Below are 144,179 nucleotides of genomic sequence, written 5' to 3'. Positions count from 1 at the left end.
GTGGCTGTTTTCTTACCTGGACCTGCAACCTTCCTTGAACCAATGTTTCCTTGAAAACCAGTATTTTTCAAGATTAAAAATATTCAAGTATTTTCACTGCTCCTGAGAAAGAATGTTCTCATTATTCAGTGTAATTCAGACCTTTAAAAGTCTCATTAAACTTACAGAGATTTAAATATTTGAGGAAGAACTCGATTTTTGAGGTGCCTCTGTTTTAAATTCAAACTCTTGGAGCCTAAGCAAAATTCTACTACTGAGAATGAGGAAAGATTATTAACTTGCCTTTATTGATAGTAAACATTAGGAAGAGGGGTGGCTGGGGAAATAATTCAGCCGATAAAGTGTTTACCGAGAATGCTAAAGTACCTGAATTTTATTCAGAACCCAAATAAAAATTCCAAGTGTGTTAGTGTGTTCTTACAATCCTAACACTGGGGAGGCAAAGACAGGAAAATACGTGAAGCAGGTTGGCCAGCTAGCCCCATCTACTCAGCCCAATTAAGGCCAATGAGAGAAGGGTTACTGTTCCATACAAGGTAACTCCATTTATACTCTCATATATATCATATATATATATAATATATATCATATATATACATACATATACACATATATACACATATGTGTGTGTGTATATATATAAATATATGAGAGAGAGTATATATCCTCAATACACATAAAATGAAAAGAAAGGATGATTTCTAAAACAGTAATAGACAAAAACTAATCTCTGTCCCTGGAGCTCCTCAGAAGAAAACGCAGGCCACTTCAGTTTCGCATTCCCTTTTAAATTCATTGTGCACTGAAAATCATGACTGGAGTGACTTGTGTGAGTGTTTGTGTGTATGACTGTGGCTAGGGTCATTTTAGACTTATAGAAGCAACTGTTTCTATGCCTTTTTCTTTTAACCTAAAATCCAGAGGTGGAAACAAGATTCTGCAGTTAATAAAACTGACTGACTGCTCTTGCCGAAGTCTTGTGTTGGATTTCAGCACCCACATGGTGGCTGATAACCATTCCTAACTCCTGGACCTCTGCTGGCCTCTGCAGGCACCACGTGCACAAAGGGCATAGATATGCATAAGGACTCAGAAATAAATAAATCATAGAAAAGAATCAGAATTCAGAAATTTTAAATTTAAGACAAAAGGGAATGTTTTATTTCTGGCCTACATCTCTGGCAGGCTTATGTAAACACTAATTGAATTGGGAGAGGATTTATTGGTATTGGGTTTTTGTTGTTGTGGTGGTTTTGTTTTTCAGTTTTTAACCATTATTTTAAGCTTACTCAAAATGATTTGGATCTGGTGCCTTCATATGTTAATTATGGAAATTAAGGTTGAAAGAAAATTTAATTACAGAATTTAGAGTAATAACCTAAAAATTGCTTTAAATATTTTTATTAAGTGCTCAAAAAAATATCTAAACTGCTTTTACTGGTCACACTTAAAATAATTAGTTACAGGGATGATGTGTATACAGAAATACTTTTGCCTTGGTACATTTTAAATGTACATCACTTTGACAATGTTAAGACGGTCTATCTGTTGCTTTGAAATAGTTGCTGGAGTGATATACAGTGTTATAAATAATGTACTTTAATATCTACATATGTTACAGTCCCTTTCACTGGTCCTTAGTCTCATTGGTGTAAGAATTTGAGTACAGGGCTCAGAAGGAAACTTGAGGACAACAGGACAAACAGGAGTAATGAATATAAGAGATAGTTTGATTCAAGTCCAGGCTTGGGAAGATGAGGTGGGGCCATATTCCTCACAGATCTTCCTTAAAGTATCTTGAAGGGTGGAGAGTTACTCTTACTCTCCTGGCTCTTCTTCAGACCATGGAATTCCTGTATCCCTATTAAGATAACAACAGGTAAAGAAAAGATGTCTCCTGAAACTTACAGCACCAAGTGTGGATAATGTGATGTTGGAGTCAATGGGTGAGCCTGGAAGGGCTTTGCTTACTTTGTATAGCAATGCTTAGCTTCTGACAACATGCATCTCCTTCTTTACACACTTACTTTTATCTCCTATAATGTTAGAATGCTATGTTTCAATAAAAAGATTTAAAATCCAGACAGGCATTAAGATTCTCATGAGTATCCAAAATCAACAAAAATATCTTGATTTTTTTTTCTCTTTAAGTTAGAACTCAAAAGCCACACAAGCTTAACCCGAATGATCTGCTGAACAACTACTTTCATAGAGGGAAGGTTTGTAATATTACACTCCATGAGACAGATTGAATTGCCATGTCACCAACCTAGCAACAGATATCAAACTCAGATCATGGCACTTCTCCGTGGATATTACTTAGAAAAAAATGGAGATGGGGTTAAAAACAAAGCAAAACAAAACAGAAAGTGGTTAATTTTGGCCAGCTGCATGATCATAAACACCTAACGAGAACCATAACCAAAAATTAAAGTTTATTAGTATAATTTTTAACACTCCAAGTGACCACACTCCCCAGACTTTGGGATTCAGTCTGTAGATGTTTAGACAACTGTTCCTCACTAATGATTTTCTTCTTGATAAGAAAACTGCTTTTAGACCTTATCTCAATCCAATAATGATGATATCGTTATCATTAATGATAACACAGCACCTACCCACTGGCAAATAATACTTAAATTTCTTCTCTTTCCCTCTCTGGAAGCCATCTGGGGACGACCTCACACTGTAACTCTAGTAGCTACTCCAACAGTCACCAAAATACCAAAACAGATCCTGGGTTCTCTACTCTCAAGACTAGCCTTGGAGGTCTAGAAAAAAATTTAAAAAAAAATCAAGGAGGAGTCAAATGGATGGATGACCTTATGAACCAATCAAGAAATTATAATGGACTTTATCTTGAACATTTTAAAAATATCCTCTGTTCTAGCTTCTCCCAATTCCTTATCTAGGACTATAATGCTAATCATTCTTACCTTTACTTCAGATCTTTTTCCAAATCAGACCAACCAGAATGAATCTTCTCCTGGCCTTGCAGGACAGTAGAAAACAAAACAAGAGTTAATGAGAGATGTCTTCAGAGAATATTATTCAGAGACAAGGGTTGGGGGAGTTGACAGAATTAAAATAAAGCCATGCTGGGTATGGTTATACTCACCTGTAATCCCACCCAGCACTTGGGAAGCCAAAACAGGAGGATTATAATTTGAGGACCGACTAGACTTTGATGATGAGACCTTGTCTCAAGCCAACTAGCTGGAGTTACTTATGCCTGCTCTCCAAAAAGTAACTAAAGTCAAGATGTTATAAAGAATGGCTGCCTGGCACTAAATGTCTGCTCATCTTGCTCACTGCTTCCATTCTGTTGATTAGGTTTGTTGCAAACACAGAGAGTCCACCTTAAGATTGAAGTGTTAAAACAAAAAAGTGGGAATTTTAACTGACCTGATAGAAATAAAGATGTTCTAAAGAGACATTTGTGTCCCTCAAGCTATCAGATTCCTGGCATAAAGGACCCTGAAAGAAATGGAAATTCCCCAGGAACCTCATGCACCGAGAAGGAAAAGGTGCCAGGCAGAGGGGAATTTGTCTCTGGGAAAGAGATTTAACACACTCCTAACATGTGGCTGGGCCGCTCTACAGGGTGAGAATGAAGCCAGAAGAATGGTGGCCAGTGGTGGGCAGGACAACGCCTTGACTGAGACCGCTTAGATGTGCAGTCTTGGCCGTCTGTGTAAGCTTCGGTGCCAGATGCAGTGGGAGCTTACCCTGCGGTCACTGCATCTCGTTGTACACCTTCCCAATGTTGTTACATTGAATAAATCTCCCTTTTTCTGTTTTCTACCATTAAAAATACATAAATGAGTGAGTGAGTGACTATGGAAGGTGATTACTAGGTGATTATGGGTCCCAAGGACTTACAGTTATAAACCTCAAAACACACATTTTGTGCTTTTAAAAGTACATCACAAAATGTGTTTGTACCAAAGTACTAATGCTCTGGACACTCAAATAAGATTAATGAAGTTTAATGAAGGCTCTTTTATTCCTGTACTCAAAATCCTAATTACCTTTATTTTTTTCTGTAGAACAAAATCTTTGTTTTATTAAGCCTAGGTTTTAAATTACAGAGTTTTTCAGAGAGTGAATTAGCAAAAATAGCCAAGAACATAGTGTTCGTAAGACAGTGTATCTTACACTTAATTGAAGGAAATGACTCATTTCAGAAATAAATTTCAGGATTAAATATGACTGCAAAAATTAAACACAGTGTTTTTATGCGCAGACACGTGCATGTTGAAGCAGAACCATATCAATAAAAAACTAGTGCTAACAAGCATTACTGAGCTATAACTATATAAATAGCACATATATGAAAATGAGACAATATTGCAATATTTTCCTTGAGAAAGTGAAAAGGCTCAGACCCTTCTGCTCCCCCACCTTAGAGACAAAGGAAAATACATCCCATCCCAAACCTTCACAAATGGAAAGGAATCTTAACCTGATGGCCAAACATTGACATAAACAGTTGTGGTATCTTTCTTTTTCTCTCGCAGCATTATTTGAATATTGATACAGGGATATTGGGGTGTCTCTGAGTGTGACAGAGCCCTCAGAGGTTGAGTTTTAGAACAAAATGTTCTAGTTTAGAGAGCTGTTGTAGTTTGCTGCTTTGTTGATATGATAAGGCACTGGCCAAAACCAACTTGGGGAGGAAAGAGTTTATTTGGCATACAGGTTACAGTTCATAATGGATGGTAACCAGAGCGGGAACTCAGGAACCTGGAGGCAGGAACTGAAGCAGAGACTATGGAGAAAGACTCTTTCCTTAGCTTGCAAGTTTGCTTTCTTATACAACCCAGGACCATCAGCCCAAGGTGACACCACCTGCAATGTGTTGAACCCTCCTGTATCCATCATTAATCAAGAAATGATTCCACAGACCTGTCCAAAGTCCAATCTGATGGAGGAACTTCTCTACCTTGGTGACTCTAACTAATAATGTCAAGTTACCAAACCTGAACTAGAGCTTAAGAGAGATGAAGTTAGAGCTCCTGTGGAGAAGACAGGGTCCCTGGGAGTAGAGTCCCATTAAGCTTCACTGCCTTGGGGTTTCTAAGGCTTTACTAGGTAAAGGTAGGTGCTGTGTCCTTCATGGTTTGGAACCTTGACTGGGGTAGCAAGGAAATGAAGAAAGGACAGACACACACAAAGAACAGCTGGGATCTGGTGGGTTGTATGCACACTGATGGAGTAGCACCAATTGTACAACAACCCAGAATCTCAGCACATTTATTATGTACAGAGCAGGAGGAGGAGTTAGTTAGTACCTTTAGGCAGTAGTCTCAGGTCTAAACATCCAGGAGGAGGAAGCTAAAGCTGCTAGATTTTTGTATATTGATCAATTGTTCAGAAACACCTGTATTTTCACACACACTCAACATTCACACCCAGACCAGAAGAAGGCTTTAATATCCCTCTGAGGCTCACCCTGGAGGGAAGGCTTTGCCATTCCATAGGTCTGAGGCAGTGGGATGACAGGCCATGGCCATGTCAACAGTACACATTCACTCCAATCTTATCTGCTCTTTACACACTCACTCCAGTCTTCCTGGGTTCCCTACAGGAACCAGGGGGGATTGGGTAGGTCAGAGTCAAGGTCCCTCTTACCTTCAACCATACCCTCAGTGTGGTTTCCCTGGGAAAGAGAGCCCCTTGAGGGAGAGAGATTTTTTTTAAAGACAAGGCATCTCCAGCATCTCTAGCCATTGTGGGACCAAATGTTTTTGGCTTAGACACAAAAAAAGGGAGATGCTGACATCAAGTATACAATAAGAATTAATTTTTTTCAACTTGACCAATCACAGATATACCTTGGAAAGGGGAATCTCAACTGAGATATTACCTTCATCAGATTGGCCTGTGGTCAATTGTTGGGATTATCTAAATTATTTTATTACCAATAATGACTCAATAGTTAGATATTAGGATAAAAACTTGATAGATCAAAGAAGTGGTGGAGAATTGACCACTTGATCTTCTCTCCACACTTCCCAGATGAAAAAAGGCTTCAAATCTTTCTAAGCCCCTACCTACTCCTTCTTGTGCCTCTCTATGATATCCTGGGTCCTCTGAAATCTCTGTCATCAACTCTTGTCAACCAGTCACTGGCTCTGACCCCTGATCCAAGTTTAACATTATTAACACAGTCTTAGATTGCCACAGTACAATCCAATATCCTGCAACATTTTCCTACAGGCCTAGAATATCTGACAGACTTGTCTATTAAGCAGGAATTTTGAAGGGCTTGCCTACCCTGTCTTGGCAAAGTTTGGCTGTCAGTTTCCCTTGAGTCCTGCTTGTCCAATTTGGACAGCATCCCATCAACAGCTGAAAAAAGGGCAGTTTCTTGCCCAGTGGCTTATATTGCCAGAAGTGAAAGCAAACTCCATATAGAGGTTCTTCAATGTCCATCATCTTCTCTGAGATAGGTTAGTGCTGCCAAGGGCAGAGGTACTTTTGGTCAATGTTTTGCCACCGCAACAGAGAAATGGCTACAACACCAAGGAAAGCAGAAAGATGGAAGACAAGGTGAGGTGCAGTGAAATCAGGCAGCAGAATGTTGATCCATGTACCCTCCCTCCTTTAGATGCTCAGCCAACACATGGGAAATAGTATGGGAATGCTGGGGTGTCTTTAGTATAGCAGAGCCTTTCTTGGCTCTGTGTGATTATCCTAAGAGGCTAGGGTCCCAGAAACTCAATAGCTACTAAAGCTACCAAAAGATGGAGGCCTTGGAGTTCTTGTCTTGAAAATTTGAAGAATAAAATTCATAGATCTTGGAGGTAAAGTTTTAGAAAGAAGTATTTTGCTATGGAAATCTGAGGAGACAGAAAGAAGGCAGAGCTCCTATACAGCAATAAGGCTTCTGAAAAACCCTGGAAGAGATACCTTTGAGTCTCACTGCCTTGAGTCAATAGGGTTTCACTGAGTAAAGAGCGGGGGATTGAGCAGTCAAGCCAGTTTCCAGCACAGGTGTTGTGATTTATCCCAGTTTTGGTCACATCCTCAGCATGGTAAGAATTAGCCACTATGAAGCTAGAGCTAATAGGCCAAGCGGTGATTTAATTAATACAGCTTCTATGTGGTTATTTCGGGTCTGGGCTGCTGGGAGACAAACAAGCAACCTCCTACAACAGGAGGTCTCAGAGTTTATCATGGGTAATGATTCCACCTACTCCCACAGAAAGGTCTTCAATTTTCTATTTTCTTTCAATACTTAGCTCGCTTTTTTCTGAGTGATTCGGTTTTATAAGAATATATTCAACACTGCCCAAGTTAGATAGTGCTACTGTGTGACAAGATGTTTGATGGACCCTTCCTCAAAGTGAGACATACAAGTGTGTTGTCATATTCCGCACCACTAGACAGTGTTTTGTATGAATCACCTTTCAACAAAAACAAGAAAGTGTATTTATAAGCATATATTCCCTACTGCTCATACGTGGCACTCCCAGTATGTAAAAATGTTCTGAGAGACTTTTTATAGAACAATGTAAATGTACCACAAGAAGATTCTGGACACACTGTATATTTCATAGCCATCAGGAAGAGATTGTGCCTTATAATATATTCACCATGTGACAAGAACCTTGGAAGGGGATCTTCACAGAACATTGAGATGTGCCACCTGTTTCCATTGCATGCAAGAAGCTCGTGTGTGGTATGTCCTTCCTCCAGCACAAACACATTCTGCTTTATGAGTATAATGCTCATAAGTGGGAAAGCAGCTATGTGACAAGAAATTTCAGAAGGGATAATTATGGAAAACTAGGAATTCGTTGTCTTCTGTAATCTATGAGCAAGTGTAATGTGTGATTCATCTTCCACTCAGCACGACAAATTTTTATAAGAGCACATCTTAATGTTCATGAATGAAACATTTAATATGTAACAAGAAGCTTGTTAAAGTCTTTGAAAGGAGTTTAAAAGACAGAAAATCTGTTCTCTACTTCCAGTACGAAAAAGAAAATACTGTTCAATGACGTTTTTTATTCAGCATGAATACATTGTCCTCTCTTTGGTGTCTGTTGGTTTTAATAAAAGTGGCCCCCAAAGATCCATAGGGAGTGGCACTTTTAGGAGGTGTGGCCTTGTTGAAAGAAGTATATCACTGAGGTAATCTTTGAAGTTTCAGAAGCTGTCTCTCCTCAAATTCCTTCCCTCAACTCTATCTCCCCTACCACCTGATCCTTCCACCCCAGTCTTCACCCACCCCAGTACACATATAAAATCCTATTCTATCTTCCCTCTCCTAGGGAGATTCATGTGTCCTACACAGCCCCTTCCTCTATACCTGACCTCTCTGGGTATAGAGATTGCAAAATGATTATCATTTATTTAATGGCTAATATCCACTTATAAATGAATATATACCATATTTATCTTTGTAGGTCTGGGTTACCTCACTCAGGATGACTATTTTTTTCTAGTTCCATCCATTTGCCTGAAAATTTCATGGTAACATTTTTTTAACAGCTGAGTAATACTCCATTATGTAAACAAACCACATTTTATTTACCCAATTTTCTGTTGAGGGACATCTAGATTGTTTCCAGTTTCTGGCTATTACGAATAGAGTAGCCATGAACATGGTTGAGCAAATGTCCTTATGGTAGGATGAAGCGTCCTTTGGGTATATGCCTAAAAATGATATAGTTGGCTTCTGAGGTAGATTGATTCCCAATTTTCTGAGAAACCACCATACTGATTTCCTTAGTGGTTGTACAAGTTCGCACTCCCATCAGCAATGGAGAAGTGTTCCCCTTACCACCCTTGCCAGCATGAGCTGTCGCTTGATTTATTAAACTTAACCATTCTGACAGGTATAAGATGGGCTCTCAAAGTAGTTTTGATTTTCATTTCCCTGATGGCTAACAAGGTTGGAATTTTCTTTAGATGTTTCTCAGTCATTTGAGTTTCCTCCATTGAGAATTCTCTGTTGAGATCTGAACCCTAATTTTTAATTGGATTATTTTGGGGATTATATCTAGTTTCTTTAGTTTTTTATATATTTTAAATATTAGTCCTCTATCAGATGTGGGGTTGTAAAGATATTTCCCCATTCTGTAGACTGCTGCTTTGTCCAATTGACAGTGTCGTTTGCCTTACAGAAGCTTTTCAGATTGTGGTAACTAACCAACCAAGGGAAAGAATTGTATGATTAAAAGCCTCAAGTCTTTCAAGAAAGAAATTAAAGAAGATGTAAAGATCTCCCATGTTCATGGATTGGTAGGATTAACATAGTAAAAATGGTCTTCCTACCAAAAGCAATCTTCAGGTTCAATGCAACCCCCATCAAAGTTCCAACATGGTTCTTCACAAAATCTGAGAAAAGAAAACCCACAATTTTCAGCTTCATACCGAAACATTAAAAAAAAAAAAAAGATAGCTAAAACATTCCTGAATAACAAAAGTATTATAAAGAGATAAAGAAGAAACTAAAATTGGAAGATGAAATTGGAAGGAGGATTGGAAAGTAGAGGAGGGAATATGGGGTGGGATGGCTAATACTGAAGGCCTTCGGAAAAGTCATAATCAGAACTACTAGTGTAGAGGCTGCCTAAAATATGTGCAGCATATGACAGGAATTTATATGGAGTCACCATATAATGGGCGAGACAATATTCCAACTAGATATTTTCTGATACCAAGTAAAACCTACTGTACCAGGAATGGGTTACACTGTCCTGAGTCATTGGTCAAAGTAGGTCCCGTAGACATCCCCAAACATCACAGGCTATTGCCAAGGCTGTTGGTTGTTCCTCACAGCTTGATGGTAAGGACATGTTTCTGCAGATACCACTTACATATGTAATTAATGGAAAAATTGATGGCACCCAACTTGGGAGCTTCATTGTGTTCATGGTTTTAGAAAGTACTCTGTTGCTGGAAGACAAGCAAACCCTACAAGAATGACCTGCCTGTAAGATACATTAGTGCAATAGTTCCACAAATGTTATGGGAATAACCAACCAATTTTTATTGGATTTAAGGCCTACTTCATGAGATGAGACCCATACCTGATACTGCTAAAGAACCTGAGACTAGATAGGTGATAGGCCTAGGGGGGAAATCTACTAGTATTATCTTGCTAAAAGAATATAGCAATAAAATCACTCCTCATGACCTAATAGACTCATAGGTCAGTACCTTGCTCAACTCTTATCAGTGAAGCTTTTCTTTCAATGAACAGAATTAACACAGAGACTGTTAACTAGAGAATGAGAGACTTTTGAGTACTTAGTCTTAAATGGGATGCTTTCATCAAACCCCTCATCTTAACTCTCAGAGATTTATGTGGAAGAGGAGGCAGAAAGACTGTAAGAGCCAGAGGCAGTAGATAACATATGAACTTAAAGAGTCTTTGGCAACAACTTTGGAAGACTCCATAAGCCCAGGTACATTCCACACCAGTTGGAAGAACAGGTGATTGGCCAGCCTCTGACTGATCTGCCCCAATCTCCAGACACTAAATCCCAGGGCACATTCCATGCCCCTCTCCAGCAGAAAAGCAGGTGAATGATCTGCCTGCTAGCTGGACTGGACTCTTCCACCAAGAACCACTCTGCTACCAAACCCTTTCCACCTCATCATCCTCCCCTCAGCTAGCCCTTCCCCATAATTTTGTTGAGCTACTAGACTCCATAGACCCAGGTACAGTCAACACCAGTTGTAAGAAGAACACTCCCTCCCCTGGGCTCCATATTCTGATCCACAAATTTAGAAGACTTTGGCTTTACCAGAGGTTAGGCTGGATTAAAGGATCCAAGATCCCCAAAACCCTAGCAGAGACACCCTACTAGACCTAAAGACTCACCAGTCACCAGAACCCTTGGACACTTAAGCCAGAAGACTGAAGAGGAAACAGAAAACAAAGGAGCAAAATACCCATCCAACAAAGACAAACACAGGAAATAATACCTAGACCTATAATCACCCTAAATCAAGGTGCCCAAATGCCAGTCTAAGAACACAATCAATAATAGAAAGAGCAATATGGCACTACTAGATCTCAGTAACCCTACAGCAGTAAGACCCAAATATTCCAATACAACCAATTCACAAGAAAATGACCTTAAAATAACATTATGAAGATGATAGAGGGCCTTAAAAGGGAAATGAAAAACTTCCTTAAAGAAACTGAGGAAAAGGCAAACAAAAAATTGGAAGAAATCAGTAAATCCCATCAATAATGCCAATAAAGCCAAGGAAAAACAAACAGGTGAAGAAAATGTTTTAAGACCTGAAAATGTAAACAGAAGCAATAAAGAATACACAAACCAAGGGAATTCAGGAAATGGAAAATCTGGATAAGCAAACAAGAACTGTAGATGAAAGCATAATCAACAGAATACAAGAGATGGAAGAGAGAATCTCAAGTGCTAAAGATATGATAAAGGAAGTAGATTTATTGGTCAAATAAAATGTTAAGTCTAAAAATTCCTAACCCAAAACATCGAGGAAATCTGGAAAACTGTGAAAATACCAAGCCTAAGAGTAATATGAATAGAAGGAGGTAAATCCCAGCTCAAAGGCCCAGAAAATATAGTTAACAAAATCATAGAAAAAAAGTTTCCCAACCTAAAGAAAGACATGCCTATAAAGGGGCAAGAATCCTACAGAACACCAAATAGTGGACTAGAAAAAAGCCCCCTCACCACATAATAATCAAAACACCAAATATACAGAATAAAGAAAAATTAAAAGCTGCAAAGGAAAAAGTGCGAGTAACATGTAAAGGCAGACCTATTGGAATTACACCCAACTTCTCAATGGAGACTCTAAAAGTCAGAAGGGACTGGATAGATGTAGACACTAAGAGATCATGGATACCAGCCCAGATTGCTATATACAGCAAAACTTTCAATCATCATAGAAGAAGAAAATAAGATATTTTATGATAAAGTCAAATTTATCCACAAATTCAGCTCTACAGAAAGTACTAGAAGAAAAACTCCAATCCAAGGAAGTTATATATACACCCACAAAAAACACAGGCAATAAATAATCTCATACCAGCAAAACCCAAAAAGGAAAACACACACAGAGACACGCACACATACACTATTACCACCACCATCAACAACAACAAAAAAACCAGCAGGAATTAACAATTACTGGTCATTAATACCTCTAAATATCAATGGACTCAATTTTCTCATAAAAAGATACAGGTTGACAGAATGGATATGAAAACAGGAACCATCCTTCTGCTGCATATAAGAAACAGATCTCAACATCAAAGACAGACAGCACCTCAGAGTAGAGGGTTGTAAAAAAATTATTACAATCAGACTTAAGAAACAAGCTGGTGTAGCTATCCTAGTACCTAACAAAATAGACTTCAAGTCAAAATAATCAAAAGAAATGAAAAAGGATATTTCTTATTCACCAAAGGAAAAATCCATTAAGATGATGTCTTAATTCTGAACACCTATGCCCCAAATACAAGGGCACCCACATTTGTTAAAAAAAAAAAAAATTACTAAAGCTTAAATCTCACATTGAACTCCACATATTAATAGTGGGAGATTTCAACACCCCACTCTCACCACTGGACAGGTCTGTCAGACAGAAACTAAACAGAAATAAGAGAACAGATGTTATGACTCAAATGGATTTACCAGACATCTATAGAACATTCCATCCAAACACAAAAGAATACAACCTTCTTCTCAGCACATGAAACCTTCTACAAAACTGACCAAACAGTCACAAAGCAAGGCTCAAAAAATACCAAAAATTGGAATAACTCCCTGTATTTTATCAAATTACAATGAATTAACAACATTTGTTCAACAACAACAAAACTTCGGAAAGCCTAAAAACTCATGGAACCAGAATAACTCTCCAGTTAATTACCAATGGATAAGGAAGAAATAAAGAAACCAAAGACTTCCTAGAATTCAATGAAAATAAATTCACAACATAACCAAACTTGCTGATAATATTATAGTATACTTAACTGACCACAAAAAATTCTATCAGGGAACTTTTGCAGCTGATAAACACCTTCAGTGATGTGGATGAATACAAGATTAACTTTAAAAAAGTAGTCTTCATATATACAAATGATAAATGGACTGAGAAAAAAATTAGGGAGACAACATCCATTACAATAGCCACAAATAATATAAAATATCTTGGTGTAACTCTAACCAAGCAAGTGTACAAGAACTTCATGTCTTTAAAGAAAAATATTGAAGAATATATTAGAAGATTGGAAGATCTCCCAGGTTTATGGGTTAGTAGGATTAAAATAGTAAAAATGGCCATTTTACCAAAAGCAATCTACATATTCAATGAAATCCCCTTTAAAATCCCAACACAATTCTTTACAGACCTTGAAAGAACAATATTTGACTTCATAAGGAAAAAAAACAAACAAAAAACAGGATAGTTAAAACAATCCTGTACCATAAAAGAACTTCTAGAGGTATCACTGTCCCTGATTTCAAACTCTACTAAAGAGCAATAGTAATTTAAAAACACATGGTATTGGCATAAAAACAGACAGGTGGATAAAATGAATCAAATTGAAGACCCAGAAGTAAATCCACACACCTATGGACACCTGATTTTTGACAAAGAAGTCAAAATTATACAATGGAGAAAAGAAAGTATCTTAAATGGTGCTGGTATAACTGGATGTCGGTATGTAAAAGAATGCAAATAAATCAATATCTGTTACCCTGCACAAAACTCAAGCCCAAGTGAATAAAAGATCTCAATATAAATCCAGTTACACTAAAGCTAGTAGAAGAGAAAGTGGGAACTAGCCTTGAAAGCATGGGCACAAAAGACCCCTTCCTGAATAGAACACCAATAGCACAGACACTAAGTTCAGCAATTAATAAAAAGGACCTCACAATTCTGAAAAGTCAAAGGACACTGTCTATAGGAATGGGAAAAGATCTTCACCAACACACATCAAACAGAGGACTGCTATTCAAAATATATAAAGAACTCAATAAACTAGACATCAAAAAACCAAATAATCCAATTTTAAGAGATACAGATCTAAACAGAGAATTCTCAACAGAAGAATCTCAAATGCCAAGATACACTTAAAGAAATGTTCACTCTCCTTAGCCATCAGGGAAATGCACATCAAAATGACTCTGAGATTCCATCTTATACCTGTCAGAATGACTGAGATCAAAACCACAAGGGATAGCTTATGATGGAGAGGATGTGGAGCAAGGGGAACATTCCTCCTTCAGAAATATATTTAGGTGGAGGAAGGAAGGAAGGAAGGAAGGAAGGAAGGAAGGAAGGAAGGAAGGAAGGAAGGAAGGAAGGAAGGAAGGAAGGAAGGAAAATGGGGAGGAGGGGAAGAGAGAGTTACTGCAAAATACTAAAAGCATAGAATATAAGAAAGAAGAAAACAGAACACAGGAAACATACTGAAGCTGAAAGGAGAAGGTCAGTTCTTTATAAAGCCAGACCTATCAGAATAGCACTGAATTTTTTAAAACAGAAATGTATTCCAAGTTCTGAAAAACCACCAGTCAATGCAGACAGTTTTATTCCTCAAAAATATCCATTAAAATACAATGGGAAAAAAATGCTTCATTTTTTTAAAGGGAAGGACAAACACAGTTAAAAGGTCATAGTGAAAATATAAAAATCGCGTCTAAGAAAACAAAAAGGAATTAGTAAACATTCTGAATAATAACTCTGGATGTTAATGGTCTCAATGCCTTCAGTAAAAAGTCACAGACTGGATTTTATTACAAAATAGTCTGGTTCCTTCAGCTTGGAACTTGGAACAAGTTTCCCCTGGCTGTGTGGACTGTCCTGTGTCTCAAGCCATGATAGGGCAATTGCCCACAAGTATTAGCCTGCCAGCTGGTAGGGTTCTGAGTCTTCATGTCACCTGTGGTACCTGGGGAATTGCTGTGTCTATGTGGGACGTGTGCTGGTTAGAGAGTCCCCGGTATCATTATTGGGATTAGGCATAAAGGAAGAGAGATGGGGAATAAAAAGTGGTAGTCCCCAGCAGTAGCTCTAGGGTTTAGGCAACCCAAACGGAGGGGTCTGGGAGAGGAAGAGCAGGTAGCCTACTAGCTCTCTGTACTATTTATGCTGGTTGAGAGTCGCTAGTATCGAGTAGGATAGATCAGGCAAGTCCCAGAGGAAGGAAGAATGGAAGCGAGGAGGTGGTCTTCCTTGGCAAGCAGAGGATGTAGGCTTGGGGCTTAGGCAACTCAATAGAGGGGGTCAAGGAAGGGGAGAGCAGGCAGTCTACCTGGGTCTCTTCACCTTCACCACGTGTGCTTGCTTAAGAGACCTCTGTAACGTGGCAACTGGGTTAGAACCAAAAGTGGAGATAAGAAATTCTTATGTAAGCTAGACAGTCTATGTTCGTTCTCACTTCTGAAAGCCAACTACTGTATGATGTCAGTTTCACATCAACATAACACAGCCACCCTGTAATGATACCCAAGAAACTTATTAAACTTACTTCTCTCTGAGACAGAGAAGGAAATATGTTCATCTCTTTTCCCTTTGATAATGACATGTTCATATACAATAAGGAATGTAGGCCACATAGAGCCAGGATAGATACAAATGAAACCCAACAGAAAATAACAAACTCACTCAAAACATCATTACGAGATTTCTTTTTGAATTATAAAAAATTGATTGTTAAGCTCTTAAGCATGAATTTTGTAAATTTTTAAAATTTTACTTAACATTTTTTTCCATTTATTTTACATACCTACTACAGTTTCCCCTTTCTCTTCTTACCCCATTGGCTCATTCCCTCCCCTCCCACTTCTATCTACCCCCTTCTCACCCACTCTACCTCCTTCTCCATTCAGAAAGGGATAGGCCTCCATGGGCCTCCCCTTGCATCATGGCTGGGGGGACAGGTTCCTAAAGTCCAGTTAAGTGCCAGAAACAGGTTCTGATATCACTACTAGGAGCCTTACAAACAGACCAAGCTACCACACATATGCAGAGGGCCTAGGTCGGTCCATGCAGGCGCCTTAATTGTTGGTCCAGAGTCCATGTGCTCCCAAGAACTCAGGTCATCTGTCTCTGTAGCTTTCCCCATCATGATCTTGACCTGCTGGCTTGTACAATCCTTCCTCCCTTTCTTCTGGAGAACCCCTTGATCTCTGCTCAGTGCTTGGCTGTGGATCTCTGTATCTGCTTCCATCAGTTACCGGATCAAGGCTCAATGATGACAGGGTAGTCACCAATATGCTTAGAGTAGACAGCCAGTTCAGACACCCTCTCCACTATTGCTAGAAGTCTTAGCTACCCAGATCAGTGGAATACACAAATGTCCAACCAGTCAATGGAAATCCAAACTAAGAAACAGTCACATAAGGAAGAAAGTACTTAGTAATCAAAAGGAAAGACAAACTGAAACAAGGACTTTGGAAACTCTCAAAGGCACATGCTAAGACCAGGGTCCTCTCGGAAGATTATTCACAACACAGCACTTGTGTGACACTCTTGCAGACAGAGCTGTAATAAGGAGCAGGGGAGGGGGGTGGGGGGGGGTGGGGGGGGTGGGGGGGTGGGGGGTGGGGGGGGTGGGGGGGGTGGGGGGTGGGGGGGGTGGGGGGTGGGGGGTGGGGGGGGGGTGGGGGGGGGTGGGGGGTGGGGGGGTGGGGGGATCTAATTCAGTATAGGAACACAATCCTATCTTCCTCTCTCTCTCTCCACACACACACACACACACACACACACACACACTAATTGTTTAGTACATTTAACCACCATGCATGCAGAGACAGCCTGTAGCCACTAGCCACACTGGAGTTAACAGCTGCTTCCTTCTTGGTTGCACTAGGTTTAGGGGAAGCTGCAGATCACTGCTGCCATCCAGTGTCTTGAGAGAGGATCGTGTTACACATCCCTAACCCAGGAAAAGACCAGAATGCCAAGGGCAGGGTCTCTCAAATAGTTATAAATTGTTCAACACCATAAAGTCAAAATATCAAAAGTGAAACCATCTTAAGCTGGGCTCTCATTAGGCGAGAGCTATCTATAATACACATGACTAGTGGTTCCATAGCCCCCAGGGCCTGGCACAGTGCTGTGCAGACAGAAGCAGTCAGTACTGGGACAACAGCAGTGGGAGTCACAAATTCTAGGATTCTTATGTCGGTCATGTTATGTTTGGAGGTGCCGACTTCCAAATAACGGGCCAAACTGTCATCCCGTGAGTCAGTTGGAGGAATTTCAGGGCATAGCTCACTACAGGTGCGTCTTTACTGTCTCCTTCTTTCCTCCAAAATACACATGGTTCAAGTGCTTCCATGAACCACTGGGCAAGCAAACTGGGCAGTGGACTAGAAATTTATTGACGGTACCAGCTGACTGGGAGTGACATCCATCGCAGAATGCATGGCTGAGCATACACGAGTCTGAGTTGAGTGACTAGCTTTGCAAGAGAAACAAAACAAAAACAGAACAAAGTTAGCAATGGCTCATTTTCCAGACACACAAGGAATCCGCTATTTTGGCCTACTCCTCACCTCTCTAACATAGACTGTTCCTGCTAACTTTTTTCTGGGCACTTAGATTAGAAAACCCTCAGACTGCAGCATTCTAAAACCTCACGGAACCTGGCAATTCTCAAAACAGTTCTTATTCTTTCTGTTTTGTCGCTTTTGAAACGGGATCTCCCATAGCATCTCCACTTGCCTCGAATTTGCTATATAGCATGGATGACTTGGAACTTCTGATTTTCCTGCCTTCAGCTCCCAAGTACTGGGATTATGACGTGGGCTACCATTTCTGGTTTTCTGTGACTGGGATTAAATGCATGTCTTCTTCATGCATTCAACCCAGGTCAAAGCTACATCGTTAGTCCGTGGGACAGTCCTCGTTCCTCATTAAAGGCATTCTCTTCAGGGCCACTTAAAACATTACAGACCTTACCTTTCTGCTCACTGCAATCTTGCATTTGATGGACACGTTGGGTGATTTTGAATCCAGTGTACTGGGATGGTAGGCATTGCCTCTGCTGCAGCGTTATTAACTTTGGTAGTTGCAGCACCAGCAGCTGAGGACCCCTCCCCCTTCCCCGTTTCACAGCGTTGTGCTTTGTGGACATGGGGCCAAAACCTGGAGCTGAGCACCCAAATAAGAAGGGATGATGGTTGTTTGAGTGTGTGCTTTGCAAAGAATAAATGAAAACCCACAAGGCCTGCTCCTTCCCCTCGCCCTAACTCCTGAGTGCAGTTTCTCCAATAATTTAATAACACTCACAGAGATATTAGATTAATTGGATGTTAATTCTGAATGTCTGTAAAAGTAGAGAAATGAGTAACCAGGCTGTATTAAGAAGAACTATAAAGCTCTTTTCTGATGGGTGCATGCAGCAGGATTATAAATATTTCATATCTAATTAATTGAATTTTGTCTCCCAAACATGACACTGCCCTGAAACATCAACCAAGCACGGGCAGGAAAAAAATACCAGCAGCATGGAAAGAAAACTATGAGTTTTGGAGTAACAGCCACAGAAGTCTTGGTCTTTCCTTCTCTGAGAGCCCCTAAGCCATCCCCTTTCCTACCATGAGAACCCCTGTCACTCACAGGGGTCTGCAGAGAGGAGCGAGAAGCACACCAACAGAAGCTGCTTCCATATGGTGGAGACACTAATTAATCCTCTGTGGTGTTAGACAGGGCTACACGCAGAAGGCTACGTGAGGCCTGCTGCACCTTGCTTACAGGTGGAATGGCTACATCAGCTGGCCTTCTGTAAACTGGCTCATTAAAATGAGCATCAGTCAGAAAGACGAATTGAAGCTGTACAGTAGCTTGCATTGAGCAGCACGCAGCGCTGGATAAACAGCTCATCCACATCTCCCCAAGCGCTGGACCACTGCGTAGGGCTGCAGGCTCTCTTCCAGCTGTCTCCTTCGGCTTCTCTTGCCTCCTCTAGCTCATTATCTTGGCAGAAAGCAGAAGTATGCCTTCTGCCCAGCTTCCCCTCTTCCACCGACCCCAGGCAAGTCTGTGATCGCAAAAGCCTGTGGAAAGCCCCGCTTGGCAAGTGAGCAGAATTTCCCGAGGCACAAACAATGGTTATCTTGCTCCACTGCCTTGCTCCACCTCTGCCATGGCTAGGCAGTGACATAGCAGGATCTGCGTGGACATGCAGGCCCCATTCCCCCTCCTTGCACAAATCTTAATCCCTTTGCATTTTATTCATCATATTCCCGTGTCCAAAGAACAAATAGAAAACATTTTCTCCATGTTATGGCAAAAGAGGATTAAAAAAAGAGAGAGAGATGTACAACCAGGAATCTCTGACAGCTTTTTGAGGTGGATTATGGGCATTTGACTTTCCTATGTGGAAAATCACAGAAATGTTTTAAGAATGAACACTCAGAAACAGCACAATACTCAGTAAGAGGGAGGACTCTGGGTATCTAAATTGGTGTACAATGACAACCAAGCTGCTATTTTAAATAATTTTCATGGAGAACTACACTTACTGATCTAGAATGCCATCTGTGATGTGTGTGTGGTCACAAAAGTCGATCATAGAACGGGGGCAATATGTGCCTACGCAGCGTGGCTTTTCCTATAGCTAAATGTGCACTGAAAATGCACATTTTAAAAATTAGTTCCCACCTATACCCTTTCATAATCTCTCAGCAATTAGTGAGACAAAAATGGATTGTTGAACCTGATCAAGTAAGCAAGTCCCTTAGCTCATACTCCATCTCCTTTAGGAGAATGTCTTTTGCTTTTTTAAATTTTACTGTGTGTGTGTGTGTGTATGTTGTGTGTCCACAAGTGCACACACGCAATAGCATGTGTGTAGGGGTCAGAGGACAACTTGTGGGCATCAGCTTTCTCCAATCAAACCATCTCTCTCTTAAGTTGCTTCTTGTCAGGTACTGGATCAGCAATGAGGAAATTAAAGTAATACATGTGTTTCTTTTGTATTTTCCATCACATCCTAAAACTATACAGAGAACTCTGTTAGACACATTTTACTGCATGCATCCCTAGATTGCTTGTCCATTCTTATTTTTCATACTTGGTTTTCTTTCCTATAAAACCTTCAAAAATCAAGCTCTCTCTCTTTTTTTTTTTTGGTTTTTCGAGACAGGGTTTCTCTGTGGTTTTGGAGCCTGTCCTGGAACTAGCTCTTGTAGACCAGGCTGGTCTCGAACTCACAAAGATCCGCCTGCCTCTGCCTCCTGAGGGCTGGGATTAAAGGCGTGCGCCACCACCGCCTGGCCATACTCTTTCTTAAACAACTGTGCCTGTACTGAAGGCTTCAGCTACCAAATATGGACTAGAAGGCCTCAAATGTGTCACGTATGCTGGGGAACTACAGATCTAGTCCACTTCAGCAACGCAAGCAGTTGACAGCAGCTTACCAGGTTAAACTCAAGGACTGTCCCTGTCGACCCGAATCACTGTTCTCCTAGTCAGTGGGTGGATCAGCATTACCCACCCTCCCTCAACTTCCGTTTCATGTCCTAAATAATTCTTGATCCGTCACTTGTCTCCACGGCTGTTGCCACCAAACAAGTTATAAGTAGTAATTTTGGATGACTATACTGCCTGCAAAATAACCTACACATACCCTTTTTGGTCCTTTATAACCACATCTCTGCTAAACCCTGAACAATCTCTTATTTTTAATTTCAAAGCAATTTGATTGGCATGAAAATTGTAAAGGTACATTATAAAACTCTTTCGCAATAATATCAAAAGATATTATCAGATGGTAGAATTTTGTCACGTCTTATATTGTTTGATTTATTATTATTCTTTTTTTATAACACATATAAAACATTTCCCTATTTGAAAGAAAATTCCACACAAAATTTTTTCCATTGTACCTGAATATTTCATTGTGTTAAGATAAGATGTTATTTTAGATAATTATAATATAATTAGCAAAACCACAGAATAAAGATTTATCTAAAACTTTAATTATAGAACTGCTACAAAATTTTCCAATTTTCCTACAGAGCTCCTAACACTCCATCGTGTTAGAACAGAGAGGAGAAGGCCATCAGGTCTGCATGCAATCACATTCTAGGTGTGCAGGATCTAGAGGATGCTAGAGGAGACTAGACAGAAGGTTGCCTGAGGTGGCCACTCCAGTGATCACCTGTAGATGGGACTTCTTTTCCACGATGCTCCCATGGGAAATCCCATCAAATACAATGGCCCTGCCACCTAGATTTAGATGGAATTGCTTCAACTCTGCCACAGAAAAGCTGCACTCTGGGATGGGTGATGATTCAGGAAAGCTGCAGCCGTGGAGCTCCCTACACAACCTGCTGCAGCTCCACAGTCCTGGGAAGGGTTAGCATGCTGGTAGTCTATTAGTCGATTTACCCTGTGTCTTTGTCTGGTTTTCTGATGTTGTCAAGAGACACCATAGCTGTGGAAACTCTTACACAGGACAACATTTAACAGTGGTGGCTCACTTACATCTAGTTCAGAGGTTCAGTCCATTATCATCATGGCATGGGGGCATGCAATCAGACATGGTGCTGGAGAGGTAGCTGAGAGTTCTACATCGTGTGCAGGCAATAGGAAGTGGTCTCAGACACTGGCTGTGGCTTGAGCATATATGAGATCTCAAAGTCTGCCTTCACAGTGACACACATCCTGACAAGGCCACACCCACTCCAACAAAGCCACACCCCCTGATAGTGCCACTCTCTTTAGGGACCATTTTCTTTTAAAACACCACACCACGTATGAGTTTCCATCTCTTCTCTCTCATTTCCCCATTCCAGATCATTCTGTATCTTGTCCCAAACAAAGCATTGTAACTTATCACTAAATCTTCATCTTATTGTATTTCAGGGAAATACAATCCAGGAAGGTGTGTGGCCTTTCTGTTTCCCTGCAGTGGTCATGGCTCATTTAAAGATTACCGAAGCAAACAGTCTATACTAAATATGCAATTCATTCAGACTACTAGAACAAGAGGAAGTAATTATATCACTCCTGAAATTTATACAAGTTTGGCAGGCACTATCAGAGTTGGGCCGAAGAAGGAAGCTGAAGGCCAAGATCCTAAAACCATCACCTGCTAGAAGGATGCCCACAAGGTGATTACTTCCTGGTTTGAAAAGGAAGATGAATATCTGGTTCCAGAACCAGGAGAGAAGGCTCAGCAGTTAAGGGTGCCTGCGACTTTTGCAGAAGACCCCAGTTCACTTTCCAGCACCTGAGGAGAGCAATTCACAACTGCTCGAACTTCAAAGCATCCGAAGCACTGTTGTGGCCTCTGCAGACACTGTATTCACGTGCACATATCCACACAGACACAAGCATACACACACATTTGAAAAATAATACAAATAGATCTCTATAAAATAACTGGTTCCACCACTTCTAATTGGGAGCCAACAATAAGAACAGACGGGAAACTGAGCCAAACTGTAAATTACGAATAAATCAAGGAATGCGTGCCTTGAAGTTCCCGGAAGAAAGCTGCACCGTGATTGGTTGGTTGGAGCATCCGGGCTGAGCTGGGGGGGGGGTTAGAATGGGCTTTCTTTTTGGCTTCTGTAATAGCCACTTTTTGCCCGAGGACCTGCCTGACCTAACCTCCTATGAGGAGCAGAAACCTTTGGAAAGTTTTCACGTAACATCTGCTTGCTCCCCTGAGCCCTAACACTAAGCATGCCATTCGATAGCATCTTGAAGCCTGCAGCAGGGATTCCCAGGCTGCCATGAGCCGCCCACCTGATGTTCCCACCGTGTATTTGAGAAGTGCCTTGATTTATGACTGTCTTCCGTTCTGTAATTATAGCAACTTGCTGAGGCCTTTCACAGCACAACATGCTATCTGGGCAACCCAAAACCTTGCTCCCAGACTGGAGTTACTCATTTGAGCTTCAGAATAAACTGCCTCTCTTATGCGCTTTGAGGTGAGAGCCATGCTTTGTATCAACAAATGTCACTCCCCCCCCCCCACCCAGGGGAACAGGACTGTGTGGGTGGGTGAGGCCAGAAACCTCACCACCAGAGAAGAACCAAGCGAAGGGAAGAATATCATGCCAATCTACAAGACGACTCCCTTTCTACGATTCCATATGTTAATGAGTGTAACTCAATGTTCAGATTTTACCCAGGCCCCAACGTTTTGTTAAGAAACAAGTGAGCTGGGAAGAGAGAGAGAGGGAGAAAGCCATGGTAAGTCACAGCATAGCTGAGCCTGGTGACCCTGGGGCAGGAGCATGCAGGTACTCATGCTGTCCCATCAAGAGCTTCATGAGTGAGCAGGTGTTATTTGTTGCATCATCTAACAGCGCATCCTGGAGATTTAAACATTTCCCAGAAGGACAATGTGTCTTCCTCGGTTTAGAAATGTGCTCCAGCCGCCATAACCAGAACACTGAGTTGTCAGCAAAGACAGGGAGCTAGGAGAGGCCTGTGCTTTCCTTTAGAAACTGATCACTCAGGACGAGTTACCCAGAAAACAGAACGCTTTCCACAAAGGTATAGACTAAAATAAGCAGGCGAGCTCCCTCCGACAACCGCTGGCTACTGGAACAAGGAGACTCCAAGAGGGAGACAATGAAGCAAACTATAAAGGTTAAAACACAAGCAATCCATGGCCATCTTCCGTCTACTGCTTCCAGGTGATAAAACGTGCTAACGGAAACATCCTGGCTAAAACATTACAATGACTTATTTAAACTAGGCCACCACTGCAGAGATCTACCGACTTCGTTGCTCCACTATCTCACTTCACCCTCCTGGTAGTCACAGATTCACCTAACAGAAAGGCGACTCGCTTTCTCCAAACCACACAGCAAAGGAGAAGCATTGACCTGCAGCTGTTTCTACCCAACATCCTGTTTGTATTTGACTCTAGAGTAGGAAGAGGGTAACTCAAGGGCATCATTTCAGCATTTTATGCCTTAAGGACGTGGCCATTTCTACGACAGACTAGCCGTGACAGGTCAAAAGGAGTAGTAGAGATGTTAAAATGGCCAAGGCAACACATGGTTGAAAGGAGCCCCAAGGGAACACTTGACTTGCAATTCAAGGGCCGCCTGACGTTACAGCAAGTGGCCACAAGATGTCCCTACTTTACACCACTTCAGAGAAACTGAGTTCCAGCAAAGACTTGTCTAGGTGGTGTCTGATGAAGCTGTTCCTCAGTAGGAGAGGCTCCGTTGTTTCCCAGGTAGTGGGAGAGGCTCAGGTACTCTGAGGTTACGTCATTTCTCAGGCACTCTGGGGTTCGTTCCTCTCAAACCTACACTAAGATAAGGCTGTAAGTTAGGTGGAGGGCTAGGGAGGTGGCTCAGCGAATAGAGGTGCTTTTTCTCCCCTTTTAAAAAGATTTTGGGAGCTGGAGAGATGACTCAGTAACTGTGAGCGCTTTATCAGGGTTCAGTTCCCAGCACTGTATGGTGGCTCACAGCTATCTCTAACTCCAGGTCCAAGGAATCCTACGCCTTCTTCTGCCTACTTGGGGCATGGGACACTCACATGGAGCACACATATGGTGCCCAGACATACAAGCAGGCAAACACTCATATACATAAAATAAAAATATAAAGCTGGGTGGTGGTGGCACACTCCTTTAATCCTAGCACTTGGGAGGTAGAGGCAGGAGGATCTCTGTGAGTTTAAGGTCAGCCTGGTCTACAGCGTGAATTCCAGGACAACCAGGGAAACACAAAGAGAAATCCTATTTTGAAAAACAAAAGTAAGAAAGAACAGAAGGAAGAGAGAAAGATTTATTATTTCTCTTTCTCCCCTCACACCCTCCGTGTGTGTGTGTGTGTGTGTGTGTGTGTGTGTGTGTGTGTGAACATATGCATGCCTACAGAGGCCTGTATGGCATCAGATCTCCTGAAGCTGGAGTTGCAGATGGTTGCAAATTACATTGTATGATGTGAGTGCTGGGAACCAAACACAGGTCATCTGGAAGAGCAGCAAGAGTTCTTATAGGCTGAACCACCTCCTCATCCCCAAATATCCAATATATACAATTCTCCTTGTCCGAGTTCCCAGAACTAACATCAAGGTGGAAGGAGAGATCAACTCTACAAAGTTGGGCTCTAATCTCCATCTATGCAGCATGGCACATGCACCCCACATGCACACACACACACACACACACACACACACACACACTAGGCTAATAACCTGATAACCTGAAGCTTAGAAAGCTAGGAAATCATTAACAAAGAAGTCAGCCATTTACCTCTTTCCCAGGCTGCTTTGTGAAACCAAAGCCAAAGCCAGTGCGTATGTAGTCCCAACCACGGGGAAACTGAGGCAGAAGCATGCTTGAGCTCAGAAATTTCAAGACAGCCAGGGCAACAGGAGGCCCAGTTTCAAATCAAAACAAACTGGCCACACCACCCTGTTTCTCCTCTTCCCCTGGTTCCGTTGTAGGGTTTCCTTCCAGGGCTTTGCTATAACCCCCTCACACACACACACACACACACACACACACTCCTGCTTCAGACTCACAGGAAACTGATTCAGCAAAGGCCCAAAGGCAGCATGTCTGAGTGTAACTGCTTTCTTCTTGAAATACTTCTCAGGCTTCCTGCTGGAATTGAAGACCAAACCACTGCTGTGAGTTTATGGGTAACACACGCGTTCACCATTAGAGTAGGGTATAGTCTTTGCTTATTGGAGTGGGCAGGAGACTATCTTTAGAATTCAATTTGTAGCTGGGGACAGAACTCAGTGGTGGAGTTAGCCTAGCCTGCAGGAAGCCCTGGTTCCCATCCCCAGTACCGCATACACCGGCACTGTAATTCTAGCACTCAGGGCGTAGAGGCAGGAGGATCAAGATTTCACAGTCACCCTTGTCTGTGTAAGGGTTAGAGGCCAGCCTGGGTTATGCGAGACTTTGCCATCAGAAAGAAAGGGAGGGAGAGAGGGGAGAGGGTCCAGTTTCCAAATCACTGCTTCAATGTCTTAGATGTTTTAAAGGGGCAGCATGACATTATTCAGCCTTAGAGGCTCCACTCCAGCTGTGCTGACCAGCGACAAAATCAGAACATCAAAATAAACTGTACATGCCTTGGACATCTGTGGCCTACCGGTACTAAAACATATTTACAGATTGTCAATTTTATTTTATTTTTATTTTTGAGAGAACGTTCCATTATGTAGCCCTGGCTGGCCTTACGGAGATTGGGGATGATTTATTAATATTCTCTACTGATAATCCTTTCCCTAATGTTTTTATTGCAACAATGAAGTAGCAATCACTATATCAGCACTTGGTAGGTTTGGAGACAGTGGGTCAAAAGAACTGCTTTGCCCTGACGGTCCCTTTTCCCTGTGCAAACGCACCTGCTTGTTGAGAGGGCAAATAAAGAGTCCTCTTCTGCTTGGGGAACTGGGCAATTCGGAGAAGCTCCATCCCCAAGTCATGATGGACAGTAAGATATGCCAAAGTCATTTCTGGGTAACAGTAGTTAAACAGCCAAGGCTTGCGATTGATTGACCTTGCGAAAGTTAAACACATAGTAGACACACCGAAACCAAGAAGTTGTTCTAGTGCCCTTCATTTCCACTCTTTATTATGCTTCCTGGAGCAGAAAAGAACGGGAGTTTGTTTGGTATAGATATTCCTGTGAAGCGCAGGAGGTTTTAGACTTCTGTTGAAAGAACTGTTTCTCCAAAAGAACAACCAAATATAAAAATTAAAAAAAACAAAACAAAAACTAGAAATACGGTGAAATGTTGACTGTAGCTGAGGCAACGGGTGCCTTACCATATCTGTATTTTCAGTTCTTTCTAGAATTATCTTTTATCAATGAACCATTAACCAAGTGTTCAAACATTTGGGGAATATTTCATGACTCCATGATACTCACATCCACAGGCATTAAAAACAACTCTTAGGGGGCAGTGAGGTGGTTTAGTTATTAAGCTTGAGCGGGTAAGAGTGCTTGCTACCCGAGCCTCATGGATGAGCTGAGTTCAATCCCTGGATCCCACCGAAGGAGAGAACTGACTCCTGCAAGTTGTCTTCTGCCTTCCCAAACTAACTGTGACATGATCACACTTGCATTTGTGCACACATGATACACACACAATAATAAAGAAAAATAGTTACATGACATATTATGCTTAACATGTGGCATATTTGCAACAGGCCTCTAGGGACTGGAATTCATTCTCCCAAGGTCATGTTGAAGTCCTATCCCCAATACACGAGATTGTAGCTATGTTTGAAGATGAGGTGTTCAAAGTGTTAACTTGAGATCATTAAGATGGGCCTTAAACTGGGTGATGGTGGTGCATTCTTTATCCCAGCACTCGGGAGGCAGAGGTAGGGAGATCCCTCTGAGTTCCAGGACAGCTACATAGCGAGACCCAGTCTCAAAAACAAAACAAATGGGCTTTCATCAATATGGTCCAGCATTCCTAATAAGAAGTTGAGATTACAGGGAATCCCTCAGAAGAGGAGGCAAAAAAGAATATAAGAGCCAGAGGGGCTGGAGATCACAAGAAAACAGGACCCTCTAAATCAACATGAACAGAGCTCATATGAACTTAGAGTCTGAAGCAGCATGCACAGGGCCTGCACTGGTCTGCACCAGGTCCTCTGTGTATGTATGATGACTTCAGTTTACTGTTTTTATGGGATTCCTGAGAGTGTGAACAAGTGGGTCTCTGATTCGTGAGCCTTCTCTTGGGCTCCTTTTCTTCTGTTAGTTTGTGTTGTTCAACTTCAATAGCTTTTGTTTTTTCTCATTATGCTTTATTTTTCTATATTTTAATATTTTTTCTTAGAAGCCTGTTCTTTCTAATGAGAGCCAGAAAGGGAGCAGATCTGGACTGGGAGCAGGGGTTGCAGAGGAACTGGGGGGAGCAGAGGGAAGGGAATTATCAGGATATAGTATGTTGGTCTCTAAAGGCAACGAAGGCCACAGCTCCTCTCTCAGCACAGAGAAGTAACAACATAATCTTGCCATGGTAGGGAAATTTTCATTTGTTCAGCTAATGTTGATCCAGAACCGATTCGATCAGGGCTTTGCTAGATGGGAAGACAGAAGGAAACACAACTGGGCAGCTGCCAGTCTGGCTGCAAAGAGGCAAATGGCATGAGGAGAACCAGAGCAGAAGATATTATTGAGGATTGGCAAGCCGAATTTAGCAGTCACCCCATGGAGATGTCTCAGGGAATACAGTCATACACAATGCTCAGGAGATAGAATTGCTATTTTTCCTTTAGCCCTCCAGGTCTAGTCTTTCCCTGGAACACAGTGCTGCTTCAATCTCTGCTTTGCAGATGAACACCTTCCCCCCAAATCACTACCTGCTTCTGCTTCTGGAGACAGTCCATCCGGGGGCAACTGCAGGCCTGAAAGCAGTGGTGGAAGGAGGAGGGTTGGGAGGGACAGGAAGGTGGGGGGGGGGGCTTTGTGTCGTATACAGCAGGAGCCAACAGGAGTAGTAATGAATAGCAAGGGCCTGGCGTACTGTCAATGACAGCCATGTGGAGGACTCAAAGGAAAAGGTCACTGGTGAGTAGGCAGAAACTTAGTCCTGGCATTTGCTGGCTTTTGCAGAGCCGCACAGTCAGCTGCAATTGGCTGCAGCTGGAAATGCTGAAGGGTCATTTTGTTGACAAAGCAAAGACAATGGAAAGTGCAGGGCAAATGGCTGGTTGTAGCCGTCGACTGCTTACTCTAAATTTTAAAATCAAAAGTGCTTATCCGTGTGAATTTGTTTTGTCCAGGAACAAAAGAGACCATTGGATCCTAAGAGCCATGTGCATCCAGAAAAGAGTTTTCTCTAAAACATGCTTCTCTGACTAGAAGGCAGTCTCCAGCATGAGGCCGGGCACCTGGGGCCAACCAAGACCCAAGGGGATGATAGGAGAAGCCCTTGATGCAAACGCTGACCTGACACCTCCTTTTAATGCAGATTTTTAAAATTGGCATATAATATGCTTGATGCCACCATGTGACATTATTCTGTGATTCTCCCTTCCCCCATCTCCCCCAATCCTGTTTCTTCTGTTCCTTTTCTGCAGCCCCCCTCCCTGCCAGGTACTTCTTACTGTTCACGCCCCATGTATCTTCATGCCCACCCTCCATCCTTCCTCATCATCTAATATCCTCCTCTCTTGGTCTCCTTCCAGATTTTTAGACTTTCCCTGTGTTATGCCTGTTTACATACACACATACATTACAGGCTAGGGTCCACATGTGAGTTTTTAGAGGGAACATGGGATTTTTGTCTTTCTGAATTTGAATTACTGTAATATTATTCTTCCCACATCCATCAATTTCCCTACAAATTCCATGATTTCTCTTTTTTTTCCACAGCCATTGTATGTATATACCATGTTTTCATTATTTATCTACCTGTTGATGGACATCTAGGATGGTTTGACCTTCCATTGTAAACGCAGTAATAACCATGGATGTGCAAGTGTTTTCTCTGCTAAGATACAGAGTCCTTCGCACACACCCAGGAGTGGGATAACTGGGTTGTATGGTAGATCTATTTTTAGTTTTCGGAGTAACCTGCACACTGCCTTCCCTAATGGCTGTATCAAATTACTCCCACCCCCATCCGTGCATAAGGGCTCCTCTTTCCCCACATCTGCTCTAACATTTGCTCTTAGATTTCTTGGCGATAGTCATTCTGACTGGGGTGAGGCGATATCTCAAAATAGTTGCATTTCCCCAGTGTCTAGGGGTGTTGGAAGCATGTGTAAGTACTTATTGGCCATTCGCGCATCTTCTTTTGAGCACTAGACAGTTTCTTTCACTAGTTCTTTCTTTGAGAGGCAGTTTTGTTTCTTTGATGTTTCGCTTCTGGGACTCTTTGTAGATTCTGAAGCGTGGCTGGTGAAGATTTTCTGCCACTCTGCTGGCTATCCGTTTTGTGTGGCTGACAGTTTCTTTGGCTGTGCAGAAATGTTTTAATTTCAGGTCGCCCTATCTGTTGCCTCTTTGGGCTCGCTCTTGTGCTACTGCAGAGAATTCTTGCCTACACAAGGATCTTGAAGAGCGCTCCTTGTTTGCTTCTAGTAGTTTCAGTCTTGGGCTTTAAATTAACGTCTTTGGTCCACTTCAAGTTTTTTTGGTTTTGTTTTTTAACGTAGGTTGAAAGGTGTGGATCTAGTTTCATTCTTCTACAGGTGGTGATCCAGTTTTGCAGCTCCATTTGTTGGTTAGGGTTTTTTTTTCCACTGCATGTTTCTGTTACCTTTGTCAAAAATTAGGTACCTGTAGCTTTTGATGACTTAGTTTCAGATCCTGTCTTCTGTCCCGTTGATCTACCTCTTTTTTTTAAATGCCAGGCTGTCTTTGTCTGTAGTTCTGAAACATAATTTAAGGTCAAGCAATGATACTCATTGTAAAAAGATTTATTTTAGAAGTTTGAGGACTTGATATATGAATGCTGTTTTCATATCGTTCCCTCTCCCCCACCAGCTCCTACTGAGTGTCCCACCAACACACACATGCACACAAAGAAAACCTACTGAGTCCAATTAATGTTGCTTTTCAGTATAAGGTGTGTTTAGGGCTGGCCACTTGGGATTGGATACCCATCAGGGTGGCTTCTCCCTAGAGAACACTGAGTCTCCCACTCTCAGCTGCCATTGGTTTCCTGTAGCCCTGCATCTGAGACCTTGTGAGATCTCCCCCATCCATGTTGAGAACCGGTGTTGTCATTATTCAGGTTCTATGTAGATAATCATCTTTTTGAGAGTTCATGGGTGCAGCTTCCTCTCATATCTAGAAGACACTCGAGCTCTCCACAGCTTTCTTGGATCTTCGACTCTTACAATCCTTCTGCCCCTGCTTCCATGTTCCCTAAACTTTACATGTAGAGGTTGTATTATAGAGGTATCATTTAAGCTTGGGCAACAAATGCCATTGAGGATGTGGGGAAATGGGAACCCTTACAGACAGCGGTTCTCAGCATTTGATCAGTTGTGGAATTCTATGGCAATCTACATCCATTGCGAAAAGAAGCATCTTTGATGAGGGTGAAAGTTATACTTAATAGGCACATATGCACACATTCAGGAAACAGTTAAAATTATACTGGTTTGGAAAGTGGCAGTAGTAGGGTCTCCTGCAGTACCCATGACCTCACCAGCTAGGCTAGGGTCATAGTGCCTGGCAAGAATTTCTTCCTACTGAGTGGGGCCTTAAGTCCACTGTTGTGGTTCATAGGCATTTTACAGGAAGGTAGGAATATTGATTGTTTTTTCCTAGGCAGCTTGCACAGCACCATTAGATACTACGAGAGTTCATCCTCAGGGAGGAGGTTTGCAATGCCAGCTCGATTCTCCGGGTCCTGTGTTTGCAATGTGTTGTGTCTCAGCAATAGGAACTTTCATGGTCTGGAAGGCAACCAAGGGCCGTAACAATTGCCTATACTGTTTTGGGAAGCTTGGAGACTCTGCTAACCGAGAACTCTAAGGGAACTTTCCCACCCTGTGTCTAGCTGTTTACAAGGTCTTGCTCATTAATTTTTGCCTTGAATTCCTAGACAAATGATGTCCTGTTCAGAGAGTCCTTTCCTACACTTATCCTGAAGGTGTACTGCCTTTGCCTTCCTCCAACTTTTACACTGAGCTGACACTCATCTTTAAGGCCATGGTGGACAAGGGAATAAAAAACAGAGAGCTCTTTCAGGGTCCACTGTCTCAGGAGTGAGGCGATAATAGGTGTTTTCTACAGGAATAAAGCATATTTGTGAACAAAACATTCTAGTGGGTCAAAAGACTATGTTTCTACCCTCATCTCAAGTATAAAGGAGCCTAGTGATGCATTGGGCTGAGCACTAAAATCCCCAAGCTTCAGTTTCCTTAAATGCAAAAAGGCAAAACTATACCATTAATTCTGAACCTGGTTACACATCAGAATTATGTAGACAGATAATTAAAAATACAGACTCTTGGCATAGCCCCAGTCAACCATGCTATCTGCAGAGTGAGACTCTGGGATGTTTTTAACTAAGAATTTGTGAAGGCATCTCTAGGGAGCTGATGAAGTCCCAAGTGAGTTTGTGTTGTTGACATTAGCATGGCCATGTCAAGGACGCCAAAGCCTCAGACCCATGGGAGTGGCAAAGCCTTCCCGATTCTTGTGTGAATGTTGAGTGTGCAGAAAGCTTTGGCCCACACATACCCCTCCCCAATGTGTACAGCCCGAGACAGCTCTCCTGCAGAGACCTTCCATAGGGAGTAGCTAATAGCTCCTCCTTATGTTGTACATAATAAGCTCGTTGAGCTTTTGGGTTGTGAAGTAGATGCCCTCTGTTAGAGCAAACCCAACCCAACCAATCTCAGCGTTTCTGTGTGTGTGTCTGTCCTTTCGTCAGCCACAAGTTGCCCCTGTCAGGTTTCCAGGATCAAGCCACAGAGTATGTGGCAGGCATCCATTACCTTCATATCCCAAGATCTCTTGTCTTATAGATGTGCTCAGAGAAGCAAACAGTAGGTGCATAGCAACCTTTAAAAACAGGCAGTATCTTAGCCAGTACAACTGGGGACCCTTACAGGCGGCTTGGCTGACTCATGGATATCTTGGTCCATTCTTTAGCTCCTTCTGCGATCTCTGTCTTAGCTAATCTTTTCTCCTTTCTCTTGCCAATGTTAAGCAAAGTTGGAACCAAGTGTAGCCTTTTCTGGGATGGAGAACATTTCCAGGGAGGTGTGAGTGTGGTTCAGTGACAGAGCACTTGCTTAGCAGGCATGAGGCTCCGGCACTGTGAAGAAAAGTCTCTCTGGCTAAGAGAAAAACAACCCAGCAACAAGACACCTTCCTGTGCTTAAAGGTCACCAGACCAGTCTACTTACTAGGAATCCTCATCCTTTGACCTCAAACTTCTGTCATGTCCTTGCTCTGCTCCTCAGGGCTCTGTGCTTAGACCTCCTCCCAGTGTCATTTATTTCTAGAAAAACAACTTGCTTTTCACAATAGGCTTCAAATACCCAAAGTCTAGGGAAGCCTACATCAGAGGGCCATATTAAACAAGAGGGCCTTCAGGAGTGAAAATGTTGGCAGAAGACCTATATCTACATCAGTTAACTGGCCAGCTTGGCTCCTGCCCTCCTCCTCTACTCCTTGAGTCCCTCAGCTCCCTTCCCCTATAGAGGCAAGGATTAACTACTGCTGGCAAAACACAGCTCTGTTTAAATGGAATATGGGAAAGATTATTCTGAGCTACATATGACTGTGGTCCAGGAACATAGAATCACACTGCCCTGAATGACTTGCTCCAATATGGATGTGGTTGCATGAACTTCTACACATTAATATCTCTACCCCTTGCGTGTCCAGTAAGCTTCCAAGTGGCAGGGCCAGTCAGTGTATGTAAACAGAGGCTTCTCTGTCTGTCCCATCCTGTAGCCATTTCTAAATAATTACTCCAGAATGTTTGGCCTATAGTTCAGGCTTATTACTAACTAGATCTTACATTTAAGTTAACCCATTTCTATTAATTTATACATCTCCACGTGGCCCATTGCTTACCAGTTTTCTGATACCTTGTCCCTTGAGCAGCTGGATCGTGTCTCTTCCCGATTTTGCCCTTCTTTTTCCCTGTATTCAGCCTGGCATTCCCACCTCGCTATATAGTGCCAAAGCAGTTTTCACTATCAACCAATGAGAGCAGCATATATTCACAGTGTACCGAAGGGTTATCCCATAGCAAGCATATGTTTGGAAGCCTCTGGGGCAGGTGAGTGCTGGAGTTACTCTTGGCTCTAAAGGAGTCAGTTGCTCTGAAAATAAGTTCTGCAGTTGAATGTAAGCAGACTCTTGACTGAGCCCATGCAGGATCCCAATCCCATTTCCTCCACTACCTGGGAAAACTTGGGCCTATTACTTGTGTTAACTAGACTTTATGAGAGGCCACCATTTTGAACTGAGCTTCTACACAAGGCTGTAGTAATTCAGACCAAACCAGAATGCAACCAATTATGCTAAGGTAGCAAATAGATATCCAAACAGGTCTGTTTCTCCTAAAAGAAAAATCCCAGTCTACCTGCCTTCATATCATATGAAATACCCCATGCTTCACTTCTTACAAAAATATAAATAACCTGAACCTGATGGTTCCCAGGTTTTCCCACTGTTTCTAGATTATAGATCCTGCTACCTGCCCTGCTCACTGGTAGCTCATTCTATTTTGTCACCGGAAGCTGTTTGGCTATTGAACCACAAATACAAGCCAATTGGATCTCCAGCTGAATCTGCTGTAACTTCATCTCGACACCTGTGGTCCCTGAACAAAGGCCATTGCCAAGTTCGCGGTACTGTAGAAGGGAAAACAAGAGAAAAGAAGCTGTTCGTGGATGCTTCTGCTCTTCTTCGCGGCCAGGAGTGGGCAAACACAGGGAGTCTGACAAAGCTCACATGAGCTGGAACTCTTCTACAAGAATAACTTTCCTCGGGGGCCCCATGAAATTACTTGCTGGGCCTGGAAATTACCTCTGCAGGCAATCATTCAAGTGGAGCCTGTTTGATGGCGCAGCTGATGTCCTGACTGTTTGCTCCAGGTCAATGTGTCTTCAAACAGGGCAGACTTAACTTTTCTGGACAGCAGGCCAGTGGATGGTGCAGTTGCTGTCCTGGGTAGAGCATTAGTCATAAGAAATGGCCGCTCAAATTTTGTAGGGAAGCAAGGGTAAGGCCACCAATCTGACTACTTTTAATTTGTGAGTCCTGCATGTCCCCAGAGCAAGCCTGTGCTACAGAGGTCTGAACCATATCTTTCTAGAATTACTAGGGAGGGCAGAGAATGGGTCTCCAGCATCTTTTACTTGCAATGTTGTAGAACGTCAAGTCCGCTCCAAGTACAACACATCTGATGAGCAATTAAATGCATTAATCAGGGAATGGATGGAACAGGCAGTTTCAGGCTATGCAAACTCGCTGTTTGAGGGAACCCCCCTCTCCCCCATTCCAAAACATGCTTCCAACGTTCCCTACAAATCTAGCTCTTAACCTCCGAAACTAATTTTGAAAAGCAGAAACATTTCCCAGCGTAAACACAGCTCAATCAAAACTGTCAAGAGCAATGACGCATTAAGCTAATCCATCCAATCCTTCACTCCCCCAACAAACATTTACCACATCTTCATTACACAGCAGGCCCTAAGCCAAGTGCCAGAGACAATGGGAGAAAAAGATGAAGTTTCTAGACCACAAGGCATTGATTTTTTTTAAGCTCCCTAAGTAGCTCAGATGTGCACACAGAGGTAAGAAAGTGAGTCATCAGTGCACTGCCCAGACACGGAACGAACAGCCCGAGCCCCACCAGTTCCAGGAACAACTGTCAGCTCCCTGGTCCCTTCCCCAGCCTCCTCCTAAGGCTTTCTCTCTCAACCAGTCAGCATCTCAGACTGGAATTCCTTCCTGCTTTTCTGAGCTACCGAATAATATTGTTCCTTGGGGTTACATTAAAAAGTCAAGTACAAAAAATAATTCTAAAATAGACTATTTTACATTTGTCTTTAAAAAAATATTAAAGAAGTAAAATCAGGAGCTGGAGAAATGGCTCAACAGTTAAGGGCACTGCTCTGCTTGCAGAGAACCCAGGTTCAATTTCTGGGACCCACAACCATCAGTAACTTCAGTTCCACGAAATCCCTGTCCTTTCCTGCCCCGAGGGCACCAGGTACACACATGGCACACATACATACATGCAGGCAAACACTCATACATACAAACTTATTTAATTAAAAAAAAAGCAGAAAATGTATTGCTTTCAACCCAAACCTCCACTGATCAACTCATTCTTATTAAAGACAGCTTATATTACAGACAGCCTGAAAATCCAAACAAAGTTCCAACTACTAGTTAAAACCCTGGTCCTAAAGAGAAACCATGTGGAAAATGTTCTTGGAGGATAGAGCTGAATTTCTATGTGCTGCCCCTTCAGAGCCGATGAAAAGCCACACAGATGCACGCTAGCTGCCCAGCAGCCGTCTCTTTTCTCCTCAACAAGGTTCTTCTCTCAGAAGTGAAGATGCTTAAGTACAAGGAAGCCTGGTAAGAGAGAACTCTGCACTGTGAATTACTCATACCTCACGCCAATCCTGAAGGTTACTGTTCTCACCAGCATGATTTTTTATTTCACGCTTGTACCTCACAATGTTCCCACCAGAGGCTCTGGTACATTTTGGGCACCTGTATCCCATCGTCTATCACAAACACTGGTCTTTGGATTCTCAAGCAGGCTTGAGCCTCACGCACTGGGTTCATATTACATAATGACACCATGGAGGAACTAGTGGTCCAGGATATTCTGATCCTTGCCGCTCAGCTGTAGCATGCACAGAACCTCCCACTGGTTGTGGGATTCTCCCCATCACTTTAGCTTCCGCGTGTCTTCTTTTCTGGTGTCTTCTACCTCTGGCTTCCTGCTGGCTCATTTGGAGGAGGTGATGGCTACACTGAACATGTATGGGCATCTTTCTTTCTCCTAAACATCACACTGTAACAATAATTTATGCTGTGGGAGAATGCTCTTGTACACTCTAAAGATTTGTCACACATATTGGTTTAATAAAACGCGGATTGGCCAGTAGCCAGACAGGAAATATAGGTGGGGCAACTAGACAAGGAGAATTCTGGGAAGACGAAAGGCTTAATCTGCCAGATACAGGAGCAAGATGAGAATGCCTCACTGAATAAGGTACCAAGCCACATGGTTAAACATAGATAAGAATTATGAGTTAATTTAAGTTGTATTAGGTAGGTAGTAATAAGCCTGAACAATAGGCCAAACAGCTTATAATTGATATAAGCCTCTGTGTGTTTATTTGGGACTGAATGGCTGTGGACCAGGTGAGACAGAAATCTTCATCTACAAATTTACCCAGAATTTACACTATACTAGCTATTATTACAAGCAATCCAAGGACTAGTTAAAATATACAGGAGATTATTAATAATTTTTATGTAAATTCTATGCCATTTTATGTAAGGAACTTGACCATCATTAGACTCTGGAAACAGAAAGTTGTCCTTGAACCAATTCCCTCACTGATACCCCAGGGAGGGACCACTGTCCTCTTACCCAGCACCAAGACTGATAAATGCTTTCAAAGTCAATGTATAAGTTACAGCCCTAAGACACACCAGAAGGGTACATCATGGAAAAGCCCAGGGCTAGTGCTCACACAAGAGTGGTCTGGATTGAAATCTCAGTTGCTTCATTAATTCTCTGTCACTAGCAAATGTGTGTAATCCACAGTCCCTTCCTTTGTAAGGGAAATAAGTCATACTTACAACACCATGAATGGAGATAAGAAATCATACCGTCCCCATTCCTGACATACATGGTGAGCACTGACCATGCTAAAGTGCTAGAACTAATGCAAAGAAGACTTCAGCTGTGCACACATTTGTGAAAACACACACAAGTCGACAAAAACAAAAAACCAATTCTTCCATAAGGAGTCATTTCTTAAAATAAAAATATATTATTTATTCAGTGAGAGACTAGTTTTTTTTATCATCTGATCAGAACAAAATTTCAGCTCCCAGGCCATTTGATTGGGGGCACATCACTGAAGCATATATTTTATTATTATTATTATTATTATCATTATTATTATTATTATTATTATTTTCCACATTTTAAATATTATGTTTCCATCTTTCATACAGACTATTTTACCCAGTAGAAATCCCCAAAAGGAGCCACAGCACATTCATATTGAAGACAGTAGAGCCCTGTCATTCAGTTGCAGCTTCCTAAAATATAGCTGGATTTAATCCATTACAAACATCAGCTCGTGTCTACACACTGGCCATGATCACTGACACTTCCAGGATATGCATGGAGAAAAGAGAGCCTCTACCTACTGAAAGCAATTATTCCTTGAAAAGGCATTTGCCACCTTTGACAGCATCAGTGTCTAGGTGCCTTCTCAGGGCCAACGTAGGTCAAGTCCAGCAGATCAAAGCAGGTGAACTAGAAACCAGTAGCCTCCACCCCCTCCCCAGCTCCTGAGGCACACAGGCAGGAAACTTTCTGATTTCCAGTCTTGGCTCAGTTCAGAAGGAAGAAAGGGAACGATACATTTTTTGGGGGAAATGACGCAGCCTGTCTGAGGGCACACCAATCCATTCAGGCATTCAGGGTTAATCTTCCCAGTTAGTGGAGGGTTTTTTTTTTTTTTTTTAAAACACCCTGAAAATATCCCTCCATCATCACTTCCCTCCAAGGGCCTCTGAGCGTAGAAGCTGTATCCACAGCCCCGTAAGTCATCCAAGGGTCTTGGAGTTGCCAGGGGAAAATCATGCCTGGGAATGTTCTGATTTCTGAAATCTAGGACGAGTCATCTCAGCAGACACCTCCTACGTGCTGGAGGCAGTACCCGGATCCATGTATCCAGATTTCAGCAGGTGGAAATGACTTCAGAAGAGCCGACCCAGTGGCCTGCTCTCCCACTGTGTCACTGAAAGGCCCTGTAAAATCTGAGGACAAAGCTAGACATGGTGATTTAGCTGTACAAACAAAAAGGACTTATAAAAATGTTCCCTGAAGTGAAAAAAAAAAGAACGCATGTAAACATCTCCTCTGAGTCACTGGAGAACCCTCAAGTCTGTCCACTGTGTCTTCCTAACGTCCCGCAATTCTGTCTTTCAGCTTCTCTCTGTGGGCTTCAGTCTGCCTTCTTCTTTACAGAATCTGTACTTTGAGGCTGCCTTTGAGGCTGGCGTGGTTTGATGGGCAGGACAAGGATTATCAGCAGACTCGCGATGTGTAAGAAAAAGAACATGGACCTAGAAGTAGAAGCACAAGCATTGCCTTTCAAAACGGGCATAAATGAAAAACATACAACACACATGATGACATCATCTTCAGTGGGGGCAAGGAGAGTTAGGAGTAGTAGTGAGTCACAATGACCCAGGGTTGCCATGTGCTCCTCAATTTGTAAGCCAACGAGGCTAAGGATGGATGACACCACAAGGTTGGGTGAGGCTGAGATGGACAGACACAGTGCTGCCCCCTTGACATAATCAGACCAGACCAAAAGAACTAACTGCAACACGATAGTTCTGCTGTCCAAAAGCTGAGGACGACAGAGCCCATGAAGTCCACTCTGTCCTCTAAGGGCAAGCACAGCCTCCCCTCTCACGTACTTCTCAAGACGGAGGAATTCTGATCTACCTCAGGAACCAGAAGGATTCTAGGGTTTGGGTTTTTTTTTTTTTTTAAATGATTTGTGGGGAGGTTTGCAGAGAGGTGCCACAGCACATGTGAATCAGAGAACAACTTTTAGGAGTCTGTCCTCTCCTTCCAGCATGGGTTCTGAGGATTCAGTTCAGGTTGCCGGGCTCACACACCTGCCATTTCACTGCTCCAGGGTCTGTATCTTGAAAACTCTATTTAGGGCTTGAAAAGAAGTTCTATCCAAACTAATAAGAACAAAGTTTTACTTCAATGTTGACTGTCATTGGCACAGTGTAAATGCCAGGTAAACACTGAGCACAACCCGTTAATAAATATGTGTAAATAGAAGTTGATTCTGTCAGCATAACTATTCCAGATCCGTTAGAAAGGCTAAACAAATAATTTAGTCCGACTCCCTCAACACTACTCGCCTGTGCTTTTGCTCTGTCTGTCTCTGTCTCTGTTCTGTCTCTGTCTCTCTCTCTTTCTCACACACACATACGCGCGCGCGCGCACACACACACACACACACACCCTTCTCTTGATGGTAAGGATTGAACCTAGGGTTTTATGTGTTAGGCAAGCACTCCATCACTGAGCTGTATCCCTAGGCACTCCAGTGTTCTCTAAAGATGAAAGAAAAAACAGCTAAAAGACATGGGATCCATAACTGATGCATATAACATTCCTCAGTAGTGACAAGACCGAATACTCAGATCTATCCTAAGCTGCTGCTCCACCTTTACCAAGAGGAATGGTTTCCAAAAATGTTTGTGGTGTAGTCAAGAGCATTAATGTATCTTCACTTGCTCATTTGATCCTTGAACACTGATAGATAAGAAGGATGGAGCACAGGGCCAGGATAGAGCTTAGTTTACATTGTAAACAACCAGAGGAAAATAACAAGGGGAATGCTCTGTACACGGTCCCCCACAGATCCAGTTTCGTCTGGACTTAACAGGACTAGCCCCATCTTGAAGCAGAATGGCTGCAGCGATCTATAGAGGATCCTGGTCCACAGCCATGATGGTGAGTAAAGAGAGCAACACAACAGAAAGCAAATCCACAGAAGGTATAAGGGGCTGTTTATACCCCCCTTGGAGATCAGGATGTTAACACATGATGCTTCCCTGAGATTCCAACCACCTTCCTCTCCATGCCAGCTGTGCAGAGTATTTCAGATCCCCAAAACTGACTAGGTTTTGCTTTTCAATGGTGAAACAAGCCTGCAAATCATTGATGGCTTGGTAAATAACCCCAATAAATTAATTGACTCCCCATCTGGATTCAAGGGGTCTTACTGTAATCTGTCAGTTTCTCCTCTATCTGGAATACAGATGTTTCTTTATGTCTTTCAAGGAGACATGATGTCATGAGAGAGACACCAGTAAGACAGTGTCTTAAGAATATTCTCAGCCCATGGACCAGGGGTCGATTGGGTATGATGAGCAGCGATTTAAACAGCAAAGGCGTAGTATTGGGCCAGCTAACTTAGTATGAAAAGAACATTGAGAGTGAGGAGGGCCTCTTAAGAAAATACCTGGGCATAGACTGGATTCTCAGAGGTCGCAGGTAGGGTTACAGTAAACTACAACTTCAAAGTGAACACACCTAAGATACTTGGTTCCTGTGGGATATGAGGCAATTATGTTTACTTAAATCCAAGTACACGGTCAAGAGAAGCAAATTTCAGTTTCCTAGTGAAGTTTAGTGGCCTTTCTGACAGTTCATATCACCTCTAAAACTTGGTGGAATGTTTCATCTTTCTATTATAGAAAATCTCAAATCAGCTATCATCTATTGAACACATTCAGTACTGACTTCGGTACTCTAGATATAAATGGTGTCTTTCTCAAAAAGCTGGCTATCTATACAAATTATTTACAGATTCTAACCTTCTTCTTTTCTAAATGTGTGTGTTTATGTGGTGCTTATGTGTGCATCTGTGTGTGAAAGCCAAAAGGACCCACTCAGGTGCTGTTCTTTAGAAACACTGTCCACCTCCTTTGAGGCTGGGCCTTTCACTGATTGGCATGACATGCTATAATGAAGCTTGGCTGGCCAGGCAGTGAACCCTTGAGATTCTCCTGTCTCTGCCTCCCCAGCGCTGAGATTACAAATGTGCTACCATCAGATCTAGGCCCACCTGAAACCTGTGATGATGTTTCTCCTGTCTTCACAACAGGGATTATTTATCCTGGGTGTCTATTGCCCAGAGAATATACTATTTCCAGGGAAGAGACTCAGCATCAGGATAGCTTTATAAACTCACCAGGGGATAGCAATCTCCCTCTAAGGTGAGCACATGGACCAAGAGTATTGCTGCTCAAAGTGGGTGTGGCGGATGAAAGAAAATTCCTCCCAAAGGAGTGTTACTACTAAGAGGTCTGGTTTTGTTGAAACAGATGTGGGCTTGTTGGAGGAAGAGTGTCACTGTAGGGCTGGCTTTGCAGTCTCCTGTGCTTAATATACACCTAGTTCAGTAAATTTCCTGCTGTGTACAGATCACAATGTATTAACTCTCAGCTCCTTCTCCAGCACCATGTCTACCTGTATGCTACCATGTCCCACCATGATGGTAACGGACCAAATATCTGAAATTATAGGTGATGTGGGATTCCTCTCTGTATGCTGTGAATATCTTTTATTACCATTGATTAATAAAGAAGCTGTTTTGGCCTATGGCGGGAAATCCAAATAGAGATATAGAGAGAGTAGGTGGAGTCAGGGAGACACAATGCAGCTGCAGAAGGAGAAAGATGCCAGAACCCCAAAACCTTACTGGTAGGCCACAGCCTCATGGTGATACACAGAATAATAGAAATTGGTTAATTTATGATGTAAGAGTAAGCTAGAAATATACCTAAGTAATTGGTCGAACAGTGTTGTAATTAATACAGTTTCTGTGTGATTAATCAGGTCTGGGTGGCTGGGAAATGAAGAAGCAGTCTCTGTTTACATATAAGCCACTGAAGTAAATGTTTTCCTTTATAAGAAAGCAAAACCCAAAAACAAATGTGCTACCACATCCAGCTTCTTATGTGGGTGCCTGGGATCTAAAGAGCATTTTGACATCAGACATGGAGATCTGGAGTTTGCCCAACTGGTTTTGGTCTTGCTTTGGCCTGGTCTTTCCTTACTATGCTCCCTTCCCTGTGTTTAAGATGGTAATGTATATCCTGTGCCATTATATGTTGTAAGTATGTGATCTGGTTCTTGATTTGATTTTATAGGGGATTACAGTTAAGTGATTACATTAATCTCAGAAGAGAATTTGAATTTTGGACTAAATGCATTTTCCATTATAATATTGCTACAAGTGTATGGGGGCCAAGGAGTGTAACGTGATGGTTTGAATGTAACTGGTTTCCATAACGTCATAAGGAGTGGCACTCTAGGAGCTATGGCATTGTTGGAGTAGGAAGTGTGCCACTGTGGGGTAGGTAGGCTTTGAGGTCTCCTATGCTCAAGTGACACAGTAACGTAGTTACTAATTCCCCTTTCCTGCAGATCAAAATATGGAACTCTTAGCTCTTTCCTCAGCACCATGTCTGTCTGCATGCTGCCATGTCCTGCCATGATGATAACGGACTAAACCTCTGAAACCGTAAGCCATCCCAATTAAATGTTTTCCTTTGTAAGAGTTGCCATGGTTATGGTATCTCTTCAAAGCAACAGAAACCCTAAGTGAGACAGGATCATACTCGGTCCTCAGTTTGCAAGAAAAGAGCTTTATCAACTGAGCTATCCCAGGCCAAATTCCAGCATCCTTTGAATTACATATTGAATTAAAAGAGCATTGTTGAAGAAAAGTGAGAGTATAAATACTGGGCTTTCAAATAATTTCATAGGTTTCTTTTTCTTTTCCCTTTTCTCTCTTTTAAAAAACATGTTAAAGACAAGATCTCATGTTGTAGAATATTATTTTAAAATGTGTTACATTTGTTTATGCTGTGAAACGTTTGGTTAATGATGCAAATATGTGTTGCATTCTTTTACGTTGCATTTGTTTAACTCTGTGAAGCTGTGTTACTTTCCTGTCTAAAACACCTGATTGGTCTAACAAAGAGCTGAATGGCCAATAGCAATGCAGGAGAAATGATAGGCGGGGCTGGCAGGCAGAGAGAATAAATAAGAAAGGAAGGAAGGAAGGAAGGGAGGGAGGGAGGGAGGGAGGGAGGGAGGGAGGGAGGGAAGGAAGGAAGGAAGGAAGGAAGGAAGGAAGGAAGGAAGGAAGGAAGGAAGGAAGGAAGGAAGGAAGGAAGGATGAATAGGAGAATAAATAGTAGGATCTGGGAGGAAAAGATCAAGAAGGAAGAAAAGATTGAAGAATCAGAGAAGGAGGACTCCAGGAGTCAGTCACCCAGCCCACAAGTCACAGAGTAAGAAATAGAGAAAGGTATACAGAAATGGAGAAAGATAAAAGTCCAGAGGCAAAAGGTAGTCGAGATAATTTAAGTTACGCAAAGCTAGCTAGAAACAAACCACGCTAAGACTTGGGCATTCATTAAGTATTATTGGGAGCTGGGTGGTTGGCCCCCACAAAGAGCAAAATAGTCAAAAGAATAAAAAACAAATAACTACAGTCTCACACAAAGCAGATCAGAAATATAAATACTAAAGATGGAGAACATCTGAGAAATGAGTTTGTACGTAGCTGTCCTTCACTGCAGCCACTGAACTTAACCCCCGAACAATCTACAGATCTGCAAGGCACTTCTCTAAATCTACAGATCTGCAAGGCACCTTCTCTAAATGGCCATGACATGTGAATTTCCCTTTACTAGATTTAGTGGCTCTCTTTAGAGTGAGTCAGAGCTAGAGAGGGAGGGCTAGCTGTGCAAGCAAGAGGACCTGAGCTTAGATCCCCAGCAAATACGTTTAATAAAAGAAAAGCCCTACATACGGATATGCCCATATGTACCTGTAATCCCAGTACTGATGCAGGGTTTGGGGGTTGTGGGAAGGATGCAGGGGTGTAGTCAGAATGATCACCTTTCCAGGCTTAGCCAAAATATGACCGGATGAATAGATAATCTGAGGAAGTTCCACATGAGCTTCAGATGTGGGGTTAAATCTGGTTTTTCAACATGAAAAGTCATCTGAAACACTCAGGCTTCAGAATGAGAGCATTCAGGGGCAGTTCTGTCTTATACTTGGGAGAGGAAAAGAGAGGCAGGGCCTGGGAAACAGAGATTTTGGTTTCTTTAGTTTAAAGCATCAACACGCCTAAACATCATGGCTGGGGCATCAACACAGTATTGTTCATTTCTAAGTCACTCTTTATAACCAGACTGTGTTAAAAAAAAAAAATTAACCTTCGGGCTGGGAGGATGGCTCAGTCAAGTAATTAAGTATAACATAAGCATGACGACCTGAATTGATCCTCAGAACACATGTTAAAAAATCTAAATATGTGCTTGTTTATTACATGCTTGTCATCCCAGTGCGAGGCAGGTGGAGACAGGAGGATCCCTAAGGGCTCATTATTTAATAAATGAGCCAAATGACAGCAAGGTTGACAGGTTGACCTCTGGTTACCAAACACACATACACACACACACACACACCCTTCCTCATGCACACACACAAAAGTTAATGTGGAAAGGCCCGCGCCATCCACTAGATAACGCATGTTAGCATTTGTTGGTTAGAAGTACTGGTCTATGTCTTCTGCATGCTCCTCACTCAGTTCCCACACCCACTCCTAACAGGGCTGCCTGAGGCATTCTTAGCCTCCTTTCATGGTAAAATTACACAATTTCGAGGCCGATGGCTCAAGAACTCCATAAAGGAAAAAAATTAAACATGAACATGAAATATAAAAGTACATGACTATAGGTCAGAGTTCATTTGGAGCATAGTCTTTCAAATACAAGCCTGATATACCTTTCCCTAAAATCTGGTCCCCTCCCTTGGTTGCCATATCCCCGCCATCATGAACATCTGGGAATATAAATCCCCATGCACACACACCAACACTGGATCTTAGCAAAAGGCACAAGGTGCTTCTGCAGGCTATGAAACTCAGTCAACCAGCAGCGACGCCCAAATACTACCCTTGCTCTGCCTCAGAGGATCCAACTCTCCAACACTTCAGTTCTCAGAAAAAGGAGCCATGGGCAGGATATTCACACTTTGGGGAAGCAGATTTACAGGCTCCTTTTAAGCCCTTTGTTTGAGACAAGACCTCACAGCCCAGGCTCAAGCCCCTCCAGCCTCTGCTTCCCAAGTGCTGGGATTACAGGTGCGCCCTACCTTGCTGGGAGAATCCTCTGAGTTTGTACTCTGTATCTATCCCTTCTGAATGCACAGCCACAGGACCCCTTTCACAACATTACGGATGACTTAAGGGAGTCTTGTCAACCATCATCTCAGGTATTGGAGCTCAGGTTTGCATCTGGGGCACAGTAATCTCCTCTCAGGGCTTCTGTAGGCATTTTTCCCGTCAAGTCACATCTAGCAGTTCTTAGTACAATTCGTTAGTATGTTGATTCAGCTTACCAGCTCCAAGGTCAAAAGAAGATAAATGCAGCAGGCATCAACAAAGACCAATGGAAACTTACTTGTATAAACTGATGGTGGGCTCAACTGCCAACATGACAAAGGGTGCTGCCGTGTAGGAGATAGCCAACTGAGTGGTGGCCCAGGTAACCACGTCATAAGCAACCTTCCGAGCTTTAGAGGAAAGGAAGTGATGCCTGTAGTTGTTCCTCATCTGCAAGAAGGCAGAAGTAGAATTCAGGAGTGAAAACGTAAATAGCTTCCACTCCATCGCACACACAAGAAGCAGGACCAAGGGAACACAGGCTGAAGAGCATATCCGACCATCTGAGCTCCATTTTCAACCAAAACCCCACTATAGCTTTTCTTATTACAAGTATGTGTGTATGTGTAAGTATGTATGTATATATGTATGTATGCATGCATGCATGCATAATGTGTAAATATGTGCTTATATATATATTACCCCATCCCCCCCTCAAAAAAAAAACAGTTTAAGAACTTGGCACACCTTTAATTCCAGCATTCGGGAGGCATAGGCAGGAAGATCTCTGTGAGCTCAAGATCAGCCTGGTCTACAAAATGAATTCCAGGACAGCCAGGGTTACACAGAGAAACCCTGTCTTGAACCATCCTCCCTTCCCCCTCCCCCCAAAAAAGAACTTGGCACAGAGTCTTCAAAAATATTTTCTATTTATATGTATCTACTATATTCTTAGTGGTACTGGTGAATTTTTAGCCAAGTTGATGTTTTGTTTGTTTGTTTTTGGTGTTATCTGTTGTAGACTTTTTGCCATGTCCATAAATATTAATCATCAATGAATTTAGGTAATTAGGGGAAAGTGAACTTGTCTGCCTGTTCTAGTTTTGTGGTGCACACTCTTACTGATAAGTCTCTGTGTTGTACCCTGTTTCCATGGCTCCAAGGGTACAAGTATGAACTATTACCACAACTATGAGCAACAGCTATTTACTGTGTGCTTACTGTGTGCCATCTCTGTGCTAATCTTTTACATAGACTGAGTCTGTTGAGTCTTCTGGCAAGTCAACAGCACAAAGACCTTTCTTAGGCTGAAGATTTGCTCAGTTGGCAATTACTTGTCTATGATACACAGAGCTCTTGGCTCAGTCCCCAGCATCTTTTCAAACTGGGCATGATGACATAGATCTATTATCCCAGCACTCCAGAAGTCCAGAGGTAGGGGCAGGAGGATCCAAAGTTCAGAGTCATTGTTTTGGATACGTAGGGAATTCCAAGACAGCCTGAATCACAGGAGATTCTGTTTCAAAATAAAAGTAAGGCAAAACAAAGATCCCCCCCCCCCAACAACAACAACCCTTTTCCTCCACTCTCACCTCCTCAGAACAGAGTCTGGGGTTCCATTGATTCAGAAACCCAGGACAGTGGATGTGAAATTTTAATAGCTAAGTAGTTAGCCTCCAGAAGCCTAGGCCATCACAACTGCGGAGTTCATTCTCTCACTAGAAAGAACTGGAAGCTCTGCTCCGTCCGTCCTCCTTTCCATCCACCGCCTAACTTACTTGTGAAAACAGTTTGTAAGGCTGCATTAGACAAGATCTACAGAAATCAAAGTCTGAGCCAGAGAGGCCTCTGGAGTAAAGATACTTAAGGCACGAACTCTGAATACATCAGCGAGCAAAGCGCCGACCTTTATTTCTTAGTTTGTTCTAGCAATTTGTTCTCGAGTATGTGTTTAATATTTAGAATTTTTGAAATTAGCAGGAATAGTAATTTTTTTTACCTTGTTCGTATGTAGAATTTAATATACTTCATCTAATCTAAGTAAAAGACGAACCTACAGGGGAGAGCTCGTCTTATCCACTGTGGTATCTGGACACCTATACACTGACTGACATGTGGCAGAGCTACTGAAATATTCATAGAAAACTGCGCTGAAGAATGAGCAAATAGCACAAGCTCGGGAGATAACCCAGCTGTGAACTGAATATCCAGAAGCATTTAAAATTAAAAATAAAAAGACACAAAAGTCAGACATCATGGCATCCATTTGTAGTCCTGGTACCAGGGAAATGGAAACAGGCAAATCCTTGAGGCCCATTAGCAGCCAGCCTAGCCTGCTTTGAGTTCCAGGCCAGCAAGAGATCCTGTCTCAAAAAAATAAAATAAAATAAAATAAAATAGAGGGTTCCAGTTGAGAACTGACACCCAAGGCTGCCTTCTGTTCTCCACATACACATTACAAATGCACCTACAAACACCCACCGCCACCCCCCACCCCCCGCCACACACACACACACAATCAGGCAAAATGAGTAAATAGCAAAATTTACATATAGCACAATGAAAGTTATTGGAGCCTGAAATAAGAAAGACTATAACCATGATCAAAGGACAAGATTAAACTAAACCTAAAACGCTGTACTTAAGACAGTAATTGTATGCTGACTATAACGGACATATGGGGTTAGACCCGGCTCCAGGAGATGCAGTTCCGAGGCTGTTACCTCACTGACTTTTCAGAGACACCAAGAATGTCTTCTAGGTTTAGTATAATGACACGGGACATTAAGCAGGTTATCAGCAAACTGAAGTGTGATAGAACCTGCATCAATTAATAAACATGATCATCTGTACATGTGCATCCAGTTTTTGGTGATGAGAAATGTGTTAGTTTCTCAAGGGAGTAATCTGTCGCTCATAAAATTCTTATTGTTTTACTCTCTGCAAGTAAATCTGTTAATCACTTTTACAATGGCAAGTCCCTGTACATTGAAGTACTTCTGTAATAAGAAGTTTATATACATTATGATTTTTCCAAATATCATTCCAAGAAAAGAAAATAGAAAGTATTCCATGGGGGAACTTAACACTCTACATCAAAAAGTCACTCCCAACAACCCCAAACCTTCAACTCACCCCTGCTTAAAGCAGAACAACACACAAGCACACCCACACAAACACACACTCACATATACACGCACACACCCCAGGTTGCTAGAGGAAAAGCGCCACCAGCTGAAGGATGCTTACCGCTCTAGCTGCCAATGTGACAGGGACTCCAGTTAAGAATGTGAAGTAGTATCCAGGGTAAACGCCATGCCACAGAGCAGACAGGACGAAGGTGAACACAGTAGGGTACCAGGGAACCCGTTCGTAGCACACACTGCAAAGAGAGGAAGGACTAGCAAAGCCCCGGTGCAAACATTGCAATGCCTTCCACCTGCACCTCTCTGGGGCCGACCACGTGGAAGTCCTTAGGTCCACCGTGAGAGATGCCTGCCTGACTCTTAGCAGGAGCTTGCAATGAAATGCCAGCAGCCTGTGCGCTGGCATCCTGGAACACTATCAGGCACGTGGCTCATGGCTCTGCTATCAGTTTTAACCTCACTAGATTAGATGGCCTGGGCCCCATCACATGGTCTACTATAACAAAGGTCTCAGTGGTCTCTTTCAACGCAAGTTCCTGCCTTAAAGAAGCAGGTTGCACCAAAGGGCGAATCCACTAGAGGCACTAATATGAGTGCCGATGGCATTCAAATGCCCGAACGCCAGATAAGCATCTATAGAAATGATCTTCATTTAGACAACATTAATTTATCTTTCCAACCAGGTCCCCATGCCACCTGACTAATCAACATGACAACACTTTTTATCTTTCTGGTAGAAACTCTAGTGAGAAATTAGTGTGACTTTTAGAGGACCTGCTCTGAGCCCGACAAATTTTAAATCAAGATAGAGGTTGAGTAGCTCTTACCCTAAATGCCTGAGACAAGAAGTCTTTTCAATTTTGGATTTTTTTTTCAGAGTTCAGAATGCTTACATATACATGCGTTATCTTGGTATTGAGACCCAAGTCTAAAACACAAGGTCATTTGTGTGTTGCATACACCTTCCACACACAGCCGGAATGAAGAGTCACCCAATATTCTAGTGTGTGTGTTCTGATTGCCATCTGTCACGTGAGGGCAGACGGGGAATTTTCCTCATGGGACATCATGTTAGTGTTCAAAAGGCTTCAGATGGGGGACATTTGAGGTTTCATGCTTTCGGATATGAGATGCTCAGTGTGGGAACTACACTGTGAGAAGCTAAGAGAAAAGTCAACTGGATCCCTGAAGATCTTTGGCTCTTCTTGAGCCAAAATTAAAATTAGTGATAGGAAGTGAGAGGGGACTTTCTCCCCAGAACTCAGGCTACGCATTGCCAATGGCAGTCAAGGTGGCCACTACATTCTTCAGTAAGTGACAGCGTCCCAGTAGAAAATGCAACAGTGAACTCAGCGGGTATCAAGAATCCACCATGGACGGTTCAAAAGTAACTGATTTTTGTTGTTCCTGCTGTTGTTGTTTTTTAGATAGGGTTTCTCTGTGGAGCCCTGGCTGTCCTGGAACTCACTCCGTAGAGCAGGCTGACCCAAACTCACAGAGATCTGCCTGCCTCTGCCTCCCGATGCTGGGGTTAAAGGTGTGCAACACCACTGCCCAGAAAAAGTAACTGACACCCAGACTCAGGGTTTCATTTCCATTTCACAAGAGGAACGCAAATGCAGCTTGTAAGAAAAATACAGGCTTGAAACTCTGCTCTCGGTAAGACTTCTTTTTGACATGAGAACTGGGCATATGCTTTTTTTATTTTTTATTTTTCTCAATTCTTTGTATCTTTTTGCATGAGTGAAATATTTCATTCTTAATCATCTTGTCCTGTGCATTCCTAATGGAAACTGTATGACTCTTAGCCTGCTGGAACTACTCAGCAGAAAGAAAGAAAGGCTGGTGGTAAAACTGCTTGCAACGTTGGTTAAAAACAATCATGTTCATATCAGAATTTCAAAACTGCAGGAAGTGGCAATTTCAAGGGAGCAGCACATCAGGTTTATTTGAAGAACCACTACATTGTGCTTGCTTTGCTTTAATAGCTTTAAAGATTCATTATCATGTATGTGTCTGTGTGGGGGTTTGTACGCATGAGTGTTTGTACCTTGGAGGCCAGAAGAGGGCACTGGATACCTCAGAGCTGGAGTTACAGGTGGTTGAGTTACTCCATGTTGGTGATAGGCAGTGAACTTGGCTCCTCTGCAAGGCCAGTCTACACTTAATCACCCTGCTACCTCTTCAGCTCTGCCTCAGGGTTCGGATTTGTGAAAGACCCTGCTCATCAAAAGCAAAACCTAGCTTTTCACATGCTCCCTGCAGGTTCAAGGGTGTTCACAAAGTGGAGTTCGGCATTCCAATGATAATACACTCATAATTTTCTAACAAGTAATGCTTCTAAACTTAGAACACATATAGAAACAGGTCAGAGAAATGTCAATACAAATCCAGGCATGTGGGGTACTATTGAGCTCTCAGAGCTAGGGACAGCAACAGCTCTCATACGGGACTTGATGTTGACACTGACTTCCTTAGATCTGAAAACGAGACTCTCCTAGGTATCAAGCCAAACAGCAGGGAAGTCAAAAGCCTTGTTCCGGGAACAGACCTTTGGCCCTGTGTCTGTCACTCACAGATCTATGACTTTGGGCATGTCATGTAACCCCTCTGTTCACTTTCCTCAGCGATAAAACAGAGCAATACAGCTAATAGCATCTCACAGGACTGCTACAAGGAACAAATTCAGTGTGTGGAGCTGAATAATGAGCATTCTGGGATGAAACAGGCACATGCCGGGATCTTCTCAATTCATCATTCCTATTTTTGTATTTATAAGATGTGGACAATATTGTCAAAGTGTGAAATAGCATGACTGGCAGGCACCTAGGAAGTCCCCAAGCACATCCCTGCCATGAAAAATAAGGTTGTTCTGTGTCCCTTACCATTTCAGCCAAGTAGACGTCTGAATATTCCAGTTTTCTAAGTACATTTTGAAACTCGTAGCGGTCTAGAAACAAGAAAACAACGCCTATCATTAGCTTTAAAACCGCCCGAGCAAGGGAAAGTCCTGCCCAGAACTCCCTTGCTTCCACAGCTGATGTGAATCTCAAGCAGGATTCCGCACAGTTCAGTCAATCAGCTGTTCTGCCATCGGCAGTAACATTTTCTGGCATTTATAAGATTTACTTTGCAGCTAAACCTTGGCTTGGAGACGCAAGTCTGCTCAAAACTTATTTTTACATTAGAGCAAAATTGAGGGAGAAATTCTGTCAATTCCCTCTCACTCTGATTAAAAAAAAACAAAGTCAAATGTCTTAAAACTACTCCAAAAGGGGATTTACCACAGGGAACGTCTAATTATATGATGGTGGGGCTTTGGGGACAAATTAAATGAGACTGTTATCTTTGTGCTATGTGACCACGTGCAAACTAGGTCAGCCTTTTACAGTCATTTCTATAAATAGCCTCACAGTCCCAGCTGCATCCAATTTTGCCTGGAATAGGAAGAGACTTCATGCATGAAGGGATCACAATACAGAAAAGAAGATCAAGAAACCTCACCCATCTGGCAATAGTGTAAGTCAGTCGACTGCCAAAGAAGACAGCCCTAAATACGCCATGAACCGTGCTTTCTCATTCAAAGAGTAACAAGTGTGGCTTTTCCTGTAGAAAATCTTCAGTCATAAGAAACCCTGTGTAGGCCACACACCTGCCTAATGTAATGAGCTTGAAAGAAGAGAATAGGTTAGGAAGATAGATGGCCTATAGCTGCAAGATGGCCTGGCCTAACAGATGACAGACAGATAATACAGATAGGCCAATGAGAGAGAACATAGGTTGGACAGACAACAGACGATGATAGATAAATGGTATAATGGATATATAGGTAGTATGATTCTTAGTTTTTTGTCAACTTGAAACAAGCTAGACTTATTTGGGAAGAGGCTCTTCAGTTGTGAAAATGCCCCCAACAGATTGTCTATAAGCAAATATATAGGTTGTTTTCTTCACTAATGATTGGTGTGGGAGTGGTGGGCACTGTGGGCAGTGCCATCCCTGGGCAAGTGGTCCTAAGATGTAAGAGCCTTGACTCTAGAGGGGTTCCCAGGGGTTCAGAGACATGTACCCAACTAGGTCCTTGGGCAGCTGAGGAGAGAGAGCCTGAAATGGCCCGATCCTATAGCCATACTAACGAATATCTTGCATATCACCATAGAACCTTCATCTGGCGATGGATGAAGATAGAGACAGAGACCCACATTGGAGCAATGGACTGAGCTCCCAAGGTCCAAATGAGGAAAAGAAGGAGGGAGAACATGAGCAAGGAAGTCAAAACCGCAAGGGGGGCACCCACCCATTGAGACGGTGGGGCTGATCTATTAGGAGATCACCAAGGCCAGCTGGACTGGGACTGAAAATGCATGGGATAAAACCGGACTCCCTGAACATGGCGGACAATGGGGGCTGCTGAGAAGCCAAGGACAATGGCACTGGGTTTTGACCCTACTGCATGTACTGGCTTTATGGGAGCCTAGCTGGTTTGGATGCTCACCTTCCTAGACCTGGATGGAGCGGGGAGGACCTTGGACTGCCCATAGGGCAGGGAACCCTGACTGCTCTTTGGACTGGAGAGGGGGGGGGGGGGGGAGGAGTGGGAAGTGAGGGAGGGGGAGGGAAAAGGGAGGCGGGGAGGAGATGGAAATTTTTAATTAAAAAAATTTAATAAAAAAAAATTAAAAAAAAAGAAAGCAGGCTGAGAAAGTCATTAGTGAGCAAGTCAGTAAGCAACATCCCTCCATAATCCCTGCATCAGCTCCCGCCTCCAGGTTCCTGCCCTGTTTGAGTTCCTGCCCTGACTTCCCCCAGTAATGGACTATGATGTGGAAGGATCAGCTAAAATAAACCCTTTCCTCTCCAAGCTGCTTCTGGTCATGGAGTTTTATCACAGCAATAGAAACTCTAAGACAGGTAAATAGATATGGATAGATGACAGTTAGATAAATGATAGATAATAGATCAAAAGATAAGAGGAAAATAGATGGGCAGATGACAGATGAAAGGTAGATGAATGATAGGTAACATAACAGACGATGCATGATAGATTGTTAGGAGAGCTATTATTTATTGACTTTTTATTGCTAAACACAGTTTGTTTCTGTTTGCATAGCTAGCTGGCTGCTATAAAACACGGCATCGAAGCCTTGTTGTTCAGTTGTTCTTGCCCCGCAATAATACAATGAAAATTAGTATTCTTATTTTCTCTTCAGTAACAATGTAGCTTAATATCAGCCTTTGACCCCAAGCACACATCCAAAATGAAAGGATTCTGTCTTTGGTGAACACTTGGGGTAAATTCATGGGCAACTAAAAACCAAGGGGATGAGCTCTGAAGGACAGTGACCTACAGTGCTCCAAGGGAGCGAAGTCCCTAAACCCTAGGGCTTTGTCTGACAACTACAGTCTTCACAGGTTTTTCCAAGAATGAGAAAGGTACTTATGATGTCTGGAAACTTCCTATTGAAGAAGTGGTTTACTGGAATGGGGCAAATTGCTCACTCAGAACCGGTTCTAAATTTGAACTTTTTTTTTTCCCCTTTTAACCATATCTGCCAGGGCTTTCTGACCCAAGAAGCCCTCAGATTCTCTAGAATCTAAAGATCAGCATTTCCTCCCCCATAGTTGAGATTCATTGCTTATGCAATCTGATAAAGCTGAGGCATCAAATAGCACGATGAATTTAAATTGAATAAATGATGCAATTTGGTGAGGGAACAGGCACAAAGTGGAAGAGGAGGAGGCAAGGAGGAAGACATGAAGGAGAAGAGGCTGAGAAAGGAGATAGAAAGGAAAAGAGAGAAGAGGAGGAAGAGGAAGGGGAAGGGGAGGAAGATGAAGAAAATGAGGAAAAAAGAAAAGGAAGAGGTGGAAGAGAAGGATGGGGAGGAGGAAGTACAGCCCTCCTTATAAATTTTGGTAGGGGAAACGAAGGCCTCCTTCCCCCTGGAGGCCCTCCAAATGCAGAAGGCCTCAGGCGGAATAGGATGGTGGTTTTCTGGGTGGCTCCTTTTGGTCTGCTTTCCATGAAATGTGGGTGGAAGATGGCCAGTCGCCCAGGTTTCCTGCTCTCCCTGTCTGCACCAGGATAGATGGAAATAAAAAACTAAGAGCCACCCTAAGTGGGCTGACTAGGGGACCGGCGCTCCCGCTGCACAATGAGCAGCTTCCCCTTCCTCCACTGCTCTATGGCTTGGCAGTCATGGCTGTGCTAGGGCAAACAAGGTACGCACACTGAGATAGTATGGTGTGAAGGGAACCATGTCTGTCTCCAAAGACACAAAGAGAATGTGGTCCAAGAATAAAGACAGATGGAGAGACACACTATCCTAGTGCCCTAAAAGGTGTGCATTGGGATAGTTCTTCTAAAAAAAAATCAAATTAATTAAAATTGCTCTCCTCCCCCCCACCAAAAAAAAAATAACCCACAGCCAAGCATGTGTAAGTCTAAAGGCACAAGCCTCTGGTCCACACTCTGGATTGAAATCCAAGTCAAATGCAAAGAAAAGAAAATGGCATTTTCGCTTTCTGGTTGGTAGAACAAGAATTAAACAATAGAAAGGTTTTCCTGGCTCTTTTACAAATTTTCGGTATCATTTTTCCTTGAATCATTAAGAGTGTCAAGAAAGAAGGTATCCTGAGAGCAAAATGATGATAATGTGGAGGAGGAAGGAGAGGAGAGGGCAGTAATCTGAAATACAAATGGTGAGGAGAATATGGGGCCGGGCATCTCCCCAAACAGCTTTCCTAGACACCCCGACGAAGGACTTTGGACTCCCACACTCAAAGCAACTGCTTGCTGTATTCACTGTGGCCATTTGTTCCAGAAGCGCAGTCTTCTCACCTCAATCTTCCAGATGTTCAGGTTAGAGAGCAGATCCCAGCAGAAATTCCCATCGGCATCCACACCGCTGAACCCAAAGCCAGCTGCATTGTGCACCGCGTCCGCTGTGGTTTTAAGACAAAACGTCAGGAACCAGGCAAAGGTCTCTAAAGGACTGCCAACATTTGTCTAGCTACACACTGGATGCTTATTCGATAGTTTCTTGGAAAATGTGCCAACACACACACACAGGACTTGGCACCATTATGAACCAGGCTGTTTGGTGACCTTGGTTTCTATTCTTTGTTCTGTAGCCTCTGAATGCTTGCTAAAATGGACGTCCATAGAATGGACAGAGGTGCATCAAGGAATGAAGAAATGATGTGAAGATGTCAGTAGTGGGATTCAGTGGCTGGCAGGGTGTAGGGGAAGAGAAGAAGGCAAACACACGGCTGCTTAGAAGTAAAGGCCAATAAGGAACACGGTGGGGACCAAGGGTTATCATTAAAGATATAACACATGGGATTTGTTACTTTCCCCCTGGCTGAGACAAATGCAATTTAAGGAAGGCTTCTTTTGGCTCGTGGTGGGAAAGGCATGGTGGGGCAGGAGGCAGCTGGTCACACTGAAGAAGCGGAGAGAGAGATGGAACGCTGACTCTCTGGCCACTTTCTCTTTTTTTATTCAGTCCAGAACCCAAGACCATGGTGCCCCTTACACTCAGGCAGGTCAAGCCTCAGCTAAGCCTCTCTAGAAATACCTTCAGGCATGCCCGGAGGCGTGTGCCGCAGGTGATTTGAAATCCCACCAAGAGGATTAGCAACATTAACCATCTCAGGTGTTAAAGGGTAGTGGGCTATGTCAGGAGAGAGCCCGTTCTGGAAGAAAACAGGAGCTTAACCTGGACAGGCTACATAAAGGGGCTGATGGGCTAACCCAAGATGCAGCTAAGGAAAGTTTATGACAAGGTAGAGAAGCTGAGCAGGGAACTGGGAACCAGGTCCAGAGGAAGCCACACAGGGCCACAATGATGAACACCCTAACACAGTGTGTGATAGCAAAGCTTGGTAGGGAAGGGAGGATCAAGAGTCTAAGATTATTCTGGGCTGCATAGCAAATATAAGGCTAGCCTGGGCTATGGAGGAAGTTGAAGACCAGCTTGAACTACACAGGAAAATTCTGGCTCATAAAGAAAGAAAGAAAAGAAAACAGCAAACCATCTAACTCACAAAGTCATTCTGAAAGCCCCTGCTTCCATCTTGATTTACTTAACTAAATTGCAAGAAAATGGCCCTCAAAGGAACAATCTACCTTGAATCAATGCTGTAATGAGGTGTTTTGTAACCGGCTAGAGTCCTGACAAGCCCTCACTGTTATGATGAAGACCAAGAGACTACTTTTCTCCTTTATCATATTCCAAATTCTGTTAGAATATGCTCTTCAAGAAATTAAGTCACCAGTGACTCACACTAATTAAATCAAAGCCCTTTCTAGTTCTAGACTGGAGGAGGTCCGAGAGGATTCACCCATAAAGGTTTAAGTCCAAATGCAGACAGCTCTCAGGCCCGCTGGAGAGGAGCCTGCCTTCAGAACAGCCACATGAAAGGAACTGGCATCCTCCAGGTGGGGGTCTTGCTCTGAGCTCAGTGGTCAAGCATTTGTCTAGCACTGTCCTTGGGTTGCATCCCCAGGATGGAGAAGGAGTGGGGGTGAGGGAGCAGCTCAATGTTTATCTCCTCTATTTTTGGCATAGCTGATGATTTAACGATGCTTATCTTAGGCTTGGCTTCAACTGAAAACTATCTGGTTTCTCGTAGAAGACAGGATCCATGCCATCCTCTCTCTTTTAGAGGGAAATTCAGTAGAGAAGAAAAAGAAAACAAAGAAAGCAGTTGCCTGAAAAGGGCCTCATGGTTTCATATATGTGAGAACAAATCTATGAATGACAGATGTCAACTAGGTGACAGCTAAAATCACAGCTGGGCAGCCCATGGCAAGGCCAGCACAGCAATTCTTAACTTCCTGTCTCCTCCTTTAGTTTTGTGCCTACCATTCTGAGTCAGAGCCGAAAGAACCAAGCAGTGATCGTGTGCATAAATGCGTGTTTTCCCTGGTCATCATCTGTGATACTCAGATTTTCACAACACACAGGTAAAAACAGCTTAAGGCAGGGACAGATTTACTCAGGCCCAGATGTTGCAATCCATCACTGTAGGGAAGGTGGGTGTGGCAGAGCGTGTCACGTCGTGGCACTCAGAAAGCATAAAGAGCAAGGATTCCCGTGCTCATCTAGCTCCTTCTCCCCCATTCGGTCCCTTCAGCCTAGGTCTGGTGCTGCCAGCATGCAGGAATGGAGTTGCCTCTCAGCTCACTATCTCTGGAAGTGCCCACACAGACACACCTAGAAGTGTGTTGTACCAATAACCTGCACGCTTCTCAATCCCAGCAAGCTGGCAATCAAGATGAGCCACCACACACCTTTCTGGGTCTCTGAACCCCACACCTTCCAAGTATTTCTTATCTCCCATCACGGCGGCCTTAGGAGGGTCGGTAAGGATAGGCTCAGCAGCATAAAATGCAGAAGTTAGAGGAGGTGACTAACTTCTAGAAGCCTGTCCCCTAAGGATCAAACGGATATAACAGTGGCACCTGTTTTGAAGAAGCTGTTGAAAGTGGACGAAACTCACACCTGGGACCCATCCGGGAAGCTCTCAAGAGATGATGTTGGCCGGCATTTTTATCATGATGGCCTCTGCTAATGGGAATGCAAGGGGATTGGGACTGGAGATGTCCATTCAACGTGCAGACCATTCCAGTGTAAGCAGTGCCCGAATCTGAAGGCCAGAACTGATTCCACATCCTAAAAGGCTGAGCACTCCTTTGTGAGGTAGCTAGCTCCCAGAATCACCCTATTTGGAGAGTCAGGATTCCCTGCTCTGCACAGCGCTTTCTGCAGAAGTTTATCTAAGATTCCATCATGACCTAGAGCAGCCAGAGTGAGGTTCTGACTCATAGCCCCAAACTGGCTTTCCTTTCTCCACGCATGATGTAACCTACTATGGCAGACAAACTGATCAGGATACCCCTTGGTTGGAGCTCCTCCTTAGAACACAGCTTAACAGTTGAGCCTCTTAAATTAGTAGCAGTTGGTTGGGGGGGGGCATTTAGAATTGGATGTTAAGCCCAAAGAAAATAATTTTATTATTATTTATTACATTTATTCATTATTTCTATATAAACAGTAACTACAGAAGGCTAACACAGTGCAGCGCAACTGACATCCATGAGAGGCCAGCTTTAAGGATTAAATTTATAATTAGTACATCAGTTATATGTAAATGGCATTTTAAAGAGCTGGATAAAACAATTATTCGGTTAAGCAATTTAAATATTCCCCGATGAACTATTCATTGCTTCTTTATTCATAAATAATACAAAGGTTAATTTCAGACCAGCCCATGGAATCGAAACTGGAAAAAAACTTCAAATCAAAGCCATTAATAAAATGTTTCCACTAAACAACCAGGAAGACATAAAAGATGGGACAGAAGCAAATGGGGAGAAAAAGAGCTCAGCGTACAGAGAAAGCTGTCCAGAGGAAACATGTTCACATTCCAAAAGTCTCAGGGGTTCTCCTAAAGTGCAGACTGACATTCTCTTCCCTGCCACCCCTCCCACCCCGACCCTGTCAGCACAAACCACACCCACCTGTGTCAGACTCTCCCCATAAAGCCACGGAATGGCCTTTTTTCTCCTTAAATCTGCAGCTGATTTAGTCCAAAGCCAGCCCTAAAGCCCCGAGATACAAAAGGTGGGAACAGAAAGGGTAGGGGGAGAAGAGAGAAAGCATAGTAAGTGGAAACAGAGAATGCAGTAAAAGGGAAAAAGACATTCTCACTCCTCGACACACACACACACACACACCTATACACGTTTGTACTCACGTTAGAGCAAAGAAAAAGCATTAACTATTTTGCATGGGAAAACATATACAGGGACTCAAATAGATTCCTAGATACCCAAGATAGAGATGCCTAGATACTCAACTAATAAAGAAGGCAGCATTTTTAACTAGCAAAGCAACAGCAGAATTGGGGGGGGGGGGTAGAGACGGGCTTTTGAAGCACATACTATGCCACTGAGGCAACTCTTGATGCCTCCTGCCCAGATGATGAAGAGGTCTGTGTTCCCATAGTCTCGAGATGCAGAAGGCATTTCCTAGCACAAAGCCTGGTGCTCAACAAACACCCCTTAAATTAAACTGAATGGAAATGGAAACAAAACACAGCACCCCATAAATTCTAATACAGCTCTGGTGCTGGATGTAGAAGTTCCCACCTTTAGTACCAGCAGAGAGGGGCAGGTGGATCCCTGGTCTACAGAGCGAGTTCCAGGACAGCCGGCCAGGACTACATGGCAAGACCCCGCCTCAAACAAAACAAAACAAACAGCTCGATGTCTGATGGCTCTGGCCAAATGCTACGGAAGTACTGCATTTGGACTGAACTTACACATAGATATTCTTGCAGTTAAAAATAACCTGGCCCAAGTAGAAATGCTTAATGGGCACAAAGTTTATATTTGGGGCAATGAAAGTTTTTGGCTCTCAGTCTTAACCGTCAAAAAGAAAAAAAAAAAAAAAACCTGCCCATGCTGGCCAAAGCAGTCTACTTCACATTACATGTACTTGAATGAAGAAAATAATTCTGCATCTGCAAAGTTTAATTTTGATTTTAAAACCTGAAACACAAACTAAGAAGAGGACCTGAGTCACGTGCTATTTCCTAACCTGCAGTCTGCGGACAAAACACTGGGGACTGTTGAATGGCAAGTTGGACTTGAGAAGCCAAGTGGCTGCTCTCTGACTTTTCCGTCTTAAATCAAAAACAGTGTTGGTAAATGCATAGGCTCTTCTCTTAGCAAGGCTTTAAACAACTCCATCTAAGATTCTTTCAAAGGAAAGAGATAAACCTTGAGATTGGCCAATGTGCCTCAAGAGAGAGAGAGAGAGAGAGAATAAAAAGATGTGTGATTAATAATAATAACAATAGTAATACTGAGCTTTTCACCATGAACAGGAAAACCTGGAACTCATCTTCCTTCTGAAGCATCAAGCTCAACCAGCATTTCCTTCACTGTGTGCAACCTAAACTGACATGTGTGATGGTAAAATTCATTGCTCATTCATACAACCCAGAAAAAAAAAAAAAAGCAAGTCAGACTGTCCTGGGATTTTCTCTTAATTTTGCACTTCACTGAATGATTTTCTGGCTAAACCATTCAAGGAGGACCACTGCATTCCTCATTCATTTGGGGCCACTCCCTCAAACTTACCTAATGTCCATGCAAAGTAATACTTGGGCTTTGCAGCTTGCATGACGACATATAAGTACCAGAGTCGACTCAGAAAGTTGGCCTTATGTACAAACCAGTCATCAAGAAGGAAGGTGACAGGAAAGGACTTTGAGAGCGTCAAAAACAACAGGAGGGACAGCAAGGTCATGCACAACTTCTGTATCACAGCTCCCTAGAAATGGGGGAAAACCAAATGTGGTGTCAGGACCACAGTTTTGGCAAGAGCATCGAAAGAACATGGTCATCCAATATCTTCCCTAGAAAGGGCAGTGGATGGATATGGGTTTTCTTCCTCAAGACGCAAATCGCTAAAATTAGGTTAGGTGGTATATTTAGACGCAGAACACACATGTAACCCTTGAGGACTGGACGTGTTCACGGTAAACATGGGACATATCTGAATGTGCCTTTTAGTATCTTCTGCCAACGTAAGTTAGGTAGGGTTGTTTTTCCAAAACATAAGGGAAATAGATACCATCATAGGGTAGCAATTTTACACTAGAAAGCAGTAACCATTTGTTACTGTACAGCCTGGAGAGGCAAGCAAACATGCTTGAGTCGCCAGCCAGGAGGTAGAAGCTTCCAGTATAATAGATTCTGTGCAGGTGACTGAACACCTGAGCCAGTTCATAGGCAGATAATGGAGAGCATTTGCTTCCAAAGAAGACTCAAATGTTTAAACTGGTATCATCGTTAACTTCATCTGTTACTTTGTCACAAGACTGTTGGCAGAGATTTCTCTCCTGCCTGGTCCTGCAGCCGTTCAGTCCCAAAGAAAAACACACAGAGGTCTACATTAATTATAAACTGGTTGGCCTATTAGCTCTAGCTTCTTATTAACTCTTACATTTAAAATTTAAAATTAGCCCATAATTCTTGTCTTTGTTAGCCATATGGCTTGGTACCTTTTATCAGCAAGGTATTCTCATCTTGCTTCCTCTGTGTCTGGCTTCCTCTGTGATGACTTCAGACTCAGCCTTTCCTCTTCCCAGAATTCTCCTTTTCTGGTTGCTCTGTCTATACTTCCTGACTTGTTACTGGTCAGTCAGTGTTTTATTAAAGCAATACATCCAACAAATCTTTACAGGGTAGAAGACCATTTTCCCACAGCAAAAGGCTATTATAACCAGGGCAGAGGAAAGCTCGGTTGACAAAATTCTTGCACCACACCGACCTGTGGCATGTCTATGGGGCTTTTCCTAATTGCTGGTTGAGGCGGGAGGGCCCACTAGGCAGCTGGGCCTAGGCTGGAGAAGAAAGGGAGCTGAACAGGAGCCTACAAGCAAGCCAGCAAGCACTTCTGTGGTGTCTGCTTCAATTCGACTCCAGGATTTTCCCTGTAGTCCTTGCATTGGCTTCTCTGTAACTAAATAAGGCTTTTCCTCCCCTAGCTGTTTTTGATTATGGTTTTATCAGAGCAAAGGAGACACAAACCACAACACCTGGGGTTAGGATGTCCTGACTTCTAGGTTAGTCAACATTCGGTAATTTTGCCCAGTTCCTCTGACTTCCCAGGCAATATCATCCTACAAGTGTGTAGTTTCCAACTTCATAAAAATGGGCATCCTTTCTAATACGGCACAGCAATGGCATCCTTGGCAGAACTGATTGGGGCTTAAGTGAGTGGACACGATATGAACTGAGGATACAGCCTGGCTCTAACTAAGTGATCTAGTATAGAGAACAGTTAAATAATTGCCTATATTTGATTTTAATCAAATGGGGGGGATGATTGGTCAAGCTCTCTGCTAAGCTGTTTGACAATGGCTTTTACGGTTTCATTTTTCCATTCTAGGGCTCAAACCCAGGATCTCGTGCATACCAAGCAAGCTCTATCACCAAGCTACACTCCCAGCTATATGACTCCTTAATTAGAATGACTGTTAGCGAGGGTCAGCCCTCAGAGTAAAACCCTTTCTATGAAACCCCAAGAAACATGCTGAACGCTGAAAACTTACAGTGGGAGAAGGTTCTGGCAAACTGTGAAAACCTCTTTGCTTCCAGTTCACTTCCAGCAGCTTCATATGTATATGTCTCCCTTCGATGAAGGCTACGTAGTCCTTGAAGTTGTTACAAGGGCCAGCTATGACACTCATAAAGTTGAGATGGTAGCTTAAATATTCCAAAAGCGAGGGCTTCACTCTGTGAACATAAACGGAATTTAAAACTTGAGTACTTATCCATGTTCAATCCTCCAGCAGAATACGGAATAACCTGAACGTTATTATCCACGGCAAAATCTATCTCTCTTCTGTTCTCTATAAAATCCAGCTAAGAGAGACATCTTTAAGACAGGAACCATGGACGAGATAGGTGATTGAGATGGTCCCAGTTCCATGTCACCCTCTGCTGGTGACATGAACACTGAGGGAGGGATCTCGGGCAAAGGTTAGTCTAAGCCTGGGAGCTGCTCTTTTCTCTTCCCCTCTATCTGCCTGCATCACAACATGAAGGTACAAACAAAGGCAGGGTGAGAATCTGGCCCAATGTCAGCTGCTGAGATACTCTGGAAAGGGGAAATTCTCTCCTGACTGCCAACATAAATACAAAGTAAATAGTGGGTGGACCCGACCGGTTTCCACTTGGAAGCCACACAAAACCAACTGTGACAATCTGTTGTCTGCTTTGGTGTCTAGGTCCTGAAAAAAAGAGACCAGGGAAAACCTGCAGTGCATGCCTCTGCTTAACGCGTCCAGGGCATGCAGGATGCCTGCTCTAGCAGGGTATTACTGTAGGCGAGTTCCCAAAACAGCATCACTTACAGGTTCCTCAGACTGTGCCATAAGCTGGTTATAGCTACATAGGGTCGAGTAAGAGACCAGACTATGAGAATCCTCCAGTGCTTCACAACTGTTTCCAAGCCTCAGTTCCTTCATAAAGGATCTCCTGAGACTCCTTCAGGATGCCAGCTGTCCTTAGGGATGTCAGCTGCTTCTAGAACCCTCAAGTAGGAACACAACCCCCAGCCATGGCTGTTCTTTGGGAGCCACTCCAATGGTATTTTCATCCTTATGTCATTGTTTATCTCCTGATCCACTGGGGAGCCTCCCCCTTTCTCTCTAACACCCCTTCCCTTTCCCTTGGCCATCCATACTGGCCAAAGAACACCTTCAAAATCCGTGACTTCTCAACCTGGATTCCCTTCTGTCTTGCTTCCTATCTTTCCTTATGCTGGGAACTAATCATGCTACATGCAATGGTAATTACTATTTCTCAAAGGCCCCAGATACAAATCTAATAGATTCTGGGGTAGACACATACATCCTGAAAAGGGAGACTCTTCCAGGACTGACAAAATCAGAGATAAGCTTCATCTGCTCTTGACCTTTCCCCTACAGCAGACCCAAACACCCACACACAAAGATCTATATGTAAGGTTAGCCATTGCTTAGTATTGTCCAAAGGCAAAGATTAGTAGACAGGCAAGGACCCATTAACAGCATTCAACAGTAATGTTACTCCCATATAAAAGAATTAATATATGAGTACTTATTAAAATGAAGAAACTCTAGACCAGTCGTTCTCAACGTATGGGTTGCATATCAGAAATCCTGCATATCAGATACAGTGCAATTCATAACTGCAGCAAAATTACAGATATGAAGTAGCCAGGAAATAATTTTGTAGTTGGGGTCACCACAATATAAGGAACTGTATTAAAGGACTGCAACATCAGGAAGGGGGAGAACCACTGCTCTAGACACATCCAAAGGACTTGAGAACATACTGCTAGCTGCTGACTTACTTCACAGCAAGTCGGTGTTGCTCGGCAGAAAGGTCTTCAGCTTTTCGACCCAATCCTATGAAAGATAAATGAAATTCAGAGTAAGGTGTCTTCCCAAACTCATTTGGAAAAAGCTGATTATTTTTGTCTCCTCCACTATAAAGAATCCCATTTTTTTGCATTTTTTCAAAAGCCCTGCAGGAGGAAGGCATTGGTGGAGCATAAACTTAGCACACACAAGGCCCTGAATTCCATCCTTATAGCAGAATGTTATAAAGTTATCCGACATCAGTTACCCATGAGTCCGCCTGGAGAAGTCTCCATAGGTTTGTATGAACGAGGGAGCATTCAAGGTCACTTGTATTTGATCTGCCTGGAAGTCTGTTAACTCCAGAAAAGCCTGCCCATCACCTCCACACAGAGATTCCTTAGCACACAGCAGTATTCTAGTGCTCTAACAGTTGTAAGAGTGCTTCAGCTGCCTTGCATGAGCTGAGCCAATTCAGATGTCTCTCTCATGATGCCAAGTGGGAAACGTGGTGCGGTGGCTAACGGTGACTGTCAACTTGACAGGACCTAGGATCACCTAGGAAACAAACCTCTGGGCATGCCTGTGTTTCTAGCGGCAGTTACATGAGGTGGGAAAATCCACCTTAACCACAGGCAGCACCACTTCAAGGTGGGTTTAATAAAGAGGAGAAAGTAAGCAAGGCACCAACACACAAGCCTCTCTGCTTCTCAACTTCAGATGCCACGTGATAAGGTACTCATGCGCCTGCTGCCATGTCTTCCGACTATGATAAACTGTATCATCGCTTTCTGACATCATAGGCAATGTGACAAGAGCTCATGCACCTGTCGTCATGTCTTCCCGGCCATGGTGGACTATACCTCCAACTGGGAGCCGGATTCGGTCAGAGGATTTTGTCATAGCAACAGGAAAACTTACTAATAGACCCGAGAATTGCGATAGCTCTAACAGGAAGCGACAGCACTGGGATGAGACATAGTGGGGGAGGAAACAGAGACTTTCTCCTTCTAAATAGCAAAGGAAGCTGATGCTGACTGCAGGGAAAACACAGAGAGTCACCAGATTTTTGTCTTTTCTTCTTCTTTGAACTCATCCACAGCAGACAAACTTCCAACCACAAGTAATGTTTGCTTTCTGTAAAATGTGCATGCTATCTTGGAGTCACAGAAACTAAAGCATTATCTTGTGGGTATTTTTTTAACCTCCTTTTTTTTTTCTTTGTTTGTTTGAAACAGGATCTCACCAGGTAGCACAGGCTGACCTTGAACTTGCAGCCCTCTTCTGTACACTCTCCAAGTGCTGGGAGTACAAAAGTGAGCTGAGCCACATACTGGCTCTGAAGTATAACCAGCAACATAAGAACTCTAAATCTGCCTAGTGACCATGAAGGCAATTCCACAGCACACTTAAACTAGCTGTGGTGGCTCGGGCCTGAAATTATAGCATATGGAAGGCAGAGACAGGCAGATCAAGTTTCAGGCCAGGAAGGAGCCATAATAAGATCCTGTCAAGAGAAAATGCCTAAGAAAAGGCAGAGTGTTTCTGGAATTCCCTCATTCCTCCCACACACAAGGAGGGGAAAAGAAAAGAAAAAAGTAAATAAACATTTCACTCTGTGTTAGGAATACTCCAGGAAATGTGGTAAAGGGAGTGTCCTTTAAATTGTAAATTTAGGTCCAAAGACTATTTTGTAATAAAAAAAAAGGAAAAGAAGAAAAAGAAGAAGAAGAGGAGGAGGAGGAGGAGGAGGAGGAGGAGGAGGAGGAGGAGGAGGAGGAGGAGGAGAAGAAGAAGAAGAAGAAGAAGAAGAAGAAGAAGAGGAGGAGGAGGAGGAGGAGGAGGAGGAGGAGGAGGAGGAGGAGGAGGAGGAGGAGGAAGCAGTGTCAAAAAACAAAAACCGCCCAGCCCAGTATGGTTGCACCTGGGAGAAAGCAGGAAGATTCCAAGTTCAAGACTAAACTGGGTTGCACAGTGAGGCCAACTCTACACACATACATACATACACACAGAGTCAATAATACGACCCCACTCTGTTTTATTCAATTAAATCTCAACACACCCATAGCAATTTACAGAACTGAACTCACTTTGACTGTTGGTTACTTTACTTCTGTTAGTTTATACTGGTAGACACACCCAACCTTTTGACATGGTAACACCAAGTTGTCATATATAAAGTTGACACTCAAGAACAGAACAGCATAGCTAATCCCACCAACACCCCTCAAAAATCTTACAATGTTTTAAGTAAGTTTATGATTTGGGTTAGAGCTACATTCGAAGCTATTCTGGGCTTCCTCAGACCCATGGGTTAGATATTCCTGGCAGCTACTACACCAAGCAGGGCTTCCATTTTCCTGAGACTTTCTGATTCTGACAATGTAAGTTGCATTTTGGGATGTGTCTGAGTCCTGGGAAAGTCAGGATGGTTGGTGACTCTACGGACACCCCATTCTTGCTGCGGAATGACCCAGTTCTATGCAGAGTAGCTAAAGCCCCAAGTATGAATGAAATACACTGGGTCAAATGAAACATGGTCTGTTCCCACGCTTTAAGTAAAACAAGGACACTAGTTGTTGGAGAGAAATCTTCTCAACCTGGCTACTATAAAGACATGTCAACAGTGGAGATTTTTCTGAGCGCAACACAAACCCACAGGGCACCTGCCCATTGAACCCCTAAACCCTGTATTAGAATCATCCACCTAGCTGAAAATCTTCCTCCCTTCCCTCAAAAACCACTCTACTGATGGAAATAGTGTGCTCTGACCACTGTTAGGAAGAACCTAATAGAAAAAAGTGTTCAGTTTTACACAAGCAAAAGACTCTTCCTTCTCCCAGCTTTTTATAGGTCAGGCTAATCTTATCAGACAATTTTTCCAAGCACACACCTCCCCCAGGGGGCTAAAAACTGTAACATTAAAAACTGATTAACCAGCCAATGCTGTTACATTTTTTATTGCCCTCTAAGTTTTTCAGAGCTGAAATCAAAGCAGAAAGGAAGCCGTTGTCTTAATAAATTTGGAAAAGGTCAGAGGGCATCATGAATTAACTTTAAAATGTAAACAGAAACCTCACTGTTCTTGGAGCAAACACTTAAGTGAATGTGGACTGTGGATTCAATTTTTAAAAAAAATGGGGAGTGGAGGCTGGGAAAGCAGAAGGGTGTGACTACGGAAGCCTGGAAACTGTGAACAAGAGAGAACAAGGCCTGCCAGCGCTCACGTAAATCTTGGACTGCGTGTGATAGACGCATGGGAGTACCGGACACCTGGATGGCTCTGAGAGCCAAAAGGAAGACTGTTTCTCACCATCGTGAATTTGGAAAGCCAAGGTTGTGATCTTCTGAGTGACAATCATCAGAGGCCTAGAAAGAGGACAGAAAGTGGAAACTGGTTCAAAAAAAAGGGAAAGAAACTTCTATCTCTTTGCACGGTGGTTTTCCCCTTGCTGTTTACTAAATCCAATGCAGAAACAAAGACTCTAACATATTCCACTTTTATCCCCCTTGCAAGTTGCTTTCCATATGTGGACAGAATAGTGCTCACCAGGACAACCCAGACCGTCTCAGTTAGCAAAGGCAGTATCAACATCAGAGGACAGCCTACATGAGACCTTCACATGACCGGGTCAATAAACATTGCATCATGAAAAGGCCTGAGGGAGGGTCAGCAGGATGGAATGTTCTTTTACAGGTTGCTAGCCTAGGAGCCAGCCCATATAGTTTAGATGGTTGGTAGGCTAGACCGGTTCTGTCTGTATACGCGCACTCTGGGATGTTCAAATCATGACAAAATTACCCAGGGACACATTTCTCAAATCACGCTTGCAATGTTAACAGACACAGGGCTGTTCCTGGTGTCTTCACCCATGTCTGATGCAATCTGCTTTGCTCTGTTAAAGGCAAATCTGACATGCACACATAGTAAGATATATTTGTAAAGTACAGCTGTCGAAAAACAAGCAATTTGTTAAAAAAAAAAAAAAAACACAACAGCAGTCTTAAATTAGTAAAGCCAGCCACTGCGGTGAGACCTTTTCCGGGAGACATGTACAAACTCCTGTTCTTCCCAGATAGGGCACCAGTAAAATCCAAAAGAAATGAGTCCACTCCAGTCTAGCTTGGAGAACCAGAGTTTAGCGCTGCTCGCAGGTGCAGAGGTGAAGAGTTACCAACAGGAACATGGGCACCTTCTGGGCAGCTACTGTACTGAAGAGGAACTCTGCTCCTACCTCCCCTTGTAAATCTTGACTGCTTTTATATCCTTGAGAAGGTGTGAGACCCCATGGACTTTAAGAGCCATCTTGTGAAGAACCTCACACACTTAGTGGGCCCACTTATGTGAGGGACTCATGGGAATAATTGCAGTTTCTCTATCTTAAAAATGGCAACATGTCATGCTCAGACGACGGAGTCTCACAAGAGCCCCAAATCAAAACTTACCTACAAATGGCACTTAGGCCAAAAAGCTAGGATAGCTGGATGAGGGTTAAGAATCATCATTTTAACTTTCGGCTGTATATAGTACATGCCTGTAATCCTATCACTCAGGAAGCTAAGGCAGGAAGATCAGGAGTTGGGAGCTAACCTGAGTTACTTAGAGAGACCCTGTCACAAAAAAAAAGAAATATATAAATTTTTTGTGCTTCAAAGTGAAAAAAATGAATGAAATATTTGTAAATAATATATTTTATTATTTAATAACAGACAGTTCAATTTAAAGGCAGCCACAGAATCTCAACAAATAACTCTCATGTGTGTCAGTGTGTCTGTGTGTGTGGTGGGTGTGTGTGTAATGGATAGTAAGTACATGAAAAGATAACTGTTAGTAATTAGCAGGCACAGAAATTCAAGTGGGAATCACAAAGAGGTACCATTTCCAAGCACCAGTACAGCTGTAATCAAAATGACAGGCAATGACAAGTGTTTGCATGGATATAGAGAAATCAACACCCTTACACACTGTGAGTGAGAGTACGTGATGGTTAATTTTGATCATCAACTTCATTTGATTAAGAAACACATAGGAAATTAATGAAGCACACTTTGGCTGTGTCTGTGAGTGCACTTCAAAAGGTTTAACTAAAGAGAGAAGATTCACCCGAAATGCAGAGAGCCCCGTAACAAGGGCTAGAGCGCCAGACAGAATAAAAAGGGGAACAGAGCAGGAGAGACGGCTCACAAAAATAGCAATGGCTCTTTGAAATCCTCCTGCATCTCACATCGTGTTTGTGGAAGCCCAATAGCCAATAGGCAGGACTTAAAACAACATAATGTTGTGCTAGGGAAAATGGAGGTAGGTCTGCCTAGAAGCAGGGCGGGCACCTGTGCTCTGTCAGAACAGGTGACAATACCTACAGCCAACAAGAAGGTAATCAGGTCAGCCACTCTAGGGCAGCAAGTCATGCCATGCTCTTTTATGTTGAAAAATAAATGAACACCATGGTTTGGGTCCTCATCAAAAGGGCTACCTTAGAGTTTCTAGAAGACCAACTTGGTCATATAGATCCATGTGTCTTTGTCGCTCACTCTCTTCATGTTCAACAAGATCTCTGACCCAGAAGGTACAACAAAGGCTGAGAGCTATCTTTCTCAAAAGAGGTTCTCTATATATAGACACTGCATTCAAGGTGGTTTCTAAATATGGCCTTCAAAGCACCATAGTTTTCTTTCCAATGCCTTTCTGTCTTCCTTTGCTTTCTTCTGGAAGCCTGGAAATGCTCATAGTCCTATGCAAATGCCAGCATATATTTTTAAATGTGTGCCACATTCTGTGTGCACATCCTATGTGCAAACCGTGTAAAGCTCTGCGCCCAACTTAGCCCACACATATGCGGTAGGGTCTGAGCACACACGTACCAATAAAGTGATAAAATATTATGGAATTAGCCTAGACCTACATCTCTGTAAAAATATATTTGTTTTCACTTACCAATGACTACACTAAATGTACTCCATTGCCTAAACATTTAATAGTCTAATATGCACAAACATCTCTGTCCTCCCTCTGTCCCCCACTTCTCCCCTCTCTTTTGCTCTCTCAGTAGCAGAGATTAAAGCCAGGGTCTCCTGTATGCTAGGGAAGCACTCTATCACTGAGTTCTAACCTTAGTCCTTTCTTCACAGTTTCATTTAGTCGTTCAGGTTTGCTTTGAACTTACTACGAAGCCCAGGCAGGCCTTGAACCTATGACTCTCCTGCTTCAGCCTCCTGAGCAGCTGGAATTATAGTCTATGCTGCTAGGCCTGGCTTAAATGTCTGTCACATTTAAGACCCCATCTGCCCCCATTAGTATCTTCCCTGTTTGGGAGGAGGAAAAATGTCTCACCTGAGTAATCTCCTGTACCTCTGTTTCCATTTAAGTACGGGCTTCTCAAGGAAGCTGACTAATGCAGAATGTACTGCTGGAGCACCCAGCCAAGTCAATGAATACTAATTAGAACTCTCTACCACTGGAATATGCAAACACCACACTGTTGACATGCCTTAGAGAAGATGTAATGGAGGGGGGCGTGAAGAAGAGACAGCTGTGGGTTAAATGTTATCTAGCAATATGTATACATATTAATCTTATACATTATCTGTTTTATACTCTCAACAGGTGGTGTTTCTATTTGAAATATCTAAAGAAGTTTCTAAGAACTTACACACACATGCACATGCGCATATACACACACACACACACACTCACACAAAAAAAAACACCTCAGAGCTGGGCGGTGGTGGCGCACTCCTTTAATCCCAGCACTTGGGAGGCAGAGGCAGGCGGATCTCTGTGAGTTCGAGACCAGCCTGGTCTACAAGAGCTAGTTCCAGGACAGGCTCCAAAACCACAGAGAAACCCTGTCTCGAAAAACAAAAAAACAAAACAAAACAAAAAAAACACCTCAGAGATAAAGAGATGGCTCAGCGGCGGGTAAAGCACTTTCTGGGTGATCCAGAGTTTGGATCCCCAGCACCCACATAAATGCTAAGTGCACATGGTGGCCTGCCTGAAATCCCAGGACTTGGGAGGCAGAATTGGAAGCCCTGGAGCAAGCCAGTCAGTCATGATGATAGTCAAATTGGTAAGCTTTTAGTTCACACAGAAGATCCTGCTTCAATATATAAGGTGGAAATGATCAAGACAGACACTCAGCCTCGACCTTTGGCCTCAACATACAAGCACACAGTTGTATACAGCCATCTTCATACACATGTGTACCCACATCCATACACAGTCACACATGCATGCATACTACACATAAGAAAGCAAGCAATTCATGTCCACGAGTTATGTGCTCCAAAAATGCCTAAAACCCACACACTAGAACCAGAACCTGTTCACTGCAAGGAAACTTGGTCCTGAACCCTTAAGATTAGAGTCTGTAAGCATGACAGGATGGCACCAAACTGTCCCTCACAGAGCCACTCCACACCTACTACTCTTTAGCTATGACTGTTTCCAAATGTGAACTGAGATCTACCCAGTCTAAACAGAGGTTCTATCAGGTAATGAGACTTGGGAATTGAATTCTTAGAAGCTTCAACTTAAATTGTAAGTCCCACATATACAGTATTTCAATCAAATAAAATAGTCTAAGGTACACTGTTGTCTTATGATTGGTATTCATGCTCATTGTTTTCCAAAATTCAAAGCTCAGCATACAGGATGTGGTGGTTAATGTTGCCAACTGACGGGATCTAGGATCACCTGTAAGACAAACCAGGCTAGCCTCTGGGAGCACCTGTGGGCGGTTTTCTAGATGAGGCTTGCCTCTAGAGTGGCCGTGAGGGGTTTTCTAGATGAGGCTAGCCTATGGTGTGGCCGTGAGGGGTTTTCTAGATGAGGCTAGCCTCTGATGTGGCCGTGAGGGTTTTTCTAGATGAGGCTGGCCTCTGGTGTGCCTGTGCGGGGCTATATGAACACACACTGCAAGCACAGACACAGGAGGAGATACACAGATGGTTCCCTCATGCAACTGTAGTTTTTCTGCAGCACAGCGAGGCTGCTGAATCTGAGCTGTGCTCTGATTTCTCCCCATCAGCCACATCCTTAGATTCGCACACCCTCATCGATGTCCTGCTGTGCCCTTGGACCTGAGAAGCCTCTGAAATCAAGGGGAGGGGCCCACCTTCCCTTTCTGACATTGTTTTTTCCCCTGATTAAAACAAAAAGCAAGTAAAACCATACTTTGTCTTCTTGAACTTGAGATGACTAATCTGGATAAAGAAGTATGAGTGAAAAATAGAAATATAAGCACAGAAGTGAAGTAAGACAAAACAAGCAGGTGAATATAAGTTTGAGACATAAGGATGATACAGTGACAATTTCCAACCACCACACCACACACACACACACACACACACACACCACTTTTTTTCAGAGCTTTAAGCTCTACTGTTGGCACTGACCAGGAACATAGTCACCACTTCCCATTTCAACAGGGCACAGGACAAAGGGACATGGCATAACTTCTGTCTGCAGAATTAAACTCTAAGTGACTCTTCTAAAGACTGAAAACCTAGCAAGAGCCAGAAGGGGGGAAAATGTGACAAAAAAAAAAAAAAAAAAAGCCAACCTTGAAATCTCTTTGCATATATTCTCTCTTTCCAAATCACAGAACGCAATTATGTGGACAATGACTGGGCTGAACGTCAGATGGGGTGGCCAGATGTCATAAAGCGACAGAGGAAAACACTTCCAGTGACAACAGGGCAAATGCCCCCCACCAGGAGAGGGACCACAGTCAGAGTTCTATTGTGCACCCCTAAGATATAGCAGGGAACACAAATGGTGGCTGGTCCAAATGCCAACTATGAATCTCCATGATCCTGCACTATGCATTCAAATATATTAAATAACATTCCAGGAGTATTCATAATGCTATTAATAAAACAAATATAAAGTGACCAGTAATGGTCCCCCAGGAGAAGCTGTCCTATGTTTTCATTATTTCTCCCCACTCCTTCTCTATCGATACCCACATTCAGAGAAAGAAATGGAAGCTTGGCACAGATTCATCTCCTAGGCTTTAAAAACATTTTCCTCTTCCTCTCTGTCTTTTCTTTTTTATTTCTTTGAGATAGGATCTCACTGTGCAGCTCACTCTGTCCTCCACCGCAGGGCAATCCTCCTCCCTTAACCTCCCAAGTACTGGAATTACAGATGTGAGCCATTACACCTAACTTAAAAACCTCATTCTCAGTGGCAGCATTAACCTAGCTATTTGATTTAATTGTCCACATTTTTCAGACCATTTAGGATTCTTACAGTTTTTCACTATTAATGAAAATAGCTTTAAAAAATCCCCATGAATATATCTTATTTCCTCACAGTGATTCAATTCCTAACAATTTAGCCTATTATAACATATGAACTTGAAAACATTCTTTCTTGAAATGTGTGGGAAAACTGCCTTCCAGGAGAGTAATATATATTTATACTCCCACTGGCAGCGTGTGCAAGGCCTCATTCCATGTTTTCAAAAACACTTGGTGACCTGAATTGCCAACACAAGGGAGAAATTATCTGCCTGGGTCCGGCCTGGACTGGAAAAGAAGAAGTCAGAGTTTTGGCTGCCACCCTTGGAAAACATAACTTCATTTGTACCCTTCTGTGAGTGAAGAAAATAAAAAACCAATTCACCACACACACACAGACACACACACAATCGCCATTACTACAATTGCTGAGCTCCACCAGGAAGACGGATGCATATTCTAATGCAGTAGTTCCCAACCTTCCTAATGCTGCGACCCTTTAATACAGTCCCTCATGTTGTGGTAACCCCCAACCATACAGTTATTTCATTGCTACTACATAACTCTAATTTTGCTACTGTTGTGAATCATACTGTAAACATCTGAGATGCAGGATATCTGATATGCAACCGCAAAGGGATTGCAACCCACAAAATGCCCTCTGTAACCCATATTCGGAGAGAAAACATGAAGACAGCCACAGCTATTAATACATGTATCGATTTAAATTGCATTAGTAGCCCTGTCAAAAGGGTATCTTGTGCGTTTTCCTTACTGGGCCAGCCCATGGAAACTTGATTACTTTTAAGTGACAAATAAATTTTCAAGTCCCAGAACAACCTAAAGTTCAAGTGGGTATGTTTTCCCAAATTAAAGAGATCCGTATATGTTCAGACACAAATGCTAATCACCCCCCGAGCCCACTAAATGCCTGTCTGTGCTCTTACACTAAAGGTGCATTGAAGAGTGTTAAACACTAAGATTCGTCCACGTCCTCCAAGTTTAGATCCTCCCATGTCAGGGTGGTTTGTGACACCACATGCCACTTTGAAACAACGCTTTGCCTCTTGGCAAAATCCTCAACAGCGCCTTTCAGTGGATAGAAAGAGCAAGGTGAAGTCAATTCCGTTCTGAAAGAAAGCTTGTGGTTGCTGCATGCTTATAGAAAGAAGGGCCAGTAGAATGGTTCAGCCAATAAAGGTGACTGCCACCAAGGCTGATGACCTGAGTTCAATCCTCAGGACTCATGTGGTGGAAGGAGAGAATTGACTCACACAAACTATCCTCTGACCTCCAACCTGGGTGTCGTGCCACGTACACATATACAGATTAAATAAAATAATATATTTTTAATATTTAAAAAGCAATAATAATAATTTTTAAAGAATCAGCGTTAGTGAAGATCCCCTGTAACTGTTGTCAGCCCTTGCCAATTTAGGGTGGGGGTACTGCTCCATTTATAATGACTGTCATTGGCCAGGAAGATGGGTTTATGTCTGTCATTTTTGTTTTAAAATAACAATACACATATTGGATAGCATGGCCACTCAGCTACCAGAAAACTAAGTCACATACAACTTTCAAATTGGCAGGCCCACCTTCTTTAAATCTGCTCCCTAAACACGTCCATGCGAGCTGAACACTCCTCAGTACCACTGCGGGTAACCTCCAGAGACTTCTTACAGAAATTAAAAAAAAAAAAAAAAAAAAAAAGCCACGAAATAAACACCACTTGAGGGAATTTACCCAGTTCAGAGAGTGAGGAAGATCAGAGCTGGTTTGCACCTTCCCCGTCAGCAAACATAACATCAGCCGTGCTGAGCAAGCACGTGACTGCTTTCCCCAAATGCCTTGACCTTTTCCTTTCTGGTAACTTTCCGTGTTTTTGACCTTGCTAAAAATAATGTAAAAGATGCACTGGTGCATGATACATACCTATGAACTCAGCATACATTTGAACTGAGAGTTCAAGCCCAGCTTATGCTATAGAGAAGAGGCCAGTCTAGAATACATGAGCAAGACGGTCTGAGGTAAGGGTGGGGAGTGAGAGAAAAAAAGAAGAAAAGGAAAGAGAAAAGGAGAAAGCTTCATGGTGCTGATGAAGCAAATGGAAGAGGAGGCATAACAAGACTAAGACATGAATGAGAGCTGTGTCTTGACATCCACATCCATCCAAAGACAGAGAAGCACGAATCAAAGTGTATGAGCTGCTTGAAGCTGCTATGACAAACTGCTTCAAGCCGGATGGCTTCAAACAAAACTTGAGTTCTCTTTTTTAAATTCCCGGTCCCAGACAACAGAAGACCAAAGCTAATCACATGCACATGGCGGTGGTTCCTTCTGGAGGCTCAGAGGGCAATCTGCCCCACACTTCTCCCTGGCTTCTGCTAGTTGACAACATGGCTGGACTCCAGCTGCACCCCTAAGCCCTACCCCCATCTTCTGCACACAGTCATCTTACTTCTAGGTGTGGCTTGAGTCTATCTATCCAGACCTTTCTATGAAGACCGGTCAGACTGCATCTGAAGCGCGTAATTTAAGCCAGGGTCACCTCAACTTAACTGATTGCATCTGCAAAGATGCTGTTTAGAAATGAGGGCACAGCTTGGGGCTGGGTGGACACGAGTTTGGGAAGGACAGCTAACCCTGGGCATAACCCTGGCTACAGGATAGATTTCTATGTGATCGAGACATACGAGCACACATCCATTCTGCAGCTGTGCACACGTCTGTCAATTTCTTCCTGCTATATACAGGGTTCTCAGTCTGTCTGTGAATAATGGATGCAAGAACCTTTGATACAGGAGCAAGGCCTCTGCTTGGAGACTAGGTCCCCCCACTAAAATGACCCCCTTGCATAAATGACCTGATCTCTAGGGTCATTTCCTCTATTTCCTCTAGCATGAAATCAGGGAGGAAACATAAAACAAAACAAAAGGTGCCTAAACACAATCTAGGCAAAGAATCCTTGGTATCTGCAGTGTTCTTTAATGTTCTCAGCAGCAGCTTCAGCCACATTTAATTCAACAGCAATTATTTTTATGTACTAAACTTCCTTCAGTGGCTTCCCAAAGTCCCCAAGCTGGTTTTGGAGAAACTACTATCTCTCATATATATATTCTTATTTATTTATAAATACACATACACACCTATGCCCACATATTTATAGATAAATGTATATATAATCAGCTTCTATAGAAGCTGAGATGATTAATTTTATGTGCCAACTTGATTGGGTTAACGGACGCCCAGACAACTGGTAAACATTCTTTTTGGATATGTGCATGAGGGTGTTGAGAATCAGGGCCATAAGTGAAGAGTTCCTGTCCTCACGATGGAAGTATTGTACAGTGAGTCACACATACAAGGCAAGTGTGAATTCTTCTAGTTCTGTGCTGGAACACCCATCTTCTCCCTTCAGGCATCTGAATTCCAGGCTCTGACTTTGTTAGGGTTTCTATTGCTGCAACAAAACACCATGACCAAAAACAAGTTGGGGACTTCCATATCTGCTCATCATCAAGTCAGGACAGGAACTCAAACAGAGAAGGAACCTGGAGACAGGAGCTGTTGCCGATTCAGGGTGGATCCTAGCCCATCAGTTCTTTCCACGGAAATACCCTCATAGACAAGTCAAGAAATGTACCTCACCAATCTCCTAGGTGACTCTAAATCTAATTAGGTTGACAATGGATCTTGACCATCACCACGACTGATTAGATCAAGGGCATCACCACTTTCCTTATGTACAGCACAAGCACCATTGATTTCAGACATTTCGGCCAGTCCCAGCTCTTAACCTTATTTGTCATCACTGAAATAACCCTCTTTTTAATTAATCTTGTTAAACACCTCAAAGTTGGTGGCATATCTACTCATTATGAGTCATATGGATTTATGTATTTCTCCCTTAGGGAAAGGTCTATTTACCAAAGATTCACTGAATGGGAAACAATCTAGCTAGAGGAGAGAAGTCAGGTTCTCCTGATCCGTGCTGCTTGTGGGGGACAGAGCCTAGTTCCTGGGGAATTCCTATCAGATGACATCAGTCACCAGGAACAACACTGCCTTCATCCCACAAGAGTCATAAGAGGCTGTGTTTGAACTAATATGAACATATATAGAAAGGTGTGTGTGTGTGTGTGTGTGTGTGTGTAGAGAAAGAAAGAGAAAGAGGTGTGTGTGTATATAGAGAGGTATGTATGTATGTGTGTATGTATACAGATAGAATAGACAGATAGATGATAGATAGATAGATAAATAGATAGATAGATAGATAGATAGATAGATAGATAGATAGATAGATGTGTATACATAGAGAAATGTATGTGTATGTGTGTATAGAGAGAAAAAGGTGTGTGTGTGGAGAGAGGTGTATACATAGAGAGGTGTGTGTGTGTGTGTGTTTGTGGAGAGAGAGGTATATACATAGAGAGGTGTGTGTATATGTGTGTGTGTAGAGAGAGAGAGGCGCGCGCGCATGTGTGTGTGTGTGTGTGTGTGCACACATGCACTGTGGAAGTCTGAGAACCACCTTGGGTGTTGTTCCTCAGTTGCTATTCTAGTTATTTGAGACAGGGTCTCTCATGGCCTGGAACTCTCCAAGCAGGCTACACTGGCTGGCCCGTGAGCCCAGGAATCCACTTGTCTCTGTTTCCCCACACTGGAATCACACGTATGTGCCACCATACTTGGTTTTTCATGTGCGTGCTGAGGCTCAAAGTCAGATCCTCATGCTTGCAGGCAACTGCTTTATTTACTTTACTGACTGTTCTGTCTCCCCAGTGCCGTGACGTAGAATTAGCATGGACTGTACCAGAGGGCCAATGCGGAGAGGGGTGTCCCACCAAATCACTGATTGGTACTAGCTGTACCAGGGACTTCCCTTGTAGTTGACAGAAGTCAAGAGGATCTGGAAGTGGAATCATGGGTTCAGTACAGCCAAAGGATGCTAAGAAGCTTCAGGGTACACCTGTTTATCAACAACAACATATTAACTAGTAAGAGATGAAATGCAGGGGGCTAGTAAGATGACTCAGTGGTTAAAATGCTTCCTGCTCTTCCAGAGGACCCAAGATCAGTTTCTCTGGGGAACACCCATCTCTAATTCCAGCTCTGGATCCAATGTCCTCTTCTGGCTTCTACCAGTACTGCATTCAAGTTGCATAAACATACACAGACAGATAGACACACATACACACATATATTTAAAGATCCCTTAAAGAGGTGAAATACATAAAGGAAGTGTGCTAGGAAGTCTTACGTAAATTTGACACAAGCTAAAGTCATCTGAGAGGAGGGAACAATGATTAAGAGAATATCTCCATAATACCCAGCTGGAGGGCATTTTCTTAATTACTGATTGATATTGGAGGGTCCAGTCCCTAATGGGTGATACCACTCCTGGGCTGGTAATCCTGGGTTCTATAAAAAAGCAGGCCGAGCAAGCCATGTTGAGCAAGCCAGTAAGCAGCATTCCTCCATGGCTTTAGCATCAGTTTCTGCCTCCAGGTTCCTGCCCTGCTTGAATTCCTGTCCCGACTTCTTTTGAGGATGAACTGTGATTTGGTAGGGTACGCTGAATAAACCCTCTTCTTCCCAACCTACCTTTTGGTCACGGTGTTTTATCCCAGCAATAAAAACCCTAACTACAACAGGAAACTGAGTAAATACTTTAGGCTTTGTGGGCCCTATGTATAACTACTCTACCCTGTCACTGTAGTACAAAAGCGGCTGCAGACAAGCAATAATCACACACCCAACAGGGTTCAAATAAGACGAAAGAAAATGGGGGGGGACAAGGTTCCTCTGACCTTCTCACAATGGAGAAAGATAGCAGTTGTACAGAACAGGTAAATTTTTGACCTCATTCTCATTAGCACAGTATCTCACGGTGATTTAGATGGTCATGATAATCCTTAACCTGTACTGGTGTTTACAGACCCTGAGAGACTTAGTCATCGGTCAGACATGTCCCTCTCCAATTAAGATACTCACCCAGAAAAATCTGTAGTGAGGATTCCATAGTGGAAGATGTATATCCGGCTGATGTGGCATATCGTAAGGTATCCCATGGCTACAAAAAAAGAATACCTGAAACACAAAACACAGGGGACCAGATTAATGTGTGTGACAGTAAGGTGCTCAGCAGATGTTCTCTTAGTCCTCTCTCTCACCTCTGCAAGTGACTGGTCACAATGCCTTGAACGTCCCAGATACATCCTAGTCCATCCCATCTCCCTTTTTACTCCTCTGGGTCCTTCATCCTTTCCTCCCCAGACTACAACTTTGGCAGCAAAATATTTCAACTTGAACAGCTTTACAAACTGCAAACCCCTGCATTCTTCCTCTTCTGGTTTAATTGGCACCAGGTACACGTGGGCATGTTCTTGGTCTCCTTCTCAGCGCAAACCATTACGTTTATATGGTGAGCGCCACTAAACACATCTCTCTACCATATGCTCATGACTCCCTACCCACACCTCAGACATCTATTACCAATTATTCCTGAGCAACTCCCCTCTGTTTGTCAGAGATATGACACAGGTGATATGACATATGAACTAGCGATATATCCTGTGGCACACACACTGAGAGACATTTACATATATATATGTATTCTTATCGACCTGCAATTTTAAATACATACGATAATATGTACAATGGAAAGAATGCCCCCAAATGTGTATGTCAAGAAGCCTAACCTCTATTGTGATGGTATCAGGTGCTGAGGCTTTTGGGAGACGATTACATCATAAGGATAGAGCCCTAGTGATCGGGATCAGCATCTTTATAAAAGGAATGCTTTTGTGCCCATTGTGGTGGCACACAACTTTAATCACAGCGCACAAGGGGTTCAGGCAGGAGGATTAGAAGTTCAAAGGCATCCTCAGGTACATAGGAAATTTGAGGCAAATCTGGGAAAGCCAGTGGGATATCCAGAGAGCTTTCTCATAAAGGACTATAAGAAGACAGATGCTCACTAAAAGCCCAAAGCTGGTTAGAATCTGGCTTTTGTCCTCTAGAGATACGACAAACTAATTTCTGTCTTTTATAAGCCATCTAGCTAGCCAAGATAGTACTTTGTTGCCAGCCTAAGCATACTAAGACACTCTGATGAGGTACTGTCTCCCTTTCTTGACTGTACGTTGCATGGAAGCACCAATGTCCCTTAGTGCTTGTTAGCCAAATCCACCTACTCTGTGTTAATTACACAAATATGAGCAGTACTTTCTTTAAAGGATTCAATGAACCCACTATCAAGTCAAATTAGAACCCCTGAACACAGCAAGCAAGGGGCATCCCACTCTGAGCTCTCCTCCACTGCTGTAGGCTCATCTCCAGCTGTGGTCCATGTCCATTTGAGACTCCATTACACTGGCCTGCACATGGCCTACAACTGCATCATCTCCAGCTGTGGTCCATGTCCATTTGATTCTCGGTTACACTGGCCTGGCCATGGTCCACAACCACATCTTGTTTTCAGACCAGATGCCTTTCTATATGACCCTCCTTTTGCCTGCCACTCCTTCCTCCATCCTACAGCCAATCTGGAAACTGCCCCGTTCTCAGGCAAGGCTCAGCTCCAATGCTCCCTCTCCACTATCTCTTGCTCAGACATCCTCCCTACTTGATCTTGGTCATCAACCTGGCTGGATTTAATACTTCTGAGAAAATAAACATTTGAATATATCTGTGCGGGTATTTCCAGGGAAAGATTAGCCCTCAGTGTGGGTGGCAATTCCAATAGGTATACAGATACAAAGTCTAAGGAGAAAGCAGCATGTGTACACCTACTTTTGTTCTTTCTTTTCTTTATAGATTTACTAATCTCACTTTATATGTATGAATATTTTGTCTACACTCACCAAGTGAATGCACCAAGTGTGCACAGTCGCCACAGAGGCCAAAAGAGGGCACCAGATTCTCTGGAACTGGTACTACAGACAGGTGTGAGCATTGAACCTGGCATTGAACCTGGGTCCTCTGGAAAAGCAGCCAGTGCTCTTAACTGCTGAGCCATCTCTCCAGTCCTAGCTGCTTATTTCTGAGCATGGAAAGCTATCATCAGACGGCAGCTTCTCCAGCCTTCCACTGGGCTCAGTACCCAAGGAGCTTCGGTGACAGATTATGATGTCTGAGATGTCTAAATTCCTGGACTAAGTAACTGCAAGGTTCTCTGCCTTCCCAGCAGATAGCCACTGTTGTGCTACTCAGCCGCTATCATTTAAGCCAATCTAATAAAACCCCTTTATTACATGTGTATGTCTGTCTGTCTTTCTGTCTGTCTTCCTCTCTTTCTCCCCCCACTGTGTGTGTGTGTGTGTGTGTGTGTGTTTACGCAGGGTCTCACCATGTAACTTTGTAACTGTGGCTGGCCTGGATCTCACTCTATGTAGACTAGGTTCATCTGGAACTCATAGATCTACTTGCCTCTGTTTCTGCCTTCCAAGTGCTGGGATTAAAGGCGTACACCATCATGTCTGGACATATACACATATTCTATTGATCTTGCTTCTCTAGAGCATCCTGTCTGTTACACCACCTTTGTTCCTCAAGCCCAGCATAAAACACTGCTCAGCTGCTTGTACTCTTCTAGTACAGAACACTAATAAATTAAAATTATCCACATGGACATCCGCTTCCCCAAATCTCTGGAACCCTGAGCATCCCAGCCCCTTAGCCTGACACACAGATACACAGATTCGGGGTAGAGAGGGCATCGTGACTATTAGAAGAAATGGATACACTTAACATTTTAAATGTCTCAGGAAACCAACAGGTAGAGACATAAATCCAAAAGCTGTAACTTCTAACATAGTCATAAACTAGGGGAGATGAATATTCTGAAATTAAATTGTACCGAAAATCACATGTTCACATTAAAATGAATTCCAGGTCAGTCCAGGGAGCAGTAAAGTAAGGACAATAGCAAGAGAGCGAGCACAGAGAGTTCTCTAAAGCATTGCATGGCATTAGCTTCTCTTTCATCTTAGTTACAGATGACTGTATTACAGCTGAGGGGCAGTGGACGGGCATTTGCCGACTGTGCACAAAGACCAGAGCTGCTACTCAGTGTCACCAAGAAGAAAGGAAAACCATGAGAGTTAAGTGTGCTTAACCAAAAAGTTCAAAGTCTGAAATGTTCTAAAATGAAAAATACCCACAATTCAATTAAAAAAAAAAAAAAAAGAACGAGTATCATGTCAGCCCTCAAAAAGATTCAGGTGGCAAAACATTTCCAATCTTAAGGTTTCAGATTCAATAATTCATGCCACTGTGGCCTATGCTCATATTCCAAAATCATAAGGCCTTCAAACCTGGAAACACTTCTTTTCAAAATATTTTCAATAAAGAATAGTCAGCCTACTTCATACAAAAAGGCTTCCCTTACCTCGGTTCCATTCTCAATCCCTTCTAACCATGAAGAGTTGACAAAGGCAAAGGCCAAGAACACATGTCCTGAGAAACAAGAAGGCAGAGGAGGGGGCTTCTGGCTTCCATTCCCTTTCTCCAGACAGCTCATGAGCTCAAGGCAGAAGCACAAAGCAGATTCAACTGACAATAGATTCTGCCAGAACCAGGTCCACTGTAGTTGCACCTGTTTCTTGCCTGGCTTATAAGGCAAACAGACTCAATCCAGTGGTTGTCATTACACCACAGCTGTCAATGACAGGGATAAGTACTGAATCATAATACAACAGGGCATTCTTGCACTGACTCTACCTAAATTCCCGTGTGGTGCAGAAAACATATTTTGTGAACACAAAATAATAGGAGTTCAAAATCTGTGGAATGAGATATTGGCAGGGTGGCTATTTTTGGAAAAAGGAGTGTGGCAGAGATTGGGACAGAACAGTTAGTAATGTTCTCTTATTGACCTGGCTGGGTATGATGTTCTCTTTATAAAAAAATCACTTACTTACATAAGCATTCATTACCTCGACTAAAAAGACAAAATCAAATCTATATCCTACACACTTGTTTTAGAAAGACTGTTAGCAATGATGAAATCAAATGCCAACCGATATATTAATCATTTATGTATTGAGAATAATGGAATACATTGAAAAGAGCTTAGTCTAGGATATAGCACAAAGCAAGATCTCCAAAATCACCCACTACATCACCAGTCATTACACAAGGCTTCCATCCTGGAAGAGATCAAGCAGAATCTGCTTCACCTGGTCTCAGCACAGCAAGCTGATGTCTGTGCTTCCTGCCTAATACTACAACTTGGGATGGAAACAGAGGTGGTACCCTAAGAACTCTCTAAGAAAACATCCTGAGGAACAGCTAGGCCAGAAATGAGTTCCTTGTTGTCAGCAGACAACGCTCACTACCTCTCTGTATCTCTTCTGAGTCATAAGAGGGAACTCCCAACACTAGACCTGAAAAGGAGAGGGACTTAGACGGGATCATGAAACCATAGTCTTCAGAATCTGCAGTCATCGGAAGCGGGAAGATGGCTCAGAGGGTAAGAACGGCATTAGGACTCAAGTTCCAAATCCCAGCACCCATGTAATAAGCTGGTCATGGTTGTTCTTGCCTGTAACCCTCACAGATGGGGGCGGGGGCGGTAGGAGAGACAGACAGATCCTAGAAACTTTCTGCACAGCCAAACAGCCAGCCTAGACAAAAGTAGTGAACTTCCAGTTTCATTGAGAGACAGTGTCTCAAGCCAGTGAGGTGTCCAGCAACAGAGGAGGACATCAGGACATCTGACACTCTACGCTGGTCTCTGGATGCATGCAAGCACATCTGTGCATGTACCATGCGTATACACCTATCCACACACATGCACACACATGGGGGGATTCATTCAGAAATAATCACATAACTTTTTTTCTAATTAAAAAGGAAAAAAAGAACTGTCATTCACACTATGACAAACACCACACTTCATGGGAGTTGGAGAAAGCTAACCACAGAGAGGCTAACCCACCTGTCCGGATTTCACATTTTCTAGCCTGTTTCTCTGAAACAGCTGAGAGCAAAACAACTTTGGGACATGGTTTAAGTGACATGGAGCTCTTCCCCTGGGAACTGGATCACTCCCTACTTCTACAAACTGGCAACCATTCAGGCAAACAGAAAGAGAAAGAACAAGTTTGGGCATCTTCCATTTTTATTCTCATAGCAGAGGCTTCTGCTACCGACCACAAAATTGCTATGGTGAAAATCATTGTGTGCTGTGAACCATTCAGCTCCGCCCAGGTTGGGATGTCCCAATCCCACACTCTAATTCCCAGACTCTAGTGCGGAACCTGGAAACCTAGGCCTGCTGTGGAACAAGGGCTCCTGTAAGTATTCGACCCTCTAAAAACCAGAAGGCACCCCATCAGTTTCTGTCAGTATGAGAAAGAGCTGACAGGTTACAATAGGTCCCATCCCTGCTCAAGACACTAACTGCATAACTGATAGGAGGTCCTCAATGGACTGATGCTGGCATGTCAACGACACACACAGGGCAGGCTGTGTGCTCAGAAATAGCTGACTAACACAAAGTAGAATCCATGGGAGTTTAAGTTTCTTGTTTGTTTGATTTCTGTGTTATGTTTTGTTTGTTTGTTTGTTTGTTTGAGAGAAAGAATGTGAAGTAAAGAGGGTGGGAACAGCGACCTGGGAGGAGCTGGGAGGAGAATATGACCAGAAAGTGTGCTCGAAAGTTTAAAGCATGTAAAAAAGACTTTCCTCTAAAAACAAAAAAATTATTGTAACTACAAAATTATATATTGAAAAGTTGCATGTCAGTGTTTCTAAGAAGTATGATGCCGGCCTTTCTAATCAAGGGCTTCGGGAAAACAGACAGGGGAGCAGGGGGACTTTTCAGAGAAGACAGGAACAAAGAAACAGCAAGTGCAACTACCCAGGATGCTTTGTTTTCTTTGGTCTTTTTCCAAGACAGGGTTTCTCTGTGTAGCTATGGCTGTCCTGGAACTTGCCTTGTAGACCAGGCTGGCCTCAAACTCGGAGATTCATTTGCCTCTGTCTCCTGAATGCTGGAATTCAAGGCATGTGCCGCCACCACCTGGCCTGCAAGTATTTTTTCAAAGCACCCTGGCCATCACTTTCATAAGTATTTACTGAGCCTTCATTGTTGCATGGCCTGAGAATCGTTCTAAATGCTGAAAATGCAACATAAGAAGATAAAAGACTTTGTAGTCACAAAATACACTAGCCGCTGAGGAGATGGCTCAGCAGTAAAGACCACTGGCGGCTCTGACAGAGACGGATTCCCAGCATCCCAATCATGGGGTTTATACATGTGTAACCCCAGTTCCAGGGGATCCAGGGCCCTCCTCAGGCACCTGTACACATGCAGGGCCCATAAACTCACACAGACACGTGCATACATATAAACAAAAATAAATTCTTAAAGATTTGCTCTATTTTTAATTGTGCACATGTGCCTGAGTGTATGCACATGAATGCAGGCGTTGATGGAGGCCAGAAACTGAGTTCGCCGAAGCTAGAATTACAGGCAGTTGTGAGCCATCACACTTGGATTCTAGAAACTGAACTTGTGTCCTCTGGAAGAGCAGCAATATTCTTAGTCAGTGATCCTTCTTTCCAGTCCCCAAAATAATTGTTTAATAAAAGATAATTATTAATAAAATTTTTAAATATTTTTAATAAGATACAAGGAAAGGGGAGGCAAGATACTGATACATATATGTAAATATAACTTTCTAGTGCCCACGAAAGGCAAAAATAAACACTGTGTTTTCAGACAGACCATAGGAAAGATAGACACACATTGTAAAACACACTCCACCAGTCTATCTGCTGATCATGTGATCACACAGACTTCAAGGAAGAATTAAACTACTTCTGTGCCTTAAAAGCAAACATCATGGCGCAACTTAGCTCTTCCTCATTGAACCGTTCTCTAGTACACTAAACGTTTACATATTCAAAGTGTACAATTAATGAGTCTTGATTTACACAAACACTTGGAACACTGTACCGAATCTGAGAACGGACTTCACCTCACCCCTACACATTTACACACACTTCTGAAAAGCGTGACCCTTGCCCTATCTCCTGGCACCACTCCACACCACAGATTAGCTTGAGTTTTCTAAAACCGGGCGGCTTCCCTCATTCTGAGATTTATTCTGAGATGCAAACACGTCATTCCGTCTCTCCAGGGTTTCTTCCTTCCACCGCTGCATCACGCACCAATGCGGTGAACGCCTAAGTTGTGCCCAGCTTGAGGCTGCCCGACAAGTGGATAAACCTTCTTTCAACTGCATCCCTTTTTACATCCAGCCTTTTTTGAAGATTCCCATCCTCCCTGTTCTGACATTCTGGAGATGCTCAGATGCATCACGCATGGGGAATAAGCAAAACACATTTCCCCCAGAAGGTCACAGAATTCCTCCCTGCCCACTGCTCCATCTTGGGATCTTACCTGTGGATATTGGATGCACTTGTGGTGACCATGACTCCATAACTCATCAACACCAACACAAAGAGATGCACAGCATACCTTTAAGATACAAGGAAAGGGGAAGCAAGACACTGAGAACAGTTTATACAGACCTACCCACTGGATACCCCACCCCTAACCACTCCAAAGAGCAGCTCATGCGAAGACATAAGTCCAAGTTTTGTTCTATGGAATCAAAACACTATATCTCAAAAGACACTGGGAAACCTGGACGCAGCTTGCAGTTGCAGTTATAGGAATGTCCAGAATCAGTAAGTGAGTAGGTCTTTTTTTTTTTTAATATAGTGGTTTTTAATACAGTGGTTGACTCAAAAGATGCATCCTTTCCCAATGGTTTGTGGCAGGATTCGAGCAGTATCCTGGTTCCTTCACCAAACTCACAAATTTCCTTTAAGAGACATCGCTAGAAATGTTTGTCTCTAAGAAGTGTCACTCCCTAGGTATTTGCCATCTTTGGGTGTTAGGAGGTGTCTACACTAAGATTAACCCTCCATCTGTTAGAGAATGACTCATGTCCCTAATCCCTGCACTGAAGCCTTTGGACTAACACCAAGTCTCTAACAGCAAGACAAGAAACACAGCAACATCTTTAAGGACTAGGGAGGGGTCCCCTAATCTTAGGAAGAACTAAACCTTGTAGCATTCCATCTACATGACTCAAGGAGGTCTTAGAGGTCTAATCAAAATAAAAAGAATAGACAGCACTGACTTTCAATGGTTAGCCTCTTTGTTGGATCCAGTCTATGACGCAAATGAAGGTTCCCATGACGTCCCCATTAGTTTACAATAACGTATCTACAAGAGTCACCATCTCACCAATCTTTTTACTACAGGAGGTATTTCATAATGCCATATATTTCTTACCACGAATATCATCACAAAACATCCAAGTGACAAATGAAACTTTAGAATTTATGAGGTTCATACTCACCAGCCAAAGCAAAACACAACAAAATAAATGCCCAAAATGGTGGCCAACGCATGACGGACCTCGGGGCTGGCTTTACCAGGATGTAAGTAGATTCTAAACCAGAAAGCAGCAGACAAGGCGAAGAGCTGGCAAGCCACAAAGTTAACCTATGGAGACAGATAACAAAGACCCTTTCAGTGCTTTGCTTAAGGATAAATTTGTTTTTGGTTTTTCAGGTGTCTATTCCAAGATGCATCTGAAACAAATAATTGTCCCCTCCTGAGCTGAGTGTCTGGAGAAGGAAGGAATGAGCCATGGAAGAAGAATGTTGCCTTCACATGGTGCAATAAATCCAGGGCTGGGGAAATGGCTTGGAGGTTAATACTTCTTCAGTTCCCAGAACACATACAGGAGATCTCTGTCATCCAAAACTCCATTTCCAATCTTCTGGCCTTCTTGGGTACCATATATGCATGTGGTGTACAGACATATATGCAGGCAAAAGACTCATACACAAAAATAAAGAAGTGATAAACCCAAGAGTCTCTTCTTCAGCCCCTTCAAACTTACAAATGCTCTCCTTCCCAAGAAAGGAAATTTTAGTGTCTAAGTTAGCTCAACTTTCTAATGCTGTGACCCTTTAATACAGTCCTCATGCTGTGGTGATCCCCAACCATAAAATTCTTTTCATTGCTACTTTATAACTGTAATTTTGTTGATGTTGTGAATCATAATGTAAATATCTGATATGCAGGATATCTGATATATGACCCTGAAGGGTTCATGACCCATAGACTGAGAACTGCTGCTCTAAGGAGACAGGAAGTCTGTTGACTGAGTTTCCTTTCCTGACTTTCAGCACTTCCCTAAAAGGAAGAGTATATTGTCTGACTCACCCTTGTGCGTGGTTTAAATGCAACACGCCCTACAGGCTGATGTGTTGGAACTACTGTAGTAAGAGACTGCTTTCTCATTTCCCGACTGCTCAGACCTGAATATTCACACAGAAACTTTATTAATTACAACACTGTCCAGCCAGTGACTCAGGCATACTTCTAGCTAGCTCTTACATCTTGAATTAACCTATTTCTATTAATCTATGTATCCGCACAAGGCTGTGGCTTACTGGTAAGGATCCGGCGTCTCCTTCAGTAGCTACATGGCATCTCTCTGACTCTGCCTACTCTCTCTGTATATCTCTGTTCGGATTTCCCACCTGGCTTTACTCTATAAAGCCATTGGCTGAAACAGCTTTATTCATTAATCAATAAAAACAACACATTTACAGAAGGACATCCCACATCAGAGTCCACATTTGGTGATGCTATTTTTTGAAGGTTGTTGTATTGCTAGTAGGTGGAGCCTCACTGGAGGAAGTACGTCAAGGGAAGGCCAAGATGGGAAGATGAGGAGTTCAAGGTCATCATCTCTGGTTACATATATGAGTTTAAGGACATCCTGGGATATATATGCAAACCAGGGAAGGAAGACAGGGAAGTAGAGAGGGAGAAAAAATATTCCTCAATATCTATGGGAAAGATCTGCTAATTTTTGAAAAAGAACAAACATGTATCTTTGCATTTTAAACTTAAGAGTAATCTAACTCCAAACATGTTGAGGAGTCCAACCATCATCAAAAGCTGGAAAAGTAATGTAAACCCTTCGAACTATTGAGGATGAAAATTGGATCAAGGCACTTGTAGAAAGCAGTAAGTTAAAAAGAAAAAAACAATAAAGATTTAAGGCATTTAAACATGAATAAAACCACAAAATTTCATCAGCATTTTTCCAAGACTCAATGTGGGGCAGCTGTTACTGAAATTCATTAGCTCTTTACTGGGGGAGTAGAAAGGGGGGGCAGGGGAGAGGGAAGAGGAGAGAGGAGGGGGTTGAGGGGAGAAGGAAGGAGGGGGCATCAGCTGCACTCACACTCACTCTGTTTTCTCAATGGAAAACAGTAGTACTTTAGATCCCTCATGGAAACCAGCACTTTCAGAAAGCTCCATTCTGTCTTTGATGATGACTGTATGTAAAAGGTTGTGTCTCACCAGACACCCACACACACCTGTTCCCTTAGATGCCACCCTTACCCAAGAAGGCCCAGAAAAGAGGGCTTAGGAGCCTACTGTGCAAGCTTTGATCCTATCTTTTATCTAGGCTAAAGGAACAACTGGCATGCGTGCACACAAAATAGAGTGAGAAGCTGGCATAGTAGACCACTTTTGTAATCCCAGCAGAGGGGAGGCTGAGGCAGAAGGATTCTAGTTCAAGGCCAGCCTCAGAGTACACAGCAAGATTTTTGTCTAAAAAACTTAAAAGTTAAGTGTGTATGTGTGTGTGTTTATCACACATTGCTTCCTCTCAGCCCAGTGACCAGTCTACAACCACAATAGGGCATATTTACTCAGGAGAGTGCCCACAGTAGGGCGTATTTACTCAGGAGAGTGCCCATAGTAGGGTATACTTACTCAGGAGAGTGCCCACAGTAGGGCATACTTACTCAGGATAGTGCCCACAGTAGAGCATATTTACTCAGGAAGTGCCCACAATAGGGAGTATTTACTTAGGAAGTACCCACAGTAAGGCATATTTACTCAGGAGAGTGCCCACAGTAGGGCGTATTTACTCAGGAGAGTGCCCACAGTAGGGCGTACTTACTCAGGAGAATGCCCACAGTAGGGCATATTTACTCAGGAGAGTACCCACAGTAGGGAGTATTTACTCAGGAGAGTGCCCACAGTAGGGCGTACTTACTCAAGAGAATGCCCACAGTAGGGCATATTTGCTCAGGAGAGTACCCACAGTAGGGAGTATTTACTCAGGAGAGTGCCCACAGTAGGGAGTACTTACTCAGGAAGTGCCCACAGTAGGGCATACTTACTCAGGAGAGTGCCCACAGTAGGGCGTATTTACTCAGAAGAGGGCCCACAGAGAAATTTGCTCTATTCTTTCTGTTTGGCCCAGAACCGCAGAGCACTTGTACATGAGGAATAACTCAGAGAATACAGTAGTATTTTGTAGCATAGCCCTCAGGGCAATAGCAATAGCACTGCCTGAAAACGAGTTAGAAAGGCCCCTTCTCTGGCACCCCAGACCTACTGAGTCAGGCACTTTATGAGCAAGATCCAGTAATAAGCGTTTGTGCCCCTCTTTACCCCAGCACAGTCCACTCTGAGACAGAGCTTGACAGGAAAAGCTTTCGATGAGCTAAAAAATCAACCACTCAGCCTAGCCAGGCATAATGTGTATACTTAGAATCCCAGCATTTGGAAGGTAGAGGCAGGAGGATTATGACAACTGTGAATCCAGCCTAGGTTATGCACTATTCTTCAGTTCAGCCAAGCTACAGAGCAAGACCTTATCTCAAACCCAAGTTACAAGAAACAAAACAAAAAGAACACAGCCTAAAAGTGATGATTGTAAAAGATTGTCTGAACTGATAAAGATTCCTTACTGCCCAAGCTTCAGTGGGGTTCCTGAATCTTCTAGATCCATACCTAGTGTTAGTAAGAGCCACACCCCACCCCTCCTGATCACCCTTAGTATCTGATCAGCCCCCTGCTCCATCACCTGGGGTCGTCTTTGGACTAAAGAAGCTAATACATACGAGAGCTTGAAACAATGCATCACTCTCTAGTGGTCTACAGTCCCCAACTTAACATGTGCAGTTGAGCACAGGATGAATTCACCAATTCTCGTAGAGCTATTTCCAACTGACATCCCCAACCCTCCCCCTGCTTGCTCTGTACCCAGTCTCTCTCCCACCCAACATTCACATGGTACCCAAGTCACCTTCATCATTTTTTCCTGTACAAAGAGGCAATACGGCCCTGAACCCAATCATCATTCCCTGGGCTTCCAGCTCCTAAGCTGAGTTTTATAAACCTACAGCAGAGACAAACTTGAAAGTCAAGGAAGTTTCCAGAAAGAAAATTGGAAAGGAGATAAGTAGGGTTTTTTTTTCCTTTTCATTGTAAAAACTTGTCTTCGTGAAAAGCATTCAACATATGCCAAACCCCCAAAGATTAAACTTCACCTCTTAGAGGAAGCACAGATAAAAAATATGCGGGCATGCATCATGATACTGTTTTATTAAATCCTCCACATTTACAAGGAACACTGGTCACTGGCAGGGTATTTCTTTTCCCAGTGCTGCGGCCTCCAGCGGCATGCCGGGGGCTGCAGGGTCATTCCTGAATTCCAACAGCTCTGTCCCCACAATTAGAGCATTGTGTGAACCCCACTGTACAAAGATGAAGTAGAGGGCAGCTGTTTTGTTGATCAGATTCCCAAACCCAAGCTAAGCTGGCATGACTCAGATCCAGCAGAAGCTCAATTTCCACAGCCTTGACAAGATTTCAGAGTCACTTGGAGGCAATCAAACACCCCCCCCCCCAAGTGTGTATTCTTATCCCACCCGCCCAGGGTGTGCTGTGCTGAACTTTCCAAACGTGGCTCATAAATGACCTCTGCTTCTCTCACACTCTACCTACCAGAAAGCTGTTGTTTGGGGATTTCTCATGACCTTCATAGCTTCCAACTAAAAACAGTGTCAGGACCTAAAAATATTGCCTTCCTCCTAATTGGAGAGAGGCAAGCACACTGTTCTTAACAGATAGCAAATATCAACAGTCCGAAATGATTGCCCCCTCCTCCAGCGGCGTACCAGCAGTATGCCAACGAGGGGCAGGCAAGAGAGCAGGCCTAAGAGTCTCCTTGGTGGCACTGCTTTATGCGCACCAAGACTAAACCAACGTGTTGAAAGATCCCTGACTGAAAGACAAACAGTCCTCTCCTGCCTTGCACTCCCAACCCCCCCACCAGCAAAGAAAAACAGAAGGGGAACTCAAACTGCGATTCCCTTCTGTCTTCTGTTTCACAGAACAAAAAGAGTCTGTTCCACACCCTTCAGTTACTTTTCACTTTCAAAGAGATTCTTATTCCTGGTGCCTTGGAATGTCAGCAAGACATGTTTTGAAATCTGCAATAAGCCCATTCTTCTCCCCAGCCTGGGGATAAGCAAATGTTATTAAAGATGGATAATCAATGTGCATAATTTTGCAACGCAGCAAACTTTCCATTGATAGCGCCTCTCATCCTGAACATAAGTGTCCTTTATTGAGTACTTACAATGGACGGAGGACAATGACAAAGTTCACACTAATGATTCTGATAGTTTTATGTGGTAGCCTGCTTCCCGAGACACAGGGAGACAATTAAGAACACCATGGAATGCAGTGGCTGAGGTCACAGCTCCACGGAGGTCACTTATGGTTCTGTAGCACTAAGTCTCAGTTCCTAGCATCCTCCCAAGAAGCACCACCACTCGGGGGAAAATGCCAGATGCCTATAGCACTTCTGGCACTGCCATAACAACGTGACCACAAACCAAGTGTCTTAAACAACAGAGACTTAGCATCTGATTCTGGAAGTTGAAAGGCTGAGAGCAAGATATGAGCAAGGCTGGCTTCTTTGGTGCCTCCCCTTAGCTTTACTGACTGTCTAGCCCTGTGCCCTCACATCGCCTCTCTGTGTGTCACTGCCTTAAGATTCCATATAAGGACACCAACTATACTAGATTCCATATGGGCCACCCTCATAAGTACCTCCTTAAAGACCATCTCCAAACATGGTCACATTCTGAGACACTGGGGGACTTCACTTATAACACTGTCCAATAAAAACCCTCCCTCCCAAACCCAAGAGCCGAAGTAGATATAACTGTTCTTATCCCAGAAGGTAGAGTAGGTAGAACCGAAAGCCAAGGCTGCAGAGGATGCTGTGGGCCTCATCAAAACCTGGAGCCTGCTACCTAGAGGCTCCACCAAAATGGCTGCCAACAGGACCACCCAGTTGCTGGCCCTGTTTGGATATGACCACCCTTGTGAAATGACAGTTCATTCTAGGTTTGTACATGTTGGAAAAGTCCACTGGCCTTTGGCCTTTGCTTCAAACATACAAGCTTGAGAACAGAAACAAAAAGTACTTTTCTAAAGAGTGTGTATTCATGTATGTGTGCATGACTGGTACCATGCAGGATCTTCCTCTGTCACCCCCACCCCTTATCTTGCCAGACAGAGTCTCCCACTGAACCTGGAACTCACCAATTTGGCTAAGCTGGTTGGCCAGTGGTCCCTGCGGATGGATCCACCTGTCTCAGCCCTCAGCACTGAGATGAGCTCCGCTCACAGGTGGAGTTCTCACATGGGCTCTGGATGATGGAACCCAGCTCTCCGTGCTGATGCGGCAAGCAATTTACCTACTGAGCCATCTCCCCACCCTGGCAATCAGCATTTACCGAAACGTGCTGTGTGTCAGGGGCTCAACAATTGTCAGTTGTCATTCAAAGCGATTCATATCATTTAGTCATCGCAAAGACTGTCAACAACTTCCAAGAAAACTAAACTACCAATCCCTTAAAACATCCCACTCTGTGGAAGAACTCTGAGTTAAACTGGGGATCCTCATGACCAGCACTGTCCAGGAAAAATTCGAAGCAATACGACAAGGGCTAAAAGTCCTTGCCAATGAGTGTTCTTTGAGTGAAACTCTCCAAGTTCCCGGAGTTTGTATTCCCACATACCAGACCTACTTCAGCAGTTCTGAGTAAGATGAGATTTAGCCCTCTTAATTCCCGGAGAAACAATCCACACATACTTGGTGATAGTTCAACTTGCACAGGAAGATTTCTGGCTTACCCTGTCCTGAAAATATCATGCAGCCTTGTATTAGTTACAACTCAGAATGAACATCCTAAAAAAGCTGATGCTATTTGGGGGTGGGGGCAAATGGTTGTGGTGTCTCTTTAGACATGGCAAGGGTACATCTACCCTATAATCCTTGGCTCAGTAAACGGGGAAGAAGGAATAGACTTCGAGACCATGCAGGATCTGGAACACCCTATCTTCACACATGCTCTTACCCACCTCCTCTGGCAAAAAAAAAAAAAAAAAAAAAATTCACTGCAACTGTTAGCCAGCACAAGAAAGCCAATAATAATGATGGTGTAGCTAGCATGTATGGTACCAAGCACATGGCCAGAACTTGCCCAAGCCCTCTTTTCTGTCCAAGTCCTTTGATCTCCACTTAAAGGCGGATACTTAAAGTAGGTGGGAGACAAAGAAATTACATCACAAGAGGGTTAAGAAATTTATCGAAAGTTCACACACCAGATGTCAGTGGCAATACTGGAGCTGAATTCTGGGGATCTAAGCTGATAATGAGGCTCATTTGATACAATACCTGCCTCGTGTTCACAGAGCCCCGAGTTAGTCCCTAGGACTGCATAAAACCAGGTGTGATGCCACACACCGGTGATCCCAATACTGAGGAGGTAGAGGAAAGGAACTGGATGTTCACTGCTCTCCTCAGGTAAAAAGCAAATGTGAGGCCAGCATGGGCTATGGGAAACCTAGTCATAAAGAACAACAGCTCAGGAGACTGGCTCCTGGGCCCATCAATGAGCCCATTTAACTCAACCTTCTCACCCAGTTCCAACATCTCATTCTCTAGATGAAGAAACGAGCCCAGTAAGCGTTCCAGGTCACAGAGCGCTGAGCCTCAGAGATGGGACAGGAATTCAGGTGTCCTGTGTGCTTCCTGTGGCTATAAGACATACCTGGGAGAAGCCATTGAAAAAGAAGAAAGGTATTGTTTGCCTCACATTTTCAGTCCATGGGATAGTGAGCCTTGGTGATTCAGACACAAGGTGATTCGTGGCAGGGGCGGGGCATGTGGTAGAGGAGGCCTGCTCACCTCATAAGGTCTAAGATACAGACAGGAAGCGGCCGAGGTCCCAACATCCCCCTCAAGGGCATGGCCCTAGCAACTCAGCTTTATCCAATTAGGCCTCACACCGTAACACATGGATGTTTGGGAGACATTTTGGATCCAAATATAGCTTCCTGATTCATGTCCAGCAAGCCTTCCCGTAGCTCTCCACAGCCTTGGATAAAGATGGAAACACAACCAAGTGAAGATTCAGAGGGGCCTATGTAGGAATAGGGTCTTAGCAAAGAACTCTGGGTGCCTGCAGCGGGCAGGGGATGCTGAAGAGGCCTGGAAGAGAACGTGGAGCATTTGCAGATGACGTTGTAAGCGTGAATGTATCAAGATATACATAGAGAAAAACATCCTTACCCTAGGAGGTATGTGTGCGTGGTGCATAGAGGCAATATATATTTATATAATGTCTATATGGCTAATTAAAATATAATTATTATGTATGTATTAACATAAAATATACATATATTGCATAAATGTGTATGTTTATGTGTATTATATATTCTTATGAAATCTGAAATTTTCCACATGGCTCAGTTGAGGTTGTAATCAACTTCTCTCAGTCTGGTTGGATAATAAAAGTAAAGTAGATTTAATCCAGTAAAGAAATGCCACCATGTTCTTGGTTATATGAGAAAATAACACCTATCCACAGGACCATAAGCAGCACGAAGTAGAACGTGGTAGCAGTTCCTGAACTGTAAAACTCCATATGAGTTAGCTGAACTACAAACTGTAACTAACTACCCAGACTGCCCAGAGAGAACGACTCTCAATTGTCCGCTAGAATCAAAGGAATGTTTAAAAAAGAAAAAATTAATTTAAAATTAAAAGAAAATTCCTCCCAAAACAAAACTGAAAAGGACTGAGGTTTGAGCTAGAGACGGCTCATTAGGTAAATATGCTTACCGCCAAGCCTGATGATCTGAGTTCAGTTCCCGGGACCCATGTGAGAACCAAGTCCAGCAAATTGTCCTCTGACCTCCAAATCCATGCAGCAACACACACACACACACACACACACACACACACACACACACACACATCATGCAACAAAACAAAATGAAAAGATTAAGATTCCCTCCAAAACAAAATTGAAAAGATTAAGATTCACTGGGACTGAGGCCTCACCTTAAACTACAACGAAGGAAAAGAGGCCTTTTTGTTGTAAAAGATCCCCGGGTGCTTACAACAGGCAGATGAGCTGAGCCTTCTACTCACCATACTGCTAAGTAGCAAATAAGGGGAATATGAGTATTTAGTTCAGTGCTACAGTAATTAAAGGCTTTACAAAAACATATCAGATATATTGATCTGATCCAAACCCAGAGGGACGTGGAGACATGGCCACACTCTCCATAGATGGAAATGGAGTCTCCTAACAGCTAGATCTGCTTTTCCTATCTGGCTAATGGGAACTATGACATCACTGACACGTTTTCAACATGGCGTCCCTATGTGCTGGCTGACAAACCCAGAGAGCCCTTTGTTAACACTGCCTTGTTCCTGTGCTTCCTCTGCTTCACGGACTGGAAGAAGGCTACAGGGAAGACTTAGCACATTATAGTCCCAAGGTTTTACACAGGGCTTAAAACAAACAGGGATCTTCCTGTCTCGGTCCCTCAAAAAAGCGCTGGGATTGCAGGCTTGGAAGACCACGCCTGGTTCTTTATATAGGGGCCGAGGATCTGAACTTAGGTTCTCATTCCCCATGCGTGCACAGCAAGCACTCTTACCTTTCTAGGACATTTTCTAGCCCAGGGTTTGGTTTTTTAAATTCTGTGAAGTCTGAAGATGCCTTTAAATATTTTAACCTTCATATAAAATATGTATCTCTAGGTTGCACTTAATAAAATCATAATGCGATTTGAAATTTTAATAATGAGCAAATAGGGAGGTGCCATGGGGTGGCTCAGCTGATAAAGAGCTTGCCATGCACGTATCAGGACTGCATTTGGATCTCCAGCAACTGCACCTGGCATCATAGGAGACATCGGATATTAACCTCCAGCCTCGACATATACAAACAGAGGCACACACACATAAACATGTACATATACACACACCACATACACACATGCATAAACACACAGACATACAGACACAAAAAAACAACTGGCCCAAATGGAGCTTATAAGGACAGTCAGACAAACTAAACTAAAACCTCGTGTTCCAGGACTGAATGGAACATTACAACAGGGGTGCCACGCCCTTCCTTCTTCCAGGCCCCGTGTAAAACCACACCTAAATGAAGCCCATCACACAAAGCCATGTGAATTTTCACTGATTGCATTTTATTATAAAATTAATAAATGCTCACTTTAAATAAAATGATAGGCATCTATTTTCAACAGAAGATGAAAAGAAAAACTAAATGAAAGGATGATCTCACCATCTACCTTCCTTCTTACAAGATCAGTGAACACACCTTAATACATTTTCTATATTTAATTCAAATATAAAAAGGTAGTTTCTCTTCACGGGTATTGGTTTCTCCTTTGGCTTCGTACAGTCATGGTATAACGTCTCCCCTGTGATGTGGTTTTCCACTCCACCACGAAGATGGGCATCTTTCTCAGGGTGGTGATTAATTCTGTCAACTTGATTGGATTAGTAAATGCCTAGGGCATTCATCAAGCGCTCCTCTGGGTATGCCTGTGAGGGTGTTTCCAAGGAAGACTGGCCAAGAGGGAAAGACCTGTCCTGAATCCGTGGCATCATGCCATAGACTGGGATCCAGACTGAATGAAAAGAGAAAGTGGGGAAGTTGGTTGAGCACTGGGTTCCCCCTTTCTCTGTTTCCTGACCCACCATGATGGGAGCGAGCAGTCTTTGGCCTTCACAGCCAGAGCTGGTTCCACAGTCATGTCCTCGGCTCCAGGCTGGACTGTATGGCCTGAACCATGAACCTGAGAACACTTCCCTTCCTCAAGCCGTTCCTCTACAGCAATGAGCAAAGCAACTAAGACACCAAATCCGCTGCTCTCGAGTTCACTTTCACTTTTTAAAGGTCCAGGGTATTCCACAGTATGGGGCGGAGGAGGGCCGAGTGAGCAGTTCTCACTCCTTATGGTTTTACAGATAGCCCGTCATTTCTACTTCATCCCCCTAGGAAGGTATGGTAGTCAGCTTCTGGTTGCTGTAACAAAATACTTGGGGTAGATCATCTTAAAGGAGTAAAGAGGTATGTGGCTCAAAGTTTCAGAGATTTCCATGGCTACCTGGCAGCATAGATATGGTCCTGTAGCAGGGCAGATCATTGTGGTGGAAAATGAAGGAAGAAGGAGTCTGTTCACCTAATGAAAGCTGGGAAGCAAAATGGGAAAAAAGAAAGGGCCAGGGTCTAGATTTGCCCTTCAAGGCTATCCCCCGACACTTTACTAGTTCCCAGTCCTGCAGAAGGTTCCAGCACCTCCCAACAGTGCCAATTGCTGACAACCAATCCAACTCATGACCTTTGGAGGATGTTTAAGATCCAAACCATAACAAGGAAGATGCATTCCACTTCCTATCTGCCTGAAGAGTCCCCAGGTAAAGGATGGGTAAATTAACAAAAGTTAAAGGGAGGCACTGAGCATGCTCAGTTCAGCCCCTGAGGGCTTCCCCTTCGAGAACTAGACTATCTACACAAAGGCATTCTCCATCCGTGCTCTCTGCATATTATCTTACCACAAGGATCTTGCTGCCAGAAGGACAGGAAGTTGGTTTCATTCAAGAGTAAAAATGTACGGTGGGCCCTGGTGTTACAGAGAGGCAAAGGGATCTTATGTTCAAGGCCAGTCTGGGGAATCTGGAAAGACACTGTCCTCAAATAAATAGCAAAGAAAGGGGCAGGGCTGGATATAGAACTCAATTAAGAATTACAGCCCAGCATGCATGCGGCCCTAGGCTCAATCCTCAATACTCCAGCAAGAAGAAGGAGGAGGAGGAGGAGGAGGAGAAGGAGAAGGAGAAGAAGAAGAAGAAGAAGAAGAAGAAGAAGAAGAAGAAGAAGAAGAAGAAGAAGAAGAAGAAGAAGCATTAAAGAGTCAGTAAACCTAGCGTGATTCCATCATTATTAAAGCAGTATTTTAGCTCTGCTGCTAGTTGCTTGGGTCTTATTTTCAAATTGGTCCTGTATCTAGGAAGAAGTAAAGCGTACTGTGTCAGTCGTCCGGGATGTTATGCACATGACATCATTCACTCAACCGTTCTACAGTTTCTCAGTTGCTTACAGCTTTTGTTGTTACAAATAACACTATACAGAACACTTCTCTACACATAATTTACTCACTGGGGAAGCCTTGGTTGTAAGATAAAACCCTGGCTCCACTGAATGATGTAGTTACTCAAGATTTTAAGTCCTGCTAGTTCCGTTCAGTTTCAACTTCCTCTAGTTGAATGTAAGACTGTTTTCCCACTCCTACTCCTTGAGGCTGGCATCAGATGCAGGAATCTGCTCAGTTGTTTTCAATCAACTGGTGGTGAGAAACCTGGGTGTACTACTTTCAATTTCCTGGGTAGTGGCTGAGCACATGTGCATGGCTGATTGGCCTCCAGCCAGGGAGTTTTGCGGTCGCTAGACTAACATCTTCAAGCGTTCACAGCAGAGGAAGAACACGGCCCAGATGTGCTGAGCACAGTCCCTGGATCAGCAGAAAGCAGGAAACAGTAGAGCAATGGGACACATGTAAAAGTGGCCTTGTGAAACAGAAACAGCCTTGGCCCCCTGTATAACCTCGACTAAATCATACAGCCCACATCTCTGTACAGTGACTGTATAGGGAAGAGTGTCAGCAGGTTAAGATGCCTGGTGCCAAACCTAAGGACTGAGTCCAATTCCCAGGACCCATGTAGTATAGGAATCCATACACATAAACACACATACACAGATAAACAAGCAAATGTGAGTACACAAAATATACACAAAAATGGGAAGTGTAGCTACTCTCATGGAATGGAGCTAATGCACGTCAGGCAGTGCACACAGCATCCACAGCATTAAACGTGCAGCACATGCCAGATATCACAGCGAGCCTCTCGTTTGCTCCTTTGAGCCGTTTTCTGACACTGAACGCAGAAGGGACGCTCAGAGGCTCTGATTCGAAGCCATCAGTTTCTTGGAACGACCCTTGCGAGAAATCATGGACAGGAGGCAGAGATCTCCCCCAAATCACAACAGCCTACCAAATAATAAACTCCTACAGTGAAAAGGCAATTGGCCCATCAGCTTTTCCAAGTGATATTGGGGTTCATGAATGTGTTTTTAAGACACACATTCACAGCTTAATTTCTAATCTCCTCTTTATTTTTAAATTCTTGGGTATTTATAATTACATTGGAAATGTAAAGATTAATTTTAAAAATTAGTCCAATCAGCATCAATAATATAACAGGGCAGTGTCATCTCATTAAAAATCTCTCTCTCTCTCTCTCTCTCTCTCTCTCTCTCTCTCTCTCTCTCTCTCTCTTTCTCTCTCCCTCTCTCTCTTTCTGCAAGTGTTTAGCTGTTTCCTGTCACTAATTAGACAGTCAGTATAACTATTACCAGAGTGTTCCCAGTGGGTAAAATGAAGGTTAAATAAGAAAAAGAAAAAGAAAAACTCCCAATTGGCCCCTTTGCTCCATAACCTTTGTTGTCTCCTAAACAAACAAGCAAACAAAAATGACTATGAACAATCTTTTTCTTGGTGAACTCAAGATAAAACTTAATCATTCTGAAGTAAGTTTCTCCTAAGCCATACCACCAGTAATAATAACAATAACAACAACAACAACAATAATAATAATTGCTATTGTGGATCTTAGCTTGAGTGAGACCTTTAGGGACAAAGAAAAAAAGCACAGCTAGAGTTGCTGTCTTATGCAATACCCAGGGGCAAAACCAATTATCTCAGAATATGTTGTGAAATTTCCAAAAGTCTCAAAACAAAATTAATTTTAATTTGATTTAATTTGAAAATAAAGCACATTGCCATTTAGTTTTCATAAAACAGAGCTCTCATGGGGCTAGCTGGAATACAGCACAACTGTCACATCTCCAAAAGTGGAGGGACCTAAAGACTTGGTGGCCATTGAGGAACGAAGGAGGGCAGCTGTCAAAAGAGGATACTGTCACTATGTATATTCCCCAGGGGCTGCGCTATTCTGAGCTCCCACTACATCATCGCCTTCTCCAAAATATTTGTGTATAATTAAAAAGGAAATCAGCATGGACCAGGAGTCAAAGCAACTGCACGCCCCTACAAATCATCCCTTCCTCGGTTGCAAAGGCACGATGGTCATTTTATTTTCAATAGTAAGCAAGCTTTTCTTTAGTGTGTATTAGTTTTTCAACCTTCTCGGCTCTCTATAGGGTCACAGGAGAAAGGGAATTATTTGAAGTTTTGTTTGTTTTGTTGGGGCAGGGTCTTGGTAGCGCAGGCTATCCTAGAACTCCTACCTCAGCCTACCAAATGCTGGGATTACAGGCCTGGGCCACCACACTCAGTGTGGATTTCCGTTTCTACAATCAGACTCCATCTCTCACCCTTCTCCCTTCACTCACACCAACCCACGGCTCTGGCGGAAGCCCAGACTCTCCTAGTCTACTAAACCGAGTGGGCACCAGGACTTCTTAGTGCTGCTTGCTCCCCCACATGACTCCTCTGCTCGTCTGGACACAGGAGTCATGTTTTCCTGCCCCTCTTCTCTTGCCTTTCTGGTTACTGCTATTTCCTCTACATTGAGGATGCTGCCTCCCAAGGCCCATGCCAGGCCAGGCTTTTCTTCTGCCACACTATAAGGGCAAGGTGACCCAGGTGGTCGTGGTGCACTCCTTGAATCCCAGCACTCGGGAGGCAGAGCCAGACTGGTCTGCAGAGTTAGTTCCAGGACTGCCAGGGCTACACAAAGAAACCCTGTCTCAAAAATAGACAGATAGATAGATAGATAGATAGATAGATAGATAGATAGATAGATAGATAGATAGATAGATGAGATAGATAGATGATAGATAGATATACAAATAAATAGACTGATAAATAAATAGACAAATAAATGAATGAATAAGCAAATAAATAAACAAACAAACAAAGGCAAGGTGAGCAATCACTTCTATGTCACCAAAGCCCAGTTGTTATTTTCAAATCATCTTCTCAACCCAGAGGTCTCTCCTAAATTCCCAGGCATATAGATATACCTTACCATCCTCCTGAAATCCCCGCCTGGAAAAACCACAGTCACCAATTTCATTCCACCTACAGCAGCTCACCACTTCCCTCCTGCTTATTCAGTCCTCCTAGGCAACTAACCAGACAACCACTGCACTCTCTTCTCCCCACCTAAACAGACTCAGTCTCGCACACCATATATTAGGCCTCTCTGCCCACTTTAAATCCATCCACTTTCCTCCCTCCCTCCCTCCCTCCCTCCCTCCCTCCCTCCCTCCCTCCCTCCCATCAAGCCACCCTCATATCATAAGGATAACCTATGATAACTCTAACAGCCACCCAACTGACTTCTGCCCCCTGGCTTTGTCCATTTCTCCTCCTTAGTCCTGATCTCAACTCAGAGTCACCTCTTGCTAGAAGTCCCAAGATAACAAGTATGCTGTCATTGCTGGGCAGCGCCCTCCGTGTCCACAGGAACACTCTTCTCACATGCTTCTGCAGTGATCTCTTTACTTAAGCAAAACCCTTCCAGAAGGTGGAGGCCATGTTTCTTCAGGGTAGCTGTCACAGACTGTCACTCTGAGAGACACTGGCGAAAGTCTACTCATTCTTCATGGAACACCAATACCAACCAGAGGAACAGTTCTCCTCATATCTAGATTGGAAACTTAACAAGTTTGCTGGGATGGTTTGCAGACATATGGACCAGGGGTTGCTCATTGGAATTTGCCTGAATCTCAAGCTGCTGCAATCCCAAAAGCTTACCCTGAGTCAGGGAACAATTCACGAAAGTTACAGCCTTAGCTCCCTTCCCAACTTGCAGGCAGCTCCACTGGAAAGGCTACTGTCTGGCAATTGTTTATGACTTTTGTGACCTTCGGGGAGAGCACTGGGAATTTTGTAACTTTCATGAACTTTAGGGGTCTTATAAGTTTCGTAAGTTTCCTATTTTTTGAATTCCCTCTTCCCTCCAAGACTGGATGCTTCAGCTCCAAAGAAACAGCCACCTACAGCATCCACAGTACCTACCATCTCCATTAGAGTCTCAATACTGTTCATGAACAAATGAAGAAAAGTATGAATGAAGGTTGCAGTCAGAAGCCAGAGGTGGGAAGCATGTCAGGGGGAGTTGTCAAAGAAGGGGGACAGAGTCGAGACCTGGGGACTCAGGGCCCTGTAATCTGGAAAAACAATGTCAAACTGATGGGGCCTTGTAGAGATACTCAAAAAAAACCTTTGTCACAAGTGTGATGTGTGACCATGCATGTTCTAGAACCACTGGTGATTTCATGAAAAGTGTGACCTCTTGAAGTCAGGTGACACTTGTTTATTATCAAAGACATTGTGTCCAGATTCAATCCTCACTCTTCATTTGAATGGGAAGCATTATAATAATCCTCCTAATCCAACCAAGGAGCTTCACAGACAGTAGGAAACACTTTTACAACTTTAAGGAAGGAAAATAGAAGTTAACTACAGGTACTGGAGTTAAAAGTGCTACCAAAACCAACTCTCAGGGAGGTTAAAATTTCTCACACTATACTTAACAAATTTCACACTATATTTACCAAACCAATGGAGGGCCTGCAGCCTTGCCACCTGAAGTCTTGTTTATAAAACTAATCAGAGTGGATTGGAAGAGGTTTGACTGTTAAAAGCACTTGTTGCTCTTACAGAAGACTCAGGTTCCGTTCCTAGCACTGGCGTGGGAGGCAGCTCCCAGCTGTCTGTAACTCTAGTCCCAGAGTATCCGATGCCCTCATCTGATCTCTGCAGGTACTACACACACACACACACACACACACACACACTGGACAGACATACACACAGGCAAAAATTCATATACATAAAATACAAACAAATAAAGTAAAACATTTTGCTTTTCCAAGTCTGTTGCTACCAAGGCCCTTATATGCCTAAATTTTGCTGTAAGAAAATTCCAACAAGAATTTCAGTGAGAAGACAGTAAATGAGAAAATATAAAATAATTGCATGCACATATAATATGTATCATGAGTATACTTATTAATTAATAGTATGTTTAATAGCAATGGTATATTTCATAGTAAATAAACTATATGCAGTAAATTATGTATGTTTCAACATAATAGGTTACACTAAATAAAACACAGAGGTAGTTAAATACATGAGGTTGCTAACTTTCCTGGAGAAGTATGAGTCCTCATTCACTACACCAAATGGCATTTCTAGATTTCTACATCCATAAATGTGCGGGGACTGCTGATAGTAAATCCAGGATTTAAATCTCAACCTCCCATAAGATAATCAATCACAGATAAAAAAAGGGTTTTAAAAGATGCCACAGTCTAATAGAATCTTTCACCAGAAATGATGAATTACTCACGCTGGGGAAAAAAAATACCTGAACCTGAGTCAAAATGAACTTGACTGCTTATAAATCCTGCACACAAAAGAAAGTTTGAATTTGTTTGACTGAAGAAGAGTGAGACCAGAAATCAGACAGCTTTTTAAAATCTGAGAACTGTCTGTAGAGTTGGGCCAGGCAGGCAGATATTTAAGAATACAGAGTTTAAAGACTGGAGGATGGAGATATAAATGTTTGGAAAGGAGAATAAATAAAAAGTGGAGGTGCAGAAAGGATGTGGGGACAATCCATCTTCTCAAGACAGTTGTAAAGCTCAGATGAGAGCCGAACATTGACAGAACAAGGAAAACAATAAAAACTCTAGATAAAGCTGGAACACACTCCAGGTACAACAGGGGGAGCTCCACTGAGGAGCCATTTCCTCCCAACTGAAGCGCTTCCTGCTAGAGGGAGGATGGGGGCTCATCAGACTCAGAAATCAGAAAGCTAGTGAGATTTGGGAAACCCAAAAAAGTTACAGGATCCCAAGACTCCATCCCATGGCTACAAACGCCATGGACCATTGCTGGAGAAAAGATACTTTTCTATCAGAACTGCCTGGGATACAGGGAACGAGGAAGGAAGCTCCAGGCACGCAGCTTTTGTGAGCTGTCACCCACACAGGTGACCTTTACAGTGATGCAGCCACTTGTGAATCACCTGTGCTCCTGTAAGCAATCCCAACCAACCCAATGTTCCCTGTGCTGTACATGGGTGCAGTCATTTCTTTGCTGCATAATCTTAACCCTAACCGAGGTGAACAGATGTTAGTTTATACCTCTTAGTAAAAGTCACTTGACAGTCTCATTCACAGAAACCTATGGCGTGTTACTCTTTGGAACTGCATGTGTTCGCAAAGAAGACAGCTAAGGAAAATACAGGAGGAAAAGCAATAGTATGAAGATAATTCCAACAGGTATCGATGTCTCCCATATCTAGTGTCTCCAGAAAGGTCTCCTTCTTGACTTGGCCTTTAATAAGTTGTGTACTCAGCCGGCAAAGGCAGGCAGAATTCTGCTTCACTGGATAGAAACACTTTCTAGCTTTTGTTATCTTTAGAGTTGAAAAGCGAGAGGGAAACTAGCTCAGCACTCATATCCCTTGACTCACCTCTTCTCAACTCCCAAGGGTTCAATAACGCCACGGGGAAGCAGTACAGACAGAGTGAGGGCACCTCCCCGCAGGAGTCAGAGGGCCACGTTTACCTGCTGCATGACAGAAGCCAGTGACCCAAGCCAGCCACTTCTTCCAGCATGCAGCTTCAAATGAAGAACGGGACTAATAACTGTTGGGTATTCTGCAGAGTTTATGTGTTTTAAATAAAAGGGTTCGAAGGAAACTTAAAAATGGCAGCACACTCCACAAATCTAACCGCAATTGGTGCTACAATCTGGATTTGTTAGGGTCTGAAGAAAACGTCTGTGCAACCTAAAACTTAAACGGATGCTAGGGACCCGTGCCCATCCTCTAGGTAGTGATGGTGCAGACTTTATTTTCAGAGTAAAAAACTGTCTTGAAGACGATGTGTCTCCCAAAGGCTCATGTGCTGGAGCCATGGTCAATGCAGCAACCTTTGGGAAGCGGGACCTACCAGAAGGTGGTTAGGTCGCTGGGGAAACCGTCTTCAGAAAGGATTAGCATATTATGACAGCCTTTACAAAAGCAGGCTGTCAAGTGACACCAGCCATGCACTTGTCCCCTCTGCAAACAAAAAGCTGCTTTTCCCATCCTCCTGCCGTGCTGTGACCCAGTCACATAAACGGAGGCAGTTGAGTAAGTACGGGTGCCTTGCTGCCAAACCTGGTGACCGGAGTTCAGTCCTGAGAGCCCACATAGAGGAAAAAAGGAAATCGTCCTCTGAATTCAACCTGCACACCATGGCGTACACATGCACATGTGTGCTTGCGCACGCATGCGCGCGCGCACACACACACACAGGTGCACACACTCACACAAATAAACAAATACGAAAAATAATGCGAACCACATTCAAGAAATCAAATCACCATTAGCACAGACATTGCTTCCCAGGTACAGTACTGGAGCTTAGGTTCTCAAAACAAATCTGCAGCTTTGTCTGGAAGGGAAACCAAAGGCACCACACCATCTGCTGGAAATGGTAATTGCAATGTGTCATGTAGCCCTGGGGCAACTTCATGGTCGTCTGCAGGAGCTACTGAAAGCCTGGCCATGAAGGCTCCCGTACCTGCTTTTGTCTCTGATTCAAAATAAACAATGCATTGCGGCAATGGGCGCAGAATCTGGGCCCGACCTGGATCCTCATCTGCTACTCACCCCTTCCTTCCAACCTGCATCTAGAAAATGGACACACGCCCTTCCACCTTCAGGAGAAATAAGGTCTACGCACATTAAGATACATAAAATAAGTCATATTCCTAACAGCGTCCTCAAGGACTCTGTTGATGAAGATGATATTTTATTTCAAAATGAGCTGTTTAAACCTGAGTCTTTCTTATTTTTATTATGTGTGTGTGTGTCTATGTCTGTGTGTGTGTGTCTGTGTGTGTGTGTCTGGGTCTGTGTGTCTGGGTCTGTGTGTGTCTGTGTGTGTGTGTGTGTCTGTGTGTGTGTCTGTGTGTGTGTCTGTGTGTGTGTGTCTGTGTGTCTATGTGTGTCTGTGTGTGTGTCTGTGTGTGTGTCTATGTCTGTGTGTGTGTCTGTGTGTGTCTGTGTGTGTGTATGTCTATGTGTGTGTGTGTGTGTCTGGGTCTGTGTGTGTGTCTGTGTGTGTGTGTGTGTCTGTGTGTGTCTGTGTCTGTGTGTGTGTGTGTGCATGCACTGCCATAGTGCATGTGGAGAGGTCAGAGGGTTGTCATGTTTGCTGTCAGGCACCTTTACCTGCTGAGGGTCGTCATGTTTGCTGTCAGGCACCTTTACCTGCTGAGCCATCCCACCAGCCCCTCAAAGGTTTTCCTTTAAACAGGCCCCTCACACGACTCCAAGGAGAGGATGACAGAAACTATTCATTTCCCTTTTATTCTACATAATTACAGTTATGACTATAAGCAGAACTTGACCTCTTAAAAAGCTACTCCACACAGAGAAGAAACTCCATGTTCCTTAACAGTCTAACTGACCCATCAAGAATGACTCGCTACTCCCATAACCCAGGAGGACGCAGTAACAAGGACCTTGCTGGGGTGGAAGCTCAGCGGTGAAAACCAGGCCAATATTAGTCATTTTCTACCAACAATCTGGTCTTTGATCTTCAGGAAGTTTCATCTGTTCCTGTTTCTTGGGCAGCAAACAAAAGGCCTCTGATCTACCTGGTGATGGCTGTGATAACAAAGAGGACTATTTTTAAACCCCACCAAGAAAAGGAGCGAGACACACCAAGAGCCCGGGGTATCCTGCTGTCTCCTAGAATCTGGCAGGCTTGCTGGAGACAGTCCCCAAAGAGCCAGCTCTGTCTAACGCTTTTTTATTTTCTCATTTCTGCTCCTTTCCCCAAATCTCAAGCTGTGGTCTCACCCCTAAGGGCTTCACTTTCCTCATCTGTTTACCTCTATGCCAATTTCACCAAGTCCTGCTGGCAGAACTGAGCATCACCTGAGCGACACCCTGCAGCTGTCTAAACAACGCTTGGATGTTCTGAAGTGACATGAAGGCAAGTCTCACCAAGTGCCATGGTGCCTACCTATAACCCTGGCACTTGAGAGTCTGAGGCAGGAGGATGGTGTGTATGAGGACAGCCCTGGATACATCTTGAGTTCAAAGGCTACGTTGTGGGACACTATTTCAGCAAGCAGTACCCGCGCTCCAGAACTCTTCTAAGCCAACACAAAACTTCCTGTCTCCTATGGTGGTCCTTCTCTTTCTCTTTCACATTTGAGCTGGATCCTCCCACACTCTAATCAGGAGGGGCTACCTGCTGCTACTTGCCAGTTCCCAGGTATGCAAATTCTTTAAGGAGGGGTGGTGACGTTGGGCAGGGGAACACTTGTATACAAAGAAACAGGATGTGCAGACGTCCTTACAATTTTGATTGGGATGTGACCTGCCCCCCCCCCGCCCCAGGACACCACTTCCTTCTGGGCAGAAGTTAGAGCTACTAAATCAAATGCAGACCCATCGACTCAATCCTTTTCTAATGACTACTGACTTAGGAACACACTGATGCGGAGAATCATGGGAAATAGACACGTTAAAACTAAGAGCTGCTACTGGGCTCTGGACAGATGGCTCAGCAGTTAAGGACACATGCTGCTCGGGGGAGGAGCCTAGGTCTCTTCCCAACACCAATACTAGGCAGCTCTCAATTCCCTCTTACTCCAGTTCCAGGAGATCAGAACCTTCTTCTGGCCTCCACAGACACCTGCACACACACAGGGCACATATACTACACTCAAGCATATACACATAAAATAAATAAATCTTTTTTTTAAGAGTTGCTACTACCTTAAACATGATGGTCCTTCCAAGCACACCTGATGTGTTACAGTGAGGATACTTTCCCTAGCCCCATAACAGCCACTAACTAGCTCTGTGACAGATACAGGATAGTCCCTGTCAACCTCTAGTATGAGTGGCATCGGACAGCCTTTATTGGCAGTGCTATACACAGAGATACTTACTCTAGCACACACAGGTGCAGCAATGCTCCCTGTGTAAACTGTGCTGGTTATCAAAGATGATAAAGACTGAGTGCATGCCTCCCCTCATCTTAACCTTCGGGGCCAAAACACTCTGAACAGGAAAATCTGTACCTCAGATGACTCATCTATAATGTTCCTACTGGCCTAAAACCTTGCTATAAATGGGTTTAATATTTTGACTGTGATAAAGTGGTTTATACTGGGAGAGTTGGTTTGTGGCCATTCTCACAGAAAATGATGAGCTGAATCACATAAAGTTGTCATTGGTGAGAAAATCGGTATACTATCAGATGTATACTGTTTGCACACTCTATGAGACAATCAGTATACTATCAGATGCATACTGTTTGCACACTCTATACGACGATCAGTATATTATCAGATGTATACTGTTTGCACACTCTATACGACGATCAGTATATTATCAGATGTATACTGTTTGCACACTCTATGAGACAATCAGTATACTATCAGATGTATACTGTATGCACACTCTATGAGACAATCGGGATACAATCAGATGTATACTGTATGCACACTCTATGAGACAACTGTTATACAACCAGGTAGAGGCACACTCTATGAGACAATCAGCATACTATCAGATATATTGTATACACACTCTATGAGACAATTGGTATACAATCAGGTATACTGTAGACACACTCTGTGGAGAAGCATGGTCATCCCACCAAAGATCTTCTCATTAGTCATGAACATACCGTAAGTATTTAGCATGCAGGAATTCCCAGCAGAAAGATAAATAAAACAGAAATTTCCATATAAGACGTGAGGGAGAGGAAAGTCCCCAACCTTTATCTCCTTTTGATGACCGCTACAATTTACATATGCTAATTTTACTGTGACATCCAGTATGGGACATTAAACATCTCTATCAATAGATCATGTGATGGTTTATTTTGACTGCCAGCTTGGTTGAACTGATAATAATATAGGGCATTAATGAGACACACTTTGGGGTGTGTCTATGGGAACTTATTCAGAAGGGATTAACTGAAGAGTGAAGATCCACCCTGAATGTGGGCCACACCCTCCTATGGGTCCCAGACTACAGAAAAAGGGGAAATAGAAAGTGCATGCTGAATGCTGGCTTGCCTCTCTCTACTTCCTGACCCACCAGGATGTGAGGAGTCTCAGCATTACAGTCCCATCTACCTCTACCATGCAGACGTGCACACACATAGAGACACACACAGAGACATACACACAGACACATGTACACAGACATATACACTATATACACACAGAGACACATGTACACAGACAAACACATACACAGAAACAAACACAGACCCCCCACAAACACATACAGATCCCCACATACACAGACACACACACACAGACCACCCCCACAGAGAGACACACACACAGAGACACACACACAGAGACCCCCGTACATACACAGACACACATACATAGACCCACACACACACACATACACAGGCCCCATACACACACAGACCACACATACACAGACCGCCACACATAGAGAGACACACACACAGTGACACATACACACAGACCCCCCCATACACACAGAGACACACACACAGAGACCCCTCTTCACCCACATAGACCCCCATACACACACACAGAGACCCCTCTTCACCCACATAGACCCCCATACACACACAGACCCCACACACAGAGACATACACACACAGTTACTGTACCCTTTTAAATTATGAGCCAAAATAAAAAAAAAAAATCCCTTCTTTCATTGTCTCCTAAAGCTGGTTCTGTAGGGCATTTTTGTCGCAGCATCAGGAACGTCACTAGTTCAGACTGTCTTCCCTGAACAGAGCCCTGCTTGGCTGTTTGTACCATCCTCCAGAAAGTACACACTCTCATGGGCTCTTGACAGCAACTCCGAGACAGCTTTATCTCCTCCAACTTAGTCAAAGACCCCTTCCTCCAACTACCCTCACTTACCCTGCCCTCACCACACACCGCTCTCATAATTCTCCAATCCCACTCCCTTTCATTTCCAACCCACAGCTTGCCAGGTCCTCCCAGTCGCTTCCCTTCCTCCTAAGAGTACCCCTCCCCAAGTACACTCTCAAAACTCTCCAGCAGTTCATCCAGTAAATACCCCAGCTCAGGCTGCCTCGTCCTGTTTTCTGACCCTTTCAGTGACAGCAGCTGCAATGTTCTGTTAACTAAGCTCAAGACCTGTCAACACTGCCCTTGGTGTCGCTGGAACTGCTGGACTTTGAAATAGAATTTCTGACCTCTAAATCTGACCCCAACTCTTCCTTCTGCCACTTAAATACCAATTACTGGGGGCTTTTTTCTTTCTAATTCAAACAGATCATTTATCCACGCGTAAATGAATTTGATTAAAACTTTCATTTAGTAACTGGCTTCTCTTAAGGAAACTTCCAAACTGCTTTAAATTGGAGGTATACAAAGGCTTAATTAGAACTTAGAAATTGAGAACAAAAGAAAACAAGCTGACCAGAAAGCAGTTGGCTGTAGCCCAAAATGACTTTAATGAGACACGTAATTAAAATAGAAATGCCATTGAATGATTGCCTTAACCAACCCCTGCCAGATGGTGCTGAGGTTGTGTTAAAAAAGAGCCTGCTTTCGTCTGTCTACTTCACAGTGGCTTAGAGAACCTACCCATCTGAGGGCACTTCCAGGCACGGTGGTTCTGAGAGACTGGGGATGGGTTATGAAAGACAATCCAACCAAGACAGAGGCCAGTCTGGCCCTTGCTATGGGGACACCTGCCTCCCAAGCACCATAAGACAGAGAGTCCCAAGTCACTGCTGGGTAAGCATAGCCCCACAGAGGGACTGGACCGTCACAGGTACAAGAGAACAACCACATCATGGCCCATGCTGCCTGCTGAGTGTGAGACCCTCCCTCTCTTTTCTTTCTACATTTCTTATTTCTCCTTCAAGTACCAGCTCCCTTCTGCCTTCTTCTCCCTGCCCCCACTTCATCCTATTTTTCTCTTGCTGCCCTTTTCCCTCCTGAGTCTCCTTTTATCATCTATGTGTACACATGTGTACAAGTGGATATATGCTTGTGTGCATACAGAGGCCAAAGGTCAATATTTGGTGTCTTCCTCAATGCTCTACCTTATGTTTTGAGACCATGGCTAATCACTGAACTTGGAGTTCATCAATTCCACTAGTCTGACTTGTCACCAAACTCCAGGGATCAAACTGTCTCTGCCTTACTCACTGCTGGGATTACAGAAACGCCCTGTTGCACCCAGCTTTTCCCATGAAAGCTGGGGACCTGAACTCAGGTGTTCAACTTGAACGGCTAGCACTTTCCCGTCGGAGCCATCTCCACTGCCCGTTTCCTTCTTTTGTAAATTCTAGAGTGAAAGAAAGAACAGTACTCATAGAGCTGTTGAATTATGTCAGGATCCCACAGAACCCAGCTCTGGGTTCAGTACATGCTGTGCACATTACAAAATGGCAGGAGCTTGGGCACCACCTTCTAGATGAATGTACAGGATGAACACTGTGGGCCACTAATAGGAGACATCCTCAGTGTCCACATATGAGGTCCACCCATTCAATGTCCAGAGCTCCTGTCTGCAAGGAGATGCAAAGACAAAAGAAGAACTGCTTAAAATGGAGACGGTGTGTGGTGGTTTGAAGGACAATGGCCCTCATAGACTCATATAGTTGAATAATTGTGCCCAGTTGGTATAACTGTCTGAGAAGGATTAGGAGGCATGGCCCTGTTGAAGAAGTTGTGTTAATGGGGGCTGAACTTTGAGATTCTGAAAGTCAAAATGCCTCTCAGTGTTCTCTCTCTCTCCCTCCCTCCATCCTTTTTCTCCCTCTCCCTCCCTCTCTCTGCCTACTTGTGGGTTAGGATATAAGTCTCTGCTAATGCTCCAGCACCTGAAACTGTAAGTTCCCAATAAACTCTCCTAATAAACTGTCACGGCCATGGTGTCTTGTCACAGCAATGGAAGAGTGACTAGGACACGGCGTTACCAGCAGCAAGCACTGAGGAAAGCTGTGTACGGTTATGCTCTCGTGCTTCAGATGGCTGGAGACGACCTCACATCTGCAGTGCATTTAAGGAGCACAGACCAACACACACAATTCTTCACGGGCAGTTCGGAATCACATGCGTAGCACAGATATCACAAGATGACCTAGGCTAGACAGTCGGAAGTGCCTAGGGTTAAGTTTCATTCACTGTGTTCATATACACAGATGGCCATGACTCAAAACAAATGGCTCAGACTCCTTACCTATAAGAGAAGTGTAAGCTGAGCATGATGGCATACACCTTTACTGCCAGCAGAAGCAGAGGCAGGCAAATCTCTGCAAGTTTGATGCTAGCCTGGTTTAGAGAGCACATTAAGGACATGCAGGGCTACAGAGAGACCTTGTCTCAAAAAAACAAACAATAACAATACGTATTAACAATGATAATGATTAACTAGAAGTATAAAGACCCCAGAGCTGTGGAAGTAATAACATAGAAAGTGCCTGACAACTATCTTGGTCTTTTGTGCTAGCGGAACAAATCACCTTGAGTTGGGTAAATTATAAACAACAGAAACAGCTCTAGAGGTTGCACAGTCCAAGGTCAAGCCACCAGAAGGCTTTGTGTCTTCTAGAAGGTGCCTTGTATATGTCCTCACTTGGCAGGAGTTCCCTCCACTTCTTTTTATAGGGACATGAATTTCCTTCAAGAGAGTAGCGCTCTCTCTCTCTCTCTCTCTCTCTCTCTCTCTCTCCCTCTCTTTGTCTCTGTCTCTCTGTCTCTCTCTGTCTCTCTCTCTCTGTCTCTCTCTCTCTGTCTCTCTCTCTCTCTCTCTCTCTCTCTCTCTCTCTCTCTCTCTCTGCACTGGTCATGGGTTTCATTATACCAATTCCAGAGAAGACTCAAGCATTCACTTCTCCGGCAAAACTGAGCAAGCTGTTAATCTCTCCCCACCTGGGTTCCTACTTCATCAGGGATGTCCCCTTTCTAGACCACTGGAAAGTGACCTTCTACCATTCTGCCTGTCCTGCTCAGTCACCTTGCCTGAGGGAGAGGAAAGACTGATGTGAAGACATCGTTCCTCAGGGGAGACCAAGATGCCAAGGACTGACCTGCTGACCCTCCTGCGTCCAGCCCACAGGCTGCTGTCACCCTCCTATTGCACCCACACAGAGAGGAGTTGAGCTCCCCAAAGCCCTCCAGTGGCATGAGCTGCAGCTGAGACGATTCAGCTCAGGCCAGGATGTAGAAGCACCTACTTCATCTCTGGATCCATACTGACACCTCCCTGTTAGCTCTGCCTCCCTGCTAGCTCTGCCTATATCAAAGCCGAAATGTGGAGGCCTAGAGAGTTAGCTCAATGACCCAGGTTCCACTCCCAGCACTCACAAAGCAGCTCACAACTGTCTGCAACTCCAGTCCCAGGAGACGCAATGTCCTCTTCTGGCCTCTGCGGGGACTCTCGCACATGGCACACAGACACACATTTAAGCAAACACTCCAGACCAGCGTGGACAATTTAGTGTGTCCCTGGAACAAATTTTTAAAGAGATGGTTCCGTGAGTAAAGATGCCTTGCTGCTAGGCCTGACAACTAACACCAGCATGTGTGACACCCTTTTAAAGCTACACCCCTGGTGCATACTGCCCAACTTTTGGCTGGCTTCACAGGGGACGCTCCTCTGCCACAGCAACTGTTGACTGTTCATAGAACCTTAGGGAGGGGCCCTGTGAATCCTGCAACTTCCTAAGCGTCATTAGATTCCTGATTCTTGTGAGCCTCCTCTCCCCCCTCCAGGGAGGAGTGTGTCAATTCAAAGGAAATGGTTATGCAACACTTGGTACTAGAAGAAAAAGAGCTGATTATATGAAAAGGTCCCAGTAGGATGTGGGATTCCCCTCTGTATGCTGTGAATACCATTGGTTGATAAAGAAACTGTCTTGAGCTGTGATAACAGAAATGGGTTAAATTATAAAATATAAAATGATGGAAATGGGTTAAATTAAGATTTAAAAGCTAGCCAATAAGAAAGTAGAGCTAATAGGCCAAGCAGTGATTTAATATGGTTTATGTGTGGTTATTTCAGGAGTCTGGGCAGACGGGAAATGAACAAGCGGCCTCCTGCTACACCAGTTGAACAGGTGCTACTAACAGCGGAGCCCGTTACAGCCTGGGGTTAGAGGATGCAGTAAGGAGAGGAATAGTCCTATCTAAGGTGATAGCATGTGGTGACCAGTGGGCAGAGATAAGTAGGCAATTAGCCAATGCAACCACGGTAGACGACCACGCTGGGCAACAAGCATTCCAGAGACAGGTAATGAGGTGACTCTCCTAAGAGCTCTAGTTCCAGCACCAAGGCTAAGGGTTAGCCTCTCTGCCTCAAAGGATGTCTTGCTCTGTGTGTCTATCAGTCTCTCCAGCTTTCATGGTTTAGAGTCTTCCTGCTCCCACACCATCCTCTACCAAACGGACCACAGAGCCTACAACCCACCTTTTCCCTCCCAGGACCAAGGCCTTTAGATACCTCCCCATTCCGCTAGGCTAGATGTCTGCCTGTCCTACCTCTATACTGCCTTGTGTATTTACATTCCTCTCTTTCCTCCCCCCCCCCCCGTGTGTATGTGTGTGTGTGCGTGCGCGCGTGCTGGTGCATGTGCACATCTGTGTGCATGGTAGCTCGATATGAGTTCTCTGTGGACAGTGAACGAGCTTTGTTCATCTTTGTCAATGCAGTGGTTTATTCATAAGCCAGTTTGTCTAAACCAAGGTGCTCAGATATCACTCGCGTTGCTTAGATGTTTCTTTGAAGTCTATTTTGCATGAGCAGGGGAAGTAAACACAAATTTCCACAGTTAATTAAAACCACCCTTGCAGTGGACACCTTCTACTGCAATGTAACGTAATGGCACTTAAATGAACAGAATGAAAACAGTCTGCATTACTGAAATTAGTCTACTCAAAAAGAAAAAACAAAACAGCTATTTTAAAGAAGGTGCGCCTCACCAAACAAGCAGAAACGCCAAGGAAGAGAGGCTCCCACCAGCAAGCAGTCCTCTTCTTTTGAACTCGAGCTCTAACCCTTCCCTGGGTCTCCAGCCTGCCAGCTTGCCTGTAAATTTTTGGGCTTATCAAACCTCCACAATCTACGAGCCAATCCTTTCAAAGAAACCCAGATGGAGAGATGGAGGGATGGGTAGATAATCAGCTATAGGAAGAGTCACACACATCGTCCTGGTTCTCACTAACACAAATCATAGCAATGAAAATTAATTTTACTCTTGAGAGCTAGCAAGATGGCTCAATGACTAAGAGCAGAGTCAGGATGGTAGCCCCTGCTTTTAATCCCAGACCTGAGAGGCAGAGGCAGGTAGGTGGTCTCTGCTGAATTCGAGGCCAACCTGGTCTATCCAGCAAGTTCTAGGCCACCCAGAGCTACACAGAGAGACTATAAAAGACTATCTTTTAAAAAGGCAGTTCCCAGCACCACCCAGCTAGGTGGCAGGTGACTCTTCTGACCTTCACAGGCACCTGCAGGCATGTGGCACACAAACAGATATTTGGGCCCAGGCAGAGGAAGAGACCTGGTCATCCTCATCAACTTAGACCACGAAACCCAATATGGACAAGTTCAAAGAATGGCCACATACAGGCTGCCCATGCATGCTTCAGCATTGCCAGGGCATACATTTCAATTTTTTTCAATGTGGTACACATACAAACATTTGAGCCCATACACACACAATAAAATTAAGTAATAAGGATCTTTTTTAACAAATTAATCTTATCCTTTAGGATCCAAGGACTTTCTCCTTTTTTTTTTCTTTCCAACATCTCCTTTCAGAAGATGAAGGCTAAAACTTACGGGGTGGCGGGATGCCCAACGCCTCACTGGTTCTGACACAGTTCCAGCTGCTGCTGGCTCAAAGCCTCAGATCAGTATGTGATGAAGGACACAGACTCAGCTTCGCTGCTGGCACAAACTTTCTTGCATGCACTGTGCACCGGCAACACAACGAGGTCACGGCTTCCTCCACTACGTTATCCACACTGTCACCAAGGAGGCACCGGGCAAGCCCACCGCTTGGGCCTTCTGCCTCGGCTCTCCAGGTCTGAGCACTTGAGGATCCGCACAGCCCGAGTTTCCTCACCCTTCCTGCAGCCACCGATGAGGGCTTGAGAAACAGAGAGAGAAGCCAAGTGTGATCCTAGGTAGAAGGGGAGGTTGCTGGCTTAAAGCAAAGGACTTGAGACCCTAGCTGCCTGCGAGGCTCTGAATCAGGAGGGTCCATGGAAGGCTCGCCTTAAATCCCATCACCTCCAGACAGAGCCCGTGGGGGGCCCTTCCAGACATGGCACATGTTGGGGTTGCAGCGTAAAGGGGAGAAACTATGTCTTGCTGTGGGACTGAGGAGAGCTGCATGAGAAAGAAAATAGATACTCCTGAAATAAAATAAACTAGCCAGAAATTCCGAAGGAAAACCATAGCACCTGAGGTCAGTCACACCGACCAGTTCTAGTTCATTTATCGCTCCGCACTCGGCCTTCCGAGGAGAGAGCGAAGCGGTTGGCATGGTGACCTGCTCAGCTTTGGGCAAAAGCTAAAACTTGTAAACACAGCTATAAACTACTCACCAAGCCGGCTGGAAATATTTATGACAAATTTAAACGTCTTTAGGATAAAAATAGCATTGCATATTTATCCCTCTAGAACTTCTTTGACTCCCACAACTCGTCCATTCAGATATTAATATACCGCCTTCCCAGGAACACCAGAGAGGATTCCTGAGCTGCTTGGAATGTTTAAACACCCATCAACAACTCCATCTGCAGGAACCTAATTTGGGTGTTTAGCCTTCTCTTTTAATTTTCTGTTTTAAAATTACTTATTTATTTGAGACAGGGTCTCATTGGCTGTCCTGGAACTTACTATGTAGACCAGGCTGGCCTCAAACTCGCAGAGATCCTCCTGCCTCTGAATCCGCAGTACTGGGCTTAAAGGTGTGTACCATCACTACCCATCCCTGGCCTAGCCTTAATATACTCACATTTTACTGATTCTGAAGAGATGGTGAGAATAAAAGGCATAAAAAATTAGAAAGAATGTGGATTTTGTGTCAAAGAAAAAAAACCACTTCTGCACTAGCTAGCTGGGTGTCCTTGGGCAAGGTATCAATTATGATGAGCCTTGGTCTTCTCAACTATAAAGGAAGGGAAGGAATGAGATTATAACTGTGGTCATTCTTAATCTTCCTAAGCAGAAACCAAATAAAACGTCACCTGCATCCAAATGGCTCATTCACAGCACACAGGGTGAGGCGTTCTTGCTGGGGTTCCAAAGCACTCACTTTCTTCTTCCCATGTCCCCTCTGAAAACTTTCAAATCTGGTTTTACAAACAGAAAACCATTTACAGAGCTGTGGGGATGGACTCGGTAACTGGGACCCCTGCTGCTGTGTTCAGTGCCCAGCGTCCACATCGGGCGGCTCACAACCACCTGTAATTCCGGCTGGCTCGAGAGAACCCAGGGCCCCTTCCTGATCGGCAGGACAACCCACAGGCAGATATCCCAGCAGACACAAAACATATATACATATTTTTTAATTAATTTTTAAAAAATTACAAAAACAAGAGAATTCAGCAATCTCCGCTTTCAACAGTGAAGGGAGAGTCACAATATTGAGTGCTAAGTGTTAAGTCTCAAACCCTGAACTAATGGCGAAGGTGCCTATTTAACTTAGCGAGGTGAACCTGGCCACCAGTTCTCCTAGCATCCCTCAGCCGGTACCTGTTACAGGGTCCTCCTGGCCTGCACACTGGGCCCTCTACACAGAACTCCCCATCCAGGGGTTGTTCGTCCCGATATCATCCAAACACTTTGATTACCTGCCCTTTCTGTACCTTTGTCCGCTTGGCTGCTGCACCTGGTTCCCCTCTCTCCCCTCTCTTTCCCTACCCATATCCTCACATGGTCCAGCTCAGTTTAGTCAAATCTACTCTGGACATTCCCAGATGTCCTTGTCTCTGCCTACACTCTCCCTTTTGTCTACAATAAACCTTTTCCTTCATCATATCTAGGAGCAACCATGTCCTTTTCTTCTTTTTTTTTTTCATTCACTGAGTCACTAAATGGTCTCATTTGTGAAAGAAGTATAAAAAGAATAATGGGGCTGCGTGATGGGGGTAGACACCTTTAATCCCAGCACTCAGGAAGCAGAGGTAGGCGATCTCTGTGAGTTCAAGGCCAGGGGAAACTGGAGCACTGACCAAGTATGGTGGCACACATCTGTAATCCCAGAACTTGGGACATGAAGACAGGAAGGACAGGAGATAAAGGCCAGCCTCAGCTACATAGCAAGTTTGAAGTCAGCCTGGGCTACCAGAAATGCATTGAAAAGAAAAGTGAGGAGAGAAGAAATGAAAGACAGGAGAAAAGGAAAAGAAGGGTGGGAGGAGCTGGCACACTTTATGAAATGGTGAGAAGCCCACGAACCAACTACACCGAGTCTAGGAATGATTCAAGGGCATGCACGGATTAAATGGCAGGATGAGAACAGTAAAGAAAACCAAACACAGACCTACAATTCAGAGACTGGTTACTATGGTAGACAGGAAGTTTCCAAGTGAGGAAAAATTTAGAACATACCCCTCCAGGGGTAAAAGCTCAAATAACCCTTTGTACAAAGCTCAGACTATTGTGACCTGGAAAAGCTGCTGGGTCTTACAACTCCCTGTGCATACCAAGCAGTTTCTAAGACTCTCGGAAGGATGAGGTGCAGAAAGCAGTGGGAGAAGGTTCCGCAGGCTGTGGTGGTAAGCAGCACGGGAGAAGAGGTCTAGCCCACCTCCAACCCCAACCTCCTCTCAGTGAATTCAGCCCATCAAACTCCATATTCGTCCTTTTCAGATTAACTTCATTTTGTCTCTTACAGCTTCTCAGGTTTTGCGGTTTCTTCACATCTGTCTTCAAATATAGCCAATCCCTTTCTACCTTTAAAAGCATTTTTAAAAATCTCTCTTGCCCTTCCTGTCATCTTCATCTTTCTTCTTTGAAGCCACCAGGTGTCCCTGGGATGGGTCCCGTCATTGTATCTCACCTCAGCCCCTCCTGAACTCGGCAATTATCTGTGCTCACAAAACTCCCTTCTCCACCAACCCCAACAAATTTCTTCTCAGAAAATTCTAACATTCCTCTTCCCATGGACCTGTTACACCCATTCCCTTGCTCTGACAATGTTCCTCAAAGATACAGGTTCAAGGTCGAATAGTTTCCTGTCCATCTTCCTTCAGCCACGTCTTAGCATGACTAAAGAGTTCACTAAACTAAGCTTTCCCAAGCAAGAGTCCACCACACCACCTGAAATCACAGCCACCCCTTGATGTAGGTACCACATGCTCACTTTCCGGATCAGGCCCTGAGGGTTGTTTTTCAGTTTGGGGTTTTTGTTTAGTTTTCTTTTTGTTTGTTTGTTTGTTTAGTTGGTTGGCTTTTGGTTTTTCGGGACAGGCTTTCTCTGTTTGACCTTATTTGTACTGGCACTAGCTCTGTAGACCAGGCTGGCCTCAAACTCACAGAGATCCACCTGCCTCTGCCTCCTGAGTGCTGGGATTAAAGGCGTGTGCCACCACATCAAGAGAGGCCCCAAAAGTTTGGATTGATTGTACAAATCAACATTGCCTTTAGGTCTAGAATGAAATCACCACAAGCCAATTCTTACAACTGCAATCACTAAGCAAGTGAGGTCACAGGCAGATCTCAACATGACACACACCAGTCCATTCCACAGCCTGACTCTGAAGTTTTGCCTGCTTTCATTCCTTCCGTTTGCCACTCCAAATCCCTTGTGTTAGAAAAGCCGAGTCCCCAAGGACGGCAACCTCTGCTACAAGCGGAAGGTTCCAGGGCTGGAGAGACAGCTCGGCAGCAACGAACGCACTGCCCTTGCAGAGGACTGAGGTAGGCTCCAGCAAGCACATCAGTAGCTCATGACTACCTGTAAGTACAGATCCATGGGCATCAGACGCCTCTGGCCTCCACAGGCACCTGTACTCACATATGCTTTAAAAAAAAAAAAAAAAAAAAAAGAAAGTCTCATGAAACCAAAGATGGGGACAGTCAAGCCCAGGATGACACAAGTAGCATTTTTTAGAGTCTTACAGAGAGGTGGATTCCTGCACCCCAGGGTGGGAGTTAGGGGCTCAGAAGCAAGTCTACACAGAAGGGAACTCTAACCAATCAGAATGCTCTGACCTCTCACCTCTCTTAAACACCAGTAACACATCAGTGTCAGTTAAGAAACAGGCAGAGTGTCAAGGGTCGTCATGAAACTCTTGGCTATCTTAGCAACTTTGTCCTACAAGGGATGGAACAGTTGTCAAAGTCACCTGACTGGCCTATTGGTGCTTACAAGCAAGAGGGCTGTAGTTTATCTCTGGCAGATACCCACATTCCTTACAAGTAGATTACAGCACGGACTCCTGTGGTTTGAACAACACACACTTAAAGCATTCTATGATAAAGAGAGACTGAATGGTGAATGGAGAGGCAACACTTTGAGATCATTGCCAAGGTCAAAACTTGTGAGCAGGAAGGGTTGTCTGGGTGGGCCTCTGTTGAGGTTAGAGAAAGAGAAGTATTTTCTTACTTAACAACTGTTCATGGGTGAAGATTACCCAATCAGGAGCCTGAAGATTTAAGATGAGTCAAAGTCCTCACATCCTCACAGAAATGACTTAAGAAGTATGCGAAGATTCTAATAAAGCCACTGTAAGATGAAATAAAGCTAAGCACGATTGCAAACTGATATAATTGCATATTCATGTTCCAATCTTTTAACCAGAAAACTCTGTGGAGGCTGGGGATATAGCTCAGTGGGATAGCACTGTCTAGTGTGTGCCCTGAGTTTAATCCTCAGCATGAGGGAAAATAGAAAAAGAATGAGAAGAGAAACGGGAGATGGATGGAAGAAAGGAAGGGAGGGAGGGAGGGAGGGAGGGAGGGAGGGAGGGAGGGAGGGAGGGAGGGAGGGAGAGGGAGGAAGGGAGGGCAGAAGAAATAAAGAAGGAAGAGAGGAAAGAAGGGTAGATAGGAAGGGAAAAAAGAAAAGAGGGGAGAGGGAAAAGGAAAGTCCCCCCAAAGCACGGCCCTAATTCTATTTCCACCAGTATGGTAAATACGATGCTCATCAGGAGAACAAAACTAAGAAGCCAAGGCCATAGTTAAAAGGTGTCAGTGTCGGCTTCACCCAAATCTCAGAAGAGTGAGAAGGGCACAGCAGTGATAGAGCTCCGACACTCAACCCTGTCAACATCTGCCCCGAGCTGACTGTGCTTACCACAACCGATGAACTGTCTTGACACATTGTTACAATTAGATGGCACTTACAGGGATCACTGTTTGAGACCAGCCTCCTGCATTGGGTCCAAAAATAATAATATTTTTAAAAAATTGCAAAACATAAAAAAACAAAGTTGCTCATACAAGGTCTCTACCACCGAGTTTCCCCACCAAGCCGCACGCCAGTTTTAAGAGGCACCATAGTGAAATTCTCTCTACCTACCTTACACACACACACACACACACACACACAATAATCGAATACTAATTCATTAGCTATTTTCCTAGTATTCTATCATCTATAGTTTCCATCTTAAGTGGGTCCCAAGGGCCCATGTGTTAAAGATCTGGTCCATAGCCTTGAGCATTATGGGAAGACGATTGAGCCTTTAAAGGTGGAACCCAATGAAAGAAGTAGTTAGACCCCTGAAGAGGAAGTGGAGATCCCAGAGTCTTCCTGCCTCTCTTGGCTCCCCGGCCGCCATGAGGCAGAAACTCCTCGGCCAAATGCATAGTGGGACGTATTGTGAGACCACAGCCCCAGAGGAACATGACCAGGGAACCTGAACCCTCTGAAGGAGAGACCCAGAGCAAACATTTCTGTTTTATGAGCTGAGAATCTCAGATAACCCGACAAGCAATGCCAAGCAGACAAACATTATCTCATGGGGCCTGCCTTCCAGGGAAGTGGATAAAGTAATCTGCAAGTGTTATTGGTTTGGTTTATGTGTGACTAAAGAGCTCTGCCCGAAAAATCGAAATCCTTGTCAGAAATCGAAAGAATTCATATTTGATTTTATGGAATGAGAGGTTGCCTCATTCTACGATTGAGAATAAAACCAAAAATAAGTAGATAAGTAGTAAGGTATGTAGACAGACACATAATAAATAACAGACATAACAGATTATAGATAGATGATAAAAATATAGACAGACAGTTGATAGACAGATAACAGATAGACGATAGATAGATAGATAGATAGATAGATAGATAGATAGATAGATAGATAGATAGATAGATAGATAGATAGATAGAATAGACAGATAGTAGAAAAAAGAATAGACAAACAGACAGCTTTAAGGAAACAAAACACCAAACAATTTTTTTTTTATTTTGGTTTTTCGAGACAGGGTTTCTCTGTGTAACATTCCTAGCTGTCCTGGAACTTGTTCTGTAGACCAGGCTGGCCTCAAGTTCACAGAGATCCACCTGCGTCTGCCGCCCAATTGCTGGGATTAAAAAAAAGCGTGCGCCACCACACCGAAGAACTTTCAAAATAAGAGAAAAAAAAAGAAAGGCAGTTAAGCTCATTAAGTGTTAGACCATGAACCTTTTGCATTAGTGACTAAACTTCATACTGATTCCTGATTGTGCTTAAGGATTCCAGGACCCCAAATTATAATTACCTGTCATCTTACTCTCCTCTGTTTATGACAGTGTTTCAGATTGTCCTTGGTTTTGATGACTGTGACAGCTTTCCTCATCTATGTGTTAGGTTTGTTACAAAGACTCTAGACTCCAACCTCTGTGTTAGCGTCAATACACTGCATACTGTCTGGCATGTTATTATATGTATACTATACACCACTCTATGTACTAAGCTTATTACATGCACACTGCACATTACCCTATCTGCTGTCTATTGCATGCCCACTACACATCACCCGTGTGTTAAGTTTAACACACAAACACTGCATACCACAGGCTCACTCTGCTCAGCTCTCAAGAGTCCAGAGCTGGAGGTGCACACTGAACCGTGATGAAATGTTGCACGGTCTCTGTCCCTTTCTCAAGACAAAGCTTGCTCAACTTTTTCATTCTGAGAGAATGCTAGACTTACAGAGAACTGGCCAGTCAGTTCCCGCCAGTCCTTTATCCACCTCCCTTAAAACTAACAGCTCGTGCGATCATTTTCAAAACCCAGGAATTAACACTGCTTAGTGTTCTTAGGTTTTAGTCTGCACTTACAGACATAAGTACAAAGCCGGGCGGTGGTGGCGCACGCCTTTAATCCCAGCACTTGGGAGGCAGAGGCAGGCGGATCCCTGTGAGTTCGAGACCAGCCTGGTCTACAAGAGCTAGTTCCAGGACAGGCTCCAAAACCACAGAGAAACCCTGTCTCGAAAAACAAAAACAACAAAAAAAAACCAAACAAACAAACAAACAAAAAAAACAACAGACATAAGTACATAAGTACGGTATACAGTGGGATGCTTCAATAGTACACAATATGTAACAACTCAATTTGAGTAATTAGCATATCCGCCTCAAACATTTATCATTCCTTCAAAGTTTTAATGCTCTTAAAAATATCAAAACCTCCTCCCATTTTGAAATATACAATATATTATTGTTTGAGCCTGAAAGCTTTGAAAAATCTCTGTAGAAACCCTCAATTAGTTGGGATGTGATGGTGCACACCCGTAATCCCAGCACTTAGGAAGGGAGATGGAGGATCTGTGGCTAGAAACAGCCCCAGCTGTGTAAGAGTCTGAGTTAACCTGTCTCGAAAAACAAACAAAAAAACAAACAAACAAAATAAAAAACAGACATAAGTACATAAGTACGGTATACAGTGGGATGCTTCAATAGTACACAATATGTAACAACTCAATTTGAGTAATTAGCATATCCGCCTCAAACATTTATCAATCCTTCAAAGTTTTAATGCTCTTAAAAATATCAAAAACCTCCTCCCATTTTGAAATATACAATATATTATTGTTTGAGCCTGAAAGCTTTGAAAAATCTCTGTAGAAACCCTCAATTAGTTGGGATGTGATGGTGCACACCCGTAATCCCAGCACTTAGGAAGGGAGATGGAGGATCTGTGGCTAGAAACAGCCCCAGCTGTGTAAGAGTCTGAGTTAACCTGAGCACCATGAGATGCTTTCTCAAGAAAATAAAGCAATATCCAAAACCTCAAACCTAGTACCTGCCTGATGGGTTTCTGCAAGGACGGTCGGAGCAGTAAAGTACCACCCGTGCATGTGTTCAGGGTGACCTGCTGTGGACTCCATCACTCGTCACTGCCTAGGTGAACACTCACTGAGGCCATGACTACCTTGCTCCTCCCCGTAGGGTCATTTGTTCAGCTCTGTTCGCATACTATGCTAGGCAGAGCTGAAATAGCAGAGGCTATAAATTAACTAATGTTCTCTGAATGTCCTAGACACTCTGTAAAATCCATAGTGTTCTATGTGAGTTTCTTCTGCGGTCCTGACCACACTAGCTCCCTCCGCTTAGTTATCTAGGCAATCACTTGTCTAGGCACTCACAGTTCCTGGTGTGAACTCACACTTCTGGTGTGAACTCACATTTCCTGGTGTGAACTCCCACTTCCTGGCGTGAACTCCCACTTTCTGATGTGAGCTCATGCTTCCTGGTGTGAACTCCTACATTCTGGTGTAAAGTCACACTTCCTGGTGTGAACTCACACTTCTGGTATGAACTCACATTTCCTGGTGTGAACTCCCACTTCCTGGTGTGAACGTCTACTTCCTGGTGTGAAGTCCACCTCCTGGTGTGAACTCACAGAATGTGTACTTTCTACTTTAAGTTACACTGTGGAATGTCCATTATCTCTAAGAATGTCTGTGTTGTAAACTTCTTTACCATATTCCCCCAGGATTTATTTCTTTTATTTCTCAGTTGTTCACTTTATTTCCAGATTCTCCATTGTCTACTGGCTCCTTCGACCATTTGACAGACCACTTTCATGTATGAATTTATTTTATTGGGGGACAGGGACAGATGCTTTTGGGTGCTCCTATACTTTCTGGAACTACAAACAACTTCAGATTCATGTTACATATTTCACAGTTAAGCCTGAGAAGCATTTCTCCAAGGACTCCAGTTCCTTGTGATGGAGAATGACATTAGGGACCAGGATCTAGGCTTAAGTAGCACCCACTGCTGGAAGAGTTGAATTCTTATAGACCACTCAGCTGACAGACCAAGGAAATATGTGTGTGCTAACCTTTGAATCTTCAAATAGTTATATTTTCTTCTTTGTAACTTTCTGTATTTATATTAAGCTAAGCATGGGTTTATAGTGATGAATTGGTCGTTTCCATCCACAGTTGATCCAGTACAAAAAAGTATTCTTGGAGCCAGTGAGATATCTCCATGGGTAAGGCACTTGCCACCACCCTGACAACCTCATTTTCAATCCTCAGGACCCACCTGATAGAAGAGAAGAACCATCTCCCACATATTGTGTACACAGGCCTTCGTTCTGGGCAGGGACAACAATTTAAAGACTCACCTGAGGATGACAAGTGACGTGTAGGAACATGTGAACATGTAAGAAATGCTGCTTAACTGAGCCAGTTCTAAGAAATCCCCTGAGTATCTGGCATAAGTAAACCCAAAGTCTATCGGAAGGTTTGCCCTGTAAGCCTGGATCTCAAAACCTCCCCATAGACGAACTCAAAAAGAGCATAAGGATGCAGCCCAAAATCACCCTGGGAGTGAAGGTGCCAGCCACGAAGAGTGACGCCCACTGAAGTCCATTTAGACGTGGTGTGGGTGTGCAGAGTAATGTTGCCTGGGCTGGGAGAAAGGAAAGGCAGAGGCGGGGTATGCTTGAACCAGGAGAACAATGAGGTTGGGCTTCTTTTCAGAGGGGATGGAATGTTCTAAAATTTGTCTGTGACAATGGCTAGGCATCCTTATGAGTATATTAAAACATATAAAATAGGTGAATTATGAGCAAAGCACAGAAAGTATATCAATAGAGGAATTAGTAAGACTAAAAAGACTCTGTGGATCTTTTAATAGTTACATTATAATGTTGGTCATTTTTAGTTTTTATAAATACCGCAATGATGATAGAAGTTTCTCGGGAGCATAAGAGAATTCCTTTAAAGTTAGCAGAACAAAGAAGCTGCCTTCCATGTCCAAGGTCCTCTTCAGGAAATGAGCTTCATTGACACCAGACCCTGCCCTATTGATGATACCCCACCCTGCCCCACTGATACCCCACCCTGACACACTGACACTCCACCCTGCCCACTGATACCCCACCCTGCCCCAGTGATACCCCACCCTGCCACTGATACCCCACCCTGACACACTGATACCCCCACCCTGCCCTGTTGACTAAACAGCATGCTGAGGTCTTCCTGGTAACTGTTCCACGATCACATGGCTTTGTACCCTTCTTAGTCAAACCATCTCACTTAGTTCACTTCCTTTGACTTAGCAGTCTTTAGCAAGCCTGATTTTCTTAGAGTCATTTTCCTTCTCATGTCTCCAATGTTTTTAGAAGCTACCATGTGGAACCAAACCGAGACACACATTACTTTAGACTAATAGGTGTTTGAAGGTTCCCAAGTACACAGGAAGTAGCTTTACAACTCTGATAAAGCCATGAGTAGTTCATTTCTAAATTACTTTATAACCCACTGCTTTCCTTCAAATTGTCTCTGTAACTTCCGCTAGCTAAGACACACCATCATAATTCCTTATTCGTTACCATGAGTCAGGGCCCCGCCTTGTATCTTGATGAAATGACTGTTTTTCATTTACAACCTCATTATCTTATAAACTAAGACAACAAAACTGGAGTCAAATAAAGCCATCTCTAAAGACACTCTAAATGCTTAAGTGGAAAGATGAAAAATATGGCAAATTAAGTTTTTTGTAAAGTGGAAAATTGACCATAAACCTGAGAATATGGACTAAGGATGTATCTTGGTTGGTAGTGCTGGCTTACCATGCACAAGGCTCAGCATCTGAACCCCAGCATCAAATAAGACAAGCATGGTGTTGCAAGCCTGTAATATTGGACCTGGAGAGGTGGAAACAGGGAGATTGGAAGTTCAAGGCTATCTTTGCATACATATCAAGTTTGAGGCTAGCTTAGGAAACAGGAGTCTCTGTCCAAAAAAAAAAAAAAAAAGGAGGGGGGAAAAAGGAAAAAGGGGAGGAGGAGGAAAAGAAGGAGAAGAAGAAGAGGAAGAGGAAGAAGAAGAAGAAGAAGAAGAAGAAGAAGAAGAAGAAGAAGAAGAAGAAGAAGAAGAAGAAGAAGAAGAAGAAGAAGAAGAAGAAGAAGAAGAAGGACAGGCTGCAAAATGTTTATAAGGCGGTAAGTTTGGCTTTTGTAAAATCCACCTCGTGCCCCACACATTAAAAAAAAATAAGAAAACAATTAATTTAATATTCCCTACACAGTCTACCCATATGAGTTCTCTTCCCTTTTGGTAAATAACCTATTGGTGAATTGACACTATTGTCGGGAGACAAGGCCAGTCAGTGTTCCTTTCACACGAAGGAGAGGATGAAAAGCTCACTCTTGACAGACAGGGGTGAAAAACTGTTCTCTGCATGAACTCTTCTCCAGAGTAGCATGGACGTTGCTAGGATATTCCACCTTTCCTCTAACTGGGAGATTCTAGAATCACAAAGGCCAACATACACCAACATGCACCTCTTCCCTTTGGGAGAAAGAATGAAGCTGTAAAAAGTACAGTTCTGACCTTCAGCCACGTCCCCTGAAAAGTAGAAATGAAAATGAAGGTAGGTCCTCAGTTTGTGGTGACCCTAACTCTCAAAAAGTCCTTCCCTAGCACCTAACGTCAACCCTTCCTTGATTCCATTGACAGTACTGAAATCACACAGCTTAGGGGCTGAGAGAGTCTAGTTTGCATGGCTTCTCAGCTTTAGGCTAAAATCAAGCGTAGCACGAGTTCTTATCCGTGTGGTATCTGGTGTGTCCTCTATCTAACAACAATACAGCCACTGGGTTTTTTTTTTTGTTTTTTTTTTTTTTGGAAAAAGCAAGGAGAAAGATTAGTAGACTTCATTATCTACCTCACGCATGCACCTGATTCTAGAACACCTCTGAGAATGCACCTTACCAAATAATAGTAAAGAGCGTCACCTCCAGTGGGTGTGGGTTATCAGGGCTTCCAGGTCAAATGCCATGGTCGGCAAGTTAGCTAAAGATGGAGTCGTTTTCTCCCGATGCACGGGGATACTGGATCCATATATGTCTCACTTCCCTCATCTGGGGGGGCAGTGAAAACAAGACTTTCCTCTCATAGCTCCACCTGAAGGGGTTATCCGGACTCTCTGTATCCCCAGGTCAGGTGATCAGAGACCATGCCCGGCCCTCTCACCCCAAACAGCAGCAGGTCAGTGTATGCAAAAGGTCGTGGTTGTTCCTAAAAGGATAGAGAAGGAACAGAAAGGGCACAGAGGAGGCCAGATATCTTCAAGGCTCTGCAGGCTGATATGAATCGGTTCTTAAGAAATAAGGGGAAGCGGGGAAGCTGCACAAAGCAGGAGAGGGAGAGAAGAAACTGAAGAACCGTAGGTTGTTCTGTGGGCAGAAAGCAGACAAAAATTCTGGGTGCATGTAGACACAGATTATGTCTGAAACATAGGGAGGGGGAACAGCCATCTGGGAAACGGACCAGTAGAGAGACTGGCCTGCCCTCTCCATCCTTCTGTCTGCCTATGTGTTTGATACCAAGTATATATGCTACCTAGTCTAAAAATTAATATTTTGTTTGTTTGTTCATTTGTTTTGTCTTGAGACAGTGTCTCACTCTGCACCAAGGCTGGTCTAGAACTCACAACATATCCCAGACTGGCATCAAACTCAGAGTGGTCTCCAGCCTCGGACTCTAGAATGCCTGAATAATACTCATGAGTAACCATGGCTGACAGAAAGGTTAATTCTCAAAACTCACCCACAACAATTGAAAGAAAAGGTTAACGATAAAACATCTAATATACAAGAAAGATACTTACTAGAACCTATTGTCACTGGCTTCAATAAACAAAACAAAAGAGTAAAAACTAAGAACTGTGAGGAGACAAAAATGTCTTAGGAACAAAGAGGTTTTGACTGGGACAGGTGACTTCACTGCACAACCTTTGGATCTGGTGAGTTCCTTCCTCTTTGCAGCCCCTGTCTCTGGATACCTTGGCTGAGTCATACCTGTGAGTCACCTGCCACAGGTTGAAGCTGCAGAATGATCAGAAAGGACCAAGCAGAGGAGGAGAAACCCGGGAGAGCACTTTTAACCTTAACCCCTGGTGCAATGAGAGTTTAGAACAAGCTGAAACCAAATGCATCCCATCACTTGCTCCCTTGCTCTTTTCCACACTTGACCGGCTCCTGAGCACAGAGTTCTGTGTTGTGTAGGTAAACTAAACCTAAAGACGGAAGGCGGTGGTAACATACAGAAGAGGGTGTCCCCATCCGCTCAGCCCAGAAATCGGAATTCAGTATTTTAACCTGTGTTAAGGCTAGTATAGACTTTCCAACCCCCTACCTAAGGCAGATAGGGTCACAAACACACAAGAGAAGATTACCCGCTGGAAACTTAAGCAATGCTACAAACAGAGCTCGGGTATTACAAGGAAGTTGGTCAATGATTCACCAAGCCCACATTTTTTTTTTTTTTTTTTTTTTTTTACAGAACTGAAAGCACATTAGAAACAGGTTAATGAAGAGTTCAGTCAGCTGGGGGTCATCGCAGTTCAGCCCGGGGGATGGTAGCCTTGTGTTCCTGGCAAAATTTCTAGAAATTGCCTTTGGACTGAAGGAAGTTTTTCCTGTATCTATCTACTCGGGGGCCCAACTTGTTTAAATAGAAAATCTCTTTTCTGAACAACACACACTGAGTTTGTACAAATTTGCTGCTACCAAAGCTGTTTGCAGATTGTATCTCTTCAAGTATAATCTGTCCCTCCAATTTCTCTTACCAAGTTCAAGGACCATGATACGGAATATTTGAATGATTTTCTTTTATGGGTGATTTGACTGTAGACACAAAAAGAAAAGCCTTAGACACTGTCTGTATACACAAATCGGAGACAACTGATCCAGAAACAATATAGAAACTAACAGCCATATCCAGATATGGGACTTCAACTCCAGACGATGAGAACAGGAATAGAGTATGTTATAATTAGGCATAATTAGATTATCAGTAATTGAAGCAGAAACTAAAAATGGATCTAATCAGCATGAAATTGGGGCTCTAAATAATACAGAGGCCTAACTCCCTTGGCGAGAAAAAAAAAGACCTGCTCCCCAAACTTATCTCAACTTATTCATTCCAGGCCAAGAATGTAAATAAAATTCCATCACAATCCAACAAGCATATATTTAACTCCTACATTGTGTAAGCACACAAAGGTGCCACTGATGTCAATAAAAAATGACTGGAGGCCTTTGTCGAGAATCAGCTTCTGCTCTTACACCCAGATTATTATAAACCAGAGCAGAGTCACTGGTGTGAGGAGCCACGCACACAAAAATCAACCTCAAAATGGACCCATGGGTTGGTTTGTTTTGTTTTTAAAGGAGAGCCTGCAGCAAGCAATGCTACCTATGTCCCCCGGGGAGGGGAGAATAGCTCCATAGATAAAGTACTTGTCTAGCACGCGTGAAGTTTGATTCCCTGTGTTCCTAGCAACCCGGTCATAGTGGTGAACCCCTAATAATCTTAGTAATCTGGGGGTAGAGGCAAGAGGATCAGTGGGTTAAGGTCACCATCAGGACACAGTGAGTTTGAAGTCACCCCATGCTACGTGAGAGTTCTCAAAGAAAAAACAAATAGACCTTCCCATCAAGGTAGTCTAAGCTACTTGGCAAGGGGGTCCCCCCTTGTAAGGTAAAGTAATTTTGAGTTTTCTATTTGGTTGTATATACACACACACACACCAGCGATCAGAGGATAACTTTATTTAGGCAGTCTGGCTTTGTGTCAAACACTTTCACCTGCTGAGCCATCTCACTAGCCCTGAAAAATAACTTTGACATGAAGTATCTGTTTCGTTCCTTGCTTCTGCTTCCCTTCGCCTTTCTGCCTGTAAAGCCACCTCCTCTGTCCAATTCAGATTCCTAAACCACTAAGAAAAGACAATCGGGTCTTTAAAGCCAGTTTGCTGACATTCTGTTTTGGAATGGTGATCACTACCCACAAAGAATGTGACTCTTTTTGAAGTCTCCATGCCTGTGCTGAAACTGCTGCTTGTCTAGAATATTCTGCTTTGTCCCACCTAGCCCCGAACTCCCCCACAAATTCCTCTTTTCTCAGTCCTTCTCCAGTGGCATTCCTTCTAGCGCTGGGGGCCGCCCAGAGCATCTGAGATCTCAAGGCCTAAAGCATGGAGTGCTTGCGTACTGAACACTTCAACAGACACGCCAAGATGGCAGCTGAGCAAGCATCTACAAGTCCTCCTGGAAGGCAATGACCACGTTAATCCCTGCACTTCGCACAAAGCAAGGTGTACTTCAAGTACTCAATGCATAACTTTTAAAAGAAGTCTTTTGGTGTTGGGCGGGGCAGAAAACACAGAACAATAAACGCATGCCTACTGATGCCTTCCTTAAGGTGGCACAATAATAAGGAAAGGGGGTATCTGCAGAATCAAAAGAGTGGGGGTTAGAGGTGTGGCTTGGGGGTACAGCATTTAACTAGCATTCACAAGGCCCTAGGTTCAACCCCAAACCGGAAACAAAATATTGACTTTATTTTATAAGTTGAAGCTTTCAAGGGAAATGATGCTTGGTGTTTATTGTGATTACTTTATGTAAATTACAAGAGTGTCAGCTGCAACAATATCACCCATTTGTTGTGAATGCTAATAAAATGTAAACCAAGGACAAGATTATAATTTTTGTTGTTGCTATTTGGGTTTGGAGCTTTTTGTTTTTTTGTTTGTTTTTGTTTGAGAAGGGGTAAGGGTGTTTCTCTATACAGACTTGTCTTGGAATTCACTATGTAGACCAGACTGGCCTCGAACTCACAGAGATCCACTGTCTCTGCCCCACACGTACTGGGATTAAAAGTGTGTGCCACCACGCCCAGCATAATTTTCTTTTAACACAAATATACCTTAGTTATAAATGTAACAATTAATACAGGATGACATCCTCTCTTTTATTCCTTTATGTAATCAAGAGACTATATTCTCATTCATACTTAGCCTATTTTTAAACTCTAAGATGCTGGGTCCAGCCGAACAGTCCTCAAGTATCTGTATAAATTTTTAAGTATAAAAATCATGACAGTCACAAAAAGAAGGAAAAAAAAAAAAAAAAACAAGCGGTCTCCCAGGCCCTGGCAGAGAGGGAACCATGGAGACCAAGGCAGACAAGAAGGCACAGGACAGGCATAAAGCGCCAGGGGAGGAAGTGTGTGTGTGCAGAAACTAGAAGCTCTGAAGACATTGGAGGGACAGGGAATGAACCATCCACTGAGAAGATGGCTCAGTGTGGCTGGGACACAGTGTGGTAATGTCACAAAGTCTTCAGCCACAGCACAGGTTCAAACCCTGCCTCTTTCCCTTCCTACCTCGAAAACTACAGACAAACCCTACAAGTCCTTGGGATGTGTTCTTTCATCTGAAATTTGGGGAATGCCTCTGAAGTATGTGGGGGAGGTGTATATATGTGTGCATATGGAGGTGTGCATATGGAGGCCAAGAGTCAACCTGCGTATTGTTCCTTAGAAGCTGTCCAGCTTATTGAGACTGGGTCTCTCGCTAAGACCTGAGACTTGTCAATTGGGTTAGGCCGGCTGGCCAGTGAGCCCCAAAGATCTGCCTCTCTCTGCCCCCCTAACACTGAGATTACAAGTGTGCCCAGCTTTTGACAAGAGTTCTTGGGATCTATCTCATGTCCTGATGCTTGCATAGCAAGTCCTTTACCAAGCGAGCTGTCTGTCTCTTCAGCCCCTGCCTTTTGATTATTTATTTAGTCTTGCATACTTTGGTTGAGATCTTATATCTATAACAATTGGCTAGACACCCACAGTACAAGCCTTCAATATGTAGAGTTGATAAGGTCATTAAGCCAGATAGGTAAGTTGAGGCCAAGATGTAAAGACCACCTATTGTCCACAACAAGGAAAGTTAAAGTCCCAGGGTCCCTGCTTCAAATGCTGGGAAATGCATGGTCACACTTCAGGCCACCACATTGTGGCATAAACCAATATTCCGTATGAGGGACATCCTGGAGACCCAAGGTGCATACTGTTCATCTTTCTGCTCCACGTGTACAGGGTCCTTTCTAAAAGGAGAGGGTTGGAGTGAGAGATACCCCCAACCGGCAGCCTTGTCCTCTTCAACAGCATGGAGTATAAAGTTTGCACCTACGTGGCCCTAACACACCCACATGGTGTTCTCTAGTTGTCTCCAAAAACCGCCTTCTCCCCCCACCCATAGCCATCTCTTCAGAAGCACAGAGGAAATTTCTAGACACAGCCACGTGCTGCTCTAGGAAAGACTGAAACCTCAGAGGTAGGTCACTGGGCTCATTGAATTCTGGGGCTTCGGGGAGACACCTGCACTTCCCTAGACCGACCCATTAGCCTAACCTCAGACTCAGCAGGCAGGTTCCCCTTCTCAGTCTTCACCAGTGTGCTGCTCCTGACTTCCTCCTTGGTGACTCACCTCCCCACCGGCCTCCGCTGCTAACCTCACTTGGCTCCTGTTTAACCACTAAAATTGTAAAGTCAATGTCAAGAAAAAAGGGTCAGTGCTTTCCCCAAACCCTACTGCTGCCTGGGATCATTTTTCTTCCACCAAGCCGCAAAACCCCTTCTCCTTCCAGACTTCTCCCCATGCTAGCATTCAATGAGCTAATAATGCATGCAGGAAGGCTGGCACTGCAGGACACATCCTCCTTGGGTCTTTCTTCCCACTGCCAAAAACCTTCCGGAAGTCCTGAGATCTTACCAACCTCGTTATCTTCTCCATCTCAAGAGCAGTTTCAACCCTGAGGGCAGTCCATCAGCTCCCTGGTACCTGGGGCTTGCACAGGTGACCGGCTTTTACCCTGACCTCCATGTTCACACCCTGCCTGGCACCGTAACCCAGAAACCTTCCACTCAAGAAGCCCAGCCCCCAGCTGGAGCTTGCTCTGCACCTGATCTTGGAGTCCCTCACCTTTACAGCACCCTTCTCTCTGTTAACACTTTTACCCACTTGCCAGCATCCTTCAGCACCCCTGCTTAACTTTGCAACAGCCTTCTCTGAAAACTTCATCTGCTCCACACTGCTCCAGCAAGGAGCTCTTGACAGAGATGCAAATGTGAGATTCACGCTCTGAAAGTTGGATGGCCAGAGGGATGGGCTCAGGCAGTAAAGCACATCCCTTACAATCATTAGGACCTGGATTTGATTCCCAGCAGCCATGTAAACATTCTTGGTACGGTAGCACATTTATTAAGTACAGCCCTGATGACGCAGAGACGGGAGGATCCCTAGACTCACTAGTCAGCCAGCCTAGCCCAATCGGTGACCTCTAGGCCAATGAAAGGCCCTGTCTCAAGGAGGTAGATGGAACCCTGAGGATGACACTGGAGGCTGTGCTCTGGTCCCCACACACAGACATGTATGTTCCGGTGCGTGGGGGCGTGCGCACACACACACACACACACACACACACACAGTAAACAACTGAAAACTTAATCTCCAGTGAGTTGATTTTATGTAGTAGTCCACTAAACTGAACTCTCTCTCCAATCCCCCTGTTATGATTCGGAAGTGTCATGTTCCCACAGGCTCTTAGGAGTGAATGCTTGGTCCCCAGCAGGGGGCACTGGTTTGAAATCTTGGGAAGGTAAGGTTTTACTAGAGAAAATGGGATACTGAACGGGAGGCCCTGAAGTTGACAGTCTGATGTCACTTTTTGTTCTCTCTCTGCTTTCCCAAGCCCCGTGAATGTGAAGAAGCAACCACCATGAGTTCTGTTTCCACTGGTCTCTCCCATCACCTGCTTCCCCCACCATTACACTCAGGACCTAATGCTTCCACGGGTCTCTCCATCACCTCCTCCCCCACCATGACACTCGGCACCCAATGCTTCCACAGGCCTCTCCCATCACCTTGCTTTTCCCATCATGACAGACCAAAACATGTCTTTCCTCTCACAAGTTGCTTCTTTTCAAGTATTTAGTATTCAGTCACCGAGATGAGAAAAGTAAATAATACACCCCCTTAATAAGCGCTCTAAACCAGTGGGACTCAACCTTTCGGTCACCATCTCTTTGTGGGTAGAACAACCCCTTCATAGGGGTCGCATATCAGATATTCTACCTATCAGATAATTACATTATGATTCATAACAGTAGCAAAATTACCGTTACGAAGTAGCAAGGAAATAATTTTATGGTTGGGCGTCACCACAACATGAGGAATTGTGCAAAAGGGTTGCAGCATTAGGAAAGCTGAGAACCACTGCTCTAGACCTTTGCCCATCCTCAAAGCCCTGCTGCACCCTGCATCCTTGCCTCCTTCAACAACGACCTCCTGTATCATTGCAATATGACCATCCTTTTACACTTTAACCCTTCGATGTCTCCCCTTGGACTCACTCTATAAACCAGATGGACTTGCACGTCCCAGAAACCCTCCTGCCTTAGCCTCCAACTGTTAAAGTTACAGATGTGAGCCAGCATGCCTGGCTTAGATGGGTCACTGCTAACAAGTGCTAAGGAGATGGCCTCTGAAAACACATCCTGCCTTACCCAAAATGAACGTTTAGGGTCAGCATCACTTCACTCTTGTTTGAATCAGCTCTTCCCATGACTCTGGAAAACCTCGGAAGCCAACAGAAACTTGACTCTTGTGGTCTGTGGTCTAATAGATTAATCTCTTGTAACCCGGTCGTTTATGACATCCAACAATGACAAGAATACGAATGGGGAAGAGGTTTGACTTTGCAAAACTGACTGAAGCCAAAGAAGAAGCAAGAAGGAGGGAAGGAAGAGGGATGGAGAGGAGGGGATGGGGGGGAGGCTCTCTTGACTGATGCTCTGTGTCCTAATGGGTGCTCACGCCCTTCCTGAGCTGAGGGGAGCTGTAGCAAACCCAGGTCACAGTCTGGAGACTGTACAGATAATGGCGGTGTTAGAATAAGGTCCCTTCTTCCCAAAAGGCCAACCTCTTGTCCCCTTTAAAAGCAAGGTTCCAAGCCAGGCATGGTGCCACACACCTTTAATCCCAGCACTCAGGAAACAGAGGCAGGCAGATCTCTGTGAGTTCAGGGGCAACCTGGACTACAAAGCAAGTTCCAGGACAGCCAGAACTACACAGAGAAACCCTATCTCAAAATAAACAAACAAACAAACAAGCATCTTGGGCTGGGATCACCTAATTGGCAGAGGGTGTGCCCTAGTGTTTTCAAGGCCCTGAGTTTAATCCCTAAGGCCAAAAATCACAAAACAAAACTAGTGTTCTTTGCGTAGAACTTTACTAATTAACAACAGTGGTATCTACTGCTATAAACAACAGACCCTTACTGCACATCAAAAATCCCCCAGGAAGTAGGACAAAATCCGAAACCATGAAAAAACTTGGGTTTGAAATCAAGTCTGCAAACCCAACAAAGCCACAATAGGAGGTGGACTTTCACCCAGGGTCTTGTGTGTATACAGTAATTGAACAGGAGTCAAATAAGCCCTGCACTTCTCTTTCTGCTTCCTGAGGTGCCAGCTACAAACTTTGTAGTATGCACCACCTGTTTACTTGTGTGGGCCTCGCCTCTGCCGCTGCACAAACCCTTTGACAGTGTGGACCTTGACTTCGTGTCACCACACAGCCAAGTACCTGGTACTAACAGGATTAAAATAAATATTTAATGTATTTAACAACGGCTGTGGAATGTGAGCAGAGCTTTTAACGTAGGGCAAGATTTAGATAAGAACAGAACCTGTGTTTTCCATGCATAGCCAAGGACTTCAGCCAGGTGACCAAAAGCTCAAGGAAACCTGAGGTCACAGATCTCAGCGTCACACCCTTCTGCTGTGTCACCATTAGCCTAGTGCCAGATCTCCAAGGCTGGCCTTCATACACGCACTTTCAAAAAGAAATTAAGATCTATTTTTGTGCATGTGAGTGCTTTGTCTGCATGTATGTATGTATAGCACATGCATGCCCGGTGCTCTCGGAGGTCAGAAGAAGTCAGGTTCCCCTGGAACTGGAGTTACAGATGGTTGCAGGCCACTGTATGGGTGCTGGAACCAAGCCTAGGTCCCCTGCTAGAGTGACAGATGCTTTTAACCACTGAGCCACCTCTCCAGCCCCATGAGTTCTCTTTTCAACGGGATCACAGACCTATGTTAAACTCCTAAACCCTGGGTACTTTAACATCAGAATCATTTCCTGGATTCTTATTCTAGTCTGTCTCTTTTTCAGTAGATGATAAATTGAGAGAAAGGGGGAGACGGAAAGGGAAAGAAGGAAGAAAGGTAGGTGGGTGGACAAGGCATAATTATGGCCTAAGGCTGAACTGGCCCTTGATAAAAAACACACAAAGCGTGGGGACACACCAACCGAATGATAATGTCAGAACTCCAGTTTCCAGGAGGCTGAGTCAGCCTTGCCTTGTAATCGTGGAAGCTGCAGTTCAGTTTAGAGTTAATCATGTCGCACTCCAGCCAAAACTCTCTGCAGAGAACATGAGCCCTCAGTCTCCATTCCTTATTCCCTGAACATGGACAGGGGAATTTCTTGCCCAATTTATCCTGAGTAACTGAAGGTTAATGTCTAGATAATTCCATGTCCACATAGACAAGTCTCACTTAAAAATGCAGGTTTAGTCTTTTGGGATATATATAATGTATGATATATATATATATATATATATATATATATATATATATATATACACACACACACACACACATATATATATATACCATATACTGACTCCTGTAGAATTTAAAATAGATATACCACAAATATTATATATATATGTATATATACACATAATTTATGTTATGCACATGCTGAGGTCAGAGGACATCTTGTGGAAGTAGGTTTTCTCATCTCACCACATGGGTCCCTAGAACTGAACTCAAGTCAACAGACTAGCCTCCAGTGCCTTTTAACCCACTGAGCCATCTCTCTGGACCTCACAGTACAGTTTCAGCAAACCTATCCACGCTGCGGAAGCTCTGAGTCATTCCCATTTCCCATACTTCATTTGAATTGCAGTGCTCTATCTGTCTGTCATTAAGAGTTTACATTTAACAGCTTCAGGAGTCCCTATTTAAAAAAGAAAGAAAGGAAGCTGTATGAAAGGCTAAAAACGCCTATCATAGACGTAACTGGGCACAAGCTTTAGGATCTATTGCCCCAAGAGCAGGTAAATAGGATCATCGGATGAGCAGCAACAGTTCCTCCCATAAGCCAGGACACAGAGGAGAGCTTTGCAGACGAGATACTTTTAAGTCTTACTCTCTTTGGATTTATGTATGTGTGTGTCTGATATGTATGTGTGTGTGTGTGTACTTGTGTGTGTGCAAATTCATGCATGGATCCCCGGGGCTGGAATTACAGTGGGAGTGAGCTGCCTGATATGGGTGAAGGAAACCAAATTCAGGTTCTCTGAAAGGGCGGCAAGCACTCTCAACTGCTCGGCCACCTCTCCAACCTCAATGATAAACTTCTTGAGGCAGGAAAGCCAGGATTGAAGACAATCAAAGGAATGTGATTGATTAGAAAGTATGAACGGGATATGAAATCTTAAGACACTGGGGAAAGGCTTCAAAGACAAACCCGCGGCCACAGCTTGGTCCTGAATTATATTAGTTATGGCGTGGGATTTTTTCCCCCAGGCTGAAAACAAGTGATTTGAGGTGTCACATGAGGGGCACTTCTTCCACCAAGTTGCTCAGACTGACCCTGCTGGGCAGGCTGACCCAAGATCTCAGAGATGCCAAGTTTTCCTTATGACTTCCCATTCATCCCATGATGATCTGAGTTCATTTGTGGTTTGAACTAAAATCATTCATATCTGTAATGTTCTTCCCTTCCTTTTCATAAATTCAAACCAGGGTTACTTCGGGGGCTGGATAGGTGGCTCGGAGGTTAACAGCAAAGGATGCTCTCGCAGAGGACCCCGGTTAGTAACCAACACCCACATCCACAGCTCACAGTGGCTTTTAACTCCGGCCCCAGGAGATCCAAGACCTCTTGACCTCAGTGGACACCTGCTCTCGTGTACACATATCCACCAGGGACCTGCGTGTGCACATATGTGTAGATGCACACACATACATTTTAAATTAATAAAATAAATCTCTTCTAAAAACCAGAGTAACTTTTACCAAAACTCTGTAGAGCTTGGGGATGCAGAGGATGCAGCCAAAAGCTTAATAACACACTAGGACCTGCCCTCTCAATTTGCCTTAGTACTTCACCAGTCCATTTATTTCTATACAAAAGGGGGAAATAAATAGAAATTATTTTCTATTATTGTAAATAGATTATTGTAAAATAGGAAATGCAACTACAATTGATTCTGGAAGGAACTAGAGCGGTCAATGCAAAATGAACTCATCCTATGGAAATTTCACAACAATTAAATTTAGTTTCCAAGTGAAAGATTTGTTTTTTTGTGCCTGCCTGCCTGCTTGCCCTGCCTTGCCTTGCCTGCCTGCCTGCCTGCCTGCCTGCCTGCCTGCCTGCCTGCCTGCCTGCCTGCCTGCCTGCCTGGATCCCTTAGGCTCCCTTACTACAAAGTAAAGAGTAATTGACCTAACATCTGAGGCTTCTACCAAGTTCCTGATTCTCAGAGTTTTGCAGCTGAAGAGAAGGCAGCAGGCAGAACCTGAGGATAAGGGTGGCTCTTTAGTAATGAAAAGGCCAGGTTCAACTTCACCATTGCCCAGGGACTGCAAATGGAGGGGCAGCAGGTACAGGTAGCTCTAGTGTGAAAACAAAGAAAGGAAACAGATCTAACGAAATGGAATTTTTTTTTCTTTTTGCATTTTTGGGCCAGGGTTTTACTATGTAGCCCAGGCTGACTTGGTGCTCTACACGAGGCCTAGACTGGTCTCCAACTTGAAGCTGCTAAGTCTCAAAGCCTGATACAAATGACTGAGGTTCCACTTAACAAAAGCAATATTCCTGCCCCATGTATGGAAATACAAGCATGCACCACAATATCCAGCAAAAGGGGGAAAAATAAACTGGGAAATTTTAGCAGAAATAAAATAGTAGGGAAAGCAGGAGTCTTATTCCAAAAACCATGCCTGAGTCCATTTATATCAATAGGCATTTTACACAAGCCTGAGGCGCCAAAAGGAAGTAAGCAGGACTACACCTCAGGAAGATTTTTTTTCCCCTGGTACTGGGGCAGCATCCAGACCCTCCCGGACACCACAAGCTCTACCACTGAGCTGCAGCCCCGGCTGTCTTTGCAAGATTTCTTACCAGGTTACTGTTGCCAATTTTAACTGTAATGTAGCAGACAATTCCTGAACAGTTCAAAATCTTTCCCCACAGCCCCCTCCTCCCAAGAGCCCACCATACTCATCGGCTTCTCACAGCAGGGATGAATGAAGACTGAGTAACAAAGACCCTCTTGGTCTGAGAGGCATCTCAGCAAGAGACAAGAGGATCGCCCCAAGTTCTAGCGCAGCGTGGGCAAAATATAGAGTTGGCTGCCAGTCTGAACTACAGAGTGTCAAGGAAGTCTGGGCTATAGAGCCAGGTGCTGTCTCAACATACAAGTCACCACCATACATATGCTATACTAGATACCTACAAACCTGGTTAGTAGGGTTTTTTACTTTTTGTCGTTGTTTGGTTTTGTTTTGGGGTTGGGGCGTCTCACTCGGTCACCTAGAAAGTAGACAGCAACGTGCAGCAATTTTCCTGCCCCAGGCTCTGGTGAACATGGATTAGAGGCGTGAGCCACCACGCCCAACTCGATCAGACTTAATTCTTAACATAGGATCGCCTAAATTTAAAATCACGAAGATCTAAGTACACTGGTGGGAAAGTGCTGGATTCATGAATCACACCGCTGAAGTTTCGATCACAGACCAAAACTTAACTTCAGTCCAACTTGCCTGTTTAGGTGAAAGGATAGCTTTCACACATAAAAAGCGACCAACTCGAAAAGAAGCCCTCGCACCTGTGGGCTGGGCTGAGAGGAACCCGGGAGCATTCCTCTCCCCAGCCCGAGGATTGGGGTCGTGGGTGGGACGCTGTTACCTGGTCTAGCGGGATGCCAAGGAGCTGACTGAGCGGGTGCAGGCAGGTGGAGCCCGTGGTGCGGTTGGAGAGGCTGGCGGGCGTTTGCGCAGCCATCCTGCATCTTCGGGTGCGCTATCTGCCGGGCGCTGTACTCTGGCCACACCAAGAGCTCGAGAGGACCGCGCGGGAACCCGGCGCCAACTCCAGGGCGCGGACCTGGCGCTGCGGGCCCCCACGCCTGGGAGGGCTGGGCCCCCCGCGTTCTGCTTCCCGCTCCGCGCCGCCCGCCGCCCATTGGCCCGCAGCCGGGGACGCCCCGGAGGAGGAGCCGGGCAGAGCAGGGCGCGGATCCCCCGGAGCCCAGCCTTGGGCGGTTGGGAGACGCCCAGCCGACTCCCCAGCTAGTCGGACTGCGCCCCCGCCCTGGGTTACTCCAAAGTCGCCTCACCCTCCTACCAGGCAGCGGAGGTGTCCTGCGCTCTCTTTTCATGCCCCGCTCCTGCTGCCGTTCCGGAAGCCAGAAAAGAGATCTTCGAGCTAGCCAACACCCACATTCTGCTCACTTCTTAAGATTCATTTATTTGCTATTTATAGGCAGGATCTCCTCTAGCTTTAGCTAGCCCTGAACTCCCAGATACTGGAATTACAGGTGCGCACCAACTATAAAATGCCACCTCAGATTCCTTTTCTTCTTTCCCCCCCGCCCCCTCCCTCCTTCCCTTTCTCTCTCTCCTCTCTCTCTCTCTCTCTCTCTCTCTCTCTCTCTCTCTCTCTCTCTCTCTCTCTCTCTCTCTCTCTCTCTCTGTCGTCATTATTTGTTTTCTCTGTTTGTTTGTTTTTGTTTTGAACTCCTAGTCTTCATCTCCCCAGAAAGGGATAACAGGTTT

General features: G+C 43.7%; 1 protein-coding gene across 1 annotated transcript; it reads right to left on the bottom strand.

Annotated features, from left to right (window-relative positions):
• Positions 1-37,577: 37,577 nt before the first annotated feature.
• Positions 37,578-143,513, bottom strand: Mboat1 (membrane bound O-acyltransferase domain containing 1). Its single transcript, XM_057787627.1, has 13 exons — positions 143,311-143,513; positions 88,116-88,261; positions 87,146-87,223; positions 79,726-79,821; positions 67,796-67,851; positions 64,476-64,530; positions 62,689-62,872; positions 60,710-60,902; positions 55,397-55,500; positions 51,441-51,505; positions 48,659-48,791; positions 45,708-45,859; positions 37,578-38,750 (listed from the first exon to the last, which is right to left on the bottom strand). Exons 1-13 carry the CDS (start codon positions 143,404-143,406, stop codon positions 38,630-38,632), a joined length of 1,479 nt encoding a protein of 492 aa, XP_057643610.1. The 5' UTR covers positions 143,407-143,513; the 3' UTR covers positions 37,578-38,629.
• Between the last annotated feature and the right edge of the window lie 666 nt (positions 143,514-144,179).

The sequence above is a fragment of the Chionomys nivalis genome, chromosome 13 (genome assembly GCF_950005125.1).
Source record: "Chionomys nivalis chromosome 13, mChiNiv1.1, whole genome shotgun sequence".
Classification (NCBI taxonomy): Eukaryota; Metazoa; Chordata; class Mammalia; order Rodentia; family Cricetidae; genus Chionomys; species Chionomys nivalis.
The sequence above is the reverse complement of the archived record's forward strand: the minus strand, read 5'-3'. Positions and strand labels throughout refer to the sequence as shown.

Coding starts and splice junctions, on each gene's coding strand:
- Mboat1 (XM_057787627.1), bottom strand. CDS start 143,406: ATGGCTGCGCAAACGCCCGCCAGCCTCTCCAACCGCACCACGGGCTCC. Junction 88,262..143,310: donor TTGGCATCCCGCTAGACCAG/GTAACAGCGTCC, acceptor CTGTCTCCATAG/GTTAACTTTGTGGCTTGCCA. Junction 87,224..88,115: donor GTTGTGTTTTGCTTTGGCTG/GTGAGTATGAAC, acceptor TGTATCTTAAAG/GTATGCTGTGCATCTCTTTG.